General features: G+C 40.8%; 1 protein-coding gene across 1 annotated transcript; it reads left to right on the top strand.

Annotated features, from left to right (window-relative positions):
• The first annotated feature begins 7,255 nt into the window (after positions 1-7,255).
• Awh (Arrowhead) lies at positions 7,256-118,543 on the top strand. Its single transcript, XM_068229053.1, has 7 exons — positions 7,256-7,316; positions 14,672-14,808; positions 37,448-37,629; positions 84,582-84,799; positions 98,080-98,319; positions 111,316-111,474; positions 118,476-118,543. Exons 1-7 carry the CDS (start codon positions 7,256-7,258, stop codon positions 118,541-118,543), a joined length of 1,065 nt encoding a protein of 354 aa, XP_068085154.1.
• Positions 118,544-144,179: the final 25,636 nt, after the last annotated feature.

Below are 144,179 nucleotides of genomic sequence, written 5' to 3' on the forward strand. Positions count from 1 at the left end.
CCAAGGGACGTGTTCAATAAATTTCCAATTTCCTTGAAATCATTTCGGAAAAGGCTAGGAAAGCAACAGATAGGGAATCTGCCACCTGGGCGACTGCCCTAAATGCAGATCAGTAGTGATATATTGATTTCTGTGACGTTTGTAGCAAAGACGTGAGTGATAGACCCATTTCTTTTATATTTCTACCTAAAGAGCGATTCAGGAAATTAAAAATAGTATTTTAATTGACAAATGCCTATTAAAATACGTAAAATTGAGCTGCCAAAAAATATTTTTACAACCTATTTTTTCACATTTGAGAGCCTATATTAGACACCTAAAATAAAAATGTTAGCACAATAATAATAATAATAATAATAATAATAATAATAATATTGGCTTTACGTGCTACTAACTAATTCTACGGTTTTCGGAGACGCCGAGGTGCCGAAATTTAGTCCCCGCAGGAGTTCTTTTATGTGCCAGTAAATGTACCGACGCGAGGCTGACGTATTAGAGCACCTTCAAATACCACCGGACTGAGCCAGGATCGAACCTCCCAAGTTGGGATCAGATGGCCAGTGCCTTCAAACGTCTGAGCCACTCAACCCAGCTCCACCATAAATCTGAGGTCTTGTTATTACTACTATTTTATTCTTGTAGACAAGACGTGTTTAGAAGAGGCTGATAGATAAATAAGACTATTTAAATACACTTATTTTTTCCCCATCTGAAGTTATAATGGTTAACTATAATCACGGCACAGTACATGCATGTGCTGTTAAGCTGCAGATAAAGTTGTCCGTGTGTCTTTTTCGAGCATGTAATTCATGCGAAAAAAACCTGTTCTACGCTAAAATGTTGGTACATCAACTTATTGTGAGCAGAAGACTAGTCATAGAGTATGTCGGCTGTATTATGGTAACCCGCTGTACTTTTAAAAACTCGATTCTCTTGCGCTATTGTCATTGATGAAACCGATATGAAATCGTCCATAAACCACAGGTTGCCACCTCCAGATTGTATAAATAAGTAGAGGGAGAAATGAAGAAGAGGGCGGCGATCATGTGACAATGGAGTAAACAAGGATAGTGCGACGAGGCGAGGGGACCGACCGTTGACACTCGGGAACATCTAACAAGGCCGTAAACACTTCCCAAAGGGGCAGGGTTCCCCCTACTACCTATTGTATACAAATAATATATAATAGCAACAGCCCCCCTTGTGACTTTTAACTTCATACACACTACTGACAGTCTATCTTTTGACCATTTACCAGTGTTCCCATTCTACGATCACCTGGCAGCGATTTGGTCTAACCTCACAATGTTAGTTGAGGGGGCCATGCTTAGGGCGTGCACAGCACCATCTGCCGGCAGTTCCAGTCCATTAGCACCCGCCTCATGTAGCGGTTAGCACACTACACGTCTCGCTCAAATCTGCTGCTTTGCAGGTAGCAAATAGCCTACACTCCTAACACAATGAAACTGGAGATTTCCCGTGGAAAGTCAATTAATATCGGAAGTAAAACATGTTTTTGTTGTTTACAGTAAGAAGCTTACTGGGATATTACGGCAAATGAACACACACACACTCCGAGTGGGTGTGCAGTCTCATAGAGTGACTGGGTAGCTCAGTTAATAAGGCGGTCGTCCCTTATGCCCAAAACACATCGGTTGATACGTTAAACGTGTTTAAATACAAGCAACCGTGTCAATTTTAATTTCTGGACACATTAAAGAACCCGTTTTCGAGAACAAGTTCCAACACTCTTCAAATCTAGTGTTATTATTATTATTATTATTATTATTATTATTATTATTATTATTATTATTATTATTATTTGCGAATGAACCCATTAGGACTACGCAAAGTACTTAGAGACAGGCATTTGCCTTTCTTTGTGCCCACACTTCCTTCATTCGTTTGCTGTGTGCTTCTTTTCTCTCTTGAGACCATCTTGTTCCGGTCTTCTTCCTTGGTTCCTCCTCTTGGTCAACTTGCCACTTATGAACTTTGGCTCTGAAGATAACCCGGCTTTGGATGTCTTCAGGTGTAATTCCTGCCAGTTTGACATCTGTTTTAATTTCGCCAATCCATTTATTTGTGTCCGTTTTGGCTTTACTTCGGTTTTCATAAAATTCAACTAATTATTATTATTATTATTATTATTATTATTATTATTATTATTATTATTATTATTATTATTATTATTATTATTATTATTATTATTATTATTATTATTTATCTGATAAGAATATGTGTGGCCGAGGAATAGACTACTATTGTGTGAATTTTCAATTCATTGGAGCTAAGACTAATAATAAATACCGGGCAAGATGGCCGTGCAGTTAGGGGCGCGCAGCTGTGAGCTTTCATCTGGGAGATAGTGGGTTCGAGCGCCACTGTCGGCAGCCCTAAAGATGATTTTCCGTGGGTTTCCATTTTCACACCAGGCAAATGCTGGGGCTGTACCTTAATTAAGGCCACGGCCGCTTCCTTCTCACCCCTAAGCCATTCCGATCCCATCGCCACCATAAGACCTATCTGTGTCGGTGGGACGTAAAGCAACGTGTAAAAAACAAAAATAATAATTAATAAATATTAATTTTCTTTTCCCACACCCTGAAGGGAAAACTTATGTAAACGGTGTTGCACAAATGGATTGAACTCTGTTTTACGAACGGATGCCTTTACTGACGTCGCCTCTGTGTAGAGGGGTGTATTCTCTATTCCATGTTCATGGAGATTGACAATGGTGTGTGTGTGTGTGTGCGTGTCAGAGAGAGATTTCCCAGAGTCAAATTTCAATTAATCAGACGTGGCTAAAACTACGATCTGCCTGGGAATCGAATCCGGGACCCTCTGAACCGTCGACCTAGACCCCGACCATTTATCCTAGGAGCCTAGTCCTGTATGATAATGTAATAAAAATTGCGAATGAATTAGCAGTTGCTTCTTGTGAACATGGGGGAGGTGGAAGGGGTGGAAGTGGGGAATTATGATTTGCGTGAATCTTCGCTCCTAATGAAAAGCAGTCATACTTTTTACGGGTCCTTTTGCTGTCCGTACAAGACCATTTAAATAGTGCAGAATACAGAAAATTTTCGGAACTTATGACGAACCTTTTGCTTTTTTTTCCACAACTAGCAAGTTCACTACCGAGCGAATTGGCCGTGCGGTTAGCGTTCGCGCAGCTGTGAGCTTGCATTCGGGAGATAGTGGGTTCGAACACCAATGTTGGCAGCCCTGCGGATGGTTTTCTGTGGTTTCCCATTTTCAGTGCAGACACAGTACTTTAAAGCCACGGTAATTTCCTTCCCACTCCTAGCACTTTATTTTCCCATCATCGCCACAAAACCTATCTGTGGCGGTGCGACGTAAAAGCAAATAGCAAAAAAAAAAAAAAAAAAAATCCAATTAAATTAATTGCTTTTAATTTAAATGTTACATTAACTATGTCGACACTCCCGTATAAAAAAATATTTTAAAGTAATTCCATCAAAATTACGACACATTATAACCATCTACTATTCTTTAGAATCCTATATATTCTGAATATTTTTTGATCTAGTAACACTTCATGCTGGCCAGCGGAGTGAGATGTGGTCACATCGATAGGTGTCATAATATATCCATAATAATAAGTCAAACGTCGTAGGAACTCCTTTCAGGGTATTTGAAGGGTTATCTGTTCCAAAAACTTCGCCTCAAATGACTTGCTCCACTTGAAGCTGGACTGATAGTGAGAATCATAGGGTCGATTCCTATCCTCATTTTGGCCCTCCTAATTCCCATTTATCGCCGATCCCACAGTGTAGGGGTAGCATGCCTGCCTCTTACCCGGAGGCCCCAGGTTCGATTCCCGGCGAGATAAGGGAAAATTTACCTGGACCTGAGAGCTGGTTCGAGGTCCACTCAGCCTACGTGATTGCAACTGTAAGTAACCATCTAACTGTGAGGTGGAGACCGAGAGGATTCGTCGTTCCGACCACATGACACTTCGTAATCTGCAGGCATTAGGGCTGAGCAGCAGTCGCTCGGTAGGCTATAGGCCAGCACACACAGAAAGCTAAGCTACGCTATGCTAGGCAGCCGTTTAAAAATTGCGCATTAATTGAACAGGAGGTTTTATATTGGCCGCTGTCGCGGAAGATAAAGAAAGAGAAAGAGGAGAAGATTCTGTGTATGTGAAACTGGAAGAAGAATACTTTGTGGTGGATTCCATCATTTGATTCGAACATAGCATGGAAACGATGAAGAATTAAAAGTTACTTTTGTCTAAATCAGGAAAAGTTTCATGAACTTTTGTCTATTACCGAGGATGATACCAACAAAAATATGAATATAAAGTGCCCATATGATATAATGTAGGGTGAAAATGTATGTAAAAACAATAAATGATACGTACAATCAATTTCCAGAGTTTCATTTATTTCTTGCCAACTGTTGTCTTTCATGGAAACATCCCTTTAATAACTTGACAGATAAGTATATTTTTCTCTTCAATCAGCCTTTCTTCCTTTCGTCTGCCTTCCATGATAATTAACAAACACAGAACCGAGTAAGCAATATAGTAGCTACTGTATTGAGATAATTCACAAAATTCACACACATGAAACAAATGCTTGCTAGATGCCGGGCAAAAAAGTGATTGTGAGCATGCGCGAAGTCAGCTACAGCTATGAAATTCGCCTCCTTGGCGATCTGTAATATTTAGCTTGGCATTACTTAGCTTAGCTTAGCACAGCAGTCTGTGTGTGCCATTCTCTATAACATTATTGGACCAATCTTTTTCGTTGGGTTGCGTAGCATAGTGTAGCTTAGCTTAGCTTAGCTTTCTCTCTGCTATTTGCTTTACGTCGCACCGACACAGATAGGTCTTATGGCGACGATGGGAGAGGAAAGGCTTGGGAATGGGAAGGAAGCGGCCGTGGCCTTAATTAAGGTACAGCCCTAGCATTTATCGGGTGTGAAAATGGGAAACCACGGAAAACCATATTCAGGGCTGCCGACAGTGGGGTTCGAACCCACTATCTCCCAGATGCAAGCTCACAGCTGTGCGTCCCTAACCGCACGGCCAACTCGCCCGGTGCTTTCTCTGTGTGGTGGCCTTATGGCCCTTCGGGGCTGTTGTGCAATAGGAAAGAAAATAATTCCCCTTTATGCACAGCCTGTGGTTATTGGATAATGGATGGATCCTACATCTGTATACTATATATTTTAAATATCGTCATTTCTCCTGTGAAAAGCGCTATGTGAAAATATTTCTGCTTAGAACTTTGGCTGGCAAGGATCTGTCATCTAAGGCTCTATATCGCGCGACGATACTCAAAGAATTCTCGTCATTAATGAGATACGCGCTGCGGGTCAGTATTTCTCCAATACATAGCGGTTTCTGCAGGCGCTACGACGATATGCACAGTCCCCATTTGGGAGAGTAAACCTCCAATGGTAGCACTTTGGTAATCGGTTTGGATCTTGGAAGTAGCAGAAAGGAGAGATCGTTCCTCCGTGATCTACTAACCTGCCACAAGAAGTATTTTTACTTATATAGAACAATTAAAACAGAACAGCCTTAAACTACAAAATGCGACCATTTTCTTTGTTGCTATTGGCTAGCTGAGATCAGCTGTCATGAAGGCAATGTCCATGCCGTCTCCGGTAGAGCTCGCATGATGTGCGGCCACATTCGGTGAAAATAAGGAAAGCGCGGGAGTTTCAGACACACATGGTGGCTCCACCAATTTGTATCCCCTACGCTAATACACTGATCATTGTCACATTTTGTCCAGTGCCCAGACAAATCTGCGTCACGAAACACTGGCCTGTTCGAAAGGCTCTGTTTTATGGCCGAGGCGAATTCTGTCCACACAACAAACTCACTTCATTTTGTAGCTTTAACCTTTCATCGTTTGTCATTCGTCTTTCGTGTTATTCAGTTGTTGCTTTAGTCATCAGTCAATATACCGGTTTGATGCAGCTCTCCATGCCACCCTATCATGTGCTATTCTTTTTATTTATACGTATATACTACACCCTACATCTGTTCTAATCTGCTTGTCAAATTCATACCTTAGTCTGCTTCTACCGTTCTTACCGCGAACACTTACTTCAAAAACCAACTGCGCAAGTCCTGGGTGTCTTATGATGTGTCCTATCATTCTGTCTCTTCTTCTGGTCAAATTTAACCAAATCGATCGCCTCTCACCAATTTTATTCAGTATCTCTTCATTCGTGATTCGATTTATCCATCTTACCTTCAGCATTCTTCTGTAACACCTCATTTCAAAAACTTCTCTTTCTTTCTGAACTAGTTATCGTCCATGTTTGACTTCTATACAATGCCACGCTCCACACGAAAATCTTCAAAAACATATTTCTAATTCCTATATCAATGTTCGTAGTAAACAAATTTCCTTTCTTATGAAAGGCCTTGCTTGCTAGTCTGCATTTTATGTCCTCCTTACTTCTGCCATTGTTAGTTATTTTACTACCCTAGTAACAATATCCATCTACTTCCTTTAAGATTTAATTTCTTAACTACATATTTCCTGAACGCATAATTTTTTGCAGGTTTTTGTGGTAAACAAAACACGTAATTTTAAAGGGAAGTTCATTTTTGTTTGTTCAAAATATTGACCCTCGGCTTTTACACACCTCACCCATCTTTCAGGTAAGTTATGAATACCATGCCAGAAAACTGCTTGTCTTTCGCGGAAAACCATTCATCGGGCCATTTTCCAACTTCCTCAAAATTTCTAAAATGCTGCTCTGCGAGCGCTTGCCCCATTGATGCGAAGAGGTGATAGTCAGATGGCGCCATGTCGGGGCGGTACGGCGGTGCGGAAGGATGTCCCATCCAAGCGGTTTCAAGGTGTCTTTCACTGGTTTTGCTGTGTGAGACGACGCATTGTCGTGTAACAAAATCACTTTGCCATGTCTTCTGACCCATTCCGGTCGTCTTTCGATCAATGCGTGATTTAAATTAATAATTTGTTGGAGAATGCGTTGAGTTTGAGCTGGGTCATCATCCAGTAACGCCTGCAATTGCTCGTCTTTACACTTTTGTGGTCTACCAGAGCGCGCACTGTCTTCCACACTGAAATCACCACTTTTAAATTGTAGAAACCATGTCTCACTTGTTCTAATGGAAGGAGCGTGTTCACCATATGTTTCTACCAGCAAACGATGACTCTCCACAGCCTTTTGCTTTTCATTAAATAAGAAAAGCAATGCGTGCCGCAAATATTCTTTTTCAGGCACAAACGTCGACATGGTCACTGAACGATACAACACAGACGCTAGTGTTCGGCGGACTCAACTTGAGGGTGTCGGTAGGTTAATGTCAGACGAACAAAGTGATTTATGTGTCAATATCATACGCTGCGTACTGTTCGCTGGCGCCATCTCTTAGTGCAACTGGAAAAGACTTAGGCATACACCTGGTACTTCTGTTTTGGAATTCCGTATTTATTTTCATCTCGTACTCCTTCCCCCAAGACTCTGTCCATACCATTTAGCAATTTCTCCGGTTCTTCTGCAGTCTCAGATAAAATAGCAATATCATCGGCACACCTTAGGGTTTCGATTTTCCCTCCTTGGATTTTGATTCTCTTTCCAAATTCATTTTTGATTTACTTTATCGCCTGTTCTATACATTGAAAAGGAGCGGGAGGGGGTGGAGGGCAAAATGCAGCCTTACCTGACTCCTTTCTGGATTGCTGCTTCTTATTCAGTAGCTGTATATCATGCGCCGATGGTTGGCAGACCTGTTCAGTTCATTGCGAGGTCGTCGGGGCCGCCACCATATTGGATCCCTAACCTATGCTTCGCGAACCGGAACCAAAGTTATATCTAATCCATGTATTGTTACTCTCTTTCCAAATAGATGTTATTGTACGGTATTTAAAATTAGCAGCATTTTTACGCTCTCATAATCACTTCTTGTGTGCTGCTACCTCTCAGCTCAGTTTGCAACTACTCAGAAATATTGATTTCCGCGGGCGCCTTTGTAATTATTGTTGCTTTAAGCCTCTCGATTTCCATATATAAAGAATCTCCTGCAGTTATGCAACACCCTCAACTACCTCTAGAACTCCTACGTCCTACAGTACATTGATAAGTTGTAGACCAGCACTTAAGGTCCCACAATGGAAATGAAACTTGTGAATTCAATATCCTCTTCATAGTATTCGCTCTTTCACAACGGGGTTGCGATACATTTCGACACCGCCGGGAGCTAATATGTTAAATATATAGGACCACTTGTTTATTATATAAAAGGAAAGGTGCGGAGTAGATCGCCTAAAGCTACTGTACTACAAAAATCATTATTGTAATCACATCTGGAGGCCTTAATGTTGAATATAAAAACAGTAGTTCCAAATATTTGGCAACACTGTTGAGCACTCTCCAACATTTTGTACAGTATATCGCCTTCTAGCCCCTTTTCTCCCGCCGTTAATTCCCTCGTTTCGCACTCAACATGATTGTCTAACTCTTTGGCTGAATGTCAGAGCACTGAACTTTCGTTTAGAGGGCACTGGGTTCGATTCATGCCTGAGATGGAGATTTAAACTGCACATGGTTCATTCTTGATTGTTTTCTTCGTCTATATGCAGCACACCATACTACCAATCACCACAAACATACGCAATAGTATTGACGTCAGAAAGGACATCGGTCGAAAAACAGAATCAATTCTAAAACACAAATTAGGAAAAGGCATGTAAGAAGAGGAAGGAACAATAAGCGTGATTGCCAAAAAGAAATCACTTTTTCCTTTGCGAAAATTAAATGGTCATGACTATGTCTCTTGGTCATAGCAATCCATCAATGGCTGCTAATTTCATATGACTGCCAGCCATAAGACATTAGTTACTAGGTAACATTGTCTGGCTATCCATACATACCTTACATCACAACCTGTACGGTTGCTAGATAACGTTATCTGACTATCCATCCATACCTTACATCATAGCTTGTACAGTTGCTAGGTAACATTGTCCGGCCATCCATCCATACATTACGTCATACCTTACATGGTTGCTAGGCAATATTGTCTGGCCATCCATCCATACCTTACATCACACACAGCCTGCACGTTTTCTAGGTATAACATTGTCTGACTATCCACCCATGCCTTACATCAGGGCCTCTCAAACGCCCAAAATCTCACGCGTGCAAACAGCGGTGCAGAGTTCCTGTGCACAGTGCATCGGTCCCGTTCGGCTCGGCTCGGACCAACGCTTCGTCTCTGGGCTACTCGGCTAAGCTCGGGTCAACTCGGCTCAACTCAGCTCGGATTTGGAGCGCTACGGAGCAAGTGAGAAGAGGGAGACAGGGAGAGCGAGGGGGACAGGCGTGGGGAAAGAGAGAAACAGCGCTATTGCTACAAATCAAGGAGTTGGGGTCTGCACTCTGGTCAACCAAGCGAAGTCGTATTTTGCACCGTGCACAGTGCATGCACCCTGAGAGGCCCTGCCTTACATCAGTTGCTAGGTAACATTGTCTGAGTATCCATCCATAGCTTACACGGTTGCTAGGCAACATTGTCTGGCTATCCATCCATAGCTTACACGGTTGCTAGGCAACATTGTCTGGCTATCCATCCATCCATCCATCCATTACACACAGCCTGTGCGGTTGATAGGTATAATATTGCCTGGCCACTCATCCATAACTTACATCATAACCTGCACGGTTCCTAGAAATAATAACATTGTCTGGGCATCGATCTATACCTTACATCACAGCCAGCATGGATGCTGGGTAACATTCTGCATCCATCCATAACTTATATCATAGCCTGCACGGTTGATAGATAACAATGTCTGGCCATCCAACAATTTATTCACTTCATTTCAGAGAGATGGGTACAGAGGCTATTTATTTTATATAAATCTGCAGCCCGTGCACCTCTCAAGGTCACTGTTGCTAGGTAAAACATTTTGTGACGTCACTTCCATTACTGTACATACTTTGTGACGTCACGTCGCGCACATATCCGGATGACCCCAGTCCACCTTTACTTTTGCTGAAAGTAGCGGTCGTGGTCTTAATTAAGGCACACCCCCAGCATTGCCCGGTGTGAAAGTGGGAAATCACCTTCAGAGCTGCAAACGGTGGTATTCGAACCCACCATCTCCCGAATGCAGTCTCACAGCTACGTGCCCCTAGCCACGGAAGTCTGGGTTTCAGGATCTTCAGTATGCCTGTAATAAATAAATAAATAAATAAATAAATAAATAAATAAATAAATAAATAAATAAATAAATAAATAATAGTAATAATCGTATAGCCTCAGCTACCGTGTGCATACATTTAAATTTTACGCCATCTGGCTGTCTGCTCGTCAATTTCGACGTTCCGTTTTACTTTAGGCCTGCTAGATGGCAGACCGAGTAAACCGAAACTCTCTTGGGCGTCTGTGGCTGAGATTTAATGAATTTTGTCGGGTAAACACCAAGCGTGTCACCAGAGATCTTTTTCATGCCGACACCGTACGACATGGAGTGTCGAATGGACATTTTTCCGCCCTTCAAAAATCCGACTGTCTCTGCCGGGTTTGAACCCACTATCTTGGGATCGGGAGGCCGACACTCTACCACTGATCCACAGAGGCAGAGCGTATGACTGTATAATAATAATAATAATAATAATAATAATAATAATAATAATAATAATAATAATAATAATAATAATAATAATAATAACATATTTTCAAATATCTTGGGAACAAGAAGTCAACAAAAACCTGGATTCATGAAGTTAACAAAGATTTGCAAAGAAACTATATAAGAGAGGAAACAAAAGAGAGAGAGAGAGATTTTTATAAAGAAAAGTTTTAAAATGGAAGGATTCCAAGGTCGGGAAGGGAAAGAAAACAAGCTCAATATGGTCTGAGGAGAGGAAAAGAGGACATAGTGAGCATATGGAGCACTGGAGGAGGAAGTAACAACAAAGGAGGAAGTATTGAATTTGCCACGTCGTTCCCAGAAGACCCCAACGGAGTAATAATAATAATAATAATAGTAATAATAATAATAATAATAATAATAATAATAATAATAATAATGCCGGGCTGAGTAGTTCAGACGGTAGAGCGCTGGGCCTCTGAGCTCACGTTGAAGGGTTCAATCCCGGCTTAGTCCGACTGTATTTGAAGTTTGAGGTATTGTGAGCAATTTCAAGAAAACGATCTCTCAAAGTTGTGAGATGGTCGGCAGACAATGATATGATGATAAACAGGGTGAAAAGTCAGGTTGTAAGTTTCACCAGGAGAAGTAGTCCTCTGTTGTAATTACTGTGTTGATGGGAATCGCCCAGGTGTTAATAAAATCATCACGGGGATAACTAAAAATGCCCAAAGTAGGCAGGCAAATATACACTATCAAATAGCAAAATACGCACTAAAAACCCAACCCGAATATACTATATCTTTATCATTTAAAATTACTCAGTATAATAATGACCGGCTTCATGGCTAAATGGTTAGCGTGCTGTCTTTTGGTCACAGGGGTCCCGGGTTCGATTCCAGGGAATTTTAACCATCATTGGTTAATTTCGCTGAAGACAGGGGCTGGGTGTGTGTGTCGTCTTCATCATCATTTCATCAAAAGACCTGCACCTGGTGAACCGAACATGTCCTCAGACACTCCCAGCACTATAAGCCATACGCCATTTCATTTCTATTCCAGTATAATAATTATGTCAACAAGACACTTCAAAGGAATCTAGTCCAGCACATGTTACAATGGCAAACCAGATATTGTTCCGAATTTTGAACGGTGAAACTTTGCATGTTGTTGGCCAATATATGTTTAAATTGAAAAAAAAAGACCTTTCCACTTCACATGAGGTCGGGGGACAGTATGTAAGAGCAGCTAGCACTGCTGGTGTGAAACCTGGTGATGGTTCTACGTCCTTCCCTTTGAAAACAGCAGCAATGGCCAATGCATCCTCCCAGCCGGCACTCCTCTGCATGATACTGTGGAATCTGGCGCTGATCTCATCTTCTCTCGCTCCATTAAGGGTAGCGATGTTCGCTTCCATAAAACCTTCACAAGAGATTATTCTCTCTCCTCCAGCTGCTTTATCTTGGAAGGTAGCTGTTCAAACTTGAAACCTGGAACTGGTAAAGAAAACTAACAAAGTAGAGATGGGTGAAAAAATACGATTTAACAATTTATATTTGTCGTTTTAGGCACTTACCATGCAAATATCTACAAAATAGGCAATAATGCAAGAAATAGGCATTTATTGGATCCATAAAACACATTTATATCCTTCAAAAATCACCTGAAACAAATTTTAGACTTATGAGCCTACAGTTCTGGGTTGAGGATAAAAATAGGCATTTATGCCAAAATCCTCGCCTTAGTAATCACATAAACGGGCTTGTAAATGAAAGTTCCAGATCTCTTCATCTGGTCATGAGGGTACTGAGAGGTTGTAGTAAGGATGTAAAGGAGAGGACATACGTCTGTGGTAAGACCCCAGTTAGAGTATGGTGGCAGTATATGGGACCCTCATCAGGATTACTTGATACAAGAACCGGAAAAGATCCAAACTAAAGCACCACGCTTTGTTCTGGGCCATTTCCGATAAAAGAGTAGTGTTACGAAAATGTTAAAAACTTTGTGCTGGGAAGACCTAGGAGTAAGGAGACGAGATGCTCGACTAAGCAGAATTTTCATTGTCAGTGGAGAGATGATGACATGGAATGACATTAGTAGACGAAATGACCTTGAAAGACATTTTTCAAAATTAGGAAAGATCATAATATGAATATAACGTTGGAATTCAAGACGAAAAATTGGGACAAATAGTCAGGTATTGGAAGATGAATAATTAGGGATTGTGATCATTTAAGTTTGATAAATTTCCATCTACTTTGAAATCATTTAAGAAAAGAACTAGGTAAACAAATTACAGGGAATCTGCCACCCAGGTGACGACCCTAAATGTAGATCAGTGGTGATTTGATTTGATTTGATCTTGATTTGATTTTGATTTTGATATGCCAGCCTCGTGTCCGTAGATTAATAACAATTTTACCGGTTTTACGTCCCACTAACCATTTTAACGATTTTTCGGAAACTCTGTTGTGCCTAAAGTTTAACCTACAGGAGTTCCTATCATGTACCGATAAATCCACCGGTACGAGGCTGGGATATTTGAGACGGGATCGAACTCACATACACGAGCCTTGAGCTATTGATCGATGGCTGTTTCTATAGGCTAGCAACTGCCAGTTTAGTGCTTTATAACGTCATCTCATTGGAACGATGTGATCATTAATTAAAATAAATATCAAAAGACTTTTACACAAGTATAAATTGATCCACTTTAAACACTGTATATACTTGCCAGAACTTTCTCTTCCTGGTCTCAGTTTCAGAGCAAATATTCCTCTCACCCGTGCGATGTTGTATGTCAGAAGCCAAAGAACAGAGAGCGTACAGTACAAGAGATGAGCGAGTCTCATTTATTGATGACTGCTTGTTTGTGCTGATGGAACGATTAAAGAACTAGATTCTTCTGTCCATGATTGCATGTTATTATACCCCATCAAGTTTGGCAGCGTTTTCAAGCGAGCAATTCTTATCTCCTCATGTTATTCCGGTGGATATGTGAAAGGAACCCTGATGCATTTAATTAAATGTTGCCAAATTGCTTCACAGTGTAAAAATAAATGGTCACTAGCGGAATTTTGTATTGTAATTGGGAGAATGAGGATAAATGTAGATAATGTACCAAAAGAGAAATGAGGGGATTAATATAATCGTAATGGGAATACATACAAATAAAGCATACAGATGGAATAAGGATGATAATGCATGTTTATTATATTCCAAAGAAATGGAATGGGCATATCTTATAAAAGGTTGTTTAGAGACAAGGGAAATAAGAGAGAAATTTATGGATGAGGAACATAGGACGAAAACTGATAACGAAACCCAATTTTATACCGTTGTAAAGCTATTGAACAGATAGTGGAGTTACCCGGGAAGAATGTCTACATTATTCAGCACTGTTAAGGGAATATAGAGAAATAAACTGATGAGGTAAGAATTGATACATGATATTTAGTGACGGAATTGTGCCTAAGGTAACTAGACAATATAACTTTGTAGAAGTCTAGAGCTGTTAGGTACGTAGATTATACTTATAGCATATAAATAATGAGCCGTCATGTTCTATTTAAATTGCATGTTCTGATAATATAATATTAATATTCATTGGAGATGTCGGACGAGGTATGCAGGGACTGAGGATGACTGCTGTGGTCACCCTTATTTGGTGGGGGGGAGGGGGGCGTCACTTTTCCGGAGTACCCGATAAAACTCTATAGCATGTCCGAAATGTTTAGTGTGTTCTTTTTTGTTTTAGTTTTGCTTTTTTAAAGTTTTATTTATTAACAAAACGTTTCTACTATTCATTCCAGGCTAGTCTATCTCTGTTCAGTTCCTAAATCATCTAAGTGTTAAAATTGGTTTATGATGTTTTCTGGACGCTTCTTTATTTCTGATTTATTTGTGTTATATAATTGTGCTAAAGGATATCAACTTTTGCATACTGCATGTATCAAAAATAAGAAAAGATTAGAATAAACAATACCCTCTCCTTGATCTGTGGTTTCCGATATTATGGGAGACGGATGTTATCTTAATTAAATGTTGTCCAGGCAAAATTCTTTTCTCGGCATTCAATGTCAAGAAAGTAGTTCTCAGTTTCTCTACAAGCTGTCCTAGCAGTAGTCTCGAGAATGTGAACAATGCCATTGCAATGGAGATGCTGCTGGAGCCTATTGGTTCCTCCAAGGTGACGAAAGCCTGGTGACGTCACAAGAGGGACAAAGGTCTCATGCATAAGGATGAGCAGCGCCGCAACAAGGCTGTCTGTTTAGAGGCCAGGTAATAAGTGACCCATTTATTGCTTGCCATTTTGAGCCATTGGAAGTTGGAAGATTAATGGTGTAATTCGTCGCGCCAGACTTGACTCGTAGAGCCTCATCACTCTGGTGAACCCTGACATCGCAGACCAATGAATGTGGAGCGTTTGATCACTAACTACTCGATGATCCACATCAGATCACACTGAATAGTCCAGGACTAACATGTCAGGCAAATATAGTATATTGGATTTTTTAAATACATGTTTTGACCATTGACCTGCTTACTTCTTCATTATTTGATATTTCTATTGATATAATCTGATTTTTCTTGACGAATCTGAATAAAACAGTCCACTCACATACAATAAATTGACTTCTTCCTGTGAGAAAAAAACATCATATCAAGATTTAACAATGACGTTCTCCTTCTTCTGTACGATGGTGCCTGCTAAACCCACATGTATTTATCTATTCATCCTTCCTTGCTGTTTCTTGTTCCGTTCTTTCCAGTATTCGTTCATCATTGCAGGATGCTTTATTCCTTATTCCTCATTGCATTTTGGACCGAAGTTTCCTTTATATTCTTCTTTAGAATCCTTCTAAAAACCTTATTTTTTTAAATTCCTTCCATAGTTTCCTCTTCTCTTATTACCGAGCTCGATAGCTGCAGTCGCTTAAGTGCGGCCAGTATCCAGTAATCGGGAGATAGTGGGTTCGAGCCCCACTGTCGGCAGCCCTGAAGATGGTATTCCATGGTTTCCCATTTTCACACCAGGCAAATGCCGGGGCTGTACCATAATTAAGGCCACGGCCGCTTCCTTCCACTTCCTAGGCCTTTCCTATCCTATCGTTGCCATAAGACCTACTGTGTCCGTGCGACGTAAAACAAATAGCAAAAATCTTCTCCTATTTTATATCTTTCTAAATGTTTCTTGACTTCTTGTATCCAGCTTGTTATTGACTTTTTTCTCCCAAATTTACTAGAATAGTTCTTTTATCTCTGTTATCATCCATTCTATAGATATGTCTAAAAAATACCAATCTCCTTTTTCTTATTGTTTCCGTTATATTTTCTATATTCTCTTACATTCCCTTTTTACCTAATTTCTATTGTTCTTTTGTTTTCATTGGTGCTAAGATTTTTTCATGATTCTTCTTTCTAGAACATTGACGTTCACAAAAATAAGAGTTTGTAAGTTAATACAGTACGGTAAATTAAATTTCGAGGCAAATGTGTCTGAGATATTGGATGATTGCAAGGTATATATTTCTACCCTATGAAGCAGAGTGTAGATATGGATGTCGGGAATTTCTGTTGATTGCCGGTTAATGTCAAGAAAGTCTCTTGCTATTTTTGGTACGTTCTGCAGGTGAAGAAAAAGTAGTTGATTGTCTCTAATAGTAGTTCCGTCTCATACACAGTATAGACACATCACAACGCTTATGCGATAGAGATGATCCGGAAAGTTACCTTAGTTGAAGCACGTCCTTATAATAGTTGTAATGAGTCTTCCGTTGGTAAGAACCACGGCTTAGCTGAAGGAATCAGTTTGTAAGCAAACAAAATCTTCAAGCTTCACTGAGTCTTGGAGTGACTTCTAAACTACGGTAATAAATAAATAAATAAACATATTGATGTAAACATGCGGTCACTTCCGGGTAACAGAGACATCCAGAGACAAGGAAAAGCTGATGAACTGCCTGAGATCAGAACATGTTTTTTAGGACCGCATCAAGCTTTCACAATACCTAAGCGTTTATTACCTCTAGCTCGGAGGTAGGCTGTTTGTGATCATCTTACTACACATCACGCCTAGTGGCAAACATCGTTAAGGCGTCAAGTCTTTATCATTAGTGAGTCTCGTTAATTCGTTTGAGTTCCGTTGGTGAAAATATATTTCACCATCAAAATCTAGGCTGACCGGGTAGGAGAGGTGGTGCTATAACCTACCATATCAAATCCCTAGATCAGGGATGGCGAACCTACGCCACGCGTGTCATTAGGTGACACGCGAACACGATTTCGGTGGCACACCACATTCATATATTAAAATTTTTATGTACGTTTTGTACTATAAACTATACATATCTCGTGCATCGTATAGTCATAGTGTTTCAGGTTTAAGAAATAAAAACCGAAAATCTAAATTCTAGTTCCATTCGAACGTGCATTATGGCAACACTACAACACTGATAGGTCCGGAAGTCAGATGCGGCCGACGAGCCATTCGCTCACCCACATCAGGGTTGTGTGTGGTTGCCAGCATCGCATAATTATTCTTAGTGAGTAACTGTTTATTGCTGTGAACTTTGTAAGATAAATAAAAACGCTGGTTAATAGAGCAAACGCCTGAAAAGTGAACATCTAATTTTTGATCAGATTTTTGATATGCTCTATTGGTGGAAAAATATCTAATTCCCTCCATGGGAACTTAGAATTTCCATTAAGATAAATAGTTGCCAAGAAATTATCCCAATTTCGAGATTTGGAGAAACTATCGCACTTTACTTCAAAACCTCATATTGCACAAATGAGGGGTTTTTTTACTGGTTCGATACTGATAGTTTTGAAATGGAGTTGACTGAATTTTAAGAAAGCATGTATGGGTGAAAAAGTTCGTACAACTTGATGAAGCATTAGTGAGTGCTGTTGATAGTGAATACTCTCTCCAGAAGCCGGAGAACTTAACACTTGAACAGTGGAAGGGCCTCCCGCAAAATTTTTCGGCCATGAAGAAACTTGCTACAGCGCTACTTACTTAATTTGGGTCATCATACGTCACATGTATTTGGTATTTTACAATACAATACATTATGAAACATAATTTGGAATTAGGGATGGAAGTCGCTGGTGGCGGTGGTGAGTGTAGGCAAGAGTTGTATCCATTACAAACGAAAATAACAAGTGGCACAGTAGACAGTTGATAATAATGATCCAGACGTAAAATGGCACACTACTTGGAAAAAGTTCGCCATCCCTGCCCTAGATTGTGCGCCGAAAACCTGGGTTTAATTCCAAACCTCTCCAAAATGCTCATATGAAGTGAGAGTAGGCCATATATGACGCCCTTCATGGTTATTCATCTGTCGGATGGAGACGTTAAGCCTTGAGCAGACCTTTTACTACTATTCGACAGGAGTTCAGTAGGCTGTGCTAACACCGCGCTTCACCCTCTCCCTACATCATCGTCACATAAACCCAGACATGCAGGTCGCCCATGGACGGCAACTAGAAAATCCGGCATCAGGCTTCTTTAGAATCAATCAATCAATCCCATTCATTCATTCATTCATTCATCCATCCATCCATCACACAAACACGCAATAGTGAATGTATTATCCACACAGGGCTGGCATCTGGCCGTAAAACTGGGCTTAATCCGCTTTTGTGCCGTCCCCAGTCAAGTGGAAAAGACGACTACAGTGTCTCTTAAAAGACTGCTAGTAGAAGAATATTATTTTTACGTCCCACTATTTTTTACGGTTTTCGGAGAAGCCGAGATGCCAGAATTTTGTCCAGCAGGAGCACTTTTTACGTGCCAATAAATCTGCCGACACGAGGCTGACGTATTCGAACACCTTCAAATACCAACGGACTGAGCCAGGATCGAACCTGACAAGTTGGAGTCAGAAGGCCAGCGCCTCAACCGTCTGAGCCACTCAGCCCGTCGGTAGTGGAAGACGGGATGTGAGTTGTCATTGTTATTTATTTATTTATTTATTTATTTATTTATTTATTTATTTATTTACTTATTTATTTATTTATTTATTTATTTATTTATTTATTTATTTATTTATTTACGTCGCACCCGCGCAGGTAGGTCTTATGGCAACGATGGGATAGGAATGGCCTAGGAGTGGGAAGGAAGCGGCCGTGGAGCTGACTAAGGTACAGCCCCATCATTTGCCTGGTGTGAAAATGACCGCGGGAAACCATCAGGGCTGCCAACAGTGGGGTTCGAACCCACTATCTCCCAGATGCAAGCTCACAGCTGCGCGCCCCTAACCGCACGACTAAGTCGTCCGGTAATATTATTATCCATATAACTATTATTATTGTTGAATTTATTTTGTCCAGCTGTGACTATGATTTGTTTTCTTTAGCGCCAGTAATCCTTCGTTACCTTGCTTGCAGCTTCGTTCTTATCCACCCAATGTTGTTTCTTCCTGGTTGCTGTTTCTGGCTCCTAGAACCAATGACATATTTGTATCTTGTTACTGAATGTGCTTCTGCCGTGGATATCTTGTTCCATGAATGATCATTTCTTTCAGGTCATCCTTGGTGTTAATAAACTATTTTTCATAAGTTACCTTTTCTATTGGACTTGTTAAAAACACAACATTACTCGCGATATTAGGTCTTCCTGAATGAAGGTATACAATTTCGAAGGAAATCATTGATATCTATGTAACTTATAAGAAAATTTGAGCGTAACGAGATGGTTACCATTATCCTGTATATCTTCATGGGCTATGGTATGACATTACTAAGGCAACTCGCCACTTCCTTGCATTTAAAACATCTCACACTAACGCAATATCCACCATTACCTTAAATCTTCCTGAGTCATGATCTGCTATTTCGAACAAAATCTGTAATTTCCCTCTACAAAAAAAATGAAAATTAAAAAATAAATGTTCGTATAACGCAGTATTAACAATTATCTAAGATCTTCCTAAGTTTTAGCAGCATTGCATTCAGAAGGAAATTTTTAATATCCCTTCATAATAAATATGGAGATAAAGTATGGGAAGACTAAAAGGGCAGAGAAGTTCAGATACCTGAGAGAATGGATCCAACCCAATGGGCTAGACAAAGAGGCTATCAAAGGAAGAATCAGAAAATTAGAATTGGCCTACAAACTAACCCAGAGTATGTACAACAAACGGGCAATATCCTACATGGCCAAAATCCGACACTATCATTCAGTAATCAAACCAGAAGGATTGTATGCCTCAGAGTGTCTTATTTTGAATAAAAAAGGGGAGCTACAAGAACTGGAAAAGAAAGAGAGGAAGATCCTAAGGAAGATTCTGGGACCCCAGAAAACTACTGATGGAACCTGGAAAAAAAAGGAAAAACAAGGATCTTTATAAACATACGGAAAAAATCTCAGACACAATCAGGAAGCGAAGGTTGAACTTCTACGGACATCTAATAAGAATGGATGAAAGCAGACTGACCAATCTTTAAGTACATTGTATAATTGAAGGCCACCACTAAGTGGGTAGAAGAGGTCAAAAGAGATGCAGAAGAAGTTGGAATTACACTAGAGGTGATCAATAAAAGGAAAGAGTTTAGAAACATAATCAACAAAATCAAATATTTTGAGGACAAACCACCTAAAAAGAAGCCCAACCGGATAATCTCTGAGGAGGAGAGAAAAATACGAAGCGAGAGAATGAAAAGTTTCTGGGAAGAGAAGAGAAGAAAGGCCAACAAGCCTTAAGTTCTATGCGGACCACAGTTGGCCAAATTCGGAAGAAGAAGAAGAAGAAGAAGAAAAAGAAAAAATATCAGCATATTGCAATTATAATAATCATCTTGTATCTTCATTGGTCATGGTATGCTATTGCGAAGGAAACTCCTAATTTCCTTGCATAAGAAAATCTCATTTGGCACCGACGGGGTCCAGTGACCGGAAGTGTCATCACCTGCGAGTGTAATCTCCCTCTCCCCAGGGGGCGCCTTATTAATTAACCTTGAGCGAGGGCGGGAAGAATAAATTAGACAATTAACACCTTGCACCTTGTGCGCTCGCCGGCAGAGCTTGCCCCCGCTGGGCCGGCAACACACCACCCACGTAGTGGCGCTTAGACTCGTCTCGAAATCGCCCCATACTGTAACGATCTGATTTATCCTGAAGCGTTTAATTCACAATAATATATTGCCGGCTCCTTGGCTGAATGGTCAGCGTGTAGTGGCCTTCGGTTCAGAGGGTCCAGAGTTTGATTCCGGTCGGGTCGGGGGATTTCAATCTGAAATGGTTAATTTGTGCTCTCCCAAACATCCGTGAAACTCTTATACCAGAATAACACGCGAATGTCCCCTCCCACATCGCAGTATCTGCCTTAGAAGACAGGTTAGAAATAGGAACAACGCGAAATTATTATTCAAGAATATCTTACGGAAATGAACCCATAATTGAATTCCTCCTAGTGTACATACAGTATGCAAGCCTGGAACACTTTCTTTAAAAAAAGTACTGGAACTTCCCCTTTGTGAAAATCAAATGATCAATAATATGCCTTTCAAAAATTGTGTGACGTGATTTTACCTAGCAACCGTTCAGACTGATGTGAAGTATTCATGGGTGGCCGTGATATGGTGATTATTGTTTTAAGTACAACCAGGTGAACGTCCTCTATATACAGTAACTCTAACCAGAGAGGAAAAGTTGGAAGGGATTCGACACTTCAAAAAATGAAGAAAGAAAGGGCCACGAAGGGCGTGAAAATAATACTCCGTAGACCTCGGAAACCTAATACCGTCCGGGTCGGAAAAGTACAAGAGTTGACCAAGGGAGGTCAGACATGATAGAAGTGAGGAGCCTGGCACAAGTAAGTGGAAGCAATGCCTGGACCCAGCTAAAGGCCCCGTGGACGCCAACCCACGCTCCTAAGCTCAGAGCCCCTGGGGCCTCGCCACTTACGACACGCAGGGGATACTGTGGGTGTTATTCTACTGCCCCCACCCACAGGGGGATACAGATCCACGGCCTGTGCAGCTCTCTGTATACAGATCCACGGCCTGTGCAGCTCTCTGTATACAGATCCACGGCCTGTGCAGCTCTCTGGATACAGATCCACGGCCTGTGCAGCTCTCTGGATACAGATCCACGGCCTGTGCAGCTCTCTGGATACAGATCCACGGCCTGTGCAGCTCTCTGGATACAGATCCACGGCCTGTGCAGCTCTCTGGATACAGATCCACGGCCTGTGCAGCTCTCTGTATACAGATCCACGGCCTGTACAGCTCTCTGTATACAGATCCACGGCCTGTGCAGCTCTCTGTATACAGATCCACGGCCTGTGCAGCTCTCTGTAAACAGATCCACGGCCTGTGCAGCTCTCTGTATACAGATCCACGGCCTGTGCAGCTCTCTGTATACAGATCCACGGCCTGTGCAGCTCTCTGTAAACAGATCCACGGCCTGTGCAGCTCTCTGTATACAGATCCACGGCCTGTGCAGCTCTCTGTATACAGATCCACGGCCTGTGCAGCTCTCTGGATACAGATCCACGGCCTGTACAACTCTCTGTATACAGATCCACGGCCTGTACAACTCTCTGGATACAGATCCACGGCCTGTGCAGCTCTCTGTATACAGATCCACGGCCTGTACAACTCTCTGGATACAGATCCACGGCCTGTACAACTCTCTGGATACAGATCCACGGCCTGTGCAGCTCTCTGGATACAGATCCACGGCCTGTACAGCTTTCAAGGTACTGTTGCTAGATAATAATAAATAATAATAATCGTATGGCCTCAACTACCGTGTGCAGACATTTCAATTTGACGCCATCTGGCTGTCTGCTCCTCAATTTCGATGTTCCGTTTTACTCTAGGCCCACTAGATGGCAGACCGAGTGAACCGAAACTCTCTTGGGCGTCTATGGCTGAGATTTAATGAATTTCGTAGGGTAAACACCAAATGTGTCACCAGAGATCTTTTACATGCCGACATCGTACGACATGGAGTGTCGAATGGACTTTTTTCCGCCCTTCATAAATCCGACTACCTCTGCCGGGTTTGAACCTGCTATCTTGGGATCCGGAAGCTGACACTCTACCACTGATCCACAGAGGCAGCTCTGTTGCTAGGTAACATCGCGTGACACAATTTGTTACATACACTATTTCCTTACACAAATTTTCGAATGACCCGCAGCCCTGACATGTCAATTAACCCTTAAATGTATGATGTAGCATGGTTTCTTGAAAAAAGTATGAAGTGTGTATTTGTTTCAACAAAAACGAGAACTACTACAGTAGCTTGGACCAGTTATACTGGTATAAGGGTTGCCCAGATTAAAGTGATAATTTAGTACGAGCGTCGTTATTCGAAGAAAGCATTGTGTACGTATCGGTGGATGTCTGGAGGAATTCTGGTATCGTCGGAAATAGTTAGTTGCTGCTTGTACCTGCGAAAACAAAGTGACAAGGCACGAATTGCCACTAATTCGTCCAGAATTGACCAGTTTCGGTTATGCAGTTTATAATGACAGATGGTGTTAGAGGAGCCGAGTTTTATCGTTGAGTGGAGGATGTGTATGGGAATGGGTGTGTATCACGCTGTACAGTTTTCGGATAGTTTTGTGAGTTTCGTCATGGATGAATAAAGTCGTGCCAAAACCAGACCAGTCACAGTGAGCAGGCTGGTAAGGAAATGAAAGGATGCCAGTTCACAAGCAATGATAAGCCGAAGACGCTGTATAAGGATGGTTCTCTCGCCAGCCGCGGCTCCGGGTATGTAATCAAGTGGGCGGGTGGGCAACTGCTTGAACCAACAGGCAGGTATGTCACCCATTCATCGCCCTTTATTCCTGTATTACAAACAAACTCTTACAGAAACCAACAAAAGTCCGCTTCATTTGGACAAACCTTATTTTTTCTCCTAAGTGAGAAAAACTGAAACGAAGATAATTTAGTGAATTATTGGTTCATTTACAGTTTTTGTCTATGAATTTATAAAATGAGATGAAAAAAAGAAAAAACATAGCAGTTGGTTGTATATTTATCGAACTGTCGCTCAAAGGAAAAGAATGGGTGCATCTTATTGTAAAAGTTCTTCGCAGATAGACTCCCCAGAATTAATTTAACCTATATGTTTGGTTTTTTGGTATTCACAGCGTTGAATATACAGGATCACTCATGTAAACTCAGTCCCAACGCACGGTGTTTGTTCTTTGCGCTACTGCAGCTGCCTCAGCCGAACTTATGTCGCGAGCGGCCGCCCTGCTTTAAGCGTGTATACAATCTTATATGAAATCTTACCTTATAAATGATGCTGGAAGTGTCGCCCTTCCTGGGTTATCCAGACATTGTATCTGGTATCCACATTCTGACTGACGTGCGTGAATTCTGCCACTGTAATGTTTTTGATTTCATTCGTAATGTTTCCTTTCAGTTCCATCAATATGTGAGGATTTGTTCGATACACTTTTTCTTTCAGTTTACTCCGCAAGTAAAAATCACACACTGTGTTAGATTTGGAGAACGAGGGGGGAATAGACCAGCACTGATCACTCTGTCTGCAAACACTTCCGAGATTGTAAGAAAGGAATTTTCTGCTGTATGAGCAGGGACTGAATCTTTTTGAAAACACCCACGCGACTTTCTTTCTTTCGTTAACTGAAATGAAATGTCGTATGGCTTTTAGTGCCGGGATATCCCAGGACGGGTTCGGCTCGCCAGGTGCAGGTCTTTTTATTTGACTCCCGTAGGTGACCTGCGCGTCGTGATGAGGATGAAATGATGATGAAGACAACACATACACCCAGCCCCCGTGCCATTGGAATTAACCAATTAAGGTTAAAATCCCCGACCCGGCCGGGAATCGAACCCGAGACCCTCTGAACCGAAGGCCAGTACGCTGACCGTTCAGCCAACGAGTCGGACTTTCGTTAACTGTTGGAAGAACGGTGTCAACATATCATGTTGGTACCTCTCAGCATTTACTGTCGTCCTATCATATTGAGAGACTTCATAAACACCATTAAGACTTTCAGCACACCAATAGCGAGAGTTATGACTGTTCACACGACCATTAAGATGAAACCAGAACTTTGACATAGGAAAACACGACGTTGCGATGGTAACGTTTCGCCATGTTAACAGCTGAGGCGACTGATGCTTGCCAGGACGAACACGTGCAGGCAGTTTGAAATATCAAGAACTATGGGCACGCCTCCCATACTGGAGCTTACCGATTGTAGAGTAAAATCACCGCTTGAACGGTCTTAGTTTATATAAGAGACCCTGTTTTTTCATACTAGTTTATTTTAAATATTATGATATAATATTAAATGTGAGGAACCCCAATACCATGCACTCATTCGTTTTCGAGCGGCTATTGTGAAACGATTGGTTTTACCAGTGATGAAGCATATCAGAATACAAAAATATCTCTTTGCTCTTGAGACGATGTAAAGTGGGTTGAAACTTCTGAGCTTTCTCATTCCATTATGGCACTGACACATCTCGGTCTTATTATGAAAAAAGTGGAGTAGTCTACAAACTTCCTCAATTAGTTAGCCAGAGGGAGATATATGGGCGTCGTAGAACAAAGATATTTTGGATTGAAAACCTGACTGGTTCAGCAAAATACATGGTTCACGCATCCAAGCTGCAAAGCATTATTATTATTATTATTATTTTATTATTATTATTATTATTATTATTATTATTATTATTATTATTATTATTATTATTATTATTATTATTATTATTATTATATCCGATGAGGCCTGCTAAGAACCAACGTGCCAAATTCATTTCGGTTCTTCATATTTTGATGTTTTCTCATCCGTTCCTTCCAGTATTCTTCCATCCTTTCACTATGCTGTTTCGTTCTGTACTCAGACCACTTCGCACCAGGCTTCTCGTTCAATCTACCTTGGAATCCTTTCATACTAACAACCCTCTTTCTAAAAATCTTCTTCTCTTATATTATTTCTTTTAACATCTTTCTTTACTTCTTGAATCCAACTAGTCGTTGCCTTTTGGTTCCAAAGGAACTTGAAAATCCTTTTTCTTAATCTGCAATCATCCATTCTGTAAATATGTTCGAAAAATTGCAATCTCCTTTTTCTTATGGTTTCTGTTATGTTTTCTATGTTCCTGTATACTTTATCAATAGATCTTGATATCCATACTTCTGTTGTTTTCACAGGGACTAAGATTTTTCTCACAATTCTCATATCTAATATCTCAATTTTATCTAATCTATAGTTTCGTACAAGGCATTCACTTGCATATAGGCATTCCGGTTTCACCGCTGTAGTGTAGTGCCTTATTTTAAGATTTTTAGATAGACACTTTTTGTTATAAAATTTCTTTGTGATACCATATGCTCTTTCCATCTTGTGCACCCTTTCGTCTACTGAAGATTTGTCTAAACCACTTTCTTGAATTATTTCTCCCAGATGTTTGAATTTCGTTACTCTTTCCACTTGACCAATATCTATTGCCAAGAATTTTGTAGCATTCCGTATGTTTGTAATAAATGTTATTCCTTCTACGGAGATTCTCAAACCTGTCCTGTTGGTTATTTCTCCCAATAGATTGATTTGTGTTGTTGTACTGGATAGGTTTTCTGACAATGTACCAAAATCTCCTGCAAATGCTAGGCAATTTATTTCAATGCCTTTGTTTTTCTTCCCAAAGTTACCGGAAAAATGTTATGTGCTTTATGCTTTACTTTTAAAATTCTTCAAATTTTCTCTAGAACACAGTTGAATAGAAGGGGTGAAAAACCGTCAGCTTGCCGTACCCCTGTATTTGTCTTAATAGGTTTTGATGTCTCACCCTTCACCTTTGAAGTTGTGTCAGTAACTGTTTCACGTGTTAGGTTTGCCATCTTAGTTTTCACTCCAAATTCACGAATTGCTTTATCTATGGTTTCTCTATCAATCGAGTCAAAGACCTTTTTAAAATCTACAAAAGTCACTACAATGTCTTTTGAATTCATTACCCTATGACGAATTATGGATTTTAAGTTAAATATTCGTTCTGAGCGAGATCTGCCTTTTCGAAATCCAGCTTGATGCTCACCCCGTTCCTTGTCAAGTGATGTTTCTACTCTATTCAGCAATATTTTTGAGAATACCTTGTATGCAATTTGCAGAAGAAAGATGCCTCTGTAGTTATCAATATTTTGCTTGTCCCCTTTTTTATGCAATGGGTGTATTAGAGGCACTTTCCATTCTTCTGGAATTCTCTCTGTTCTCCAAATATATTCAAAGATTAACTGCAGCTTTTCAATGATTTTTGACTGAGACCATTTCAAAAGTTCAGCTGTTATAGATTCTTCTCCACTAGCTTTATTATTTTTAAGATTGTTAATTACTTCTTTAATTTCTTCAGCAGTGGTTGGTGTATCTTCTTCCAGATTTTCAGTTGTTTGAGAGAATTCCAACTTATGGTCTTGTTTAGGGCAGTTTGATGTTTGAATTGGTCGTAGTGCTCAGTCTTTCCAGAGGATTTCCATTTTTTTCATTGTTTTATTCTCTCTTGCAACGCATTTTGATTCCACCATGGTTTCTTTCTAGGTTTGACTAGCCCAAATGTTTTCTGGTTTGCACTGGTTATTTCTTTAGATACATCTTGCCACTTCCCATGATGAGATACTTTTATTTATTCCTGAAATGTGTCCAATGTTTCTTGTGTAATTTGAAGTCTGTTTGTGTTATATTTGTTTATTCTTTCCCCTCTTCTGTGATTTCTGTTGGGTAAGAATTTTAGTTTTATTTTAGACAAGTAGTAATTGGAATCAAATTCTCTGCTTCTTACTACCTTGACATTCATCATTTCTTTCATGTTTCTTATGGATATAGCTACATGTTCCAATTGAAATTTACCTAGTAGTGGATTTGGAGAAATCCATGTTTTAGCTTTCCTTGGCAATTTCTTGAAGAAAGTTGACAACTTCAGTTGAAAGTTTTTACAGATACTAATTAAGCTCATTCCATTGATGCTTATTCTTTGATGTGCGGCATATTCTCTCACTATTGGTCTATGGATTCTCTCTCTTTTTACTTGGGCATTTAAATCTCCAAGTAATATCACCACATTTGATTTTGGAATTTTAGATAATTCATCACATAGGAGTGTCCAGAACTCCTCTACTTTATTTGGGTTGTTTTTGTTGTCTTCATTTATTGGTGCATGACAGTTAATAAAAGTATATATTTTTTTGCAGTTCTTTATTAAGAGATTCCTTTCTGAGCGGGATTTGAATTCAGTTACATTGTATAATAATCTTTTATCGTCGCCATAAGTCCTATCTGTGTCGGTGCGACGTAAATCCACTAGCAAAAAATATTTTCTGAACAAAAAAGGCTGTTCCCAAGAGTGGCATTCCTTTCATAATTTTAATTGCAGGTTTACCTTTAAAGATTCAATAATATTTTGTTTCTGTCACATTCTCATCCAAAAATCTCGTCTCTTGTACTGCTAAGGTTTGAATTTCGTTTCTATCTAGAAGTAGTTCTAATTCCTTCTGTTTACCAACCTTCAACAAAGAATTTACATTCAAAGTGCCTGCAAAAAACTTCTGTTTAAACTTAAGTCTGGGCGGATTCCAAGGATGCTCCGACTCATCCTTACTGCAGAGGTTGGGACTCCCCAGGACCCTAGGTCCCGATGCATTGCATAACGCAATGGTGGATTTCTCTTCCGAGCTGCCACCTGGGATAGTGCTTTCTTTCAGCGGCTTTTCCATTCTGCAATTGAGATTGTGTGTTTCAAGGGTAGGAATAACATTCCAAAGTAAGATCAGATTGTTAGTCTGAAATGATTTTCTTTTCTCGCCCTCTCAACAGTTGAGAAGTGAGATTCTTCTTCCGCCTTTGAAAGCTTTGACCGTTTTTCTCTTGACCTCAGTTGATCCGCGGGTGCTTATTTGGCATTGTCTTCTTCACATCTGTCCTGCATATCTATAGGAACGTCCCCTATCAGCCATATGGGACGCCCCAGTGTCTTATGCAGGGTTACATTTAGCCCCTGCTCAATTCAAAGCCAAACCCCCACACAAGCTAACCAGGCACGTCAGTACTATTATTATTATTATTATTATTATTATTATTATTATTATTATTATTATTATTATTATACGAATTCATCCCATGGAAACATTCTAAACAGTCTGGTTTAAAGGGTCTATGTAATATGACACCCCCGCCCCCAACCTCTTGCAAGAAGAGGTTTCATTCACGGTCAACAGAAATCATCTCCCAGGGATTCTAAAAGAGTGCCACTCACTAAAGTTGAGAGGCAAAGTAGGTGAAAGGAACGTCAAATTTTTTTACAAACCATGTCTTCTACTTTTTCTTTTTCTTCTTCTTATTCTTCTTGTGCCATGTCCTCTCAGAACGTTGACGATCAGTAGCATGATCTGCTATTTGTTCATAGCTGTCTGAACAGAGTAAGCTTCGTCACCCCAAACCACTGGCTGAAGTTGCTGAGCCACAACGTTCTTTGGCCCGCACCACGTTTACCATTAATTTTCCCTTAGAGTATTACTTGTAGAAGGTGGCATTTACTCTTCCGCATCATAGGACCAAAGTATTGTAGCTTCCTTCTCTTGAGGGTAGTGAGAACTTCTGATTCTTTGTTCATGCGTTGCAAAACTTCTATAGTGGTAATTTTAGATGTCCAACGTATCTTCAGCATCCTTCGGTACTTCAGCATTTGTAACGCTTTCAATCTCTTGCACATTGTCTCAGTGTCCATGCCTTAATGCTGTATGGTAGGATGCCGAAAGTCCCGGAGTAGTAGTGTCCGTAGTGTAATGGAAACGTAAAGGCTTGTCAAAAGTTTTCTAAGTTTCTGGAAAGAAGTTCTGGCCAGTTCAATTCTGCAACGGATTTCAGGAGCAAGGTCGCTTTCCTGCTTTGAGACTACCCCGGGTACCTTTCTTCCTTCCTGCTTGCAACCATCCACTTGGCCTTCTTTGCATTCAGCCTCAAGCCCATGGCGTTGCTGGCTTCTGTGTCATTAAGTAGTTCTTGTAGATCCTGGGGATTGGTTGCAAGTAGTACAGTGTCCTCGGCATACCTGGTGTTATTTATGACAACTCCGTTAACCACGAATAACTCTTCGAGTCTTTCCACAAAGAGCATACCGAAAAATCTTTTCTGAATAGATGTTGAAAAGCATTGGTGAAAGAATACATCCATTGTGAAGTCCTTTTATAATTGACACTTCTTCCACACGACTATCACCGCTTATGCCAGCACTCCCATTCCAACAGAGAGTATATTAATAACACGGATGTTCCGCCCATCAAACCCTAATTCTCGAAGAATGTTCATGAGTACATGTAATAAACGTGTATTTTGAGAAGCTTCGCGTTGCTTGTTATCACTCCAAAATGGTCCCAGCCGTGTCAATGCACAGCGTACCAATCATTTTATTTTATTTTGTGTTTGTGTTTGTGTTTTTGTTTCTGTTTTGGCATAATGAGGACTATGGGATTCGTCTTAACTCTTAGCTTGGTCTTCTGCTTTTTCTTGGCCCAGTATGCTGTCATTTTCTGGCTGTATGTCTGCTTCCTTCCATCCGTCCACTGGTGGTCCACTGGTGGTCCCTGAACTCTTTTTGCTTGTGAGGGACAGTGGGAAGATACCCTGTCGGACGACCTGTCGGTACTGATATCGGTTTTCTGTGGTCTCTAATGGGATCTGCAGTTCCTCTCGGTCTGATTTTACTGAGGTGATTCACTTGGTCTTGGAAACCTTCCCCCTACTTGTCACTGTGAGGATTCTGTTGGTGACCATGCAGCGTTTCAGGTGGGTTATGTGCCCGTAGGAAGTCAGTTCAAGACCAACTACAATATCATCAGACCTGAATGCACATATCGATACGTGACAAAATGGCTGCCACATTGGGCCACGTGTGGGGCCATATTTACATTCAGTTTGCTTTAAACCACGCACGTGTGTGGTTGGTTGAGGTTATCTTGTTACTGGATTTCGAGATTTAATTATCCGCCGAATATTTTTGTGTGTTAAATAGTGTTGCAGTGTCCTTTCAATGTTTCTTTGATTGGTTATCGAGATATTTTTAATGTGTGAATGATGTTTTTAGTATGTAGAGGTTATTTCAGTAAGTGGTGTTAAAGTGACAAAATTATAGATTTTACCTCATTCATCTGTGAAGTTCAGAAGAAATGCGTTAAACCATTCACTGTAATAGTGAATGAAGATTATGTGTTGTTTGTAAAAGTGGATGATGAGTCATTTATTAACGTGAGTTTTAAAGTTGCGAGTTCATTTGCAGTTCAAGTGTTTCACAAAAATGTGTGTTTTTCCACAGAGCATATTAGGTTTGTATTGGAATCTGATGCTTGTGAAGAACTTAAATATGAAAGATAGACGAATTTTGACACTTTGGTAAGTCCTCACACAAGTTATTCTGATGATAATATTGGTCTCATTGATAAACTTTATCTTTGGATGAACCTTTTGAAAATATGCACTTGAGTTAAGCTGTGAGTTTAATGCAGATAGAACTAGTAAAATAAAATTTATCCTGGAACAGTTAGACCTCTCTGCAACTAATCAGATAAGGTACTCTCCAGAACTACTGATATGGTCTGCACTATTCTCTTATTAGCCTATACCAAACGTTGACAAGACATTTGCTGTTTTAAGTGAAGTGGTCAATGTTGATGTTGGTACAGAGTCAGTACTGTAAATTTACAACTCTGACCAAATTTTCACACCTTAAAGAGTTGTTTCATTCAGAGAATAGATTGTTGCTAAAAATGGCTCCAAATTTATCTAGGGAGGCTCTGTATCCAACAAGAATAGAGACAGAACGAAACATTAGTAGTAAAGTCTTTGATCGCAAGAATGTTGCTGGTTTAGAATTGCTTAAAAGTCAAGGTGTGGATGTTTCTGATGGCACAATCCAATATCTAAAATTAATTCGAAAGTGGTGGTCAGTTTGTAATGTACAGCATCCCATGAAAGGTACATATACCAGAAATGAAGATGCTAGACCAATTACTGGTCCCGATGACATGAAACTTCTACTCCTTACATGTTTAAAAACATACATAGACTAATGTCATATGTCATAAACAGAAGGAAGTGAAATATACACTGCTTTGACACACAGACTTACCATAGAGATAGAACTGTGTAAATATGTTTTCAATAAGTATCACTGGTCTTATGTTCTTACTGACAAATTGCATACAGACAGTTTATAGGGAAGATTTGGTGTCTATAGGAGATTGAGTAATTTCACTTATATTCCTATGGAACAAACTCTTAAAGAAAGATCAAAGTGCTAGGTGTATTGAAGATGAGGTGTGCGAACCCGGGTGAATTTTCTTTGAAAGACTTTGCTCATAATGTCTATAACAATAGCCATGATGGAATTATTGATAATTTAGATGCGTTATAGCCTGCATTATAGAAAGTAGTTCACATCACAATTCCCCTGAAAACTGTGTATTTTGGTCTGCATTGCCGGCTACGCCAGTTTTCAAGTGACTGAAATATTATGTAAAAAGTGTGGTGTCTGCATTAAAATGTTGCAGGCTGAGAATGACTTTCTTGTGGAGAGTGACAGGGAAATGATGATGTATTTTCATTAGTGAAGAGAAGTGGTTTGAAGTATCCACCATTCGTGGGCATGCCCTTGTGTTTTAAAGTGTTCATTCTTTTCCAGGTGTTAATTAGTGATAATTACAAACCAGAATTCTTAAGTTACAGAATCAAACACGGGCACTCGTAGTGTTAGGGTTTCAGTTAATTGAGAGTAGTGTATGTAACCTTGATGATGAGTGTCAGAGTGGTGTGAAGATTAAAACGGTGATTAAAAAGTGCATTAAGGTGTTAGCAAATGTTATCAATACTTATTATTTTCTTATAAATACACATTTAACTGTATATTTCAAGCAGGACTAGGGCTGATGAATGTGTGTTTGTTGAGAATGTTATTTCATTGTCCTGTGTAATTTGTCTTTTTTCTTGTAATATGTTGTGCATTGATGGATTTACCAACGAATGTTGGTTTAATTTTGTCATTTTGTATGTACTGGCTGTAGGATTATGTTAGAGTCATGGTGAATATTTAAAGTAGTCTAGATTGCTGAATTCCTTATTTACTGAGTACGGTATGCCATTTCAGTGCTATGGGTGTTTTTCTTGTAATGTGTTGCGTGTGCGTTGTTGTGTTTTACCAATGAATTTGGTCGAATTTTGTCATTTTCAGTGCGGGGGTTGTATGGTTACGTTAGCGAGTCAAGTGCATATTAAAGTATTCTGGATTGCTGAGTATCTTATTTATTGAGTACGATGTATCATTTCACTATTATGGATGATTTGTGTTTTTCTTGTAATTTGTTATGTGTGGTTGTTGTTGTTGTTTTACCAATGAATATTAGATTTTTTTCATAATCAAATGCACTGGTGTAGGGTTATGTAAGTTGGTTGAATACTTGTTTCAATTTTGGTATACTATTTTAGACTGTTCAGTGTTTTCTAACTATGGGAACATGATTTATATTTCATATACTAATTCTTCTTCACGAATATTAGGAACGTTTTCGGCGTTAGTTATATTATTGGGAATTAATGCCCAGCTGCGTCCCACAGCAGACAGTGCCCCAATGTTTCCGCCATATTGGATTCTCCATTAAGGTCTGATAGGTTGTAGTTGGTCACCTTTTCCTCATGCACGTTCCTGTAGGTGCCATCCTCCTCTCTTATGGTTGCTAGTATCCATCTCAAGATCTTCCTCTTTAAGTTCTAGTTTCCTGAGTGGGCCCTTTCGATTCTTCAGGAGGCACTCAGAGGTGTAGAGTACAGAGGGTCTTACTGCTAAGTTGTAGTGCTTCAGCTTTATGGTCTTGCAGAAGTACTTGGCGGTGTACCTGTTTTTAGATTAATGATAGGGCCTCTGTAACTTGGTGCGCCTGGTGTCTATGGCCAAAGTTTCACTCTCGTTTGCCTCCTAAGTACTTGATTGCAGAACTCTACTTATTTAATTTTTCTTTTCAATAAAATCACGTTTTCATCAAAAATCAATCTGTCCGTGTACTCCAGATGCTCGCAACATGGGAGCAGCAATAAGAAACTCGAACTGTCTGTGCCGTATCGAATTAATGGATTGCCTAAACAGTCACAATACTCATAATTAATTATCATGACTTGTCTATTTGAGTTTCACTACAATGAGCACTGAGAATGTCGGGGATGGGGAACCAATAGCATTCCGCTCCATTGGTAGCGGTTGGCGCCGTGATCTCTTCTTACAGGCGAGTACACTGTGGTCTTGACGAGAGACATTGGTAAGCAAGTTCCATTTATAATATCTTGTGATTTGTGCGCTATCATGCTGCCTGTAACTGTGGCTGAGACAATATAGTCTTCGCTCGAAGGACATGAATATAGCGAGTAAGATCAACGCATTCTCGTTTGAAGATCAGCCGCTTTTCGTGTAGTACGAAGTGTTGTGTGTGATGTGCGCAGGTCTGTCAATTCTCCAGTCGGTTGAATTCTGGTGGACGATGCCTGCTAAGTCCATTGTCATTTGTAAATATTAAAATACACCAGCCCAAGTCGGCAGATTTACTGACACGTAAAATAACTCCTGTGGGACAAGATTCCAGAACCTCGGCGTCCCGAAAACAGCAAAAATAGTTAGCGGAACCTAAAATAATAATAATAATAATAATAATAATAATAATAATAATAATAATAATAATAATAATAATATCTATATATTAAGAGTTTATAAAAAACAGCTTTGGCAAATCCGTCCGTCCATTCTACTGGACCGATGTCTCCATGGCTAAATGGTTAGCGTGCTGGTCTTTGGTCACAGGGGTCCCGGGTTCGATTCCCGGCAGGTTCGGGAATTTTAACCATAATTGGTTAATTTCGCTGGCACGGGAGCTGGGTGCATGTGTCTTCTTCATAATAATTTCATCCTCATCACAACATGCAGGTCGGCTACGAGGTGTCAAATAAAAAGACCTGCACCTGGCGAGCCGAAATTGTCCTCGGACACTCCCGGCACTAAAAGCCATACGCCATTTCATTTCATTTTTACTGGACCGATTTGTTTCATTTTTGCTTCATTCTCTCCGGAATTACCTGCTGATGAATCATCAGACATTGATAGGTCTCTAAGTTCAGCCAACTTTTAGTACTCATAAAATCAAACCATTAAATGATTACCCTAATTGCAGGCGAAGTCTCACCGTAACCCGCAATACATTCTGTACTTAGCAGGTTGCTAAACGACTAACATTTTCATTAATATTCTTCTTCTTCTTCTTCTTCTTCTTCTTGCTTCCAAATTTGGCCAACTGTGGACCGCGTGAAACTTAATGCTTTCTGGCCAGTTTTCTTCTTTTCTCTTCCCAGAACTTCTTCATTCGTTCACTCCTTATTTTTCTCTGCTCCTCAGACATTACAAATTTGGACCTGTTCTTCCGCTGCTCTTCATGAAATTTGTGGTCATCTACTCGAGTTCTGAACTTCTTTCTGTTGAGGATCAATTCTGATGTTATTTTAATTTTTCTGCGTCCTCCTTAACCTCCTCCACCCATTTTGTTGTCCTCCTCAATCCAATTATATATTTAAATATCCTTTTAGGTAGGCGGTTGTCATTCATTCTGACGAGATGTCCGCAAAATTTCAGTCTTCGTTTTCGCATTGTGTCCGTGATCTTTTCGGAATACTTGTAGAGATCCTCATTTCTCCTTTTTCTCCATGTACCAACCGTCGTTTTCTGAGGTCCAAGAATTTTCCTCAGAATTTTCCTTTTCTTCTTCTCAATTTCTTTAAGTTCCCCTTTTTTATTTAATATAAGGCATTCTGAACCGTACAGCCCCTCTGGTTTTACAACAACGTTGTAGTGTTTAATTTTGGCTTTGTAGGATATTGCCCGTTTATTGTATCTGTTCTGTGTCAGTCTGTAGGCCAGTTCCAATTTTCTAGCTCTTTCCTTGTTTGCCTCCTTGTCTAGTCTATTGGGTTGGATCAGTTCTCCCAAATACTTAAACTTTTCTACTCTTCTAACCTTTCCGCACTTCACTTCCATGCTTTTCTCTCCGTGATGTCGGTACTCCATGTACTTCTTCTTTTCGTAGGAGACTTTGAGACCTTCATTAATATTCTGATATACGTGATTTTCATCCGTATTAATGTCACTGCAAGCAGCCATGTTTAATTGCTACCTGTCCAACCAGAGAGTGTACACTTGCTCTGATCATGGAAGAATACCATTACCTGCTAGATACTCTTTGATTCTCTAACATTTCCAGCTTCCAAATATATTCAACAGATGGCAGAGCGGTCCTCATAACTTACATGCTGCTAAGAGAAAAAGTCTACGTACAAACAGACCTCATCATGACATACGTCTTAAACATGATCTGGGAACGCTTATCGAAGGATAACCTAGATACACTAGAAAGAGTGGAGACAATGCATCTTAAAAATATTCTCTGTCTGGCAAAAAAACGCTCCTTCGAGACTAACCTATGAGCTCACGAGACAACCGATCTATACAGAAAAACTGCGATTAAAAATACCATTGCCTTCTGCGACACAATAACGAGCTTTACATCAAGAACTGCAGGATTTTTAAAAAAACTAATATATGAATAGATTTTTACCAAACAGGCGGTATGATGACGTCAAATGGATGAATTCTGTCTACGAACTGTGGCATACCACAACGTGCTTCTTAGTAAATGTTCATAAAATCATTAAAAAGGATAGGCAAAACAATATGCCTACGACAGGCATATCAAGACGAGTTATCTGGCCTATTTATAACGAATGCTGCGAAGCAGCACGGGTCCACTAGTAATATCGTCGCTGCCGGGACAAAACCTCCTATGTGAAATATTTTAGCTTAGAACTTTGGCCAGTAAGATTCTGTCATCTAAGATGCAATATTGTGTGAATATTGTCAAGGCATTCTTGCTCTTCATAATGTATGTGCTGCGGGTCAGTATATCTCCAAAAATATTATCACATAGGAGGTTTTCTCCCGGCAACGACGATATACTGTATAGTAATTTACAAAATACACAGGTAATAGGCTATATTTATCTCTGGGCAGGTTTAAAGTTGGTATACATAATGATGTATATTAAAATAGTCATAACAAAGATGTTTACCGAGCTCGATAGCTGCAGGCGCTTAAGTGCGGCCAGTATCTAGTAATCCGGAGATAGTGGGTTCGAGTCCCGCTGTCGGCAGCCCTGAAGATGGTTTTCCGTGGTTTCCCATTTTCACACCAGGCAAATGCCAGGACTGTACCTTAATTAAGGCCACGGCCGCTTCCTTCCAATTCCTAGACCTTTCCTATACCATCGTCGCCGTAAGACATATCTGTGTCGGTGCGACGTAAAGCAAATAGCAAAAAAAAAAAAAAAACAATAAACAAAGATGTTCTTATTTGTTTAATTCCCACCGAGAGAGTTGGCCGTGCGGTTAGAAGCGCAGCTGTGACCTTTCATTCGAGAGATAGTGGGTTGAACCCCACTGTCGACAACCCTGAAGATGGTTTTCAGTGGTTTCGCACTTTCACACCAAGCAAATGCTGGGGCTGTACTGTACTTAAGGCCACGACCGCTTCCTTCCCAATCCTATGCCTTTACTGTCCCGTCGTCGCCATAAGACCTATCTGTGTCGGTGCGACGTAAAACAAATTGTTAAAAAATAAAAGTTTTTAAATACCCTTGTAAAATATTCTTCAGCATTTTGAATGGAACAATCTTCGGCAGTTTCTAGAGAGTAAAATGATATTTGGATGATGTTTCTATATGATTAAACATTAATGCATGAAATTTAATTTGTTTTCAGACAGAGCATCGGATGTGCGCAGCGTGCTCCGAGCCAATCACTGACAAGTATCTGCTTCAAGTGAGTGGTCGTTCCTGGCATTCCCATTGTCTGCGGTGTTGTGTGTGTCAGCTGGCGCTGGACAGGCAGCCCTCATGTTTCATCAAGGACGAGAGCGTGTACTGTAAGGCTGACTACGCTAAGTGAGTATCTGATGAACCCACGTTCTCTCTATCTCCTCAAAATGTCACTAGTGCTATCGTTGGCCTTCAGCCGGGTGAGCTGAATAAAAGTTGCCCGCTCGCGTGGCAGAGCTCTATGGGCTCACAGCCGGCCAGCAATACGAGTCCGCGTGTTACCGAACATCTAGTGTACTTCAATTCTACAGTCACTGGCTCATCAGTTGGGAAGTAATTGAGTAAAAGTAATTACTTGTAACGATTACTTTCTTATAAATTTTTGTTTTTTAGCATTACGTTTTATAAAATGTAACTTTTCTTGTAAAATACTTATTGAAATAACATACTAATCGTTACACTCGAGTAACTGATGATGAAGATTAACCGTTTCAGTTCTACTACGACAGAAGTAGTAGCTCCACCAGTCCTGAAGAAGGCACTTTCCTACCTCTCCAGGAATTTTAAAAATATTCCAACTATTTTCTTAAAATTAAACACAGGTATTCCTCCAAGTGCCCCTGTAGGCAGTCTTTTCAGTAAATGCAAAGGTTTATTTTTGCCATTTGGACGTCGACAATTATCTATGAGATTTAAGTTGCTTTACCTCGCATAGACAGAGATAGGTCTTATGGCGACGATGGGATAGAAAGGCCTAAGAGTTGGAAGGAATCGGCCGTGGCCTTAATTAAGGTACATCCTTAGCGTTTGCCAGGACTGCCGACAGTGGGGTTTGAATCCACTATCTCCCGGATGCAAGCTCACAGCTACCGCCCCTATGACAATTTTAAGAAGGAATTAATTGATTTGCGAAATAAATGGACAATCATTTCAAACGCTAAAAGTCATTAACTAAAATAAAAATGATGAGAAAAGATTATTTCGAGAGTTCCATAGTGTCATGTTTAATATCGCCTGGTGGCAAGGCATGGAACTAACCCTTTTTGTGGCATAATTCACGAGCCCACTCCTTAGTTAGCATATATACGAAATTTCAGACTCTTATGATCATTACAGCCAGTGCTGTGCCACGCTGAACACCGTCATTTTGAATGTGGACACCCGCTATTTCTTCACATATGATCGATCGTCTTGAGTTCCTCCTAAAGTATGCGGAGTTGTCTTGTACAGTTCATCTTTTAATGAATCTCGGAGAATATAGTGCACAGTGTTAGATCGGAGGAGACGGTGGACAAAGTGTTAGTACTGATAATGATATCGTCAAAGACTTTCTCAATTGCTCCCATTCAAGTCTTGGCTGAATAAGCTGCCGCAGAACGCTGCTGGAGAAAATGCCAGTCTACGTTCACTCACCAAGAACGGTTGCAAAAATTATTCGCACGAGTCAATCACTATTGATTGTATCTTATAAGAAACCAGTAACCACATTGCTTTTCTCTGAAGGCGAGTTAGGAAAATGGACAGCTCCTAAATTAGTGGTTTATTAGCCAGTCTGAAACGTATTCGTGTAAAGTGATACTTGAGAAGTATTGTGTGCTGCTGTTTATTTATTCAGCCATTTTCATTATCATCGTCATCGTATTGTATTCCGTGTTCTATTTGTGTAATATTGTGTAGGCTTACATACTTTCAGGAGTGAATTTATCACATTTCATTTTGCGTCATTATCCATTTTAGACCTTGCTCATCAATCCGTATGAAGAACGTAGGCCTATACTTTAGCTAGTTAGCAATAATCAGAAGGAAAATGGAAGACGTCCAACAATGCGAAGACTGAAGGAGTCGGCAAAATGAAGGAAGTGTAAATGAAGGTCTCCGTAGACCTCATAAACCTAATACCGTCGGGGTCGGAGGAGAACAAGAGGTGACCAAGCGCGGTCGGATAGGAAAGTTGAAATTGATCAGTCTGACACAAATGGAAGCAACGTCAGATTCAGATAAGAGAGCCGTGGTCGCCAACTCTCACTCCCAAGCTCATATCCCAGTCTGGACTCCCCTTTAGTCACCTTTTAACCGGACGAGTAGCCATGAGGTAACGGGCACGTAGCTGTGAGCTTGCATCCGAGAGATAGCGGGTTCGAACCCCACTGTCGGCAGCCCTGAGGATGGTTTTCCGTGATTTCCCATTTTCACACCAGGTAAATGCTGAGGCTGTACCTCAATTAAGGCCACGGCCGCTTACTTTCAACTCCTAGCCCTATCCTGTACCATCGTCGCCATAACACCTATTTGTGTCGGTGTGAAGTAAGGCAACATGTAAAAAAAAAAAAAAAAAAAAAAAAACAGAAAGAAAAAGTCATCTTTACGACAGTCAGGGGATATTATGGATGTATTTTACCACCCTACCCACAGGGGTACGCACTTTACACACGTGTGTTTTCATGAGTGAGGTCGTAGATGCATAGGTACATCAATAAGAAAGCGCAACATTCAAATGACGCACATCCTACATGTTGACAATTTGCAGCTGTTACTAGCGAGAAGTTTCTCCACCCTTCACTCTTCATCCCGTCTTCCTTTATTAATCCATATTCCTTTCTCTCAAGTTTTGCTTTCACCGTGGGTTTGAACTCCCCTTCCATGTTGGCAACGAATGCCACAGTGACTGTGAATGTGCACGAGACCGAATGTGGTGCGTTCGCTCAGACCAACGCCAAGCGGTCGGACAAGTCACGCACTCTAGCAGAGTAGGACTAAACTAAACTACTACCTTCACTCGACCCACCTAAGATGGAAACGCAGACCTTTAGTTGCAACGTTATGATACCCTTATATATCTCTCTCCGTCAAACTTTTTCTGTCTCTCGCCCATCTACACATCGAGGCTATCTACAGCTAGGCAACGATTTCAACTTTACTGAAATAAGTGTAGTCTATCCATCAGGCGCGAAGCTGAAGTTTAGCGGCATTGTCACTAGCTTTCCACCGCAGTTTGTATTTCATTAAATTAAGCATGGTAAACATTTTTGACATGAAAAATCTCCATACTTATGGATATAATCCGATGTAAAAGTATGGTGTAACGCCCTTAGCTCGTGATTGCTAGGATCGTGTAGGTCAAGGTTTATTAAAATGATTAACTTTCTTTTCATTTCTGTGAATACTTTACTGTCTCAATAGGGGAGGCGTGATTATCAATGGCTTAACTGTTGGCGTTTCCACCCAGACATCCGAAGTTCGAATTCCATTGGATCCTAGGTATGAATTTTAACCTTAAACGTCAGGTGTCAATCTCCCAGCGAAAACAGTAAGATGTGGGTGCAAATTTATCTTAGGGACCACGTCAATTCTTTGCCTAGTGCTCCTTCATTCGTTGCTGGTGTTGCACTTTTCTTTTCTCCGTCCCTGTAGTACTGTAAGCCGTAGTGTTAAGTACTGGAAATAATTCAGTTGTATATGAAATTGTATATGATGATTCTGGATTAACGTTAAACTAGTAGTATTTCTTGTAATATTATTTTTCGTGGAATTGCTTGTTGTACTCCAGTTGTTGTTAGGTAGTTATATTTTAAGTTTAGTTTATTATCACTTGTAGTGTTAATCAATTAGTAATCTCAAGCTATAGTATTGTAAGCAGCAGTGTTAAGTTCTGGAAATACTTAAGTTGTGTGTGAATTTGTATATGATGATGTTGGATTTAGAAAATTAAAGTAGTAGCATTTCTTGTAACATTTTCTTTCCATGGAATTGCTTTTTGTACTCGAATTGTTGTAGTTGTTGGGTAGTTATGTTTTTAGCGTGACTTTATTATCACTTGTAGTGTTAAGCTAGTAGTAAGTTCAACCCATAGTATTGTAAATCGCAGTGTTAAGTACTGGAAAAAAGCCTACTTAAGTTGTGCGCGAATTTGTTTATAATTACGCTGGATTTAGAAATTTAAAACAAAGCAAAGTCATCTCCGTACAGGCCATGAAGGCCCTCGGAGGAGTGGAAGGTAAAGGCTTCCACCATTCGTAACCTCGGCACTTGATGAGGTAGAGTGGTTAGCTCTACGCCCGGCCGCCTTTGCCTCGAGGAATTAACCTGGTACTCATTTTTGGTGTAGGCTGTGTGAACCTCAGGGCCATATGCACCTCCAGAAGTGGAAATCTCGTTTCTTAAATTTTCCGACGTCCTTCTGGGCCAACCGAGCACGCCTTTACCGCCTCGGCCAGGCAGCCCCTATAGAATGTTAAACTAGTAGTAATTCTTGAAAATATATTACATGTGCATATGCCGTAAGTCAATAAAATTACACAAAGGCTACGTTTACAAACCGTCTGAAAGTCGTGACAAGAAGACTTTAATTTATATTCGTTATCATCATTAAATGCCGTATTATTTGTGGGATAAAATACGCATATTTTATTGTATAGTGCAGCAGTTAACCTTCCACACCGATGTGTTGTTGTAGGTGTGATCTGTGGGTTTGATTTAATTCAGGAAAATGCATATGCATATGAGTGTGGCTGGTTGTGTTCCAAGTTACCCCATTTGGAATGCCGTAATGCCAATGCCGAGCATCGCTGACATAGAAATGTTGTTCATTTGCCATGATAACTGACGCTGGAGATGTTTGTTGGCAAGATAATTTTTGAGGTGCAAAATATCGTATTCATTAGCCTCTATTGATCAGCAAGATAATTGTGATGACTACCGAAATGAGAACGAAAACGTGAAGGAACGAGGTCAAGAAGAAATGGGATGCTCAACACCAAGTGAGCTGGCCACGCCGTTCAGGTCACGTAGCAGTGATCGAGTTCGAGCTTTCCCTCCTTCCGTTGTCGAAAGCCTTTATGTGTTAGTGAGACCTTAAACTAACAGCAGATTTTGAAAGACCTAAAAGTTCTAGCAACACTGATGACATTTTTGAAAACATATGGTAATGGAATATAAAAGAGAAAATTACGATGTGATGTGTGGCACTTGTACTGAATATGGAGACGAACACGAACTATCTCAAGTTGGAATAAAATGTAAGACAGTCTTTGATATGTGTCGTGTGAAGTTTTCTGTATTGCTCTATGTATATTTCGTTATATTGATGTCTGTGATGACCAATGGTACGTAACGAAAGGTCTTTTTTTTTTACTGCTAGCAGCCGGGCTGAATAGCTCAGGCCATAGAGCGCTGGCCTTCTGAGCTCAAGCTAGCGGATTCGATCACGGCTCAGTCGCTGATATTTGAAGGTGCTCAAATACATCAACCTCGTGTCGGTACATCTACTTAAACATAAAAGCACTCCCGCGGGACCGAAATTCCGGCGCCTCGGGGTCTCCAGAAACCGTTAAAGTAGTAACTTATTTAGTGGGACGTACGTCCGATAAAGTTATTATTATTATTATTATTATTATTATTATTATTATTATTATTATTATTATTATTATTATTATTATTATTATTATTATTATTATTTGCTCCAGACATGTAGCTTCGACATAACTTACCTTCATTGAAACTGCTGCTGGGCTCTTCCGCAGATTCGTGGTCGGACAGTAGAGTGAAACAAGCAGTACTCTGCTGCCTCAATCGGCCCGAGGAGCATTTCATTGTGCGGGCGTGCCCGTAACTTTTCAAGACACCATACAGGTAAATCCTAGCCTCCTGCTGTACACAGTAAAGCAGATCAGCTCTCGACCTTGACAAGTGTAATTACCGCCTACGGCAGTCGTCGCTGTAGTCAATTGATTCCTCTTTGTGCCGCTTAAACATCGTTAACGAGTACACGGGGTTTAATTCAATTCACGTGTCAGTCACGAAGCTCAAGAGGCTATTTACTGTTCAGGGACTCTCACTTACTGGGGTTCGAGACTTTTATAGAGTAACATGTATCATACGTACATTTTTACGGTACATCCTTTCTCAGAAATTGTTTCATCATAGTAATAGGTCCTGAAGGTGTATTCATTTGTAGGCACTGGTGCCGTGAGGGTGCATTTGAACCCCCATCGCTCATGACAAAACGTGATCTGAAGTGTAAAAATCCGGAAAACAAATAAGTTGTGTAATACGGAAAGTAATTTAACCTGTGTGGCTCAGGCAGCAGTGCGCGGGCCTGTCACCGCTGGGTTGCATGGTTCAAGTCCCGGTCACTCCATGTGAGATTTGTGATGGACAAAGTGAAGGTGGGACAGGTTTTTCTCCGTGTACTCCGGATTTCCCTGTCATCTTTAATTCCAGCAACACTCCCTAATATAATTTAATTTCATCTATCAGTCATGAATCATTGCCCCAGAGGAGTGCGACAGACCTCGGCAGCCGGCACAGTTCTTATCCTCGCCGTTAACTGGGGCTTGATTCATTCCATTCCAGATGAAACTGGAAACGGGCTGTGGATTTTCATTCTCAATACGGAAGGTAATTTGTTGAATAGAACAGAAATTCAATGCATAAAAGTTCATATAACGTACATGCAATAAAACTTAGGAAAATCTAGTCCGTTTAAAAACAACTGAACGTCAGAACAAAAACTTGAATCTTCTTGGTTGCTGTTCAGGTTTGCTTGTCACTACGCCAATAAACTCTCTCCTGAGAACACTGAGCCTTATGCTTCCCAATGCAGACAGATTCAAAGTCTTGATGTGCCATAATCTACTGAATCTGTTTTCAATAGTAAACGCGGGTAAACTCATGATTAATTTAAATTAAATCTTCTAAATGCATGATATTTGCGTTGATTATCTTTCAAGCTAAATAATTCATTGATTAGTTCCTGGTAATTGTGAATGTATGCAAGAAATGCAACCATTTATTACTGATTCAGGTATGCTCATGATGTTTTAGATAAACCCGTGATAGTGTATTGGTTAATTCGGCATATGCAACAGTTTATTTTATTTTATTTTATTTTATTTTATTTTATTTTATTTTATTTTATTTTATTTTATTTTATTTTATTTTATTTTATTTTATTTTATTTTATTTTATTTCATTTGATTTAATTTCATTTCATTCCATTCATCGTAGGTCTATGGCTTTTAGTCCCCGGAGTGTCGAGAACATGTTCAGCTAGCCTGGTGCAGCCCTTTTAAGGCAGACCCTCCAAAGAGGGTGGATGTCATCAGCCGTGTATGGGGACTGTGTGTTATTGTAGTGACGGTAGTGTTGTGTGTGGTGTGTGAACTGCGGAATGTTGGGGAAGTACAAACACCCAGTCACCGACTCGGCTGGTAATCGATCCCCGGGCCCTCTGAACCGAAGGCGACTACGCTGAACATTCACCCAAGGAACCGGACACTCACAGTAATAGAAAACATACAATTGGAAAACCATATATATGTTTACGTTCATAAAAGGTGTACCGGGAGGAAGGAACAATATTCTACCATGTGATTGTAACGTGCGCAATTAAATACAATGACACTGTGACGTGCGATAATAAGAACAGTGACGATACAATTATTTAAAGGTTAGGTTGGGGTTACACTTAGAGATGTCACCATAATTAGTTAAAGTATAAAGAGATATACTCAGTTACGGTTAGGTTGATAATAAGCATACGGTGAGGACCAATTAGAAACTCAGACAGTATCCGTAGCACTGCTACACTAAGGCTGATTATAGACACGCAGTGATGGTCGGGTTAGGTCAGTACATAAACTAGAACGAGTTTGGTACAACGATATGAAAACACTTTTAGCACAATAAGGAGCTAGGTCACCAAACATAACACTAGAAGCTCAGAGCGACTCACTAGTTAATAATCCTTTTGGGGTGGAGGGGTGCCCAAGCATCAATCAACATGCACACCTTAAAACACATGTACCAAGGTAAATGGTAAGTCTCGAGACACAGTGACGTAGTAGGCGATAGTCAAGTGACAGTTCAATGACAGTAAGTACCCCGGTGCACAGCGATTACCGAAGATAATGCACCCAGAAGGTCCAAGTAAATTATCACACAGAGTCACCACATAGAAACAGTTAAAGCAATAAGTAAATGCAAGTTAAAAAAAAAAACTTACCTCGAGGATGGTATGTAGAAGGTGCTTTTGGATCTTTGCAACCGTGACCAATAGTATTACAGTATCAAAGTAATTTAGCTATTAGTGCACTTTCATAAACACGAAAGGATAAGCCGAGGTTTTAGGAACGTAGAAATTTAATTTAAACACAAAATGAAATATTACACGAGGTTTAACTAAACGAAGATTAACCAAGAGGTTTGCGAAATTAAAGTTTCAAAGGGTGGAGCTAATAATAATTTACATGAATTCACAATCACAAGGAGAGAAATGAATCCTATCTGGAAATACCTGCATAAATTAACAGGACACAGAAAACAGGGAAAGCCCAAAAACGCGAAACATATGAAACCTGACAAACCCGAGGTACAGCACAGGCACAATACAAATTGGTTAACTCGAGAAATAGCAGAATACAGTTTTAAGAAATAAATTCAATGTATGACACCACAGGGCCAGTGGAGACCAGAAAAGGGGAAACACGGTAATACATTTACCAATACTTCAGGAGCATATCGGCGTGAGCAGGAATAACCGCTCGATAAAATATTCCATAGGTTAGATCATATTCCCAAAATCAGAAGGGCATCACAAGCGCAGAGGAGTAATTACAATAAAATTCCACACCGACTCAACGAGAGCCTTACAGGAAACGGAGAAGTTACTCCCGAATTCAACACTTCACGTACCAAATCACCATAGAGATCGCACGGATCTCACCATAAGAAATCAGTTACCGGGGAGAAGTAAAGAAATCAATATAATAATAATAATAATAATAATAATAATAATAATAATAATAATAATAATAATAATAATAATAATAATTCCCCCAAATTCCAAGTCAAGTTCACAAGAACCAACAGTAAACGTAGCCGTGTCAGTCTCCAGCAAAAACATCAGTCATCTCATTCAATCGAACTATGTCAATCAATCTCAATGACAATAAATATCACCAAGACAACCGCGAACTAAAATTAAAATTAGACGGTCAACGAGTAACAAAACACCGTTGAACGGATTGGAATTCATTTTTCTCAGCTCCGTTAAGTAATAACAATTTACCACCCAGGGTGGTTGGTGATAAAGGCTTAAGCTTACAGATCTGTAAGGCATATTTAGCTTGCCAAGTTTGAAATGGGTATAACCCTATACAGAATTACATTCATTCAATAGAACAACTTCGATACCTTGCATAAAGGGAAGGTTAAATTAGCATAGCTGACCACTGAAAAATAAATCCGAGAACCAGAAGAAAATGAGTTTTAAGGAAAGGGGTCAGTTATGGACCAGCGAGAATGACGGGTCGGAAAGAGAATCAGAACAGAATAATATAACACAAGTTGAATTTACGTAAACAAAATAAGAATAGTTAAAACTGGTCAGAACCTACCAAATTTACACCCCAAAAGGGGTAAAAAAACCAGGGAAAACCCTGGATTAATATAAACCCTCACATGGCACGTCTGTCTCGTACAAGGACAGGAAACAAAATGCAAAATGGCTTCCTCAACACTAATCAAGGCCCCGCCGTTATCGCTAGTAATAGGGAGCGAGTGGAGGGGGGAAGGAGGAAAATAGCCACAATGAGAGCAGCATGATACAGAGGTACACAGACAAAGATATGTATACTTCTGCTAACAATTTAAGGAGGACATGTTTGAAGGAGATTAAACATAAAGTATTAACCTTACATGATGGTACTGAGTATTGTGATCAAAATGTTCAAATGAACATGGGGTTGGTATTAGACGGTTGTCGAGATAGTCCTGTTTGAATATAAACATTGATAACCTGTTAAATTACATTTATTGTTTATTGTATCACTTTCTGGTCACCAAGGTCTCCCGGCCTCACCCCGTAGATTATTGTCCTCTGGCCACCCAGGTCTCCCGACCACACCCCGTAGATTATTGTCCTCTGGCCACCCAGGTCTCACGACCACACCCCGTAGATTATTGTTCTCTGGCCACTCAGGTCTCCCGACCTCACCCCGTAGATTATTGTCCTCTGGCCACCCAGGCCTCCCGACCTCACCCCGTAGATTATTGTCCTCTGGCCACCCAGGTCTCACGACCACACCCCGTAGATTATTGTTCTCTGGCCACTCAGGTCTCCCGACCTCACCCCGTAGATTATTGTCCTCTGGCCACCCAGGCCTCCCGACCTCACCCCGTAGATTATTGTCCTCTGGCCACCCAGGTCTCCCGACCTCACGCCATAGATTATTGTCCTCTGGCCACCCAGGTCTCCCGACCTCACCCCGTAGATTGTCCTCTGGCCACCCAGGCCTCCTGACCTCACCCCGTAGATAATTGTTCTCTGGCCACCCAGGTCTCCCGACCTCACGCCGTAGATTGTCCTCTGGCCACCCAGGCCTCCTGACCTCACCCCGTAGATAATTGTTCTCTGGCCACCCAGGTCTCCCGACCTCACCCCGTAGATTATTGTCCTCTGGCCACCCAGGTCTCCCGACCTCACGCCATAGATTATTGTCCTCTGGCCACCCAGGTCTCCCGACCTCACCCCGTAGATTGTCCTCTGGCCACCCAGGCCTCCTGACCTCACCCCGTAGAGTATTGTTCTCTGGCCACCCAGGTCTTCCGACCTCACCCCGTAGATTATTGTCCTCTGGCCACCCAGGTCTCCCGAACTCACCCCGTAGATTATTGTTCTCTGACCACCCAGGTCTCCCGACCTCACCCTGTAGATTATTGTTCTCTGGCCACCCAGGTCTCCCGACCTCACCCCGTAGATTATTGTTCTCTGGCCACCCAGGTCTCCCGACCTCACCCTGTAGATTATTGTTCTCTGGCCACCCAGGTCTCCCGACCTCACCCCGTAGATTATTGTTCTCTGGCCACCCAGGTCTCCCGACCTCACCCCGTAGATTATTGTTCTCTGGCCACCAAGGTCTCCCGACCTCACCCCGTAGATTATTGTTCTCTGGCCACCCAGGTCTCCCGACCTCGCCCCGTAGATTATTGTTCTCTGGCCACCCAGGTCTCACGACCTCACCCCGTAGATTATTGTTCTCTGGCCACCCAGGTCTCACGACCTCACCCCGTAGATTATTGTTCTCTGGCCACCCAAGTCTCCCGACCTCACCCAGTAGATTATTGTTCTCTGGCCACGCAGGTCTCCCGACCTCATCCCCTTAGATTGTTTCTGGGGTTGGGTGAAGAGTGAAGTCTACAGAAGAAAAGTTAATACACGAGACGAATTCCTCGTTTGCATAATGGATGCTTTTCCTGGAGTACGGAAACGTCACGATGATCTTCGATGATCCTCTTCCTCCCATCTTCATTAAACATTTTACCACACAACTCCCACAATCCCAGTCGTCCTCTCATGAGTTCTCTTATATGCTGGCTTTCGATCTTTTAGCCAATGGCTCACTGGATGATTCACTAGATGATCTAGGCTCAGGTTCTTGTCACCTACTTATTTTAGAAGAAATCACTCTTGCATTCAGTTGATGTACAGTATGTATGCGTTCTTACGCACCTCAGGAACAGCCAAAATGGTTTGAGTGCTGTCCATATTATTAAAGGCTTCTTCTTCTATCCACACGTGTTGGGTGGCGGGTGCGAACTCTGTTGCACACGTGAATTTGGCCCTGGTTTACGGCTGCATGCCCTTCCTGACGCTAACCATATGTGGAGGGATATAATAACTATTGCGTGTATCTGTGGTGGTTGGTAGTGTGGTGTGTGTCAGACTAATGGCTTTTTCTACAATCAAACTAATTTATCGGTGGAGACTGGATGGAGAAATGGCTTCTTTAGAAATGGCATAACTATTAACAGGAAATACTGAAGATTTTTCAAAACCTTTTTCAATTGTAGAGGAAGTGAACACCGAATGATAGGCTGGATATAGAATTCGTTTGCATCGTTCTTATTGGAAGGTATGTTAGAAATTAAATACTAAACTATTCTAGTTTAAAAGGCCCTATAGTTAATTTCTTTTGTTACATATATCTAGATTTCAACATGCCAGAGCCAGAGAAAGCGTAAAAATTTGACCTCTGATATAAGGTTATCGAGGCCATAGTTACAGTCGTTTAGTTACTACTACTATAAAATGTTTTCATTCCTCCCCTGAAGGGGGAGGCGGGCCTCCTAGACGATGACGTCTCTCAGGCCAGGAGATTTGTTACGGTGTAGGAGATGTGCGGAGGTGAGAGGGTTGGTGGCCGTGGCCTATATTAGGAACTCTCCCGGCATTCACCTTAATGCAGGAGAATGGAAAACCACGGAAAATCACTCTCAGGACAGCCGACGGTGAGAACCAACCCCTCCCATCTCTCAAATGCAGAGGTATAGAGCCAAGGTAGAGCCGTTGCCACCCCTCCTGTGCTCGGTTGGCAGGTCGGAGTCCAGAACAGTCGGACCACGGACCAGCCACGGCCACTTGTGGGCCGAGATCCACTCTGCGTCCGCCGATATAGTTACAATGTATACATTTCGAAGTAGACCCTACTGTGCATCAATTTTTGATTTCTAAGTTAGTAAAACTTCCTGTGCAGGCACTAAGTATTGGCAACAAAGAAAATAAATTAAATAAAAACAGATTTTTACTCCCATTTTCACACAACAGCTTGTACAGATATTAATGCTGCTACTAGAATGGCGCGACATCTCTAGTTGTGAAGCTACATCTCTCCGCCATCTATCGGTGTAATTTCAGACTTCTGTCTATTCATGTAAAGTAGTAACAAGTCACGCAAGAAATATCACGAGTATACCAGTTTCACGAGATCACACGAGTGCTACTGGAAGAGTCTGGCCGATCTTAATCGCCTAAGCTACAGCTGGGTAGAACAGTGTCGCTTGAAAAATTAATTCACCGCACTCAAGGCACTCCAATGTCCGACTCGTTGGCTGAATGGTCAGCGTACTGGCCTTCGGTTCAGAGGGTCCCGGGTTCGATTCCCGGCCGAGTCAGGGATTTTAATCGCTTCTGATTAATTCTTCTGACTCGGGGACTGGGTGTTTGTGTCCGTCCCAACACTCTCCTCTTCATATTCAGACAACATACCACACTACAAACCACCACAGAAACACGCAATAGTGATTACATCCCTCCGTATAGGGTTGGCGTCAGGAAGGGCATCCGGCCGTAAAACAGGGCCAAATCCACATGTGCGACCCAGTTCGCACCCGCGACCCCACAGGTGTGGTAGAAAGTGGTAGGAAAGAAGAAGAAGAAGAAGAAGACGAAGAAGACTCAAGGCACTCCAATAAATCAGTCACCAATTATCTGCATTTAGGGCAGTCGCCCAGGTAGCAGATTCCCTGTCTGTTGTTTATCTACTCTTTTCTAAAATAATTGTAAAGAATTTAGAAATTTATTGAATATCTACCTTGGTAAATTATTACAAACCCTTTACTCCTCTTCGTACAACGAATATTCGCTCCAATTTGTCCTCTTGAATCCCAACTTTATCTTCATATTATGATATTTTTTACTTTTAAGAACACCACTCAAACGTATTTGTCTACTGATATCATTCGACGCAATCTCTCCACTGACAGCTCGGAACATAGCAATTAGTCGAGCAGCTCTTCTCCTTTCTCCCAAATCTTCCCAACCCAAACTTTGCAACATTTTCCTAACGCTACTCTTTTGTTGGGAATCACCCAGAACAAATCGAGCTGCTTTTCTTTGGATTATTTCCAGTTCTTAAATCAATTATCCTGGTGAGGTTCCCAAACACTGGAACGATACTCTAGTTGGGGTCTTACCAGAGACTTATATGCCCTTCCTTTTACATCTTTACTACAACCTCTAAATACCCTCATAACCATGCGCTGAGATCTGCACCCTTTACTTGCAATACTGTTTATATGATTACCCGCAATGAAGATGTTTCCTTATATTAACATCTACGGTATTTAAAGTGAACCCCATAAGGAATTTCCATCCAATCAACGCATTAATTAAAACTGAGAGGTCTTTTCCTATTAGTGAAACTCACAACCTGACTTTTAACCGCGTTTTTATGATACCATTGCCTGTTGTCCATCTCATAACATTGTCGAGGTCTTTTTGCATTTGCTCACAATCGTAACTTATTTACTACTCTCTACAGTACAACGTCATCCGCAAATAGTCTTACCTCTGATTCTAGTTCTTTACTCGTATCAATTTTACATATAAGAAAACATAAAGGTCCATTAATACTTTCTTTAGGAATTCCCCTCTTAATGGTTACAAGATCAGATAATGCTTCACCTACTCTAATTCTCAGAGTTCATTTGGAGTACGTTCATATTCCCAGATGCCATAACCCTGTGGCAGACTCGGCCATAGCAATGCAGGTTATGAAGGCCCTTGGAGAAGTGGAATAAGGCAATGCCTCCCATTATCCGTAACCTCCGTTCTAAGTGGGATAGAGTGGATAGCTCTACGCCCGGCCGTCTTTGCTTCCAGGAATTAATCTGGTAACCATTTTTAGTGTAGGCTGAGTGTATTTCTGCGTACAGGTCATGGAATTTCCTCCCTGCAAATATTAAGGACGTTGCTTCTCATCGCAAGTTTAAGGTGGCTTGCCGTGAACACCTGTCGCGTGAATCCCACTGACTTTTTGGATAATTGTTGAAGGAATGAACGACCGAACGATTGAATGAGATTAACATAAGGATTTACAGTAGTTCATTCGAGTGTATATTAACTGCCATGTAAAAATTAAGGATTTCACTATTATTTATTTATTTATTTATTTATTTATTTATTTATTTATTTATTTATTTATTTATTTATTTATTTATTTATTTATTTATTTATTTATTTATTTATTTATTTATTCATTTTTAATTATTTATTTATTTATTTATTTATTTATTTAATAGTAATACTTCCTCTTTTAGAGGCAGCCTAAAAGACTAAGTATAATTTGGTCCAGCTAAAAGTGTGTAATAGAAAAATAAATAAAACAATCTACTTCAATTTTTAAAGCATCTCTTTATCCTGTACAAATTTCACAAATTATTTTTAGACCGATGCCTACTCATTATATTTTTACCATTAACTCAGACTAGCTTATTTCTAAACTGCATAGGTTTCTGTTCAGTCTATTTGTTGCGTATCTCTGCAGAAAAACTTTCAGTTCGGGGATTTGAGCGTTGAATCTTTTTAAGGTTTGGCATGTCAATTTGTTTCTTTTTTAAATCGCGGAATATATAAACTCACCTTTGTTCCATAACTTACAGCCTATTTTGACAAAACTTCTTGTACTGGAATACTCTTCTTATAAGCTGTCCTCATTTATAAAATTAGGATTACATTATTTGACAATGTTGATACTCGATAACAATGGCAGCAAGACGATTTACAGTATCAGACCTTATGACATTCAGGACGCTCGCTAGGAGTTCCGAACAAGCAGTACGTCCGTCATGAGTAATGTAGGTCTGTATGCAGTCCAATGAACTATATGTGCAGTTCGTCTCCTCTAAAGTGTAAATCAGTTCCTTATTACTGAAACAGTCCATTAGAAGGTGCATTATCGCACAGAAAGGCGATAACAGAGATGTTTAGTGAATAGGAGAATTCGGCTTCTGTCAGGATGACGAATCGAGCTGCTTGTGAACTCGACGAGTTGATTATATTTGATGCTTTATGCGATCATTCGGGGTCAGAAAAGGAACTGAATGCCCCTCATTTGTGAATAACTAGTTCCATTGCAGTAAATATAAGTTTTACCTTATTCCTACCACCTTAAAATTTAGTCTAAATTGTCGGACTGTTTTCAAAACTACGAACAAATCCATCCAAACCAATATCATTGTTGTAGGCCTACCTACCTACTATTAAAGTATGCCTTCGCTGACGAGACGTAGTGTTTACAATGTACTATGGACCGATTTCATCTAACTCCGAGTCCGACTCGTTGGCTGAATGGTCAGCGTACTGGCCTTCGGTTCAGAGGGTCCCGGGTTCGATTACCGGCCGGGTAGGGGATTTTAACCTTCATTGGTTAATTCCAATGGCCCGGGGGCTGGGTGTTTGTGCTGTCCCCAACATCCCTGCAACTCACACACCGCACAACACTATCCTTCACCACAATAACACGCAGTTACGTACACATGACAGATGCCGCCCACCCTCATCGGAGGATCTGCCTCACAAGGGCTGCGCTCGGCTAGAAATAGCCACACGAATTTATTATTATCTAACTCCGTTAAGGATTTAACGTCAGGTTAAACTGCTTTAACGGAATTCTTAACAGAATGGTTGTTCTATCAACCTTCGTTAACGCAAACGCACCGTTAAACTCTTCGTTAATTTTACGTAGCACTTTCGTCCCGTTAGACTGCTTAACGCCGTGTTAAAATAAAAATGGCTGGAAGAGATTTTGTGTTTCGTGTTCAGCTGTTTCATTTATTACGCTACTTTCACAATGCTGAGAGATACCTCAGACAATATACCCTAACAAGAATGTTTTAAAGCCAAAGCTTAATTTCATATAACGACATTTGTAATGTCTCATATAAGAAATAATATTGGCTTGCCATGGTATTCTGCATCACAGTCGACATCATTATGAAGAAGCACAACTTTTTTCGCCGGATAATGAAGTAATCTTCGAAGTCATCTATTTAAATGCTGGAATATATGTACCACCTCTCGTCTTGGACCGCTTCAACTTGTCCTTCGAATGTATTTACTTTTTGCGCATTTTAGGTTGTCGTACATGTACTATATTTTTTGTTTTGCTGACCGCGTGTTTATATTCAAATAACTATTGAATTAATTTACTCACTCATTGCACGCCTTTTCTTTTCCCTTTAGAGATGTACCATTCGTCTTCTTACATTCTATAACGCTCCCACATATTTTCGAAAGTAAATTGAAAATCTTTTTCTCCAGTGAAGTACAATTAATGCCCCGAAGATTTTCCCCATCACCTTCCATTATGATCATTTTCCTTCTCTGTGTAGTCTAATTTACTACCTCTTCCTATCACCAAGTATGTTTAATTTCAAATGGAAGCTCGTATTCCACGCAAAAAGCGTACAGAAGAAATATAACAAATGAATAGCATTATACCCGGCGAAACAATTTTAATGCTACACACTGCTTATTTGATCGTTAACGTTAACGCCACGTTAGTTAACGAGTTTTTTATAGTGTTCGGTGGAACGCGATTTGCATAACGCCATGTTAAAATCTTGGCAAAGTGTTAACTAACGCTCCGTTAGCGAATGTTTAACAGTGGTTGACGAAACTGATCCTATGTGTTTTTTAGTGTGGGCTACAACAAATTTCTTACATTCACTACCCTGGCACAGTCTTATCCTTGGCTTTGAAAGTGACTGAGGTATGAGCGATGCTAGTAATATCATTCCTTATGCAACCAGTTCCTGTTTTTAATGGTACGAAAATATTGCTCATGGGGTCGGTTGGAGCGGGCATTTCAGTGGGCTTGGCAGGTTGATATGTAATAGCAACTTCTGGCTCGATGGGAAAACAACCGGAAACTATATCATTCCTCCTTTTCCTAGTACACCTCTTCAGCAATGTCTAGGCCATCTATAACAGCTGGCGGCGGACCTGTTGAGGTTCCAACCAGCCTTCAGGTTGAGTACTCAACATATGTAGCCTACTATTTAAGTAAATTAATAGTGTATTTTGGACATGTATAATAGAAATATGGATATATAAGCCAAAATAAAAAGAATTCAGTCTATCTTCTTTGGACTGGAGCATTCTAGGGCTTTAGGAAAAATGACAGGTCCTAAACCAGTGAAGTTTATAAGCCACTCAGGAATGTATTCATGCGGTCGCCATGTTTGTTCTGTACTAAAGTCTGAAATATTGATAGTCTTTTTGGAAGTTACAGTATATCAGGGTGTGTTTGGCAAGAATAATATATTATTTAAATGACACGATCTTGACTTTTTTACGAAATAAGAGATAAATGCTGGAGCCGGGAGGATCTAAAATCATTGCAAGTGTAATACGGGAGTTCCCGGGAAATACGAGAGAGTTACAGACAAGAGCAGCTTGACACAGATCTGAAGCGGGTCATGACAGTTTTAAGGACTTGCCAAGTAGTTGCCATGACGACAGTCCAGAGGTTGGAGGAGTTAAACCACGCCCCTTGTCGAGTCCAAGACGCCGAGACAAGAGAACCGTCAGATTATAGACTCTGAGTATCTTAGAAGCATTACTGTAGGCATAGAGAGGGTAAAAATAGTATTCTACAAGCTAAGTTCATGTTGAACAGCGTGTTACGTATCGGAGACTTTTAGTTGGGATGTCTATAGACGAGAATGATACCCCTCCATCTCTAACTTAATCTACAAATTTCCATTCAAGATTCTTTCTTTCTTTCTTTCTTTCTTTCTTTCTTTCTTTCTTTCTTTCTTTCTTTCTTTCTTTCTTTCTTTCTTTCTTAATCCGTTTACTCTCCAGGGTTGTTTTTCCCTCGGACTCGGCGAGGGAGTCCACCTCTATCGCCTCATGGTCAGTGTCCTGGAGTGCGAGACTTTTGGTCGGGGGATAGCCTACAAATGGAAGGAGGACCAGTATCTGCCCAGGCGACCTCACCTGCTATGCTGAACAGGGACCTTGTCGGAGGATGTGAATATCGGAAGGGATGGACAAGAAAAAAGGGAAGGAAGGGGCCGTGGATTTCAGTTAGGTACCATCCTGGCATTTGCCTGGAAGAGAAGTAGGAAACCACAGAAAACCACTTCCAGGATGGCTGAGGAGGGAATCGAACACCCCCTCTACTCAGTTGACCTCTAAAGGCTGAGTACACCCCGTTCCAGCCCTCGTACCACTTGCCAAATTTCGTGGCAGAGCCGGGAATCGTACCCGGGGGTGGCAGCTAATCACACTAACCACTACACCACAGAGACGGACCATTCAAGATACTCCCATTGTAAAACTCGGCAGTGAATATTATCACCGTAAACTTAGGGTTGAGACTTTGTTCAGTAGGATCATGATATAACGCCCTTGGAAGGGTGGAAGGTAAAGGCTCCCACTAACCATAACCTCGGCACTGGTGGAGGAGAGTGGTTAGCTCCACGCCCGACCGTGTTTGCCCCCAGGAATTAACCTGAAACTTACTTTTGGTGTAGGGTGAGTGAATGTCAAGGCCATTTGTACTTCCGTACCTCTTTTCTTACATTTTTCGACTTCCTGGCGAGGAATCGAACTCACGTCCTTCCGGATGAATAGAACACGCTTTTAATGCCTCGGGCAGGCAGCTTCTGAAAGTATTAATAATCTGCTAATAATAATAATAATAATAATAATAATAATCGAAGACAGAAAAACAAGAAAGGAAAATTCTAACGAAAAATGTTCGGCACAGTTTGTAGAGATGGAGTCTGGATGAAAAGGACATCTCAGGAAATATATTGTCATGCCTAAAAAAATCTCTCGCACCTTCAGAGAAAGGCGATTGAAATTCTATGGGAATGCTCTTAGAATGAGCGAGGATAGAATGACTAAAATAATTTTCAACCTTGCCCTTTCATTAAAAACCAAGAAAAAATTGAAACAGACCTCCAGAAAATCAATGTCGTCGAGGAAACTGTACGGGATGGATGTAAATTACGAACACTGATCGATAATCACCAATTTGCAGACCAAACAAACCCAGAACCACTAACTTCTGGATAGAAGAACGCAGTGAGAGGATGTAGAGATTCTGGGTGAAGAAGAAAGCAAGAAAATCAACTACAGGAGTTCAACTGCACTCCTTATTTGGGCATAACGACGTGAAAAAATCACCGAGCGAGTTGGCCACGCGGTTCCAGACATGTGCTTGTATTTTTATCCGAGAGATGATGGGTTCGATCCCCACAGTCAGCAGCTCTTAGGTTGTAATTTCCCATTTTCACACCAAGGCGACGGCTGCTACTTTTTCAACCACACCCCTTTCCCATGTCGCCGAAAATCTGTGTGTTGGTGTGACGTTAACACACTAGCAAAAACCTTGTTTACGTCTCTTTAACTAATATTACAGTTTACGGCGAGCCCAGGTGCCGGAGTTTTGTCCCATAGAAGTTCCTTTACGTGCCATTAAATCTAGAGACACGAGTCGGGCGTATTTAAGCATCTTCAAATACCACAGGTCTAAGCTGGAATCGAACCCGCCAATTTGGGCTCAGAAAGCCAGCGCCCTACCCTCGGAGCCACTCAACCTAGCAACGTGATAAGAGATAAAAGTGTTCAGATTTTTTAAGAACACGACAGAGGGATTAGCAGCTCTCCAAATACGTGAATAACGTGTCGTTAATGAGATACAACCGGTGTTCTTTACTGAAAATTAAATTTACTTGTACTGTCTTACAAGAGGATTCTGTACTGTGGAGGAGACGAGGTTTAATCTCCATCGGTGCAAAATCAGTTTCTAGCCTATTTGCTAAGGCCCTTTACAGTAAGGTGCACAGGTTCGAATCGCGATTATTTTTACCGAGCGAGTTAGTCGTGTTGTTAGGGACGCGCAGCTGTGAGCTTGCATTCGGGAGATAGTGGGTTCCAACCCCACTGTCTCCGAGGTTTCCCATTTTCACACCAGGCAAATGCTAGGGCTGTACCTTTCCCATCCCATGGTTGCCATAAGTCCTATCTGTGTCGGTGAGACGTAAAGCCATTTTTAAGCGTTTTTAAATTTAAATTTACAACTGTCTTTACTCCCTGCTGTTATTTTAACTGCATGCCTTTCTTTCATGCGTCCTTTTATTCATAATTTATTTCGTGGAGGATTGTGGAAGCGTTTAGTTCATTCACAGAGGCTTGCGGACGGAATGTTGAAAGGCATATGAGTTTATAATGAAGATGATAGTTCCAATGTTTAATAATGACATATCCTTTTATGAGTAGCACATACAAAAAGCATTATCCTAATAAACAATCTTGAAACATAAGGAAGAAAAGAAAAAGCGCAAGTGACGTAGACAACTCCTTTTCCAAGTTAGTGAACATGTCAGGATTTAGTAAATAACAATGGTAGGTCTGCACGATTGTAACAGAATACCAGTAGGCCTACTGATACATGATACTACAAGACGTATCGTGTCAGAAATAACGTGCAGTTAAAAAAGTCTCAAGTATCAAATAAAAAATTCAAGTAAACACAGAGAGGAGAAAGAAGGGAACAAAAGAAAATTGAACGGCGTTTCGAATCTGTTCGTACAGTTTACCACTACGCTATGAGAACGCTTCTCTGCGTACTGATTCATGACGGCTTATTTTATTATTTTCTTTATTTTGCTAGTTTACTTATTTCATATGGCGTGGATCAAGCTATGCCAAACTATCTTATTCTATAAACTACAGGGTCTTAAAGTTCCTGGTTATATATAGCCTAATTAATCATGAAATCAAACTTAAATAATAGCTATAAATGAAATATAAATTTCTGACGGGTACAATAATACAAGAAAAGGTTGTGTTTTGAACTAATATCTTAAGTGTACTCTATGTACTATTTAATATATCTCCTTTTAATTACATTTGTACTACGTATTTCTCTAATTACAGGCGAAGGGAATTCCAGGAGCATATGTTTGCAAGTATGAATTACCGTAACTTTCTGACGCTGTAAGGATAATGACTAGTAATTACATGTATTTAAGATCCTTTCTCAGACAACTTAGTGTATCTGTACGGAGAATGTTTTGCATTAACTATAAAGCCCGAGTGGAGGTATGTTTTCTGTATTAAATAATTCTTCTTATAATTTGCGTTTGGAAGTTGAAAAGCTAAAATCTCAAAAATTAAAATCCTTTTGAATTTCCAAATAGATTTTGATTTGGTTCTCACGTAGATTAACCTCGTGAAAGCTCGACAAACCGAGCTAGTTGGCCGTGCGGTTAGAGTCGCGCAGCTGTGAGCTTGTATTTGGAAGATAGTGGATTCGAACCGCAATGTCGGCCGCCCTGAAGATAACAATCTTTCGTGGTTTCCTATTTTCACACCAGGATAATGCTGGGGCTGTACCTTAATTAGGCCACGGCCGCTTACTTTCCACTCCAAGCCCTTTCCTATCGCATCGTCGCCATAAGACCTATCTGTGTCGGTGCGACGTAAAGCGAATTGTAAGAAAAAAAGTTCGACAAAATCTGTGTTCGCCTCACAAAATACCCTTTCTATTAGGATTTTGTATCAGGTGTGGTTCAGTTGAAAGCTGCGCAAGTTCATTTATTAATACAAGCAAATATGAAGAAAGTACAAAGTAAAAAAGTAATGTTTAAGAAATAAAAATAACTTTTTAGAAAAAAAAGTCGCCCTGTGAATTCTAACAATCCCCGCTGCTTCATCAAGTGTCTGATACAATGAGATATATTGGGATCGTGGTTACTCTCTAAACCATTCCATCAGTGCAGCATTGAGTTCATCATCGTTGTGGAAACGTTTCATCTTCTGAAATATCTTGAGGTCCGAACAGGTGGAAGTAACAAGAATAGATTACCGTAGCCGGGATCAAATCTGCAAACTTGGGATCGAATTCGGTCACTCTACCACTGATCCACGAAGGTAGCTGGCACTCGAGAGGACGGCTGGTATATCCCAACCAATTTCACAGCGAGTGGAGTGGCTAGCGATATGCATGCTGCTGGTGAAAGTGAGGTTACTAAACCCAAGAAACGTTGGGAAAACACTAGACGTGGGCGAAGAACAAACGTAAGATGTGCAGGAATTCAGGGCAGCAGTGTGGTAGAAGGGAGTGTGAACTTGTCCCGTTAGTGATCGTTTGAATGGGTATGTACTGTAAATAGTCTTCGTGGTGTTACTTCCACATGCATAATTGCAGGTCCACCGCAGAGATTGTTGAACTTATGTGTAGCAGAACTTCGTTAATTAGAATCTGAAGGGTCATTCACGTTGTTTCCGATCCCACTGTATAGGACAGTTTATTAATTGTTCTAATTGCATGAGGTGTCCAAGAACGTTAGTCAGGAGTTACTGCTAGAGAGAGAGAGAAACAGCACGTCTCAATTTGAAACAGTATCCGAGAAATGTTATTGTTTAAGAACAATGTAAGCCACGTCATTTAGTGTTCTTGTCCGGCTCCATGTCTGAATGGGTTAGCCTGCTGGCCTTTGGTCCAGAGGGTCTCGGGTTCGATTCCCGGCCGGGTCGGGGATTTTAACCTTGGTTAATTCCGGTGGCTCGGGGGCTGGGTGTGTCTGCCGTCTTCATCATTACAATTCATCATAGGTAGGGCCCCTTTCTCACAGTCGCGCACGTCGCCCATACGGCGTCAACTCGAGAGACTTGCACCAGGCCCCTTCGGAGGCCACACACCATTATTATTATTATTATTATTATTATTATTATTATTATTATTATTATTATTATTATTATTATTACGGGAGTTGTGGATCACAGAGAGCTGAATGAAGGTGCTGGTTTGAATGGGTCTATCTATGACAGTCGAAGATTAATTTAAAGTTTACAAATAAAGGTTATACTTCCTTTTAGATATTAAATTTTAACAAACAATAAAATTTCAGGTACAGAGGTAGTTTTGTACAAAAATGGAAAACAGAAACACCTACAAAAGGTTAGTTACAAAACTCGAACGTCCAGCTCCCTATTTACAAGGTCCCTACATCACTACAGTTGCGTTTAGATAGATCGACAAGCAGAAGAATCTCCCAATTTCTTCTACACGATATTTAAAGCACAATTTTCAAGAGCACTTTGCTCCAACGGTGACAGGTTACGGCCTTCCAAAGGCACCACACAAATATATTTTACATTTGAAGAAAAGAGCCTCAATGCTCTATAATTCTACCAAGGAGACTACGCCCCCAAACCCTTACAGCCTACTCAAGGTAAGGTAAGGGTTATTCTGCCCGAAGGCAGGTCCGAACCTCCGCAGAGGTGTTCCTGGGCCGGAGTTTACGTGCGGTAGGGTGGCCAGTTCCTTTCCGCTCCTCCATTCCACCAACAGCGCGTGGCAACCCATCCAACTCCTGACCACGCCCAATGTTGCTTAACTCCGGAGATATCACGGGATCCGGTGTTTCAACACGGTTACGGCCGTTGGCAGCCTACTCAAAGCAACCATTAACTTTTACAATTCAGATTAAAGCGTCTTCGCTCAATAAAATTACACTTTCAGGCCTCTTTAGGCACAACCTACAATTTACAAGACCATATCAATTACTTTTAAAGTTTACACAGAGATATCGAGTACTCATTCTACCGGGCCCTCGTGAAAGGTACAGGTTAAATTACTGGCCCAAAATCAAAATGTATGGAGACGGACACTTGCGCTCCTTGAAATCAAAGATTAAAACCCTACTTGGGCTAGTGGCCCGATGATGCAGAGGCTAATCCCACACTACTGAGGTGACTAGATGGAGGAAGTTTAAGTTACAATGCTACAGATAGAAAACGGTTACAAAGCATAGTCACCTCAAATACAAGTTCGAGAGGGTGTCGCACTCTCTGTTCCCGAATTTAAGTTAAGTACACTTGATTTACTCGAACTTTTACATGAGAAGAAAGAGCAGTTTACATTCTAGGAAATGGACTGTTACATAGTTAAAGATTGGAACCTTCCCCTCGAGTCAGCTTGCGCAGATAACTATTGAGATAGAAAAATGGTGACCATTACCTTGTTCTGCCTGCCGATGGATGAGGCCTCCTCTCTTAGCACACACACTCAATAACCCGACAATCAATAAGACAAGTTAACTCGAAAAAGCGTCCTCTTTTATACCCGAGAGGAAGGTTCCAGAAGGCTCTGGACTAAAACCAGACACATCCCCCCATTTTGATTGGACAGTCGAAAAGTTACAAGAAGCCTATGATTGGCAGAAAAATAAATACATAATTTTGATTGGCCAGTCTCCAAAGCTGGCGGGATGAGTAAGAAGTGTTGCAAAGCTTGAAGTGTCAAAAACCAAGAAAATTAATTCAGTTCAGAAAACCTATAAACACAAAATATCTTTAAATTTTAGTTATTCCACTTTCCACCCGAGTGCATGACTTCCGGTTTTTTAATAGACATCTATGGAGAAAACGTTTTGAAATAGCTGTTGTAAACATTAAGTGTTAGATAGCATTCTTCCAGGCGCGCACGGGGCTGAGGCGTACCTCCCGGTACAATTATTATTATTATTATTATTATTATTATTATTATTATTATTATTATTATTATTATTATTATTATTATTATTATTATTATTATTATTATTTAGTGTTCTTGGAGCTCGGTGAGATTAGGGCAACTGAACTCAAGAGTCTTTTATTTCCTCTTCCCTTCACGACTCCCTTTTCTCGTATTTTCCTTCCCTACTTATCTTCCGATGAATATGTTGTTATAAACCGTGTGTTAAAAATTTAGAACAAATGTCAGGAGATATTCAGAAGTTTGTAACTTGGCAAGTTCGATCCTGGCTCAGGCCACGGTATTTGAAGGTGATCAAATGTGTCAGCCTCGTGTCGGTAAATTTACTGGCACGTCAAAGAACTCCTGCGGGACTAAATTCCGGCACGTCGACGTCTCCGAAATTGCCTCTTACGACTGTCAGGGGATACCGTGGACGTATTCTAGCAACTCCCGCCCCCCTCCCAGGCATCACCACAGGGGGTAACCACGGTAGTTTATCTACCCCACAACATTAATGAAAAAGCATTAGGTTACCGAAGAGAGTTCTAGTTTCCCAGCTATACAATAGATCAAAATGGTGAATTCGAATGCATCATCTCCCAAATGCAAAGGTACAGGTACATCTACGCTCCCATGATAGCAATAATAATACCAATAATAACACATTTTAGGCTGGATAATAATAGACTCACAAAAAGGTTATTCAATGTGATAAATTCCCAAAACAGGAAAATAAACTGCCTGGAGGAAACAAGAGGTGACCTGAATGAATTGGACATCGGAGAAGACATAATGAAAAATCGCGAAGTCTTCAGGACCTCAGTAAATAAACACATTTTGTTGTCAAAACTAGCAGCAGGGCTGGTGCAAAGTGGTCAGAAGAACGGAAGAGGGAACACAGTGAGTTCATGAAGAGATTTTGGAAAAATAGGAAGGCGAAAGTCATCAAGTCAATGAACAAGTTCCAACGCGCGCTATGAATGGCCATAACGAATCCATAATAATAATAATAATAATAATAATAATAATAATAATAATAATAATAATAATAATAATAATAATAATAATAATAATAATAATAATAATAATCTGTTACCATATGTTTCCTTCTTCAGATAGTTTATAAATTTATTTAGAATATTCAAAATTACTTTCAGCAGACTGAAGAACCTAACACTTATAAATTAACTGACTCGAAACTGAAAAAATATGGCTGCAGATATCACAAAAAAGCTCAAAGAATGTATTTATTTATTTATTTATTTATTTATTTATTTATTTATTTATTTATTTATTTATTTATTTATTTATTTATTTATTTATTATCGCACCGACCCATACATGTCTTATGGCGACGATGGGATAGGCAGCGGCTAGAAGTGGAAAGGAAGCGGCCGTGGCCTTAAGGTATAGCCGCAGCATTTGCCTGGTGTAAAAGTGGAAAACCACGGAAAACCATCTTCAGGGCTGCCGACTGTGGGGTTCAAACCTACTATATCCGGAATGCAAATTCAGTGCTATGGGAACCTAACCGCACGGCCATCTTGCTCGGTGTATAAATAAATAATTTACATGTCTGTGTCGTTTCGTTGTTATTAAAGAGGTATTTTGCACATGGTGTTTTTATGAGAACTCTTTAAATAACACACTACAACAGTGAATTGCTCTCAGACACAAAATATATCAATGACAATGTTTTCCGACACGCTGATCACAAAAATAACATTAGAGTTTCGTATTACCTAGATACTTGTGTCGCACCCTATTGCGGGACTGTTACTTTCTTCGGGAGCGGAAGGCGCTATTGTCTCCCTGTCTGGGTCATTTTCTTATTATACTTCTTGGTTCTTTTACTCTAAACGAACCGAGCTCGATAGCTGCAGTCGCTTAAGTGCGGCCAGTATCCAGTATTCGGGAGACAGTGGGTTCGAACCCCACTGTCGGCAGCCCTGAAAATGGTTTTCCGTGGTTTCCTATTTTCACACCAGGCAAATGCTGGGTCTGTACCTTAAATAAGGCCACGGCCGCTTTCTTCCCAGTCATAGCCCTTTCCTGCCCCATCGTCGCCATAAGACCTATCTGTGTCGGTGCGACGTAAAGCCAATAGCAAAAAAAAAAAAAAAAAAAAAAAAAAGGAAATACTCTAAAGGAATGTTAAGAAACATGTGATAGTATTAAACAATTCTTAAGGCTTTGAACTATACAGAATACAGGTGGCAGATTTGTGCAGATATAAAAGTGTATGTATGCTAACAGGAATGCTGCTAGGAATCACAAAATTTTGTGTTTTTTATTCTGTGAGTGTGACAGTCGAGATAGGCGTAATCATTATGAAATTAGAGAGTGGTCATCAAGAGAAAGTGTAGCCTAGTATTAGGACAAAAAGTGTTAAAGACTTGCCACTTGTTGTCATCAAAATAATTTTCCCCTTTTGCATATAAACCTCGGGTTGATGAAGAACTTTGTTAAGGCGGTAGACATGTAAGGAATTTCATTTGAATATTGAAGGGGAACATTTCAAAGGTTGAGTGAGGCTACACTAAAGGAAGGTATCTATAGGGCTTCAAATATGCGACCTCTTACATGATTCTGTATTCGAGGGGACTCTCATTCCTGTTGGGAAAAAAAAAAGCTTAGCTTGTTTTTAAATCAGTATGTATGAATTTTCTGAGAAACTATAAAGCAGAAAATGACAAGAGATATGGTGAAAAATTTGTTGAGGGCTTACTCTGATGCAACATGTCGCTTAAGATTCATTTCCTCCATTCGCACTTGGAATTTCTTTCCACCGAACCTTGATGAGGTCAGTGAAGAGTATGGGGAAAGGTTCTATCAGCACTTACTAGACATGGAAAGGCGATACAAAGGGAAATCGGTGTCCAACATTACTGCTGGCAACTTATCACAGATATTCCGGAGCCATCGTATAGGCGCAAGTCTTCGAGGAAAATTTTTAAGAAGGTAAGAACTTTTGCTATGTGAAGTCATAAATGCAACATAAATACAATTTTAGAATACTTAATATAGTTCTGTTGTTGTGTATGTTGGTTTAAGTATGATTTGGGTTGAAATTACAACAAATACAAAAAGAATAGAAAACAGCAAATGAACAACAGTGAACTATATGGCCTATGCAGTGTGTTAGGGAAGTTCATCATGTCCTCTCAAATAACTGTTAGCTGATAGATAAAAATGAGCTTTAGATTCGAAATCAACATATACGAATTAACTAAAATCGCTTATTTTCATTTCTGAGAGCGAAAAGAAGTTTAATTTGTTGTACTGTATAATTTTTCACATATCTCGTGATTTGTACGTTTCAGTACCTGGGAGTCCGACTCGTTGACTGAATGGTCAGCGTACTGGCCTTCAGTTCAGAGGGTCCCGGGTTCGATTCCCGGCTGGGTCGGGAATTTTAACCTTAATTGGTTAATTCCTATGGGTCGGGGGCTGGGTGTGTGTGGCGTATTCAACATTAGAAATCATCCTAGGTAGGGCCCTCTTCATCTTCACAGACATGCAGGTCGCCTAATAGGCCGTCTACTAGAAAAAGACCTGCACCAGGCCTCTCCGGAGGCCATACGCCATTAATTAATTAATTAGTACCTGGGAAGCGAAAAGGCGGTCCGTTGTTTATTTTATAAAATCAGATCCCTAACTTGGCAACAGTCTATGTTTCTCCTATATCTATTCTGAACATCCACGACACGGGACGTGGTCTCTCATGATAGGTTTATTTGGAAATGTTCCGCCGACACTGTTGGACATCTTCTTCTCGTCTGTCGTCCGTATTTGGAAAGCCCACGTCCCATTGTTTTGGTCCGTGTGGGTGTTAAGATATCATTACACAGCACATTGCAGGCCTAGGACCTCCCCGGATGATCGGTTGAGGATCCCCCTTTAGCCCCCTATCTGATCGTAGGAATGACACTGGCCAGGATTTAAAAGTTTACAAAAAGAGTACCACACATGCATACAGCACGGCGCCAGCATGACTTGCGCTCGCCGTTTTTCATTTGTCATTCCCTCCCTGCCTCCCACTAGTGACACCTGACGGTAATCCTGTTGACTTGACAGTCTCAGATCCCTTCCCTCTCTCGTCTCCCAAAGGACGCATTGTTCCACATGGAATGCCTTGTACCCCAGCCGACAAGGCTAGTATTCCCATGATCTGGCATATACTGGGTTAAATGTTTCTTGCTGAATCAACATTCTCTCAGACGGGTAACTTCCATCAACACAGAGCAGAAACGTTTATACTAGAAAGCGATTTCCCGTCGTTAATCACTGTCGTATTCATCGTATTGAGTATAGGCCCTGCATGGGGAGGAAATTATAAAATGGAGAGGGTTTGCAAGTTACAAGTGATAAGCTTTAACAGCTTCATTTCAAGTAATACTAATCCCGTATTGACTGTAATCAATCAATGAATATTCAAGCTAAACGTAAATATTATAATTAAGTGGTCCGCCTATTCAATACAATATATAATTTATTATATCTAGTACATGTTTCGTCCCCTAAGGGACACCATCAGCTAATAATAAATGAACATTAATATATCAGAAATAAATATTATTAAAATTGGAAAGACACATTAAAAATTTTTGACATTTAAAATAAGATCTTCGAAATTTTGTTGAAATTGCAAGTTATAAGACAGATAAAACAGTTAAATTGTCCATATTGATGTTCTTGAAAAATACCAGTTTTGCTTATAAAATCTTAAAATATTATTTCTTGTAAATAGCACACTTGATGTGTATGTCTTGGTAGAAGATTCGTTGAAACTTAATAAGCATCCCTTAGACGGTATAATAAAATTTAAATGCTTCAGAATTTAAAGTCAGATCGGGGCCGTGATTGTAAAGTTCTTTGTGGTAATGGATATAATTTTATTCCTTATTATTGGCCCCGATGTGCGGAGGACGACTCACTTCTACCGAGGTAAGGGTTTGCAAGTGTAATTCTCCTGAATGTTAGGGTGATCAGGTGTCCTCCTTTTCGCAGGATGTAGTACTTTCTTTTTTAACACTCTATCCTGCGGTCCGCCTATTAATAATAATAATAATAATAATAATAATAATAATAATAATAATAATAATAATAATAATAATAATGCCCGGCACCATGGCTAAATGGTTAGCGTGCTGGCCTTTGGTCACAGGGGTCCCGGGTTCGATTCCCGGCAGGGTCGGGAATTTTAACCTTAATTGGTTAATTTCGCTGGCACGGGGGCTGGGTGTATGTGTCGTCTTCATCATCATTTCATCCCCATCACGACGCGCAGGTCACCTACGGGTGTCAAATCAAAAGACCTGTATCTGGCGAGCCGAACATGTCCTCGGACACTCCCGGCACTAAAAGCCATACGCCATTTTTTATAATAATAATAATAATAATAATAATAATAATAATAATAATAATAATAATAATAATAATAATAATAATAACAAGCAATTCCATCGAAAGGAAATATTACAAGAAATACTACGAGTTTAACATTCTAAATCCAACATAATCATATACAAATTCACACACAACTTAAGTATTTCCACTGCTTAACACTACGACTTACAGTACTATAGGTTGAGCTTACTACTAGCTTAACATTATAAGTGATAATCAAGTTAATAATAAATTTATATAATAAAGTTAAAATATTAATACCCAATAACAACAATAAGAACAACAATTACAACAACTGCAACAACAAGAGTTGCAACAAACAATTCCATGGAAAGAAAATAATACAAGAAATACTACTAGTTTAACATTCTAAATCCAGCATCATTATACACAAATTCACACATGTGATTCAAGTCCTGTGAAATATAATTTGTAAGTTCTGTCTTGTCTATTCACCATGAAATTTAGGCTAATCAATAAACTGAAAAAAATCATTCATTCGTTTCCATTCTCTACGGTAAAGATGAAGTATGAAGCATTTCTTGTTCTGGTTTCCATTAAAAGAAGCAATTTGAAAGCCACGTCACTGAAGACAGATAATCTGGTGTGAACTGAAATTGATTGTTCTTAACAATGCCGAAAATTAAAAGGCAAATATGATCTGCATTCTAATATTCTTTTAATATTATCGTGATGCAAGTCTCGGGAAATATAATTTTTAACTTATCTTGTCTATTCACCATGAAATTTAATAAAGAAAATGTAAACATCATGAATTTATTTCTGTCTTTTGTATTATCTATGGTAAAGATGAGGTATGAAACATTTCTTATTCTGGTTTCCATTAAAAGAAGCAGTTTGAAAGCCACGTCACTGAAGAGTAAATCTGGATGAACTGAGATTGATCTTAACTGTGTCGAAAATTAAAAAGCAAATGTGTTCTCCATTCTGATATCGTCCTTGTTCTGCCAAAACGGCGAATGTAACAATGCTCTTCCTATCCATATTTCCCTTAAGACTGGTCACGCCTTCCAGCTATATATTGATGCGGTCCATCAGAACGATTTTCGTTGAGTTCATTTTCTTATGCGCGTGTGTAAAGGAAAATGAACCTTAAATACATCGCACTCTAGGAGGGGGTAAATGTCATGCAAACATACATTACTTTAGTATGGTGTAGTAAGGTTCATTTTCCTTTACACACGCACATAGGAAAATGAACTCAACGGAAACTGTTCTGATGGACCGAATATCAATATGTGGCTGGAAGGCGTGACTAGTCTTAAGGGAAATATTGGATAGGAAGAGCGTTGTAACATTCGCCGTTTTGGCAGAACAGGGACGATATATTAATCACAAAGTGTTATCTGATTTAAAACTGGGCTAAAATCTATGGATTTCCTTCTTGAACAGTGACAGTTGTTGAAAGCAATACATTAAAGTCAGAAATATTGGTTCACTGATTGTCGAAGAATAATCATGCTATATTGAGTCTTTGTAGTGTCATTTGAATGATACGAATCTGAATAATAAATATGTCGACTTTCAATTTACACTCCTTCATAATGAGATGAAATTCTTACTACTAATAAGCCTACATAATTTCTTTTGTTACTGTATTTGTAAATTTGTCTTGTGTTAATAGTGATTATTGTTTTAAGATAGTAATTTAGATAGCATGATACATAATAACGATAACGCAAACAGCAATAAACAAAGTTCGTATTTCATTTGTCTGAAATTCTGGTCGCCCTACTGCAGATGGCATCGAGTCAGAAGGCGTAAATATTCTGAAAGTCGTAACTTAAGTTCATCTTGGTATGTTTTTATTTATTTATTTATTTATTTATTTATTTATTTATTTATTTATTTATTTATTTATCAACATCATATTCTAAAGGCTCAAGCCTTGTCGCCTCAGTCATTGACGTCTATCTTGAGCCAGTCTTTTCAACTCAGCGTAGATCTTGCAGTTCATCCTCAGCAGCAGGTTCTTGAAATAAAATACTCTGGGTCTTCCTCTTTTCCCTGCAATTCTTCCTTCAGTGATGTTACAAAGGAGCTCTTCATCACGCGAAATGTGACCAATAAATGTTATTTCAGTTACCAGACTCTGATTTTCTCGAAGGACTTAGGTATTATGCCTCATTTCAATCCAACTTATCCTCTGCATTCTCCTCCAGATCCACATTTCAATCGCTTCTATTCTTTTCTTTTTCCTGCTCCCCTAATGTCCAGCTTCCGCAATCGGACAGAAGCACGGTCCATAAGAAATTTTTTGCAAAGGCCTTCCAAGTTTGAATAACTATAGCCTACGTTTGTTAGCCAGCAGATGCTTTTTATTTTGCAAGGCTCTCTTTGTGATTGCTCTTTATTTCGGTGACTTTTGATATGTTCCTATTATCACTCATGATTAGGATTCCTAGGTAGCAAAACTATTTCACTTGTTCGCTTCTTTTTTTCTCTACGTCGCACCGACACAGATAGGTCTTTGGCGACGGTGGGATAGGAAAGGCCTAGGAATGGGAAGAATTCGGGCGTGGCCTTAATTAAGGTACACCCCGGGCATTTGGCTGGTGTGAAAATGGTAAACCACGGAACACCATCTTCAGGGCTGCCGATAGTGGAGTTCGAGCCCACTATCTCCCGATTACTGGATACTGGCCGCACTTAAGCGACTGCAGTAATCGAGCTCAGTTTGTTCACTTTTATCAGAGCCAATTTTGAAGTGTGTTATACGTGTTTTCTTGGATTTACATTTGTCATGGTTTATGATTTCCTTGGATTAATTCTGAGGATCCATTTGCCTAAAGTTTGTGCTAGTATGTTGATCATTCATTCTCTGCATGTTTTTGCCTGTTTCTGCTTGAATGGCAACATCATCAGCAAATCTTATAGAATGTACTTGTTTATTATCAATTTTTGATCCCAGCTGTTTTCTCTTTCACGACTGTGATGGCTCCTTCGATGAACATATTGAAGAGGTAAGGAGCAGTCACAAAATTGTATGAAAGGTGCGCTGAGTAGCTGAAGACGCTAGAGCACTGGCTTTCGGAGCTCCAAATGGCTGGTTCAGTTCCGACTCAGTCCGGTGGTAACTTACTTGAAGGTGCTCAGATACGCCAGTCTCGTGTCGCATAAAAGAACCCCGGCAGGAGAAAAGTCTGGCATTTCAGCTTGTCTGAAAACCTGAACATGTCTGGGGGACGAGAGTTACTGGTCTTATCAAGACCCGACACCTAGATTCAGACTTCGTTTTAGATCATTTTGATCTAGCTATATGCTGTGTGTGGGTGTAGGGAGGGGGGGGGGGGGCGGGGGATTTCCATAAGCTCGCGAAGAGGCCAGGGAGTAAACCTCCCAGCACAGCTCATGTGCTTGTGAAGTTGCACGCCCGTCCGCGTAACTGTGCAAGGTTGCCGTCTGGAGTTTGCACCTGGGTTCCGACCTTTTTTTAAATTGCAATAAATTATATTATAAAGGAAGTCATTATACAATTAACAAATGAAAAAATGTCGACAAACGAGAAGCGTTAATTAGTACCAATGTAGTTATGTTGAAGTGAGTCTCTGACAGGAAGAACAGCACGTGTCAACCCAATATAGATAAGAGATATTTTTGATGTGAATATATCTTATGGCTGGGGGGGGGGGGTCATCCGAAAATTTGTGTAACGTGACAAAATGTGTGACGGAAGTGGCGTCACGTTATTCGTTTTAACTTCTCTTGTCTATTCACCATGACATTTAATAAATAAAATGTAAACATCATGAGTTTCTTTCTATCTTTTGTATTATCTATGGTAAAAATGAAATGTGAAACACTTCTTGTTCAGGTTTCCATTCTTTAAAAAAAAACATTTGAAAGCCACGTCACTGAAAAGAGTAAATCTGGTGTGAACTGATATTGATTGTGTCGCAAACACGCTGCGGCTGTGGATTTGTACAAAAAATAGTGTGTGTTGAAATAGGAAGTGTACCGGCAGTGACATCACATTAGTAGTTACCGTAGGCCTTGGTCGCCATAGATGCTACAGCTACAAGTTCCTTTGACGTAGTTGGAAAGAGATATTCATGATCATTAGCTTTCCGCAAAGGGAAAAGTTTATTTTACCTAGAATTTTGTACTTTATCCCTAGTGGCTTAACGTCGCACTAACACATCGAAGGTTTTCGGTGACGTAAGGATGAGAAATAGATAGGTTTGGGAAGGTAGTGTCCGCAGCCTTAATTAAGATACAGCCCCAGTATTTTCCTGGTGTGAACATGGGAAAAATCGGAAAAATCATCTTTTGGGCTGCTGATGGTGGGATTCGAACCAACGATTTCTCGAAACTAACCGCACGGTCTAGCTTAAGGCCATTAGGACAGCTCTTTCATCTAACCAGGTAATGCAGTATATCATATTCAACAATGAGAATAGCAAAATATAAAGAAATACAAACGAGAATTCTCACAACTATTAAAGAATACGTTCCTTCATAATCGATTTTGGCAAACTATGGACCACGTAAAGAACTCTTCATGATTTCAGTTTTCTTTCTTTCAGTCTCTTGTTTACAGCTTATTACTTTTCAGCCGTCTAATGTTGCTTCTTCTTGGTCGGCATTTCTGGCTCTAGGAACCCCTCGAAAGTCTCTATCTTGTTCCTGACCGTGGTTCTGTTGTGAATGTCTTGATCTATGATGTTCATTTCTTGCAGATCCTTCAGAAATCGCCTCACTATTGCAAAGTATCTGCAGAAATATTTAATATCTTTACATGAAAATTAATGTATATTTCCTTTTACTTTGGTATCTATGTACCTTGTATTTGGCATATATATTCATTATTAAACCATTCGTCATAAGAGTTGGCTTTCGTATTGGGCTTGTTGAAATGGTTAAACAATTTTTAGTGACTCTGTGGTGAGCATTCTTGAAATATGTCCAAAGAATTTAACTCTCTGTTTGCGTATTCTTTCTGAAATCCTGCTGCACCATTTATATACTTCTTTGTTACTGCGTAATCGATATGTGTCAGCACATCATCTTTGGTCCAAGATGTTTTTTAAATCTTTCTTTCCTTCTTCGAGATTTCTTCAGTGTCTTTTCTGGTTGTTAATCCTAGGCATTCTGAAGCATACAGGAATTTTGATTGGATTACTGTCTAATAGTAGTTAAGTCCTTTTTTGTATGTGTTTTTCATAAGGTGGAATGCAAGCTCCATTCTTCTGGCTCTCTCACGGTTTCCTTCTTTATCGACCCCGTTAGGCTGAAGTATCTCATCAAGATACTCAAATTTAACAACTTTATTTATCTTATTCTCCTTTGCTGCCATTAAGTAACTTAGGGCCGTTTTAATTTTGGTCATGAAATGGGTCTTTTCAAACGATATCTATGGGCCGGTTTTCAATGCTATATCTTCAAAATGCGAACTTGAATTACAGCTGATTCGATGTTCTCTGACAGCAGCACAAGATCATCAGCGAATGCTAAACAGTTGATAGCGATGTTTTCTTTCTTGTACTCTATCCTTACTTGGTCCTTAATTCCTCTTTCTGCGAGTACCTTTTTCCCATTCCTTGATGATCTTGTCCAGGACACAATTGAACAGAAGTGGGGATAGGCTATCTCCTTGTCTTACGCCTGTCTTGACTTAAAAGGATTCAGATATCTTACCCATGAACTTAACCTTTGAGAATGTGTTTGTTAGGTTCTCCTTTATTAATTGTAATGTCTTGTTATCTGTGCCCTTTCCTTTAAGGATGTCATACAGTGTGCTCCTGTAGATTGAGTCATATGCTTTCCGAAAGTAGTTCTTGCCTCCGGCAGCTCTGTCCTTCGGTATTGTCTTGTGGTTTCAGATTTGTTCCACGCAATATATTATTATTATTATTATTATTATTATTATTATTATTATTATTATTATTATTATTATTATTGTGGAATTAATGAACCGTCATCTTCTGCTTCAGAAATCGCCTCTCTACTGCAATCCCCCTGTGGGTTGGGTCGGTAGAATAACACCCACGGTATCCCCTGCCTGTCGTAAGAGGCGACTAAAAGTGGCCCCAGGGGCTCTGAACTCGGGAGCGTGGGTTGGCGACCACGGTGCCCTTAGCTGAGTCCTGGCATTCCTTCCACTTGTGCAGGCTCCTCACTTTCATCTATCCTATCCGACCTTCCTTGGTCAACTCGTGTTCTTTTCCGACCCCGACGCTATTCGGTTTGCGAGAGCTAGGGAGTCTTTCATTTTCACGCACTTGGTGGCCCTTGTCTCCCTTTGGCCGATACCTTCATTTTTCGAAGTGTCGGATCCCTTCCATTTTTCTCTGTGATCAGTGTTATAGGCCTATAGAGGATGCTTGCCTAGTTGTACTTCCTCTTAAGACAGTAATCACTACCACCACTCTCTATTGCAAAATATCTGCAGAACAATTTAATAACTTTATATGAAAATTAAATAATTTCTACTTTCTTTTACTTTGGTACCTTGTATTTGGCATATTTATTAATTATTAATCAGTGCAAAAATATGATAATCAAACGAACATTGTAATTTAGTAGTAAGTTAAAAATGAGTGGCACAACACTCATAGAGAGAGTAGTTCCTTCCCTTTTTTTAATGTATCGTACTGTACATTGTAAGTGTGTGTATTATTTGCTGGACTTTCCACTCCTAGATTGTTTACAGCCAAGTGTGAACATATTCAATTCATTTTGCTTCCTTTCTCGTTTCGACTGTTACTCATCTACGCTAGATGGCATTACCGCTGCAATTGTATAAAAACTGACCTGTCAATTACGAGTTCAACCGCTAGTTCTGAATAAAATGTTGGTATAACTGATATGTTCCGCTGCTAATCGACAGCCTGTCGGGGTGGAAGCTAGCGTAAGACTCCGCTGTGTGTGATGAGCGACTCACAAATTAGATCAAGCGTACCTCTAACCTGCTTACCACTTGTCGATGGGCTTTGTTTCTCAGAAAACTACACACACATCCACACAGTCGGTGGCTGTAAGCTGATTACGATTGTGGATTCGTTACTGTAACGAGACGATTCAATTATCCAGAAGGTAACATTCCCCCTTACAAGCCTCAGCAGGCAAATCGCAGTCAAAGGAATTCCTTCCAAAAGGAAGATGGTTGTAATCAGCAACAGTCACCTCATTGTTTTTCTCCGCAAGCTAGACTTAAGGTGATTTAATAAACTGTTCTCATTTTATTTATTGAAAAATAATGCTCCCATCCAGAGGTTCCAGAAAACAGCTGATAACAGATCAAAGTTTGCTAAGAAGGAAGCAATATTTTCCACTGTCGTCTTAATTAATGTAACTTAAAGCTTTTCTGTCTGTTGAAAGCACTATTTATAACACATAACACTGTAACATACCTGTAAAGAAATACACGCTATTAAAAAAAGAACAACATGTTTCGTTCTACAAGAACATCCTCAGATTCTATCAAATTACTTTAAATCATGCGTATATATGTACACAGTATTGTTCACGTTGCGTAAACTTGTCAATGATTGAGAGTTGGTGATGATATGAATAAGTAAGAACAAATAATGATCGTGGCAGTCCGGAAGCAGTTGCTGAAGGTGACGGACAATACTTATAAGACTGACGCGGAATTGGTCCTTGTTAATGAACTGGCCATCACAGGAAATGCTGGAAACCGTGATTTTGATGCACCGGTCGGTTGCTGTCACATGTATGGACCAAGAAGAATTAAAACCGAAACCAAAACTGTGTAAATCTGCGAAATGTGACAATTATTTCTGTTCCTATCGGCCGGTTGTGATGAAGACAACTTTCATATTGCCTCCGATAGAGCTCTCATGTGTCTGGCGACAGAGCTGTCACATTCCGTGAGAATAACAAAACCGCCAGGTTTGAAACTGTAATAGTGTGTGCATCGACTATCCACGTTCCAAGCCGGTGCAGTGCGGAAAAATGAAATGGCGTATGGATTTTAGTGCCGGGATATGTCCGACAACTTCGGCTCGCCAGGTGCAGGTCTTTTGAACTGACTCCCGTAGGCGACCTGCGCGTAGTGATGAGGATGAAATGATGATGAAGGCGACACATACACCTAGACCCCGTGCCAGTGAAATTAACCAATGACGGTTAAAGTTCCCGACCCTACCGGGAATCGAACCCGGGACCCCTGTGACCAAAGGCCAGCATGCTAACCATTTAGCCATGGAGCCGGATGTGCATAAATATATAAAAACGCACACAAAGACACACCTAAACGAAGCCTACATCTTATGAAAAATGACCAATAGTCTTGTCACTCGCCGATTCTAACCAAAGTAGGCCAATAGTCTTGTCACTCGCCGATCCTAACCAAAGTAGACCAATAGTCTAGTCACTCGCCGATTCTAACCAAAGTAGACCAATAGTCTTGTCACTCGCCGATCCTAACCAAAGTAGACCAATAGTCTTGTCACTCGCCGGTCCTAACCAAAGTAAACCAATAGTCTTGTCACTCGCTGGTCCTAACCACAAAATAAACCAATAGTCTTGTCACTCGCTGGTCCTAACCAAAGTAGACCAATAGTCTTGTCACTCGCCGGTCCTAACCAAAGTAAACCAATAGTCTTGTCACTCGCTGGTCCTAACCACAAAGTAAACCAATAGTCTTGTCACTCGCTGGTCCTAACCAAAGTAGACCAATAGTCTTGTCACTCGCCGTTCCTAACCAAAGTAGACCAATAGTCTGTCGCTCGCCGGACCCAAACAAAGTAGACTAGACCAATAGACTTGTCGCTCGCCGGACCTAACCAAAGTAGACCAGTAGTCTGCCACTCACTGGACCCAACTAAAGTGGACCAATAGTCTTGTCAATGTCGCTTTTCATCACTTTGTAGGATGATCCAGGCCAGTCTCTATGTTCTGCGCGGGAGTCTTACTCTCCGTACGGCAAGAAAAAAATGTGATTCAGTGGCGAGTTTCCTTCCGTAACGTCGTCCGAGCCACACCACGCTGGATCTCTAGCCTATCTTTCGCGTCACAATTACGGAAACTTAACGGAGGGAAAAATTACACAATTATTTTGCACAAGTGTACAACGTACATTTCTGTTATCTGAGCCATAACCAATAATTTTCCCAATTTCTTTGCCTTTATGATATACTAATTTTAAGTTTAGCTACACAATATGTTAACAATTAAATGACACACATTGCCAAGTCCCTCAGTTTTAAGAGTCACACACAATTTTACTCTCTTTTAAAAGCTCAAATACACTCTACATATACAGTTCTTTTAACAGTTCCATGACATGTTACACGCAGTGGTCCTGCCCGCAATTAGTGGAAGGAAGAAACAAAGGTCAATACGTCGGTAGTCAACCTGCGACTGGTGCCAGGTGTCAGGCCTATTGTATTACTGTATGTTAACAGATCTATGCGTTTCAATACCTTGGGTTAATATACCGTAATTAAATATTTACTTTTTCCGCGGATAACCATTTGCGGATGCGCATCGTTCACAATCCGAACTTGTACGTTCAGTACGTACCGGTACAGTAAGACTACATGATGACCTGTATATTTCTATACATTTTCACGCAAATTTTGAACCATTCCTGTGAAATGTACAGAACGGTGTTTTGGACGCCTAATTAGATAGATCTGTTCATTATGCAATAATGAACACACAACGAAACAGTCCAACTCGGACGAGGAATGAAATACAATAGCAAATGTGTACTTCTACACATGGACGCCGGCAGAATGACTTGCTGGGGGTTGTAGTTCTGGACGGTCTAGGGCAGTATTCCGCAACCCGTGTGTCACAAGTGACAGGTGCGCTGCGAACTTTTACATATTGTTTTTGTTTTTTGCTTTTAAATGTTATCACAAGTTGCTATGTCTCAAATGCTTGTTCCACTCACTGTCGCAGCACTGATGAAATATGATGTTCGTTTATACTTTATTACACGCCGCAAAGTTTTATGTATTCTAAGAAATTAAATGTAAATTATTTGCTCGCCGTTGTTATATCGTAGTTTTGCTTAGGGGTATATTTTTGTTTTCTCATCTTTCACTCTGCGGTTTTTTGTTATCTTTGCTCCATGTTCTGTGTACGTGCTTTTTACCAAATAGCTGTCCGCCTCGTTGGCTGAATGGTCAGCGTACTGGCCTTCGGTTCAGAGGGTCCCGGGTTCGATTCCCGGCCGGGTCGGGGATTTTAACCTTCATTGGTTAATTCCAATGGCCCGGGGACTGGGTGTTTGTGCTGTCCCCAACATCCCTGCAACTCACACACCACACATAACACTATCCTCCACCACAATAACACGCAGTTACCTACACACGGCAGATGCCACCCACCTTCAACGGAGGGTCTGCCTTACAAGGGCTGCACTCGGCTAGAAATAGCCACACGAAATTATAATTATATACCAAATAGCTGGAATTAGCAAAACTTCAACTGTCCTGCATTACGTTGCTATGGTACTTGTCCCTGTTTGTTAGTGCTTCAACATTATTATTTTCTTCTTAGACAATTTTTTTTTACAATATGCTTTATGTCGCACCGACATAGATAGGTCTTATAGCTTTTATTTCACTTTGCTTTACGTCGCACCGACACAGATACGTCTTATAGCTTTTATTTCACTTTGCTTTACGTCGCACCGACACAGATACGTCTTATAGCTTTTATTTCACTTTGCTTTACGTCGCACCGACACAGATACGTCTTATAGCTTTTATTTCACTTTGCTTTACGTCGCACCGACACAGATACGTCTTATAGTTTTTATTTCACTTTGCTTTACGTCGCACCGACACAGATACGTCTTATAGCTTTTATTTCACTTTGCTTTACGTCGCACCGACACAGATACGTCTTATAACAACAACGGGTCAGGAAAGTGCTAGGAGTGGAAATGAAGTGACCGTGTCCTTAATTAAGGTACAGTCCAAGCATTTGCACGAAATGAAAATGGGAAACCACTGAGAACCATTTGTAAAGGCTGCCGACAGTGGGGTTCCAACCCACTATCTACGTGACCCAAACCACGCACCCACTCGCTCGGTGCTATACTGATGCACCAACCCACTGCAGTCTTCTTTTTGAAGAGTTTGAGATGGCGTACGGCTCTTAGTACCGGGAGAGTCCGAGGACATGTTCGGCTCGCCATGTGCAAGTCTTTTGAGTTGACTCCCGTAAGCGACCTGCGCGTCGTAATGAGGATGAAATTATGCTGAAGACGACACATACGCCCAACTCCCGCGCCATCAGAATTAACCAATGATGATTAAAATTTCCGATTCTGCCGGGAATCGAACCCGAGACCCCTGTGACCTAAGAACAGTACGCTAACCATTTAGCCATGGAGCCGGACTGAAGAGTATAGATCCCGCATTTTACAGGACAGTGACCTCTTCTACCACTGCTGTGCCCTTAAGTAGTCCGATAATTGCGATTACCGGCCAATATTAGTCCAGTGTTTTCTACTGTATTTTTTTAAAAGATGGACACATTTATTGTACTGAGTGTTACGTCGACGAGTACAAAGTAGTGAAAACACTGAGCCCAAACATAAAACAAGTAGTTTATCGGGTGTATAATGTAATTTTATTTCGTGTGGCTATTTCCAGCCAAGTGCAGCCCTTGTAAGGCAGACCCTCCGATGAGGGTGGGCGTCATCTGCCATATGTAGGTAACTACGTGTTATTGTGGTGGAGGATAGTGTTATGTGTGGTGTGTGAGTTGCAGGGATGTTGGGGACAGCACAAACACCCAGCCCCCGGGCCATTGGAATTAACCAATGAAGGTTAAAATCCCCGACCCGGCCGGGAATCTAACCCGGGGCCCTCTGAACCGAAGGCCAGTACGCTGACCATTCAGCCAACAAGTCGGACAAGGGTGTATAATAATAAGTATTTATCTTATGACTTTTATTTTTGGTGTGGTGATAAAACATGCCCATTGCTCGTTTGTGGCATCATGCTTAGTAATACTTCTATGGTTCCCAGTACATTGAAACGACATTTGTGAACAAAACATTCTTCTCTGTCAAGCAAAGACGTCAGTTATTTTCGTCTGTAGTTGGAACATATAAAAAAAGCTTCATGACTGAAACAGTACATATTTCGAAAAAAAAAAGTACAGGAAGCTAAAGGTAGCTGAACGCACCGTAAAGGCAAAAAACCCACGTATAATAGATGAAACTCGAATAATGCCTGCTATCCCCCTGTGGGTGGGGGACGCAGACGAGGAATACACCCACGGTATCCCCTGCCTGTCGTAAGAGGCGACTAAAAGGTGTGACCAGGGGATGATCGAATTAGGACCATGAGACTACTTGTAATTAGTACCACCACGCGGGGAACACCCTGGGTCCCTTCTCTTGCGAGTAGTACCACTATGGTAGGTACACAATAGGTTTGTGATTAGTAAAGACAGTGTGTGAATCAGGATGGGTTTTACAGCACCTGTGATTAGTACCGCTATATGAGCGACACTTTGGGTGTGCGTTGCCTATGATTAGTACCCACTATGTGAGGAACATCACGAGATAGTACGAGTCCCTGTGATTAGTACACCTATGTGAGAAACACCATAGGTTTGCGTTGCCTGTAAATGGCGGCGCAATGTGAGAAACACCATAGGTCTGCATTACATGTGCGTATTACATTACCTGTGAGTAGTCTCATAATGTGTGGAATACCGCGAGTCTACGCTACTTTTGATTAGTACCGCAATATGACATACCATGGTTCTACTTTACTAGCGATAATAACCATTGTGAGGGGCCGTTGACCTGAATTTTGGACCCCTTTAGACAACAAGCATAATCGATTCAGGACTGTGCTTTAGAAGCAGTCCCTTGGTCAGTAATACTACAGTTTTACGCTAGTTTCTGGGAATGTGGGACATTGCGGATCGGATCCACTGATTGTTTTAAATTTGTATTCATCCAATCATTCTTCGTCATCACGTTTTCTGTTTTGGTCAATGGATAATTGGTCACTACACTTCCTCTCGTTTCGTACCATTAGCGGTCAATGACCTAGATCTTAGGCCCCTTTAAACATCATCATCATCATCATAATCAATAATGCCTGCTTGTAAAGAGATGGTAAAAATAGTCCTAGGTTTAGAACCTGCTAGTGATTGTTTCGAAATATCCAGAAAGAGACGAAAACTTAACTAAGTTTTTCCGCTACACGGAGAAGCATAGAAGCGGACATTTTATTTTTCCTGTCCTAGTATATGTTACATAGATGACGTACACTTGTTGCCATGGTTACCGTGCTGTCGAAGAACTGTCCACGCTAGTTCCGGATAGCTCTCTGCTGACACCATCAGTCGCAGAGTTATTGACGTGTTCAGTGAGACTGACGGTATTATCAAGAACGAGTCACTAGTAGTCAGAAGCTCTAACTTGAGATCGACGAGTCCAGCAGCCGCGCAAAACTTCTTGCTTATCCTATTCGGTACATCGATGGAGACGTAATTGCAACTAATGTCTTATTCTGCAAAAACTTCCCGAGTGAGTAAACGGTCAAGAAATATTTCGTGTGATTAATGAATATGTGCTCCATAATGAATTAAAATTGAAGGATTGTGTTAGTGTTTGTACAGACGGAGTCTCATCTATGACAGGCTGAGTTAAAGGATTTATAGCTCAAGTACGCGAAATTAATCCTAACATACGCTGCGATCATTGTCTTATTGTCCGGCTCCGTGGCTAAATGGTTAGCATGCTGGCCTTCGGTGCAAGGGGTCCCAGACTCGATTCCCGACAGGGTCGGGGATTTAACTTTAATTGGTTAATTCCGATGGTTCGAGGTCTGTGTGTGTGTCTTCAGCATTAGAAATCATCCGCACAGGTCGCCTATAAGGCGTCAACTCAAAAGACCTGCACCAGGCCTCTCCGGGTGCCACACGCCATTATTATTATTATTATTATTATTATTATTATTATTATTATTATTATTATTATTATTATTATTATTATTATTGAACTTGTTCATTGGCTTGATGACTTTCACCTTCCTATTGTTCCAAAATCTTTTCATGAACTCTCTGTTTTGCCTCTTCCGTTATTATTATTATTATTATTATTATTATTATTATTATTATTATTATTATTATTATTATTATTATTTTGTTATTACGCATAGTATATCATACGTTTTTTATGGGATAATATTTTGATGTGCCGGGAGCAGAAAATGTTAAGGAACACTGGACTCTAGCAGGAGCGGACAGGGAAGGGTCAGGGAAAGTCTTTTAAATTTGAGGTCAGAATGACGTGTTTTTAAGAAATATTATCACCTAAAATACGTTCCATTTATTTCAATCAATTGCAACTAATTTCTGACATTTTAAATTAATCTGAAGTAAAAATGGTTTTACGAAGTATGTATGTTTGTTCAGTCCGCATCCCAAAGGTTGGTTGGATCCTCAACAGCTCCACCATTAGCTATCATAGATGGCCTAGGCATCACTGAAGAGGCGTACTAGGGAAATGAGGAGTGAGGTAGTTTCCAGTTACTTTCTTCACTAAGCCAGATGTTGCTGTTACACATCAGTCTGCCAACCCCACTAAAATGCATGCACCATCCGACCCTATGAGCAACATTTTCACACCATTCATAACGGTGACTGTCTGCACAAGGAATGGCATTACTAGCATCGCTCATACCTCAGTCACTTTCATGTTGTCAAAGCCAAGGATAAGACTGAGACAGATCAATGAAAGTAACAAAATTGCTCTAGCCCATACCAGAAGACATAGTGCACAGTAAATCCTAGGTCCCGCCAGCAGAGGCGAAGTTACTTTACCAAGTAACAAGGGTTATTTTTATTTTGGTTATGGGTTAAAGATTTAAAACTTTATTTCCGAGGCTGCCACTTCTGGAAATATGAAAGAACTTCACATAAATCTCTTGATTATGACGATTTAATTTATCAAGGAACCCGTTCTACTCAGCTGCAGCTCTCCAGTGACATGCACGTTTTTTTGCTACTTGCTTTACGTCGCACCGACACAGATCGGTCTTATGGCGACGATGGGATATGGAAGGGCTAGGAGTTGGAAGGAAGCGGCCGTGGCCTTAATTAAGGTACAGCCCCAGCATTTGCCTGGTGTGAAAATGGGAAACCACGGAAAACCATTTTCAGGGCTGCCGACAGTGGGGTTCGAACCTACTATCTCCCGAATACTGGATACTAGCCGCACTTAAGCACACGTATTTTTGAACGCGCATTTAGTCTATTACATTATAGCACGTGAACTCTGTCTACGATGGGAGACAGGGGTGGATTCAGTGTTCTCAGGAAGTGTGTGCAAGAGAACACTGAATTCAACAGCAGTGTGACAAGAGATGACTCACGTTTTCTTCTCACGTTAATTTGTTTTTAAATGAATGTCTGTTTTGTTGAGTAAAAATGAACACAAAGTTCTACTATATAGATTCCTTAGTGTGTGTATGTTGAGTATTCAGCCCGAAGGATGATTTGATCCTGAACAGCTCAGCTATCAGCTGTGATAGATAGCCTCGACGTCACCGGAGTGGCGTACCAGAGAAATAAGAAGTGAGGTAGTTTTCCGTTGCTTTCCTCACTGTACCAGAAGATATATTTCAATCTCCCAAGCCTACTGAAAAAATCATCCCAGCCAATCCTATGAGTGATATTTTCACACCGTACGTCACAGGGACTAGCTGCATAAGGAATGGCATTACTAGCATCGCTCATATCTGTCACTTTCATGCTGTCAAAGCCAAGGATAAGACCGAAACAGGTCACTGAAAGTAACAAATTTGCTCTAGCTCACACCAGAAGATACAGTGCATTGTTAATATAAGGTCTCGCCAACAAAGGCAGCGATTCAGTAGTTTTAAATATATGCACTGAATTTCTGGTCTGTTAAATTATTTACACTGTGTGTTACACAAGCTATGTTCATTGCAAATTTTCCCACTTCAACTCACCTTTTCCTTGCAGATATTTCCATTTCAACTCACCTTTTCCTTGCAGATATTCCCACTTCAACTCACCTTTTCCTTGCAGATATTCCCATTTCAACTCACCTTTTCCTTGCAGATTTTCCCCCACTTCAACTCTTCCTTGTAGATATTCCCACTTCAACTCACCTTTTCCTTGCAGTTTACCCCCACTTCAACTCACCTTTTTCTTGCAGATTATTCCCACTTCAACCCACCTTTTCCTTGCAGATATTCCTACTTCAACTCGCCTTTTCCTTGCAGATATTCCCACTTCAACTCACCTTTTCCTTGCAGATATTCCCACTTCAACTTACCTTTTCCTTGCAGATATTCCCATTTCAACTCACCTTTTCCTTGCAGATTTTCCCCCACTTGAACTCACCTTTTCCTTGCAGATTTCCCCCCACTTGAACTCACCTTTTCCTTGCAGATTTTCCCCCACTTGAACTCACCTTTTCCTTGCAGATATTCCCATTTCAACCCACCTTTCTCATGAACCAAGGGGTTTGTACCCTCCTTGTGGCACCGATGCTTCTACAAGTAGTTGAGATGTGTATTAAGAACTGTTTCGTAGAGTGAGTGTTTTAGTGCGCGTCTTTTGCTGCAGAAGTTTCGGCGCCAAGTGCTCCAAGTGCTGTCGCGGCATCTCGGCCAGCGACTGGGTGAGGAAGGCGAGGGACCACGTCTACCATCTGGCGTGCTTCGCCTGCGACGCCTGCAAGAGACAGCTGAGTACTGGCGAAGAGTTTGCGCTTCACGAAGAGCGAGTGCTCTGTAAAACGCACTACCTGGAGATCCTCGATGGAGGCAGCACCTCATCGGACGGTAACTACACAAATTAAATAAGCATTTAACCCATTAAAGCCAAACGGTTTGTATAAAAGGAAAAAACTGTGAATGAATAAATTCCACATTATTTTTCTTTGTGAAAGATTATAATTATTTTACATAATTAATTAAGAATGGTGAGGAGATGCATATAGCTAGGGGCTTTACGTCGCACCGACACAGAAAGGTCTTATGGCGACGATGGGATAGGTAAGGCCTAGGAGTTGGAAGGAAGCGGCCGTGGCCTTAATTAAGGTACAGCCCCAGCATTTGCCTGGTGTGAAAATGGGAAACCACAGAAAACCATTTTCAGGGCTGCCGATAGTGGGATTCGAACCTACTATCTCCCGGATGCAAGCTCACAGCTGCGCGCCTCTACACGCACGGCCAACTCGCCCGGTAGATGCATATCGAAAACTGATGTTGAAAATGCACATAGTTTAATAAAAAGTTAATTGTTTTGTTATTTGCTTTACGTCCCACTAACTACTTTTACGGTCTTCGGAGACGCCGAGGTGCCGGAATTTAGTCCCGCAGGAGTTCTTTTACGTGCCAATAAATCTACCGACACGAGGCTGTCGTATTTGAGTACCTTCAAATACCACCGGACTGAGCCAGGATCGAACCTGCCAAGTTGGGGTTAGAAGGCCAGCGCCTTAACCGTCTGAGCTATAAAAAGTTAAAATATGCAACAATCTATTAACAAACCGCTGGCGTTGAAAGTATGGTAAAACGCTTAAAGGACCGCAGCATAAATTACATTATAGCGAAACACAAATGCAGCAAATTTCATCTCGTAATAATTGTAGGAGAGTGAAGTGTTCAACGCTATTGCTAGGGACCAACAATCCTTCTCTAAAAATATGTTTAGTTTTATAACCTATTATAAATATTGCGGACATTTCTATACCTCCTGCGGCAACTATTACAGTCATTTGCTAAAATTCATGGAATATGGCATTACTCCCACAGTTCAACAGTTAAATGTCACCAGCAGCTACCGCATGTGGTCGGATCCTGTCGTCACTAGTTAATAATTTAATGGCGTATGGCTCCGGAGAGGCCTGGTGCGGGTCTTTTACTCGTAGACGGCCTATTAGGCGACCTGCATGTCTGTGAAGATGAGGGCCCTGCGTGGGATAATTTCTAGTGCTGAATACACCACACACACCCAGCCAGCCACCGAACCATTGGAATTAACCAATTAAAGTTATCGGGAATCGAGCCCGGGACCGTAGGGACCAAAGGGCAGCACGCTAACCATTCAGCCATGGAGCCGGACGTCGTTACTAGTATAATGTGGTAACTGTCGCCGAATTCTTTATATTATTAATACATCGCTACATTGTATTGTCATTAGCTGTGCGAGTCACAATTTTACTGTAGACCCGCTGATGATGATGAGGAGGAGGAGGAGGAGGAGGGGGAGATGACGATAATAATGTGGCCTCGGCTGCCATGGCGCAGGCCTTCTATTTTGGTAGATAGATTATTTTTTTCTTTTCTTTAGAGCGCACCAAGACAGATAGGTCTCATGATGACGATGGGATACGAAAGAGCTAGAAATTGGAAAGAAGCGACCGTGACCTTAATTAAGATACACCGAGCTCGATAGCTGCAGTCGCTTAAGTGCGGCCAGTATCTAGTATTCGGGAGATAGGTGGTTCGAACCCCACTGTCGGCAGCCCTGAAGATGGTTTTCCGTGGTTTCCCATTTTCACACCAGGCAAATGCTGGGGCTGTACCTTAATTAAGGCCACGGCCGCTTCCTTTCCAGTCCTAGCCCTTTCCTGTCCCATCGTCGCCATAAGACCTATCTGTGTCGGTGCGACGTAAAGCCAATAGCAAAAAAATAAGATACAGCCGGGCTGAGTAGCTCAAACGGTTAAGGCGCTGGCCTTCTGGCGCCAACTTGGCAGTCCAGTGGTATTTGAAGGTGCTCAGCCCAGTGTCAGTAGATATATTGGCACGTAAAAGAACTCATGTGGGACAAAATTCCGGCACCTCGGCGTCTCTGAAAACCAAAAAAAGTAGTTACTGTGACGTAAAAACAAGAACATTATTTATTATTAATTAAGGTACAGTCCAAGCATTTGCCTACTATGAAAATGAAAAATCATGGAAAACCATCTTCAAGGCTGCCGACAGTGGGGTTCGAATACACTATCTCCCGTATGCAAGCTGATATACAGAGCGTATCCGTAATGATGTTATAAACTTCCAGGGATGATGGAGGGTGGCAAATGGATCAATTTGAGAGAAGGAACCGTAGTCCGGAAACGATCGAGTCAAAAGTTATTCATAATCCAAGTTGTCTAACGCCCGTCAGTTCTTAAGACGCCGGGTACGACAGAACGTCGTGCCACGATGCCATGCCTGCATTGACGCAGGGAGGGACGCCATTTCGAACATTTGTTGTAAATGGAGGAGTTTGTAAAACTTACGCAGTAAACGGACTTAAATGAGTAGAATTTTGCTTAACTTTTGACTCGATCGTTTTCGGATCCTTATCTCAGATTGATCCACTTGCCGTCCTCAAAGTTTGTAACATCATTACGGGTACACCCTGTAGATATGTCATGTGCCCTTCGGAGAGGCCTCGTACCCCATAAGCGACCTGCCTATCTAGGTGTTTGATGATGATATTATTATTATTATTATTATTATTATTATTATTATTTATTATTATTATTATTATTATTATTATTATTATTATTATTATTATTATTATTATTATGATAAGGTCGACACATAACATACTGTTGTCAAATAACATTAAAGAGTCTGCTCAATGCTTAACGTCACCATCCGACTAACGAATCACCGTCGACAGCATATGAACAATGCGCAGATGTTTGAAATGTAATCCAGGCTTTTGGCACGCAATCTGATGATTAGAAATGTCCAACCCTGTCCGCCAACATTCTGATGGTGAAAATATTTTCCTCTAACAGGACTCGAACATGGCGGACTGCTCAGTATTTCTGAAATGGTGCCATCTAGGTGGCCTGCCTTACAATATCGACATTCTGACCGTGCTGTCTAGCAACGAAAGCGGAGTTCTGCTGCAACGAATACTATGACGTAATTAATTTGCTTTTCTTGGATGACACTAAAATCTCGCACGATTGTAGCAACTGCCCCTCTCCTAGACGAAACCTTTCGAATTAGATACATACTGGCAACTGAGATCCATTTAGCCGCTCACTCAGTATCTGTACGGCATTTATCACTTTTTTATGTCGAGATGTATCGATTGCACCAACCGTGCTGTATCGATAGTGAGCTGGTTTTTAGTTCGTTTAGTATATGTCTTTTCGTGCCGCGAGGTCCAAGGACATGTTCGGCTCGCCTGGTGCAGGTTTTTCTGTTTGGCGCCCATAGACAACCTGCACGTCTGGATACAAGATAATGAGGTAGGGCGTCGGCAAGTAGCCTACTCCTGTCGAATAACACAAACTTGTCCGTTCAAGGCTTAACGTCTCCATCCGACGGACGAATCACCATCAACGGCGCCATATGCCCTCACTCCAAATAAACACTGCGGAGAGGTATGGAATTAAATCCGGGCTTTCGGCACGCAATCTAGCAATTAGAATACTGTATATCACCTCTCCTACCCTGTCGGTCAACATTCTGACATAGATATTTTCCACCAACGGGACTCGAAGCGGCTAACCATGGTGTTAGACCAAATAGACGTGACTCTTTAAGGATCATGTCCACCAGACGGGCTTACTGAGTTGCGGTACCGATATGTTCACCTCGCACTAACTATATTTTTACGGTTTTCGGAGATGCCGAGGTGCCTGACAGAATTTTGTCCCATTGGAGTTCTTTTACGTGTCAGTAAATCTACCAACACGAGGATGACGTATTTGAGCACCTTCAAATACCACCGGACTGAACCAGGATCGAGCCTACCAAGTTGAGCACAGAAAGCCAGTCTTTAACCGTCTGAGCCATTCATCCCGGCCCGTGGTAATCTTAGCATCCATCTATGAACCCTCATTTCCCATGCAACGTGTATTTTCTTCCTCTGTGATATGACACGTCAAGTAGCCCTAGTTGTAAAATTCTATTAGAGAACTAGACAGTTATGTCTACGTTTCATAGATCTTGTAAAGACATAACAGAGCACAAAGGGAAAAGATATTAGTAGTCCAAGGACTTGTGGGATTAGGGGTAGGTTATTAAAGAAAATCAAAGGTATTTTATGATGAAATGAGTAGGCCTACTCTGTTCGAAGAACGGTTGTTGGAGGGGTTCTTCATAGTATACATGGATCACTTACAGAACGGTATAAAATGACAGGGAGGAATTCAGTTGGTCGAAATGTAGTAGGCCTAAGCAATTTGGCCTATGCTGACGACTTTAGTTAATTAACGAACTGCGAACTGACCTTTAAGCCTGAAATCTAATTTTTTTTGTTTTAAATGCTATTTGTTCGGGGCGTCGACCTAGAAAGATCTTTTGCCCCTACTTGCACTATATGTGAGGAACCTACGTGTATTTTGTAAATGGCGGAAGTGTGGGGAAAGGAACGTTAATGACGACGCAAACACCCAGTCCCCAGGCCAGGAATCGAACCCGGGGCCGCCGGGTGACAGGCGGACGCGTTGCCCCCTACACCGCGGGGCTGGTCTGCAATCTAATATACTGATGCTCGCGTACATCAAACTCGGTTACGTCTCAACCGTCGTAAAATTGATAGCTTACCAAAGTTAAGTTGAATTTCTGTTACATCAAGTCCGATTCTGAAATGTTTGACCGCGGTTAAAAGTTTATCGGTCGTAAGAGAGCGGTTAAGTAAGCTAACAGAGGCTACTGGCCTACGTACTCTACATAAACTCACAAGGTGCATCCAAAGTACCGTGATCTTATCGTTAAAATGGATTTGACACTACATATCGTAAATCTACATAGTTATGAAGATGATGAACAGAAAGAGACTGTGGGGTCCTTGTTACGGAACCGAGTTCCCTACTCGTAGAAAAAATCAACTTTCACCAAGAAATAATCATGTCAGAATATTTCAGTTTCAAATGTACTAAACTTTGGCGCTCTCGTTCGCCTTTCCTTTTCCATATCGGTTGATAACCTAACTAACAAAACAAAATTAATCAACCTTTATAAATAAGGGGCTGTAATAAAAGATTGATAAAAAATGACTACAGTGATTGTCAAGGAGAAAATTAATTATAAATCATTTTCATACAAGTGTAAAATAATTGAAAGAGAAAGACCGGGCGAGTTGGCCGTGTGGTTAGGAGCGCGCGGCTGTGAGCTTGCATTCGGGAGATAGTGGGTTCGAATCCCACTGTCGGCAGCCCTGAAGATGGTTTCCCGTGGTTTCCACACCATGCAAATGCTGGGGCTGTACTTTAATTAAGGCCACGGCCGCTTACTTCCAACTCCTAGGCCTTTCCTATCCCATCGTCTCCATAAGACCTACCTGTGTCGGTGCGACGTAAAGCCACTAGCAAAAAAAAAAAAAGAAATAGAATGACAGCTGATGGTTCCAGACAAATAGTAAACAAATGGGAACTGGATAAATTAGACAACATGACTGTCGAAAATTTCACCGTCTTCTGGATAAATTAAAGACAAGTGACTGTTGAACTCTTCACTGCCTTCTGAATACCACTTTGAATTACTTCCAAGGGGATTAATAGCGAGTAAAACGAGCGTCAAGAGATCGCGGTTTTGAAACCAAGGATTAGCAATGGTGCTACAGGTTAATAACAATACCACGGCAAACGTTTTACCACGGTTTCGTAACGCCTGATATTTACCAAAAATGGTGCAACTGGGCATGAACATTGGAAAGTGTGCAGCGACTACGCTAAGTGATGTCAGTAGGAAGAAACCTAAGACAATTGAAATCCAGGTAGAGAATACGAAATTGGAACAATGGAATCATTTCAAACATTTACGATGTGTATTCTTCTAGGATGGTAGTACAGCATAAGTACTAAGTGAACTTGAATCAAGGAACAGCAAAGTGAATGCAGTGACCCGACAGTTGCTATCAACAGTATTTTATAAGAAAGAAGTGAGTACTCGGATGAAACAATCTTTACAATGGTCTCTTTTCAGATTCTACGGCCGGGCTGAGTGGCTCAGACGGTTAAGGTGCTGACTTTCTGAGCCTAAGTTGGCAGGTTCGAACCTGGCTCAGTCCCGTGGTATTTGAAAATGCTCAAATACAGTACATCAAGCCCATGTCGATAGATTTACCGGCATGTAAAAGAACTCCCCCGGTACAAACTTCTGGTACCTCGGCATTTCCGAAAACCTTAAAAAGTAGTTAGTGGGACGTAATTATTTTCATTTTTTATTTTTTATTTTTTTATTTTTTATTTTTTGCTTCGTGTGAAAATGGGAAACCACGGAAAACCATCTTCAGGGCTGCCGACAGTGGGATTCGAACCCACCAACTCCTGGATGCAAGTTCACAGCTGCGTGTCCCTAACCGCACGGCCAACTCGCCCGGTGTACGTAAAAACAATCTTCTTCTTCTTCTTGGTCTTCTTCTTGCGTTAGGGCCTACTAGGGACCACGTTCCAATTATAAATTCTTCGTCCTTTGTTGTTGTTCCTTCCTTTTCTTCCAAGATTCCTTCAATGTTTCACTATGTTTCTATTTTCTTTCTTCAGACCACTTTGTGCCGGTTTTCTTTGCCTCCCTCCCTTGAAATTCTTCAATCTTTAAAACTTTCTTCCTGAAAATTTCTCTTTCCATTACTTCTTCTCTGACGTTGTTTCCTTCAAAGTCTTTTTTTATCTCGTGAATCCGGGTGGTTGTTGACTTTTTCTTCCAAAGATACGTGAAGACCTTTTTGGTTAGTCTATTGTCGTCCATTCTGTAAATATGTCCAAAAAGTAGCAATCTCCTCTTCCGTACTGTTACAGATGTTTTCTATGTTCTAATAAATTTCGTTATTACTTCTTAATTTCCAAAATTCTGTAGTTTTTAGAGGGCCTAATTTATTATTATTATTATTATTATTATTATTATTATTATTATTATTATTATTATTATTATTATTATTATTATTATTAGCCTATTATTATTATTATTATTATTATTATTATTATTATTATTATTATTATTATTATTATTATTATATTTTACGGGAGTGAAAGCTGGGTGCACACAGGATGTTTTATACGTTAGTGGTAACAGGCATGATAGTAGGGGAGAATTAATGCTGCTACAAAAGGGTGGGAACAGTGGCAGGAGGAGATCAAGGCTAAGATAGGAAATAACTCGATGGGTGAACTTGTAAGTATAAGCCGACTTCAGTTGTGGGGTCATGTGAGGAGGATGGAGGAGGATAGGTTACCTAGTAGAATAATAGACTCAGCCATGGAGGGTAAGAGAAGTGGAGGTAGACCACGACGATAATGGTAGACTCAGTTTTTATTGATAAGAGCTATGGAATTAAAAGAGGGCGCGGAGCTGGTTGCGTATGGAGATTGTGGAAGTGCTTAATTAATTTAGAGGCCTGTAGATTGACGCTGAAAGGCGTAACAGTCTTCAAATTATTTTTAAAATTGTGTGTGGCCTCAGATGAGGCCTGATGCAGGTCTTTCGAGTTGACGCCGTATAGGCGACCTGATTGGGCCCTACCTATGATGAATTCTAGTCCTGAAGACTGCACACAAAAACCCAGTACCTGAGCCATTGGAATTAACCAATGAAGGTTAACATTTCCGACCCGGGCGGAAATCGAACTAGGACCCCTTCGATCAAATGCCAATACGCTAACCATTTAGCCATGGAGCTGTACATAACAGTCTAACTCATTACGGCCTTCTGAATACCACTTTGCATTACTTCCGAGGGGTTTAATAGCGAGAAAAACGGGGATTGGTGGACGGACGGACCAACTTTCTCACACATCTGGGAAATATGAATGACCTTATTAAATTTAATTTATTGTTCTGGGATACTGCTGAGGCTTTCTGAATTCTGGGTAGCTTGGCGGCTGCATTTCGATCGACATTCTCCGTTTGATCTTAGTCACATCCTCCTAGCAGTTATGAGATAGAGAGTAACAAACACTGGAACACTTTGAACTAGTGGTGTTTACTCCATGTAAATTTGAACGTCAAGATGAGATAATACAGCTTCCCTCATCTCCAGAGTTGTGACAGTGTTAGATAGGCGCCAAACTTAGCTACTGCCGACCCTCGTGTTTACGAGCTGTGAAATCGGTTGAAAATTGATTTGTTCCCCATCTACAATGCAAATTATCCCGACGAAGCGAGGGTTGCCCAATGTCGGCAGTTTCCGGTAATTTAGCTTTGCTGGATCCTGGGGGACGCTTTTGTGAGGGAGGCTGCGCCGGCGCGCTGCTAGACGCGACGTAGGGGCGGTACAAGACGCGCAAACAGCACTCGTTACAGACTGACTGGCACGTTTAAATAAGCAGCCATGTTACAACTTCGTTGTGTCGAGAATACTAGGCAACTCTATCATGATTTTTTTTCCAGCCTTTCTCGGATTCCGCGGTGTTCAGGATTACTATCCAAACCGAATGAACCACTATTGACCGTTTGGTGTTCTTCAGTTATGAATATTTCAAATCCCTATTCAGTACTTTCCTCATAATGCTGCAGGTTTCTTCTGCAAATCAACGTAAATGTTATTCTAGAGGCAATAGCAGCGCTAAGAAGCAATAATTGAAAATGAGCCCCTTGTTTTATGATAAGGAAAGTTACAAATTTATTTCGTAGTACAAGGTTGTATATTATTACAATGAACAACAACGCAACGACGATGATGACAGTAATAATAATAATTAATTTGTATGACCCTTTTTAAGGCATCGATTCTCGTATTTGTAGTCTTTTGTTAGCTCAGATTTTGTTAAGAATTCGGAAAGAAAACTTCTGCGGCTGTCGTAAGACGGTTTCAATACTTCCCTGGTAACGAAAATGAGAAAGGCATTTGCAGGACAGCCAACGGTGGATTTGAATCCGCTGTCTCCCGAGTCCATTGATAGACCCAGACAGCATACGAACGCTTCGACATAAGTGGATCGAAGCTGATAATGTCCTTTTTACTACTTAATCCGGTTTCGGATATGAACTCGGGAGTTGAGTGTTGGAATGAGATTCACATAGTAGTTTTAGGTCAGTACGCCTTTCCTGAGGGGTCCTTATCACCGCCACCGTCTCGAGGTTTATCAGGTGAAGCGCATCGTACAACTGGTGGGGAATTTGTCCTAGTACTCTATCTGAACAACAACCCTGTCCTGATGCCAGATGACAAATTTCTTATTTAATTTGCCACAGGCAGGTACATTATCTTCTTTTGGATGTTCACAGTAGCTGAGTTTGTGAGCCTCCGTGGCTCAGGAGGCAGTGCGCCGGCATCTCACCGCTGGATACCGTTGTTCAAATCCCGGTCACTCCATGTGAGATTTGTGCTGGACAAAGTGGTGGAGGGACAGGTTTTTCTCTGGGTACTCCGATTTTCCCTGTCATCTTTCATTCCAGCAACACTCTCCAATATCATTGCATTTCATCTGTCAGTCATTTATCATTGACCCAGAGGAATGCGACAGGCTTCGGCAGCCGGTATAATTCATATCTTCGCTGCAAGTTGGAGGCTTCATTCATCCCATCCCTAACCAGGTCATTGACTGGAAAACAGGTTGTAGGTTTTCACAGTAGCTGGGATTGCAGTATCGATCAGATGCGAGACCTTCGGCGCTTTACTTATCACTCGCACTTGATTAACAATGAAGTGCCTGATTAAAAGGATTACTGTGATAGAGTAAACCATATAATTATTTACCTTCATTATATCTGTTCCGGGGAATCTGTGGAACGCGGAGGTGAAAGAAGGTGCGCGCTTGAATGGGTCTAACTACAATGTCAAGAATGGAATTAAAACTTTAACAAAGGTTATATTTCTTTCATTATAAAAAACAAACTTAACAAATTTCCACAAGGGAAAAATAACAATCAGGTACAATGCCAATCTTGAAACCAGATTAGGGAAAATCCAAAATTCAGAACCTGAACACTTTGGGCTTTAAGCCCCTAGTTTTACAATTTTACAAATAGAAGAAGAATTATTTAGTTAAGGGCAGAAATCTCCTAATTCAAGAGCAGTTACTCCCTAAATCATAATATCTAACCTCCCAGAGGCACACGTTACAATTACAAAACTTGAAAAAGAGCTGACTCACTCTCAGGTCTCCAAGCTTACTCAAGGCAACATCAACTTACAACCACTGGCCTCTCAAGGCAGAACTTACAATTTGAAAATGATTTATACAGGGGTATTTAACCCAACATATGGGCCTTCATGAAAACAGAACAGGTTAGATAACTGGCCCAAACACAAAATGAATGGAGGCGCGCACTGCGCTCCAAGACAATGAACACTTAAAACCTAAAGGGCTCTAGGCCGATGAAACAGGGGCTATTCCCAAACTACTGAGGTGACTCGTATAGAAATTGCTTTAACACCTTACAGAAGAAAAGTTACAAAACGTAATCACCTCAAACCAAGATGAAGGGGAGCTCGAGAGGGTAATTCACTCTCTATCCCCGATTTACAATTATAGTGTTTACGAAGTTTTTACATTAGCCGAAAGATGAATTACATTTTAGAAAAGTAGGTTACATAGTTAAAGATTCGGACCTTTCCCTCGGCTTAAACTGCGGAGGTAGCAAGAAATATAAAGTTATTTGGCCATTACCTTGTAGATATTCTAGCTGCCGCACGCCTCCTGCTTAACACACACACACACACACACACTCAGAAAGACGACGAATAATTGGCTAAGAAACGTGAAAAGCCGCAGTTTATAAACCCTCAGGAAAGGTTCGAGATCATTCAAGACTAAACCAGCCACACCCTCTCAATTTAATTGGTCAATTTCAAAGTTACACTCAGAATCGAACAAGAAGCCTGTGATAGGTTGAAAATTAATTACAGAAATGTTTCATTGGCCAGATTCAAAACTGGCGTAAATAAAAAGGAAGTATTGCCAACCCAAAAATAAATGAACATCAATCAGTTACAAAACCCTAGAAATACAAAACTTCTTTAAATTATAAGTTCTTTCACTTTGCACCAGGGTGCATGATCATAGTCTTTTGGTAGTTTCATCTGTGGAAAAATGTCCAAACTTCTTGATGAATGGCAAACAAAACAAGGAGAAATTCACTCAGGTTAGGAAACTGCACAATAACAAAATTACATAATATTTCGGTGGTGACATCTTCTGATCAAAGTTCTAAGTTCCTGTTGTAGTAGTTTCCACTTTAGTTCGATAGAGGAGTTCATTTAGGCGCTAATTTTGAATGCGCGGCGTTGAGATGTACCTCCCGGTACAATATCTAATAGACTTAAACTACTCCCTAAAGTATCAAAAACTTTCGTGCTTCATACACCTAGATATACCAATAACCTTGTAGAAGAATGTAAGCTAAATATAATCTAATGGGTTCATATCCCGTAAATAGGATTGTCCCCCTTTTTAATCTTTAATACTCCTGCAAAGTTCTTATTTACTGTAACTTTAGTTTTTGGCACACTTATTGGCACTACATCTACTTCGTGGTTAGGGGGTGTGAATAGGATTGGAAATTAATCTATTATCCTTCATCCCTCTAATAACTGATACGAAAAATATCATATGAACAGAAGCTTCTCTGAAATACTTCTTTGTCCAAGCACTAGCTTCAGCTACGTTGCTTTTCTCTACTATTTGGATATTTACATTCTCTCATAACCCTTTTTACCATAAGTTCTGAAATATTTCCAACTCTAATGTGTTCAGCGTTGTTACTAAAAATGGGAGCCGCCCCCTTCCATTTCTGGTTTCTGGGAACAATAGAAGGTTTAAGATGAAAGAACTGTTTTATTTTAATAGCCTGACCAAAAATTGCCCCTTTAATACTTTTGTCCGATATTATTGAAATAAATACCTTCATTAGTACAATTATCAGTCTTAATTGGATCACTAGGAGGCCTTAATCAAAGTTCCTTGCGAAAATTAATAGCTTACTCTTCTATTAATCACATTGGTTGAATAATTGCCGCTATGGTAGACGGAGAAAAATTTATGAGAACTGTATTTTATTATTTATACATTCCCCAGTTTATAATTCTAGTATTCAATACATTTACCACAATATCCGGCTGTTTGTAACTCGTGCTGTTACAGTACGCTGTCCATTCGTGGTTATCGTAAACTAGTTGCGGATGGTACAGCGTGGGGAAAACAAAACTGGTCCGGAAGATATTTATAAGACTGACATGGACTTTACTCTTGCTAATGAACAGGAGAACTGCCCACCACAGGAAATGCTGGAAACCATGATTTCGATACATCAATCGGTTGCTGTCACATTTGTTCAGCAGGCGTCTTTTAGCACTGAACAACACATTTTTTTCCTTTCGGGGGGCCTCCGAAGCCCGCTCCCCCCGCGTGGCAATCGACACGATCTACATTGCCTCCGTCATGTTATTAATTTCTAAGAAGAAAAGAGATAGCAGGGAAAAGTGGGAAAGGTACTACAGGAGTACCTGCCTGTTTGCACGTTAGACGCGTTACCAGGCAAGGTTTGTGTTGGTAAGGTGGTGTTAAGTCGTGGTATTAAGGGTCAGGGAAAACCACTTAGGCAGAAAAGAGCCTACATATAAAACCTGACAAATTTTGATAGCACATGCAAAGGATGTGGTTTCTGGATAGGTCCAGGTGTTTGTGTTAGTTGAGGAAAAGGTATCATGCGCCAGCCATGAATCATAATCTCGCCATTCCAGTAGTCAGGGGATCAGTCCGTCTGAGCACTGCCGTGACTAGCGCGAGCCTTGCCGGTTGCGGAGCCATGCGTCAAGTACCAGTAGGGCCCGCCGCACAGCGCCACCTCCTTGGGGTCCCTCGTACCCAGTCTCTGATCCCGGAGAATGAGGCCAAGCCCGCCTCGGCGGGGGCCTCCTGGATGAGGGTGGGTCATGACGCCGGGCCTCCTTCCTCTCTGCCCGCGCCATGGCCCGGAACACAGGGCAACTGCGACGTGAAGCCGGGTGGCCCCCAGCGCCTTTGGCGCACACCGGCGCCTCCCGAGCACTCAGCCGCCATTTATAACAGCAGTGGCGGTCTGACATCTCGGCTCTAGTTTACGTGTAAGGCAGAGCATGCACACAATTTTCATCAGATAGTGTATTGTAAACTACTGCAGTACAAGAACAAAGCCATCTTCACTGAATAATATGGTAGCTTCTAGATGTGTTGTTGTTTACAGAGGGCTGTGACTCCGAGAGCTACCACAAGAATAAGGCGAAGCGTGTACGAACGACTTTTACGGAGGAGCAGCTGCAAGTACTTCAAGCTAACTTCCAGCTAGACTCGAATCCGGACGGCCAGGACCTGGAAAGGATCGCGCAAATCACGGGCCTCAGCAAACGGGTCACGCAAGTTTGGTTCCAGAACTCGAGGGCGCGTCAGAAGAAACACCTTCACACCGGAAAAATCAAGACACAAAGTAAGTTTGTAAGTCTTAATAGTAACTGAGGTTGTATGTAGTAAAAATACTGTCTGAATATTCTATATAGTAAAATTTAGTGAATGGTATTGAAGATTTAAAATGTGCCCTTGGCAGCGACAAAGAATTTAATTAACAACTGTAAATGGAATAATCAGAAAGATCTCTTCTTAAGATTTTAATGAGCAGCCAAACATTACAATTATTCGCGGCAAAATATTAGTGTTAACCTTGGCAACAAGGGCGGTGGCAACAAAGGCGCATTAACATAAGAACACATTCATCTTACCGAATAGAATGATTTCTCGTGATTATTACAGCCGGATGCAGCCCTTGGAAGGCAGACCCTGCTGTGTGTGTGGGGGGGGGGGGGGGGGACTGCAAGTTAGTGTAATGGAGGAGTGTGTTGTGGGTGAGTAGCAGGGATGTTAGGGACAGCACAAATACCTAGACCCCGAACCAAGGAAATTAACCCTTTACAATTAAAATCCGCCGGATTGAGTGGCTCAGACGGTTGAGGCGCTAGCCTTCTGACTTCAACTTGGCAGGTTCGATCCTGGCTCACTCCGGTGGCATTTGAAGGTGCTCAAATACGTCAGCCTCGTGTCGGTAGATTTCCTGGCACATAAAAGAACTCCTACAGGACTACATTCCAGCACCTCGGCGTCTCCGAAAATCGTAACATTACTTAGTGGGACGTAAAGCCAATAACATTATTATTATTATTATTATTATTATTATTATTATTATTATTATTATTATTATTATTATTATTATTATTATTAAACAATTAAGCCGAGGGATCAAATACAAGCTTCCGAGGTTCGAAGGCCAGGACACTGGCCTCTCAACCAAAGAGCGGAGCATCGAATATAATATCCTTCAGTATTCGTAAAAAGGCCGAAGTTACTACGTTTTAGATGTTATAAAACTTCGCTAGAATATACTCTTTTTTTTTTTTTTTTACTACCGTTAGCAAGTACATCCACACGAATGAAATCCAACGAATGTTGATTTCAGTTGTTTAAATGAACATTCTATTTACGAACAAATCCCATCGTGCACCAGCCCTGATTGCGGCCTTGGTGTACCAAGCGACCGCTACTCAGCCTGAAGACCTGTAAATTCCTTGGCGACGCGTGTGCAGTGCGACGAATGCTCTCGGCCGTGATTCTTCGCTTTCTAGATCGGGACCGCTATCTCGCCGATAGATAGCTCCTCGATTTTTCTCACGTGCGCTGAGTGAACCTCTAACGAGCTCTCAGATACAGCTTAAAATCTTTGATCTGGCCAGAAACTGAACCAAAGTCCTCTTGACTAGGAGGGAGGCACTCTAACCGCAGACCGCGGGGCCAGTACTGTGCCATTTACTGCTCAGGTATATACCTGCTCTGTCGGATATTTTTCACAAATTCTCTACCCCGCCTCCTTCGCAGTTTCCTAAGCCAAGTTAACAGGCACGAACAGTGGTAATCTGGTAATAGAATAATGCCACAATTATTACTACGAGATGCCTGCTTTTTAAACCACCCCTGTGTCGCTACATTCAAAGTCAGTGACTGGAAACATCGCAAATTGAGCAGAAAAAGTTCTCGAGGCAGAGTTACTTCACTGTACTCTTGACTTCCCTCACCCCTCAGTGAATGCAAATAAGTCGGCTCTAGTACGCCATCTACAACCCTAGTAGAAATCATCCACAGGAATATATAGAAACGGAAATAAAATATCTTCTTGACTTCAACCTGGAGAGCAATATAGATAAAGAGAATATCAAACATTTTTGTTTCGGGGAAATAAAACATCTATAGCTTACGACATCTTATGTAAAAAGGGGGCTAAGATTGTCATAATTCATAAGAGAATGACATTTTCCCAAATAAGTATTTTTTTTATTTCATACTATGAGGCGTGATCAAAAAGTTTCCGTTTGAGAGCGTTGCTGCAGCGGAATGCAACGTAGCGCGACTCCGATGCGGGTATATAAGCACGGACATGTAGGCAAAGGGATTAATGAGGCAGTCATGTCGTGCCGAGGTGCGTGCGTTAAGTGCGGCCAAGTGAACTACGGCGACGTTATTACCAAATGCGTCCAAACAGGACCAACGTGCAGTTATTCTGTTCTTGGCTTCCGAAAGACAAACACCGATGGACATTCATCGGAGAGTGAAGACTCTGTATGGGGCAGCATGTCTGTCGAAAAGCACTGTTGTGGAATAGTGCACCAAGTTCCGTGCTGGTCGCGTTTCGACGCAAGACGCCGGTCGATCTCGGAGGCCAGCCTCATCCATTACGGACAACAACAAGCGGGCAGTGGATGAGGCGATTAGGGCGGACCGGCGCTAGCAATGGATCACGACGCCTTCGGGCCCCTCAAAAAGGCCTTGAAAGGTCGACGCTTCCTGTCCGATGAGGATGTGCAACAAGCGGTTACTGACTTCTTCACGCAGCAGGACGCGGTGTTTTACCACACGACGCTCTTCAATCTGGTGCTCACGGCGATTTTGCCTGATTGGCATCCCGATTCAGGACTGTACGGCCGTCGAACGGAAACTTCTTGATCCCACCTTATGTTACGTAACTGGCTTCTTCCCGCACTCAAGAGCGTATGGGAAATGACACTTTACCGTACTGTAATTACTTTCCGCACGGTTAAATCACAAATCTTCTCTGATTGGTTGAACTCCGCTTCACAGTAATGTAAACACGGATAGTCAGAGAGATTATATAAACACCATACTGTAATTACTTTCCGCGCTGTTGTATCACAAATCTTCTCTGCTTGGTTGAACTCCACTTCGCAGTAATGTAACCACGGATAGTCAGAGAGATTATATAAACACCATACTGTAATTACTTTCCGCACTGTTTAATCACAAATCTTCTCTGATTGGTTGAACTCCGCTTCACAGTAATGTAAACACGGATAGTCAGAGAGATTATATAAACACCATACTGTAATTACTTTCCGCGCTGTTGTATTACAAATCTTCTCTGCTTGGTTGAACTCCACTTCGCAGTAATGTAACCACGGATAGTCAGAGAGATTACATAAACACCATACTGTAATTACTTTCCGCACTGTTTAATCACAAATCTTCTGATTGGTTGAACTCCGCTTCACAGTAATGTAAACACGGATAGTCAGAGAGATTATATAAACACCATACTGTAATTACTTTCCGCGCTGTTGTATTACAAATCTTCTCTGCTTGGTTGAACTCCACTTCGCAGTAATGTAACCACGGATAGTCAGAGAGATTATATAAACACCATACTGTAATTACTTTCCGCGCTGTTGTATTACAAATCTTCTCTGATTGGTTGAACTCCACTTCGCAGTAATGTAAACACGGATAGTCAGAGAGATTATATAAACACCATACTGTAATTACTTTCCGCGCTGTTGTATTACAAATCTTCTCTGCTTGGTTGAACTCCGCTTCGTAGTAATGTAAACACGGATAGTCAGAGAGATTATATAAACACCATACTGTAATTACTTTCCGCGCTGTTGTATTACAAATCTTCTCTGATTGGTTGAACTCCGCTTCGTAGTAATGTAAACACTGATAGTCAGAGAGATTATATAAACACCATACTGTAATTACTTTCCGCGCTGTTGTATTACAAATCTTCTCTGATTGGTTGAACTCCGCTTCACAGTAATGTAACCACAGGTAGTCAGAGAGATCATGAATCAAGGAACACCAAACTTAACTCGACTTTATTTCAGCACCGTGGTTCAGTACTCATCTACAGAAAAAACTGGGGTCTCTGCATTTCCAGCTGCCGTCGCCATCACTAAATTAACTAATGTATATTGTCCGACTCGCTGGCTGAATGGTCAGCGTGCTGCCCTTCGGTTCAGAGGGTCCCGGGTTTGATTCCCGGCCGGGTCGAGGATTTTAATCGCTTCTGATTAATTCTTCTGGCTCGGGGACTGGGTGTTTGTGTCCATACCAACACTCTCCTCTTCATATTCAGACAACATACCGCACTACCATCCACCACAGAAACACCCAATAGTGATTACATCACTCCCTATAGGGTTGGAGTCAGGAAGAGCATCCGGTCGTAAAACAGGGCCAAGTCCACATGTGCGACGCAGTTCGCACCCGCGAGCCCACAGGTGTGGGGGGAAAAGCGCTAGAAAAAGAAATAGGCCTATAGGTTAATCCATTTCCGAAATATAAATGTCGCATATACTGTATTACAGTATACGATACTATGACGTTCTTATTACCTTCATTAATCCAGTAACACGCCGGGCGAGTTAGCCGTGCGGTTAGGGGCGCGCGGCTGTGAGCTTGGATCTGGGAGATTAGTGGATTCGAATCCCACTGTCGGCAGCCCTCAAAATGGTTTCCCGTGGTTTTCCATTTTCACACCAGGCTAATGCTGGGGCTCTACTTAATTAAGGCCACGGCCGCTTCCTTTCAACTCCTAGGCCTTTCCTATCCCATCGTCGCAGTAAGACCTATCTGTGTCGGTGCGGCGTAAAGCCACTGGCACCTCTACACACATCAATCCAGGAACAGAAGGCCATGTTTACGACTCTGGTAGCTTAGTGGATTGTTCGCTGCTTCAAATAGCATTACCTTTTAAGTTTTATTTATATATTTCATAGCAAGACGGGTACAAGGCAAGAAAACGTCAATGCATGGATCAAACGTGGACGATATGTGTCGTGACGAATCAAAATGATTTTTAATTAAAAATGTATGATTTAAAATAAATAAATCCACCACAGTATGAAATAAAATATTGTACGCAACAGCCACTAAAGTTAAAAGTTTACGTTGGTCATTTCGGAAAGTGATCTATGTTACGAGTGAGAGGTTTACGCTCGAGTCGCATGCGAGGGCGGAATTTGGAAGGTAGTAATGTAAAATTTTCACTTTAGTGGCTTTTACGTAAATAACTATGCCATATGTTTACGATCTTCAAAATAATGTGGAAAGTGAAACTTTAGGATCCTGCAGTTACTCATCGCACTCCACTTCCACCAACATACAAACACGCAATCAGATACCTTGCTTTCTCAATGCATGTTAAACAGTTGCTTACAATATGGCTACACTGCGTCAGGTGGGCTAGTCAGTACATGGTGATCGGGCGGGTATACGAGCGTTAGAAGGTTGGTCATACTGACAAATAATTTGAAAAATTGATATCTCGCTCCTAATCGTTTTATCACCTGCTGAATTTAGCCAACCTGATCGCTTCGCGGACGAATTCAAATGGGTTTTGCGAGGCAGTGTTCCTAAATCTATACGTGGCTTAAGATCGCTAGATGGCATCACTACTGCAATTAAACAAAAACTACCACGTTAGTGACGGGTTTGACAGCTAGCAGACTAAATGCTATATACAGAGTGTTGGTGCGTATGAATATGTTTCTGCTGAATACATTTGACATCAAAATAGTCTAATGTCCTCTTTTAAAAATAAAAAATGAAGTTGAAAATTTGATGTTCGCAGTTCAGGTAGTATTTAATTATGAACGACTTAACGGTTTTGCTAATATGCATTACAATATTTTTCCAGTGTGAGAAAGTTCGCTTCTTGTGCGTAGAACGTTTTCATGCAACTTAGGAATGCATACCTCCTGAAACGCCCGTGAAGTGATGTGCACCACACATACTTAGAAGTTCTTCTTACGCATCATGCCTTCAAAGTCAGTCCTGAAGCCAAAGTGAAGTATTCTGCTGTAATGCAGTGATGTACTTATTTCGACATTTACGTCGTAAAGGCGCAATTAACTGGTATGTACAACTGTAGTGCCGTGATGTACTCTCTGGCTAGACAATATTATATATGTTCATCTTGCATAGATAAGGTAAAATAATATTGAAATAACTAACGCAGAATTACAATTTGATAAATAATACAATGGATGGGGAGTGAGAACTTTTCAGCTCGATAGTTATGTTGATCTCCGAAATATTAAAGCCGAAAGAGAATTAGTTCTATAATATTTTTAAAATAATCGATCAACAAACGATAAAATAGAATACGTCTGATGAGAAACACTAGGAATAACGAAAAAAGAAATCTTTCACAGAACCTGCGGAGATATGAAAAGCCAAGACAGTTAAAAACTTGTAACTTCATAAAGCGTGAACAATACCAAACTTTAGGAAAACATCCTTAGAAATAACAAGGTAAAACAAATACATACAGAAGAGAGACCCGAAAGGGTCGGATCTGATAGAGAAGCCCCGATAAATGTCAGACGCTACATGGAGCGTCCGTACAAGACAACTCCCGAAGTAAGACTCACTATAATGGCCGACAACAATTACCACTGTGGGCGAGAAGTCTCTTAATAATGGGAAGTATCAGTCATAGACTCGCACCGCAGCTAGGCATGGATAAATGCTTCAGTATCTCACTGCTTACAGTACTGTAGGTAGATTTGAGTACCACAGATGAAGTTGGTGGCGTAACAAAATAATGATGATGATGATAATAATGATGAAGATGAAGATGAAGATGATGATGATAATAAATATGAAGATGAAGATGAAGAATGTTTCATACACATTTAAGCATGCACTCCACCTGAAGCATAGTACAGTGGGTGGTATAAGCCGCGGGGGCAAACGGTGAGCTACTACCTACAATATCTCACAAACTCTAGTTCAAGCTCCACACTTGGACAAGCCATTCGCTAATTTTTTCCAGCGGGCATTCATCCGTACCTTCCGTAAGGTTATTTGTGCTTATCTTCCAAACACCCTACTACATACAGAGTGTTACAGCTGCCCTTATTCACTCAGTATTATGCAACTCGCAGATGAAATCCTAACCTAAAAACATTGACCTTGGCTACTCACAGCGATGCCTGGTGTGCCTACGCTTTCTATAATTTGTTTATTCGTGTCAACGAAATCAGCATTAACAACAAAATGCTGAATGATTGTAAAGACAAATCTAAATCATGATCAGTTCTCATGTTGCAGGTACTCTGTTATGTTCATTTCTAAGTATTTGTAGCTATTTGTAGTAAAATGAGCTATTACCGACAGAGGTGCAATGGGCTTGTGCATGCTCATTCTATTAATGAAGGAAATATTCAAAATGACCACCTCCTTCCTCAGTACGTATCTGAGTACGGTGGAGGTGGGTCATTTTTGCTTTCTGCAACGTATGTGGTGGAACCTGCCTGCACTTTACTGTAAAGATTACAATGTGCTGTTTCATTTGCCCTACGTATAAAGTCCGGTCGTTCTTCGAGTGGAACGTGCTCAGTTCCTTGCTCGAATGGCTGTGTCATAATGCTGACAATAAGTGCAGTGCCCATCATTCGCTGTAGCCGTTTGTTACGTAAAACTCGCGTGTTGTTCATCATTTCTAATGGATGCTTTCTTTCTAAAGGTGAAAAGTGACTTTTGAGACTTAAGGAAGTTAAACCCTCATAAGTTACACCTTAACTACGAATGCCTTAAGATTATAAAGATAAAAATGAAAAGCTCGTAGCTAGATTTGAGCTCTGACCCGTCGGAACAGCCACATTCTGGCTGCGATTAGTACCATATAGCCACTCCAGGTGACGAACAGTCCGTATCGTATCTCTGTACTAATAGAATAATCTACGTCATCGCTTCTAAACTAATATTTTATGTTACAAGTTCTGAACTCGAGTGTGCAGACACGTTTGCCTTGCTGCAAACACCACAGTATGCCAAAGAATCATGTTTCATAAGCCCAGATAGTTGCAACTATTCCCTACGAATAGAGTATGTACCTATCGCTTGGTTAAATGAGTCCTGCATTATGTTTCAGGTGCTATTCATAATTAATTTGTCCGTAGTCGGTGTTTACGTGGCGATACTTATGGTTTTGTTTCATTATAACTTTCTCAGGAGAATATCTGAGACTTCAGAAAAGTCAAGTCTTCGTAAAGGATGCCTAGAATAGTAAGAAATTAAAATTTAAAAAAGGCATGACTCAGTATGGTTTCGAACCCTTACTACTCCACGTAGCTTATCCAGGTACATCTAACATCCCTAAATCCGCGTAACTACTTCCTGCTTGAACGTCCAGCTCTTACAACTCTGTATTGACGCGAAGAGCAAAAGTTCTCGCTTCGTAAAGTTACTGATGTGTTACAGGCTTATGGTCCAGTTTTATGACATTATTGAACGCTGTAACGGTAGTAAGTTAATTACATGGCGTAAGCTTTCACATCTGCTGTACAGCATTTGCGTGCATAAATTATAAAATACAGTGAAAAACGCGTTTCTATAAATTTCGATGTGATGAGATTATACAAAATGGCGGTGAATTGGCATGTCTGCAATCGGTACTAACCTATCACGTTTTCTATGATACCGTGACCACCATTTTCTATCGAAAGAAAAATGGCCTCTTGAACCAATCAGGAGCGTAATTCTCCACCGACAGCTATAATTACTGGAATATTGGACTCTGCTGTACATAAAGTGGTACAGTATTTTTGAGATGACCTCATTTACTCCCCCTTGTACCGCTTTAGCATTGTGCGGGTAAGTCTATCTCGGACTAACTGCACATAAAATTGCTGTAAGATGTTGCGCAAGATAGAGACATTTATTTCCTAGCTGGTTGCATATGTTTGGAAAAAATAGGGACAGCTGAATCACCCGATATATACATTAACAATACCCGCGATCCGCACTGAATTCAGAAATTCAGGAGGACACCGTGGGTCTACATTGCCTATGATTAGTACCACCATGTGAGCAACACCACGGGGATATCGGCGCCCGTAATTATTGAAACTATGTGCGGAACACCATAGGTTTGTGTTTCCTGTGAGAGGTGCCATGGGTCTTCGTTACCTGTGATTAGTACCAGTGAAAGAGGAACACCATTGTTCTGCTTTACTAAAAATTAGTACCATTGTGAGTGGCCGGTGACCTGGATTATGGATTCCTTTAGATAATGAGCATCATCCCAGTAATTAAGGCGTTGTGAATTGGATCCACTGATTGTTTTTGTTTCACAATCATTTTTTTCATTTATCATTCGTTTTAGATTCTAGTCAGCGGATACATTTTGAAGTTTTAATTTTCATTTCGCTGCATCTCGTGCCATTAGAGGCCGATGACCTAGCTGTTAGGCCCCTTTAAGCAACAACAATCATCATAAGAAATTCAGAAGGGATTTTATCAGATTATCCAGTGCACTATCTTTCAGATTCCCATAGATATATTTATTTTGACTTGCTACATTTTTAAACAAATTACCTGCTAACTAGGATAAATTTGTATATAGCCCAGGCAGGTGCCCAGGATGATGATGATGATTATTATTATTATTATTATTATTATTATTATTATTATTATTATTATTATTATTATTATTATTATTATTATTATTATTATTTGGAGGGGGGACCATGCCCGAAAACCCATTGGGTATTACATGTGACCATCAGTGGTATAATAGTATTTCATGCAGATATAGAATCCAATTATTATGATGGAAATTAACAGAAAATAATCAACTCGCCCATAAACTTAACTGAAGGCGCCGGGCATACGACTCTGCTAGTAGCTTTACGTCGCACCGACACAGATAGGTCTTACGGCGACGATGGGCTAGGAAAGGACTAGGAGTTGGAAGGAAGCGGCCGTGGCCTTAATTAAAATACAGCCCTAGCATTTGCCCGGTGTGAAAATGGGAAATTACGGAAAACCATCTTCAGGGCTGCCGACAGTGGGATTCGAACCTACTATCTCCCGGTTGCAAGTACGGCTCTGCAAAGAACATAAATATTCAGGAGTTGATTACTAGTACATGTAGAGGAGTGCGATCCGGTGAGCCTGAAGTAAGTTTTGAGGAGTCTCCGCGCTGCTGTGTTCTGAACACGGGCAAGATGGCCAAGATACGGAGCAAATTAAAAATGTTTGGGAATAGTAATGAAGAGAAGGGTGCTAGTCCATCCTTGGCTGTTGCTGGGACTTCTGTGCTGCATTGCCACGTCAGTCTCCGCAAGTCCCACTCTGCTTCAGCTAGATCTTCCATTGGGTTACTAAGATCCTCCCTATAGAAGCTAACACATTATCCGACAATTTCAAAGGAAACATCATAAAAACGAGGAATGATGCATCTCAATGGTGTAAAAAATCGTTCTTCCAAAGCCCAGATGAGGTCTTCCAGGAATAGTATAATAGACCTGTGGGTCTCTAGTAGAAATGTTCTATCGATTCTTCTGAAATTTATTGGCACGTGGCATAGTTATTTCAACTCCAAGTTCGGAATCAGTTTTCATCAAATCTTGAAAAATCTGTTGACACAATACCTCACTATTTATATATATGAGTATAAAATATTTAGAAGAAAGACTAAATTATTATGTTGAATATATATTTATTATTTTCTCTCGAAAGCACCCCCTTCCCTCTTTTATAACAAAGTTATACCAATGACTTTTAACATAGGTATTATTAACAATTAGTGTATATTAAGGAATGAATCTTAACTCTAACACCATGTTATTTTATGTCTAATATGACCTAAAACTATTTCTAACATACAAATATTGCAAGAGTCTTAATTTAAGTGGGCGTATTTAAATCTTAACGATGATGACACTAAACTAAACTAAACTTTTATCAGTGTGGTGAAAATATTTTTAAGACTTGTTTGATGATAGGCAAAATAAGGTCTAGTGTTTGGTCTTTCAGTACAGCTCCCTTGTGCTGTTGATATAACCACTAAATCCCTACATGAATATGACTGTTTTTAAATTCCCCCTGTTATAAACATCTCGAATTCACAAGGTGTAGTAAAAGAAAAATGTTACACTGGCAACGCTGGTTTGGTTCACTCTAAAACAGTGAAATCAAATTCTGCACAAACCTTTCTCTTTTCGGTTTGTATTTTTCCTCATTATCTGCGTTTCTAGTTTAATACAATTTATATCAAGAGAAAACTCTTTTTACTGGAGAAAGATGGTTGAAACTTTTAAGAAAAAAGGTTAAAATTCCGTTCGACGTACGAGACTGCTCTAACGAAAGTTAATAAAACTGTTCCTGTCACTATCTAGTGTACATAATATCAACTATGCGGAAGATCTATTCCAGCGCAGAAGTGTCCAGTCTCTAAATCTAGGATTGAGACGGCGGTGGACTTCAGTCAGTGGATTTCAATATAACCCCACCTCTCCTTCCTCCTCTTGCCAGTAAGTGAAGTTGTGGTGCTGGCTAATGACAGAGAAATCCCGCAACTAGAGTGTGAACATTGCTATGTTGCCAAGTTTCTTCCTATATGCGTGAAAGGAACGTGACGCATAAAACCACTGCCTTTGTGATGTACAGGCCGTACTGTAGGAAGCGCGCCAGGCCCATCAGCTGATCGATTAGGGCGGTCTAAATGAATGTTATTTATTTATAAGTATATTGCATGCTTGTTCTCTCAAATTATCACTTAGGGATTTACATAAACAGCTCTTACTGAGATAATGAGACCTTATAATTTAGATTAGGTATGTTACTTTAATGTGGCGAGTTATGTATTCAAGTAACGTAATGCTTTTCGTGGAATTTATTCATTGAATCGTTATCGTATAGAACATTTTTGTGGAAATATAATGTTAATAATTTAAATAAAAAGCCACCATGCCAAAAAGTTGTCCGCATCACGACGAATACAAGTGACTCTACACACACTACGCATAATGAGACCTCATAATTTAGGTTAGGTATGTTATTTTCACTAATATTCTCATTTATTCGAATGAGGGCAGAAGACACTTATTGAAGACGAAAATCCTAACCGAAAATGTAACTATTACGAAGAATACAGAAGTATGTTTCGCTCATTTTCCCCCCGAGCTGCGGGTGAGTTCTGATTTTGATTTTCTTCTTGTTATGTAGATTATGGCAGTGCGTTTTATTGTTGATAAAGCACAATCCTAAAAGTGACATATATGATCAATAACCAAGTGAGCCTGCATTTGTGTTATTTCTTGGGCTAGGTAATACTCAGAGCGTGCAATAAAGGCGGAATCCATTCCAAAATGTAGAACTAACTGCAGTTTATGAAACCTTCTATTAAATGATTTTGGCATTGTTATACATACACTTTAAACAATTTAAAATCACTATTGCTAGCAAGCAATATTTAGGTAGGGTCTATTACAAGTAATTTAATTCAATTCCTTGAAGGATAGTACCAGAAGTTCCAAGAAAAGAAACCCACGAAAGCCGTATTGTATTTATGGTCCTCCTAGAAATGATGATGCTTGCTTGTTGTTTAAAGGGGCCTAACATCGAAGGTCATCGGCCCCTCCTATAAATATGCTGGCACAGCCTTGTATATTAATATTTTTACTTGTGTACGTTCGTTGTCTCCATATTTTTATTAATGTATAGTAATTATGATTTGTTGGATACATCGACGAGTAATACATCGTTATGATTTGACCACTTTGATCACATTTAAGTCCACCTCTCCTAAAATGACATAGATCTAACTTATGAGATATCAAACTATTACAGGTGTTAATGATCTCACCTGTTCTATTAATGCATTTGAGAATATTTCTTAAGTACAAGGCAGAGCCGTATCATGTGCTTGAATTGCGCGGGTCGGACGGAGGAAACTGTGACGTTATCCGAGCTACAGTACGACCTGTACCTCACGAAGGCAGTGATAAAACCCATACATAGCATCTTTTGAAGAAAAGTAAAGTCATAAATAAGTATTCTTTTAAATCCTTCAGGAATGGTAGGGCACGTGACCGTGTGACCTAAGGGCAGAACCGCGCCTGTAGTCGAAGGAATTTGGTTTCACTCTGTCTGTACTTTCCTGATATTGATTAACTTATAAATTTACTGAGGTTGTGTATTGAACTGTGCACAGTATAAGTCTATGCTATGTTTTCTGAACCTACCCAGTGGCCCCTCTGTTTGTTTAAAGTGCCCTGCTAAAAAGCAGAGAACAGGTGGTGTCACTGATTCCAGTGTAAGAAGCAAAATAACCCACATAATGTCTGTGTTCCAGTGCACCACGCCCCGGCGCCGCTACCCCGAGATTCGGATACTTCTTCGTTTGGTCGTCACATAAATCTTCATCTGACGTACTCGTTCCAGTCGCAGCAGCCCTCCAAGACGACAGTCTTCGTTCCGCATGGTCAGTCACTACAGTTGAACGATTACTTCAGTAAGCCATACTTTTTTTGTCTAGTTTTATCCAACTACAAATTTTGGAATAGAAATATGATTGGTTTATGGTTAAAAAAAATTCTCAACATTTTTGATAGGAATGTGAGAGAACACTGTTAAGTTGTGGGTGCCTTCCTAGTGGGAATTATTATACTGTATTATTATTATTATTATTATTATTATTATTATTATTATTATTATTATTATTATTATTATTATTATTATTATTATTATTATTACTATTATTATTATTACGGGGCTACCCGTGGACCAGCAGAGGTGAAAGAAGGTGCCGGGGTGAATGGGTCCAACCACAAATTCATGAATGGATTTAAAACTTTAACAAAGGTTATATTTCTTTGGAATTTCAAAACTCAACAACAAAATTTTAACAACTTTTCACTTAGTGAAATAACAATGACATTTCAGGTACCATGACAAAGTTTATACAAGGCAAGAACATCCAAAATTTAGTGACTGTTTTAGTAATCCGGGCTTCCAGCCCCTCGCTTCACAACTCGTGAGCACACAGCTCAAAATTTACAAAGATATAAATTTAGAGAAGGGCAGAAATCCCTCACTGCAATGGAGCTCTAGCTCCGCACTCATAATATCAAGCCTCACAGACGCACTCTTACAACACAAGAAAAGGGCTGACGTGCTCTCAGTTTTCCATGCCTATACAAGGCGACACCAAAAATATATTACAACTTTTGGCCTTCCATGGCCCAACTTACAAATTGAAACAGGGGTATATCATACCCAACCTATAGGGCCTTCGTGTAAAAGCAATAACAGTTAACTAAATGACCCGAACACAAAATGAAAGGAGGCAAACACTTGCGCTCCTCGATATGAACACTTAAAACCTAAGGGGCACTAGGCCGATGACACAGGGGCTATTCCCAAACTATGGAGGTGACTCGTATAAGAATAATTTAAGACATTACGGAAAGGAAGAAAACCAGTTACAAAACGTAATCACTCAAACCAATATGAAGAGGAGCTCGAGAGGGTAAATCACTCTCTATCCCCGAATTACAGTTAGAGATTTTATGAAATTTTTTACATTAGCCAGCAGAACTTACATTTTAGAGTAATTGGTTACATAGTTAAGATTTCGGACCTATCCCTCGGGTTAAACTGCGGAGCTAGCAAAAAGTGAAGATGTTAAGTGGCCATACCTTGTCGGAGTACTGCTGCTTGATGAAAGAGGCACCTCCCGCCTCCTGCTTGACACACACACTTAGTTAGATGTTGATCAAATGGCCAAGAGACGCGAAAATCCGCAGTTTATAAACTCTCGGGGGAAGTTCGAGACCTTTCATGAATAATCAAGCCACACCCTCTTAATTTTATTGGACGATTCAAAATTTCCACTCAAAGTCGAAGAAGAAATCCAGGATTGGTTGGAAATTAATTACAAAAATTAGGGATTGGCTGAGTTCAAAGCTGACGGAAAGAAAAGATAAATATTGCCAGCCCAAAAATAAATGAACATCAATTAATAAAAATAACTTATGAATACAAAACTTCTCAAAACAAAGTTCTTTCACTTCGCACCAGGGTGCATGATTATAGTTTTCTAGCAGTGACATCTATGAGAGAATGTCCAAACTTCTTGATGAACGGAAACAAAATCAAGTTTAAACTCACACAGTACTGGAAACTTCACAATAACAAAGTTACAGTTGTGACATCTTCTGAGTAAAGGTTTAAATAGGTCTAGCTTCAAGTTCAGTGTTTCTCCTGTAGAGGAGTTTTTTTAGGCGCAAGATTGAAATGTGCGGCGTAGAGGTGTACCTCTCGGTACGATTATTATTATTATTATTATTATTATTATTATTATTATTATTATTATTATTATTATTATTATTATTATTATTATTATTATTATTACGTGCCAGCCCTGTCGTAGCCTCTTCGGTATTTCCTCAAAAGGATGACTAAGCCAGGGCGGGGTCCTCCCAGCCGGCTCGAGGACATGCCACGTTCTCTCCTGTTGTGTTCTCGTCTGGTTTCCCCATGCGCCTTCTCGAACATGAGACGACAATGTTCCGTCTTTGGCTGAGCCCCGAAGATTTTAGTACTCTATCATCAGAACATAAAAAGGACACTAGCCGCGAACAGGAGTTGGAGTAATTGGAGAGAGACGGCAGTAGTGCTGGATGTCGTCAGTGTCTCTCAGGAGCCAAAGGGTATCGTCGTGTACTGACTGTGTACCGACGTGGAGTCAGTGCCTGTGGTGTGGAACAGTTGACGTGAATACAGTTGGAGCAGTGTTTATTGTCGTTGTTGTGGAGAGTATCGTAGTGCTGTTTAGCACTGTTCAGTTGTTGCTGTTATGTGAACCCTGTTTTTAGTAGTTCACTATGTGGAGCGACCACGTGAATTGGCCATGTGAGTGGTAGACTTTCTCTGGAGTCGAGCCAAGGAACAGTCGTTGTGTGTTATGGTGGTCAGCAGCACTGTGTTCCTTGAAACCTGTCTGCGTGCAGCTGTTGTGTGTGAAGGGACTGAACGTGCGAGTGAAAGTGAAAGGTGAAGGATTATAGCCTGTACCAGGTAAAGACTGCCCAGCTGGAGTCCTGCTGTGAGAGACTTGTAAACAGACAGCAACTAGCGAGTAGGTCATTCATGGTTGAACATACTTGTATGTGTAGTAATTGGGTGATCCTGAATTAAATTAGATCGAAAAAGAGATGGGTTCTATTCGTAACATCAGGATAAGAATACGAATGCCAGCAGATGTTACTTTTCTTATTAACTTCAAAATTATTGTCCAGAAACGCAAAATTCAAGATATACAAAAGCAAACAATTACCCTACCAGTGCTACTTTATGGCTCTGAAAATTGAGTCTTAACTAAGAACAGCTGATGACGTCTTGAAAAAATACTCAAGATCTTAACACCTATAAAATAAAATACTTGCCAGGAAACTACGCAGGAATTAGAACATATGAACGATCTGCAATGACTCTGATGTAGTTGTCAAAATCCGGAGCAGACGTCTGAGATGATTTGGGCATATTCTACGAAATGATGGCCGACTAAAAGCCGTGATTGGATAGCCAGCCACGTGGGTGGACTGAGGCTCTGGTGGAGCGATCAAGCCGTACAGGATCTTCACGATGTCGGTGGAGGAGAGGAACAAGTTTGGGGCGGGAGTAAATAGCTGACATTTGTGGGCGAGGCTAAGAAACTTATTTTAAACAGCCCTGGTTGTACCTGCTTCTACAGTAGATAATAATCCCCTCGTCAGAAGAATTAACCATACGCAGTTAAAATCCCAGGTCCATCGGGAATCGAACCGGGGCCATCTGAACTGAACGCTTACCATTCTGCCAAGGAGGTCGACTAATAATAATAATAATAATAATAATAATAATAATAATAATAATAATAATAATAATAATAATGCGTCAAGTCTAACTCACCGGGCGAGTTGGCCGTGCGCGTAGAGGCGTGCGGCTCTGAGCTTGCATCCGGGAGATAGTAGGTTCGAATCCCACTATCGGCTGCCCTGAAGATGGTTTTCCGTGGTTTCCCATTTTCACACCAGGCAAATGCTGGGGCTGTACCTTAATTAAGGCCACGGCCTATTCCTTCCAACTCCTAGGCCTTTCCTATCCCATCGTCGCCATACGACTTGTCTGTGTCGGTGCGACGTAAAGCCCCTAGCAAAAAAAAAAAAAGTCTCTAACTCTGTTGTTAGCCGATTCGATTCTAATCAGTAAATTATATGCTAAAAACCTGGATTAAATTCGAAACCTCTCCACAGTTGGTCCTATTGAGTGAGCGCGTATGACACTGGTGATAGTGATTCTCCGTCGGGTGAGGGCGTTTTATAGCCTTGAGCAGACCCTTTGGTGTAATTCAGTGGGAGTAGACTATGCGCCGACACGGAACCTCTCCTCTCCCTACCTCATCATCCCCTCACACTCGGACATGCAGGTCGCCTATGAGTGTCCATCGTTCATCTTTATGGAGAAAACGCTCAAGAAGCCACAAGGCATTTCTACTAGAGAGCAAGATAAGGTCTCTTGGTAGCACTCTTCCTTTCCTGGTGCGGTGCAAATTGGAGGTAAAACAGAGTTATATGCCTATTTGAGGACAAAACATGATAGCCTCAGTTGCTGAAAGTGAGCTTGAAGCCAGCAGTCAAACACACTCTACACCCTGCTGAGTTAACGAGTTCTAAGTGATCCTTGTTTGGTGTAGAGAGGTCTTTACCCTTTCTTTATTTCGAGTGCAGTAGGCGATTTGGCAACTCCGGCTACAGTAGACGCAGTAAATCCTATAAGCCGCTAACAGACACCGGGCTGCCGCTGGAGAGTAGTGGTCGTCATGTTTTGAATAATGATGCGGAACTCCGAAATTACCTCACCGGTAGGGAGGGCTATTTGACAAAGGACCAAATAGTTGATCACCTCGCGTTGCTACAAGAATGTTGAATTACGTGATAGAAGATGTAGTGTTCAGTGACGAAGACACATTTTCCTGCAGAGATGCGGGGCAGATCCGCGTACACCGTGAACCCAACGCTACGTATGATGCCAGCCACCTCTCACAGGAGTGGTCCTGTAGCCAGTAGCGCAGCCAGAATCGGAGGAGGGGGGTTATTGTTACAAAATAATGACAGAACACAATGAAGGTGCCTATGCGTGTGTGGTGCTTACATACGTGACTTATTTGGCCTTCCGAGGTCTAACGCCATTATGTCAAATAAAACAACAATACATGACATAAGGACACTGATACAAGTGCTTTATGTTGATATTCAGACTGCAGCAAACTACAAAATCTTTCATTAAAATACAGAACAAGAACAATACGATCGAGGACAACAGTTTTACAGCGAATGGCGCGTTCAGTTTACAATCTATACTAGACTTAAATAAAGTTGGCGTCTGACAGGTAAGATTGGAGGGAGGAGCACTGCACGTGCCATTTCACGATGTTGCCACATTCCAGCATTCCTTTCTACGTGCTCTTACCCCTCGCTTCCGGCTCACTTGTTCCCTCCTTCATTCTGACCGCTGTGATCTGTTGTAGACTACCTGGCCAGGCGGTGTCGTCCCATTTGCGATCACTCTTATACAAACAATCAGGTTCTTATCAGTGACAGTGAGAGGTTTGGCAACTCCCAGAAAGACGAGCTGCCCTGAAGTTTTATCTCCATGGCAACCACACAGCCACTCCCTTTGTCCCGCCTCGGCAGGCAGTAAACGGACCTTCCTCTAAGAAATGTCAGACACCAACTCTTATTATTAACAGTATGAAATCCCACTTTCGAGGCTTGTTAGAAAATAGATTAAACAGATCTGTTGTTTCTACAATTATGCCTCTGAATGTTGATTTAATTTATTATCGGTTTCTATTTATTTTCTTTTGGTAAAACTTCCATGGGGGTTTCTAAATGCTCGTGATATGTAATCAGTGTATGGTTATGTTTACATCTCTCCTAGCAAAAATAAATCAGTATAATGTAATTAAAAAGGGGTAAAAACAGATCGCTAGGTCGATTTGAACTTAAGCCAGCTCCCAATTATCACACTGTCAGTTCAACCCAATGCTTCTACAGCACAGCTAACACACGGCTCCCGGATGGATACCTTTTCTTTCTGAAGTATTCCATTTGTTTTTGATTGTAGCGACTCAAGTCTCACAGCACAGTTTTTCTTTCTTGTTTAGTTCTTGATCCCAGAGCCAAAACTCGAAAGAATCGGTAGAATATAGCCTATACAAAGGTTCTCTTGGAAACCCACTGTTGGGATTTAGGCAAAACAAGTTACCAGGAGCGGGCTTATTTAATTAATTAATTAATTTATTTATTTATTTATTTATTTATTTATTTATTTATTTATTTATTTATTTATTTATTTATTTATTTATTTATTTATACTTAAGCTAATTATGTTCCTGGCACACTTTGGAAATAGTAATTAAATTATTATGTACCATTTTGCCATATGAAATACAACCTATATATTTAGTGCAGTTATCTATACAATCAACCGAGCGAGTGGATCCGTGATTCAGAACATATATCTGTCACCTTGCATTCGGGAGATAGTGGCTTCGAATCCCACTGTCAGCAGCCCTGAAGATGGTTTTCCACGGTTTCCCATTTTCATAAACAAATGAGAAACAGCCAAAATAAACCATGTAATGCTTAATGAGTTCATTCCAGTTCACGTAATTGTGGATTTACATCGAGAGAGTATATTTCCTAAAAACGCAAACGAATATAATTGTGTGAACTCGACATTTCCTCTCATATTACCGCTTTTTTAAAATTTGCTTTATGTTGCACCGGCACAGACAGGTCTTATAGCGACGAAGGGACAAGAAAGGGCTAGGAATGGAAAGGAAGCCATTGTGGCCTGCCTTAAAGTAAATCCGCAACATTTGTCTGGAGTGAAAATGAAGAAACCACGGAAAATCATCTTCAAAGCTGCCGACAATGGGGTTCGAACGCGGTCTCCCGAATGCAAGCTGACAGTTACGTGACCCAATTCGCTCGGTTTATCGCATTGTATAAATATACGGCCAATAATAATAATAATAATAATAATAATAATAATAATAATAATAATAATAATAATAAATTGTTTTAAAGTCGCAGTGAACGAAATTGAAACAATCAATACATTTTCACGTGCCTAACAAAACACGGGACATTTTTGCGTCCCGACAAAGATTTTCCGTGAAAAATGTTCCTAAAGTTGGGGCGCAAATTTTAATTTTGAAATGTGATTTGTTGCTTTTTGTATTCCTGTTGATGAATTATGGGAGATAGGTTTGATATTATGCATGGTGTTTGCCACAACTGATGTTTGAAACCGAGCATAGTTTAGTAGTATTGGAACAATTAGTTTCTTATATATAAACCTACAAAATTGACCTTGAAACATGAAGGTTTCACGCCTTGATGCTCGTAAATGACAGCATCACGCTATTTGCAACTAGTTTGTAATGTATTTGTTTGTTTTCAGTTCAGGACTCGTCCGTGGATGAACTGTCCCAAGACTCGATGGTGACATGCATGCGAGGGGAAGTATGAGACGAAGCGACGTTCCACGGCCAGCTGGAAGATGGTTAGTGTAAGTTGTGACAGTGAGAAACGCTTACATGCGCTGTGGAACACAAACGATCCAATAGGCGAACGTAAGAACCAAGTGTGCCATACCGTGAACTATCTAACACACTACCAAATGGAAGGTACACTTCGTTATTATTACTAATGTTTCACAGTCAAACACTCAAGAACAATGTCTACTGAACATTCCTTATTTCTTGGTTGTAAGACTCCATTCCTCGCAGTAGGACCGCGCTAAAAGCTAAGGCAGTGTTATGATGAATGATTACAATTTAATTATAAAGTTTAGCTGGACTGAACTGCGATAAATTGAGCAATTATTCGGATTAATCTATAGAAATTAATGGTAATGGAAGTGTAAATATAAAAATAGATATGAATTAGTGAAGCATCCAAGAACCATAGAAAGTTAAAACTCTACACCAAAAGTCAGAAGAAAGGTAGTATCAATAACGACCTGGAACTCTGTTGCTATAAAGAAAGTTGAGCTGCAAACAGCACCACTGATTGTAAAAGGAGCTTAAATATATTCAAATGCAGGATTACACTAATTAAACTGATTACACACCCTCCCTACCCAACGATTAATGAAGAGATCGAACATTCACAAAACTCTCAAGAGGGGACCGAGCAAGGCAGGGGCTCAAAATTTGAATACAGAAGCAAAACAGCTGAACTACTCAAATCTAAGCACTTTTTAGCCAGCGAGATTTTTTTCTAAAGCTACGACTTGTAGGCCTATGTTTTGTGAAATTTATAGAGTTTCTTGAAAATACAAATTAATTTTTAACATTAAATCCCGAGAGAAAGTACTGCGGGAAATTTTTAAAGTAATAATAATAATAATAATAATAATAATAATAATAATAATAATAATAATAATAATAATAATAATAATAATGGTGTATGGCCTCTGGAGAGGCCTGGTGCAGGTCTTTTTGAGCTAGACGGCCTATAGGCAACGTGAATGTCTGTGAGAATGACACCCTACCTAAGATGATGTCTAATGTTAATTACATCACTACACCCAGCCCCGAGCCAGATAAAATTAACAAACTAAATTTAAAATCCCCGACCCGGTCGGGAATCTAAGCCATGATCCCTTGTACCAAACGCTAGCATGCTAACCATTTAGCCATGCAGCTGGACATTTTCGAGATATTAATGACGTAAAGAGACATATCGGAAGTCAAGGTGTCGCGATGTAGAAAACCTGATATGTATAGATCTTAAGTCTTCAACCCGGAGGCTGGTTGGATCCTAAAAGAAAAAAACATCACCAAACGGTAATAGGGAAACCGTAAAAGCCAATGGCAGTGTTATGATGAGGCGTACAAGACATAAATGAGGGTGTTTTCCATTGTTTTCCTTAACTTGGCAAAGAAAGTGCTATTGCAGAACCTTATGACCTTATGAGAAGCACCTTTCATAACATCTAGACGCACTATTCGTGCCCCAAATGTCATTATTCAGCGCCATCCATACCTCAGTAGCCTTCGTATTGTTAGGGCCATAACAGAGACTCGAGATCTGGGCGGAAGCTTCATTTTTAATAAGAATAGTTTTACGTCCTACTAAATACTATTTCCGAAGACGCCGAGGTACCGAAATTTTGTCCCGCAGGAGTTCTTCTATGTGCCGGTAGATCTACCGACACGAGGCTGGTGTATCTGACTACTACTCCTACTAAAAAGTTTTCATTCCGTCCCTAAAGGGGACGGCGGGCCTCCTAGACGTAACGCAGACTCTCAGGCCAGGGAGATGAGATTCTATGAAGGAGGTATTCGGAGAAGCTGCGAAGGTTGGCGGCCGTGGACTGTACTAAGAACTGTTCCGGAATTCGCATTAGTGCAGGAGAATGGAAAACCATGGAAACCATCTTCAAGAGAGCCGACGGCGGAGACCAGAATCTCTCCGTCTCCCGAATGCAGAGGCGTAGAGCCATAGCAGAGCCGCGGCCACCCGTCCTCTGCTGGGTTAGGCGGTCGGAGTGCAGAGCCGTCGAACCAGGGACCAGCCGTGGCTACCTATAGACTGAAGCCCACTCTGCAGCCAGCGTATTTGAACACCTTCAGACACTGGTCTGAGGCAGGATCGAACCTGCCAAGTTGGGAGGGCCCGGGCTCGATTTCCGGCCAGGTCAGGGATTTTTGTCCGGCTCCATGGCTAAATGGTTAGCGTGCTAGCCTTTGGTTCAAGGAGTCCCGGGTTTGATTCCCGGCAGGGCCAGGGATTTTAGCCTTAATTGGTTATTTCCACTGGCTCGGGGACTGGGTGTGTGCATCGTCCTTAAATAGAAAATAAAACGAAAACAAGGAAAGAATGAGAAAAAACATGAAATGTCAGTAAATAAGAAATATCAGTAAAAACGTCTTTAAAAAATGTTGGACTCAGAAGGCCAGTGGCGCTGGCCTGTGCGAAGGGTCGGACACAAAAATGCTGCATTCATCAAGAAATAGAAACAGATGGGGAATGGTATTTATAAACATGAATTATTGACACACTCGCAGACATCCTGGAAACTTTAAGGGAGAGCATGATACCCACAAGATCCATAGAAAAGTGGAAAATTCCCAGTCCGCCCCGACGAGGCTGAACTTGGAGGTGGGGTTCGAAACTGGGACTCGGAATGGAAACAGCACAAGCAGAGAAGCATAACGTCGCTGCTGGGGCAAAACCTTCTATGTGAAATATTTTAGCTTAGAACTTTGGCCGGTAAGGTTCTGTCATCTAAGGTGCAATATTGTGTGAATATTGTCAAGGCATTCTCGCTCTTAATACTGTACGTGCTGCGGGTCAGTATATCTAAAAAAATATGATCACATAGGAGGTTTTGTCCCGGCAACGACGATAGGCAATTTTTCATTCAGTGGCAATTTTTTTTTCTTAAAGGTACGGCAGATGATTAAAGAAAACAGGCGTGTAATAATGAACAAGAGGACGCGCGCTGCTCCACGGCTTCGTTATAAATAGGTCAGTTAACGTGTCTTGATATAAAATTGCTCCATGCGCTGTCCGGGTACTTTTTTGAACGTTTAGTTTTAGGATTTGTATTATACGTGAAGCGATTTTTTTTTGTAGATTTCTTTATTGTCACGTTGACTGATAATTTACGATTTTTTTTTTTACAATTTAGTTAACATGGCACTGACACAGATCTTATGGGGACGATGGAATAGGAAAGGGCTAGGAGTTGGAAGGAAGCGACCGTGCCCTAATTAAGGTACAGCCCCAGCATTTGCCTGGTGTGAAAATAAAACCATGGGAAACCACCTTCAGAACTGCTGACAGTGGGATTCGAACCCACTGTCTCCCAAATGCAAGCTGATAGCTGCGTGACCCAAACCGCGTAGCAACTCGCTCGGTTTTTACTAAATAGTCTGTATTTAATTTAAAGTTATAGATTATTTTGTTTCGCGTGGAACATTGTCCTTGTCGCAGCCCAGATTGTCTGGGAAGTCATTGATCCTTTAAAATAATAAAAGCAATTTTATCAACAATTATAATAATGCTGTTGAGGATTTTTTTTTCCAAAGGAACTTTCAAAGAACGCCCAGACCAAAAATGTGAAGATTGCAAGCCTAACTGTGAACTCAATCAATCAATACTGATCTGCATTTAGGGCAGTTGCCCAGGTGGCAGATTCCCTATCTGTTGTTTTCCTAGCCTTTTCCTAAATGATTTCAAAGAAATTGGAAATTTATTGAACGTCCCCCTTGGTAAGTTATTCCAATCCCTAACTCCCCTTCCTATAAATGAATATTTGCCCCAGTTTGTCCTCTTGAATTCCAACTTTATCTTCATATTGTGATCTTTCCTACTTTTATAAACGCCACTCAAACTTATTCGTCTACTAATGTCATTCCACGCCATCTCTCCGCTGACAGCTCGGAACATACCACTTAGTCGAGCAGCTCTTCTTCTTTCTCTCAATTCTTCCCAACCCAAACTTTGCAACATTTTTGTAACGCTACTTTTTTGTCGGAAATCACCCTGAACAAATCGAGCTGCTTTTCTTTGGATTTATTCCAATTCTTGAATCAGGTAATCCTGGTGAGGGTCCCATACACTGGAACCATACTCTAGTTGGGGTCTTACCAGATACTTACATGCCCTCTCCTTTACATCCTTACTACAACCCCTAAACACCCTCATAACCATGTGCAGAGATCTGTACCCTTTATTTACAATCCCATTTATGTGATTACCCCAATGAAGGTCTTTCCTTATATTAACACCTATATACTTACAATGATCCCCAACAGGAACTTTCACCCCATCAACGCAGTAATTAAAACTGAAAGGACTTTTTCTATTTGTGAAACTCACAACCTGACTTTTACCCCCGTTTATCAACATACCATTGCCTGCTGTCCATCTCACAACATTATCGAGGTCACGTTGCAGTTGCTCAGAATCTTGTAAATTATTTATTACTCTATACAGATTAACATCATCCGCAAAAAGCCTTACCTCCGATTCCACTCCTTTACTCATATCATTTATATATATAAGAAAACATAAAGGTCCGATAATACTGCCTTGAGGAATTCCCCCCTTAATTATTACAGGGTCAGACCTACTCTAATTCTCCGAGATCTATTTTCTAGAAATATAGCCACCCATTCAGTCACTCTTTTGTCTAGTCCAACTGCACTCATTTTTGCCAGTAGTCTCCCATGATCCACCCTATCAAATGCTTTAGACAGGTCAATCACGATACAGTCCATTTGACCTCCAGAATCCAAGATATCTGCTATATCTTGCTGGAATCCTACAAGTTGAGCTTCAGTGGAATAACCTTTCCTAAAACTGAACTGCCTTCTATCGAACCAGTTATTAATTTCACAAACATGTCTAATATAATCAGAAAGAATGCCTTCCCAAAGCTTGCATACAACGCATGTCAAACTTACTGGACTGTAATTTTCAGCTTTATGTCTATCACCCTTTCCTTTATACACAGGGGCTACAATAGCAACTCTCCATTCATCTGGTATAGCTCCTCCAACCAAACAATAATCAAATAAGTACCTCAGATATGGTACTATATCCCAATCCATTGTCTTTAGTATATCTCCAGAAATCTGATCAATTCCAGCTGCTTTTCTAGTTTTCAACTTTTGTATCTTATTGTAAATGTCATAATTATCATATGTAAATTTTAATACTTCAGTGGCCTTAGTCTCCTCCTCTATCTCGACATTATCCTTGTAACCAACAATATTTACATACTGCTGACTGAATACTTCTGCCTTTTGAAGATCCTCACATACACACTCCCCTTGTTCATTAATTATTCCTGGAATGTCCTTCTTGGAACCTGTTTCTGCCTTAAAATACCTATACATACCCTTCCATTTTTCACTAAAATTTGTATGACTGCCAATTATGCTTGCCATCATGTTATCCTTAGCTGCCTTCTTCGCTAGATTCAATTTTCTAGTAAGTTCCTTCAATTTCTCCTTACTTCCACAGCCATTTCTAACTCTATTTCTTTCCAGTCTGCACCTCCTTCCTAGTCTCTGTATTTCTCTATTATAATAAGGTGGGTCTTTACCATTCCTTACCTCCCTTAAAGGTACAAACCTGTTTTTGCATTCCTCAACAATTTCTTTAAACCCATCCCAGAGTCTGTTTACATTTTTATTTACCGTTTTCCACCGATCATATTTACTTTTTAGAAACTGCCTCATGCCTACTTTATCATCCATATGGTACTGCCTAATAGTCCTACTTTTAAGACCTTCCTTTCTATCACATTTATTTTTGACTACGACAAAAACAGCTTCATGATCACTAATACCATCTATTACTTCAGTTTCCCTATACAGCTCATCTGGTTTTATCAGCACCACATCCAGGATATTTTTCCCTCTGGTTGGTTTCATCACTTTCTGAATCAGCTGTCCTTCCCATATTAACTTATTTGCCATTTGTTGGTCATGCTTCCTGTCGTTCGCATTTCCTTCCCAAATGACATCTGGCAAATTCAGATCTCCCGCTACAATCACATTTCCAGGCGTAACGGCAGGGAATGCGAAATATTGAAAATTGACAGCAAATGATCTTTATAAAATAACGTGTCACATTAATGATAGGCCTACTTCCTTTTCCTCAGAGTGAAAGCATTACAAGTAAACTGTTTTTTTAAGTACATCATTACGTGTACATTTAAAGTTGGCTACTGTACTTTATAGTAATTGATTATGGCACTTCATGGTACTGGAGTCGGTGTTTTGTGTTCTCTTTTCTTTTAAATATATTTTACGCTGTTATGATAGATGTTTGTAAACGTTTATTATTTTCAGTTTTGCTGGCTGTAGGTTTATTTACGTGGGTAGAATGTGTGTTCGAGATTTAAAGATTTTTGGGACGATAAATAATTATCATTTCGTGGTTTTTAACTTTGTAAACGCAGTTAATGTTGAATATAATAGTTCTTCTTTACGGAAATTATAAACATTATCAGCGTTAATTATTTTACCTAGAACTTTACGTCCATCGCTTTACTCTTGTTTCACAGCAGACTGCAAATCTACGCCAAGGGCAATGGTCCAAGATAATCGCCATCTTGGATTCTTCATTACGGTCTGATAAATTGTAGTTGGTCTTATACATTCCCGTCTTGCACGTGGACTTTTTTCTCTTAGCAGCATCTAAGTTATTAGGAACGTTCTGCCATCTATTGAGTGTATTCAGAATGTGGGAAAGGTTAGAGAATCAAAGAGTATCTATCAGAGAATAGTATTCTTCCGAGGTCGGAGGAAGTAACTTATATACTCTCTGGCTTGACAGGTACTAATCAAACATAGCTGCATTCAATGACATTAATAAGGATGAAAAATCACACATATCGGAATCATAATAAAAGTGTTAATCGCTTAGCAACCTGCTAAGTACAGAATGTATTGCAGGTTAGGGTAAGCCTTCGCCTGCAATCATTGGAGTGGTCATTTAGTGACTTGATTTTAGGATTACTCAAAGTTGACTGAATTTGGAGATCTATCAATGTCTAATGATTTACCGGCAGGTACTTCCGGAGAAAATAAACCAAAAATGAAGCAAATCGGTCCAGTAGAAGAGACGGACAGATTGGCCAAAGCTGTTTTTAGTAAACTATTTTAATATATTGATATGCATATCCTTCTGGATATATTTTGGCTCTCTAATTTCAAGAATGCGATGGGCCTGCACATATGTTTATTGATGTCAGCACATAACACGTCCAGATCCTTAGCTGTATGTTCAACAAAATGCTCTTCGATTCAGAGGACCCCGGGTTCGATCCCGGTCGGGTCGGAGATTTTAACCTTAAATGGTTAATTCCAATGGCCCGGGGAATGGGTGTTTGTACTGTCCCCAAAATCTCTGCAACTCACACACCACACAATACTATCCTCCACTACAATAACACGCAGATGCCGCCCACCCTCGTCGAAGGGTCTCCCTTACAATGGCTGCACCAGGCTAGAAATAGCCACACGAAATTATTATTGATAGCACATAACACGACCTATTCCACTAGTAGCATGCACTTATCGTTGAAGTTATTTCTTGAAACTTATTGAGTGTTGTATGAATAGCGAAACTCATAAGTACAGCTAATTTTTGCATAAAGCTTTGACTTGGTAATGAAGAGCGGGGTGGGGTGAATTGATAGAAAGTGGTGGTGATTATTGTTTTAAAATGAAATACAACTAGGCAACCATCCTCTATATAACTTTAATCAAAGAGAAAATGGAAGGGATCTGACACTTCGAAAAATGAATATATCGGCCAAAGAAAGACAAGGGCCACCAACGGCGTGAAATAGAAAGGCTCCCTAGAATTCGCGAACCTAATACTGTCGGGGTCGGAAAAGAACAAGAATCCGTCAGATAAGATAGATGAAAGTGAGGAGCCTGGCACAAGTAAGTGGAACCAATGCCAGGACTCAGGTAAGGGCCGCGCAGTCGCCAATTCACGCTACTAAGTTGAAAGCACCTATAACAAATGAAGATTTTCCATTATTTCAACAACATCTTTCACGCGAATATGTGGATGTTGAATACGTGCGATTAAATTACGTAAAAAGTGAAGCTAAGTAGGTCACCCTCTGTTAATACCAACACTAACAAGGGAGCTGTTCCGGTTGGACCAGACAGGTGGTGGTGATTATTGTTTTAAGAAGTAGTACAACCGGGCAACCATCCTCTATTAACACTAATCAGAAGGGGGAGATGGAAGGGGTCCAGCACTTCGAGAAATGAAAAACAAAGGCAACAAAGGGTGTAAAAAAAGCGAGACTCTCTAGGCCTCCACACCTAATACCGTCGGGATCACAAAAGAGTTATGAGCATCTGGGACCCCTTTCAGTCGCCTCTTACGATAGGCAGGGGATACCGTGGATGTTATTCTACCGCCCTCAACCCACAAGGAGTATTGGACCAGACATATTTCAATGCTTGGTGGGACATAAGACCGATCCCGTACGACAGAACTGTTCTGTGAAGTGGTACCTTCTTATTAAATCGCCCCTTGTACTGTTCTTTAAAGTGGAGCAAACTCGGCCCATTCTGACTCTCCACTCCGTACAACCAGAAATAACGTCCCACGATAAACAACTCCTACTCTGTTGTGAGAAGCATAATTGCAGAAATCAACACAGCATTGTATTCACATTATGTCAGACTATGATATAGATGTTGAATTCCCATAGGGAATCTGAAATATTTGTCCTGAATGAGTAAATTTATAATACCAATATAAATGGTCCGTTATTGGACATTATAAATTTTCCAGCTAGCTCATTCTTGGTTGCCAGCGTTTCGCCCTCGTGTGCTAGGGTGGGCTCATCAGTTGGTACCTAGCACACCTACCAATACGCTGGCTAGTGCATACCGTGGAGGCCACTGCGTAGGCTAACTAGAGCCACCGGCAGTGCCAATGCACTAAGAGAATTTGTCTCATTATCAAAAATTGATGCCTGCTTGGCCATCAGATGATATAGATGTTGAATTCCCATAGGGAATCTGAAATATTTGTCCTGAATGAGTAAATTTATAATACCAATATAAATGGTCCGTTATTGGACATTATAAATTTTCCAGCTAACTCATTCTTGGTTGCCAGCGTTTCGCCCTCGTGTGCTAGGGTGGGCTCATCAGTTGGTACCTAGCACACCTACCAATACGCTGGCTAGTGCATACCGTGGAGGCCACTGCGTAGGCTAACTAGAGCCACCGGCAGTGCCAATGCACTAAGAGATTTTGTCTCATTATCAAAAATTGATGCCTGCTTGGCCATCAGATGATATAGATGTTGAATTCCCATAGGGAATCTGAAATATTTGTCCTGAATGAGTAAATTTATAATACCAATATAAATGGTCCGTTATTGGACATTATAAATTTTCCAGCTAACTCATTCTTGGTTGCCAGCGTTTCGCCCTCGTGTGCTAGGGTGGGCTCATCAGTTGGTACCTAGCACACCTACCAATACGCTGGCTAGTGCATACCGTGGAGGCCACTGCGTAGGCTAACTAGAGCCACCGGCAGTGCCAATGCACTAAGAGATTTTGTCTCATTATCAAAAATTGATGCCTGCTTGGCCATCAGATGATATAGATGTTGAATTCCCATAGGGAATCTGAAATATTTGTCCTGAATGAGTAAATTTATAATACCAATATAAATGGTCCGTTATTGGACATTATAAATTTTCCAGCTAACTCATTCTTGGTTGCCAGCGTTTCGCCCTCGTGTGCTAGGGTGGGCTCATCAGTTGGTACCTAGCACACCTACCAATACGCTGGCTAGTGCATACCGTGGAGGCCACTGCGTAGGCTAACTAGAGCCACCGGCAGTGCCAATGCACTAAGAGATTTTGTCTCATTATCAAAAATTGATGCCTGCTTGGCCATCAGATGATATAGATGTTGAATTCCCATAGGGAATCTGAAATATTTGTCCTGAATGAGTAAATTTATAATACCAATATAAATGGTCCGTTATTGGACATTATAAATTTTCCAGCTAACTCATTCTTGGTTGCCAGCAGGCATCAATTTTTGATAATGAGACAAAATCTCTTAGTGCATTGGCACTGCCGGTGGCTCTAGTTAGCCTACGCAGTGGCCTCCACGGTATGCACTAGCCAGCGTATTGGTAGGTGTGCTAGGTACCAACTGATGAGCCCACCCTAGCACACGAGGGCGAAACGCTGGCAACCAAGAATGAGTTAGCTGGAAAATTTATAATGTCCAATAACGGACCATTTATATTGGTATTATGTCAGACTGTTATAAATAAATAAATAAATAAATAAATAAATAAATTGTGTTTTCGTCGCCTCGTCGAAATAAGAGCAAGTTGGCCGCACGATTTGGGTCACGTAGCTGTGGGCTTGCGTTTGGAAGATAAGTGAATTCGAACATTCGATGTGTTAGTTAACCAACTAAGACAAAAGAAAGAAACCAGCGCCCCTATCCCAACTGTACACTTTTTTGTCGAAATATTTCTTCAAAAATACAGTTACGGGAACAAGTATGAGTTCTGGAAAAGAGATTAAAATAAGAGTACTTAAAATATTTCGAAGATAGGCCTACATGTTCTGGAAAGGTACCAGCACAATCGTGCTGTTTAGGTTTATTCAGCAAGTTTTCTCTTTATTTGACCCTAAAGTATGATAAAACTAAAATCGCTTAAATGGTTGGTAACTAGTTCTTTGCGGAGGTAACGTCAGACAATTAATTGCAAAGTTTTCTAAAATCGTCTTGAACCAGTTTCGAAACGGAAAAATATGTAATTGAACCTGTTTTCAACAGTTTTGTTGCCTGGTCTGAGATGACGTCAACCGTAGAAAGAAAAGTGTGTACAAGTAATATTATTTATTCGACTTATTCGATCTTACATCTGCTCTTGTAGTGTGTTTGGCAAGAAGAGCATTATGGAAGCCTGAGGGTAGAGAAGATGTGAGCTTTTCCATCAGGACCGACCTGATGCAGCTGCTTTTACGACAAGTGCAGCGTAGATCTAGGTGGCTGTACTTCCATTAATGATCGCGCCTTGTCCCTTCTTACCTACTGTCCTTTACTTTTCAATATTTAAATTTAAGAAATATCTCGTCCAGTTTTATGATTTCTCTGAAGACAGTATTGCAACAAACCTTCCAAGGGTTCAGTTTGAAGAAAATCATTCGTTTCACATGTCTGGAAAGTACAGTCAGATGTTTACAGTTAACCGAGGAGATTGATATGGAAGACATCTGTGAAGAGTTCTTCACTTTCACCTTCGGACATCTTGAAAAAAATGCTCATCGCGGAAGTGGGTAAAAGTGTTTATAAAGCAATAAGAACTTAAAAGAACTTTTGCTTAGCGTTTCTGGTTCAAATTAAGATATTCAGCCCCACATAAGGGTACCGGTAATCCATATGCCATTGTGACATTCAGCTGAGGGTTTCAGTTACCTAGTGATATCGAAAGTATCACTTATGGTTTGCCAGAACCAGGTTACGACAGACTGATTTTCGTAACGCTAATTTTAGCGTGTACGCAGGCGTTACGTCAAAAGAACTAACAACAAAAACCATTAAATATCTCATTTATTATATATCTTACGGATAAACAGTATAATAAAAGATATGACGTAGTTTTTTCTATTCTTTTCTAGTATATAGTCGCTCAAAAGAATGAGTGCATGGTACTGTAAGGGTACACTTTTCTCAAAAACAACTCAACCTATACAGTAGGTATGTTTGTTGTGGGTATTCATAGGTTTGCGCCTACATACGTGATTATTATATTTTGATAATTAAAATTAAATCCGATAAAATATGAAATGCGAGGAGCATACATTAACCTGCGCTCTTTTAATTTTGACGGACTACAAGTGTTGAGAAGGATTAATACTAATGTAAATATTTAAAAAAATTACCGTATCTTAAATCTTCCTCTAAAATATCATGTCACTCTGCACTAGTCAGATAGCCTAAGTTATAGAATCTATCGCTTTCTAATTAATTGCCAAGTTTCCTGAAATCGTGTTGAGGCACTTCTGAAACGGACAATTATACAGGTGAAACTATTGTTGCCTTATCCGAGATGAAGTCAACCATATAAAGAAAAAGTCTCCAAGTAACATTATTATTATTATTATTATTATTATTATTATTATTATTATTATTATTATTATTATTATTATTATTATTATTATTATTATTAGATACATCCAGCCTTAAACTGACAAGGGGACTATTTGGGTTCGATCAAGACAGATTTCAATGAAACTGCAATGAATGAGCCAACGGCCGTAGCCGTGTTGAAACACCGGATCCCGTGAGATCTCCGAAGTTAAGCAACATTGGGCGTAGTCAGGAGTGGGATGGGTTGCCACGCGCTGTTGATGGGGGGTAAGGGAATGGAGGAGCGGAAAGGAACTGGCCACCCTACCGCACGTAAACTCCGGCTCAGGAACACCTCTGCGGAGGTTCGGACCTGCCTTCGGGCAGAATAACCCTTACCATCAATGAATGATCAATTAATCTACCCTAAATTTAACTCTTTTAATCCTTTCGACGTGAAAAGGAAAGAACGGTGGTGTTACAACTGGACGGCTCGGAAATAAACTGATGGTCCTGGGATGTTTCATAAATATGATATGTTGACAACACTGAACAGAATCTCACGTTCTACATGCATTTTACTGACTCGTGCAGTGTATAGTTCATACTTCTACATCGTTTGTTATGGAAATTAAAATATTATGTAGTACCGGTACAAAATCTCGATCGTCTACATTTAAACGTACAAGCTATTTAAAACTTTTACTAAAAAACGGCTACTCCTAGTCCGGCCCTTCTATTGGACCAATTTGCTTCATCTTCGTTTTATTCTCTCCAGAATTACCTGCCGGTAATTTCTCAGTCAACTCTGAGTAATCCAGTCAAATCACTAAATGACCACTCCAGTAACTGCGGACGAAGTTTTGCGCTAGCCCGCAATACATTCTGTACCTCGCGGGTTGCATACAGTTAAGGAAAATATCTTAACGTAAAGATAACATCGAAGGTAAACGATAAAAACTGACCGATGACTATAGGCAAACCTGCAATTTCAACCAAGCTTTGTACACATATGGCTTAATACCACCTGGAGACAAATACTGTGAGAGTGGGACACCGTAGGTGTGGAATGGAGAGGGAGTGACATGTAAAAATAATCGAAAATGACCTATATTGGTGTTGAATCCACAGTTTTCTGAGTCTCTGAGATCAACAGTGACATTCCTGATGACATCTTAAGTCCAAGTTTCCCCCTGTGGGTGGGAGACGCAGACGAAGAATACACCCACGATATCCTCTGCCTGTCGTAAGAGGCGATTTAAAGGGGCGATCAAGGGATGATCAAATTATAACCATGATACTACTTGTAATTTGTACCACCACGCAGGGAACACCATGGGTAGATTTTACTTGCGCGTAGTACCACTATGTTAGGTACAAAATAGGTTTGTGATTAGTAGCGACAGTGTGTGTCTCAGGATGCATTTTACAGTACCTGTGATTCGTACCACTATATGAGCAACACCATGGGATGAGCGACACCATGGTTCTGCCTTGCCTATGCTTAGTACCCACTATGTGAGGAACATCACAGGATAGTGCGGGTTCCTGTGGTTAGTCCACTTATGTGAGGAACGCCATACGTTTGTGTTCCCTGTAAATAGCGCCGCAGTGTGCGAAACACCATAGGTCTGTGTTACATGTGCGAATTTCATTACCTGTGCATAGTACCATACTGTGTGCAATACCGCGAGCCTACGCTACTTTTAATTAGTACCGCAACATGACAAATAGCATGGTTCTATCTTCCTAGCTATAAGTACCATTATGAGGGGCCGATGATCTGGACTTTGGACCCTTTTCGAATACAAGCTTCATCGATTCAGTATTGTGCTTCAGAAGCAGTCCCTTGGTCAGTAATACAATTGTTTATCGCTAGTTTCTGGGAATGTGGGGCATTGCGGGTCGGATCCACTGATTGTTTTAACTTAATATCCATCCATTCATTCTTCGTTCTCATGTTTTCGAATTCTGGTCAGTGGAGGATTATGGATTTTTAAATTGTCATCACATTTCGTCTCATTTCGTACCATTAGGAGCCAATAACCTACGTACTAGGCCCCTGTAAACAAGCGTCATCATCATCATCATCAACAAGTCCAAGTTCAACCCCCATCGTTATGGAGGGTGAGAAGGGGTGAAAAAGAAAATATCCAAAATGACAAAGATTATGTATGTATGTATGTATCAGCATTGCTGTCAATCAAACTTGGTACACATATGATATACTACCTGGAAAAAATGCTGTGGGGGTAAGACACCCCTATCATCCCAACGGTTGAGGGTTGTGAAGGAGTGATATGTAAAAATCATCGAAAACTACCAATATTAGTGTCTAATCCATGTTTTCCGGGGTCGCTGTTATGAACTGTTGTGAACTGCGACACCCTGGATACCGTTTACGTCAAAGTCCAAGTTCAGCCTCCCTCGAAATGGGGGTAAGAAGGGTTGAAAAAGAAAATGTCCAGAACGACCGAGCTTAGTGTTGAATCCACAGCTGGTGACACTCCCAATAACAGAGACTTATTTTTATTAATTATTTGAAAGAATCCACTACTTTCCAGACAATGAGGGCAGTAATAATGACAAAGTTCTAAGCGAAACAAAATAATCTAAAATTCAAACTTTCCGTTAAATACACAACAATAACTACAAAAGCTGTGAACTTGCATTCGGGAAATAGTGCATTCGAACCCCTATGTCGCCGGATTCGGACCCCACTGTCGGCAGCCCTGAAGGCGGTTTTCCGAAGTTTCCCATGCTGGGGTTGTACCATAATTTAAGACAGAACCACTTACATCCCACCCCTAGCTCTTTCCTATCACATCGTCGCAATAAGACCTATCTGTGTCGGTGCTACGTAAAGCAAATTAAAAGTAAAAACTATAAAATACTTCGTAAAATATAAATCAACGTCACAATAAAGAAATCTACAAAACTATCACTTGACACATAGTTAACAGGTAATATACACTGACTTAGCAAATGTCATGGGATAGTCACCTAATAGCGTGTGGGGCCTCCTCTGGCCCTGCGAACTGCAGTGAGACGCCGTGGAAGTGAGTCGACAAGTCCCTGGTAGTCCTCTGGACGCAGCTGACACCAAATCGTTTGCAGAGCGGCCGCCAATGCTGGTCTGTTCGTGGGTGCAGGATCCATGGCACGGAGCCTGTGTTCCAGGACATCCCAGATATGCTCGATAGGCTTCATATCGGGGCTCCTGGGTGGCCATGGCAGTCGTTGGTCCTCCTCTGCATGCTCCTGGAACCATTCCCGGGTGACGTGGGAGCGATGTGGTGGCGCGTTATCATCTTGAAACACCGCAGAACCGTCTGGGCGCTGGAAGAACAAAAATTGGTGGAGATGGTCTCCGAGCAGCTCAACATACCGCCTACCATTCAAAGTCTCTTCCAGAACAACTAGAGGGCCCATTCCATACCAGGAAAATGCACCCCAGACCATAACAGAAACACCAGCGCCCTGGACCACACCTTCGAGGCAGGCGGGATCCATCGCTTCATGTGGTCTGCGCCATACACGGTGCCTCCCATCGGCATGGTGCAGTTGAAATCGTGATTCGTCCGACCATATCACGGTACGCCATTGTTCCAGTGTTCATCCCTGGTGACTGGCGACAAATGCGCGTCGTTGTGCCCGGTGACGTTGGGTTAACAGTGGCACCCGTGTGCGGCGTTGGCTCCCATACCCCATAGAACCCATGTTCCTACGGATTGTCCACTGGGAGACGTGTCTAGCACGGCCTGTGTTGAATTAAGCAGTGATTTGTTGCACGGTTGCCCGTCTGTCACTATTGACAATCCGTCCCAGATGTCCCCGGTCACGGTCATCGAGGGTGGCTGGACGGCCGGTCGTTCGTCTGTTGTGGACGGTGACACCCGCATTCAACCATTCACGATACACCCTGGACACGGCTGATCGTGTGAAGCCGAATTCCCGCACCACTTCCGAAATCGCACTTCCCATCCGTCGGGCACCGACCACCATACCCCGTTCGAACGGTGTCAGCTCACGACGACATTCAACGTTACACCTGTCGCATGCACAGCCACTGCTCACAAGGTCTCCTATACAACTATCGCAGGCACAGGAGACGCGTGGTGCGCAGACAACACACCTGCGCAGCAGTGCTCCGCTATCCCATGACATTTGCTCAGTCAGTGTAAATCCTAAAGTAAACATTTAAACAAGCACCTGGGCAGCGCATGGAGCAATTCCATATCAAGACACCTGTTTATAACAAATTCTGCGGAGCAACGTGGATCGTCTAGTTAATATAATACTGTATTTTATTGGCACAAACGAGAAAATTGCCGGATTCCTGTTCCGAATCACTCACTTAGTCATGCTATGGACAAGCTATGCTACGTCAGGCGTACATATTACCAAGTTTCATTGCAATAGATGCCTTCAATTCACCACAGTCCATTTTAAAAACTTCAATAACAAATTACTAGTGCGTAAATGTAATTTTGCAGCATAGTGACTGTTACCATCAAGTTTACAACGTCTTAGCACGCGAGAGGTCGCGTGAAGGCAAATTGCTCACACTTGATATTCTAATGAGCTGCTATTTTCCTTTTGCAGTGAATGCTCTCATAAACATATAAATATGTACCCAGTTTAACTGCCTTTCAACTAGTACTAACATAACTACCCAGTAACAATATTTTCTCAATATAAAAAAATAATGAATTTTGTTGCAAAATCTGGTCAAATTACGTGAGTTTATTAAAGAGCGCAAGAGGTCGCGCGTGAGCAAATTGCCTCAACGTTTGCATTTGTACATTTCAATGAATGATTTGGTCACAATTCAAGATAAAACTGCAGCACCACAGTTCACTGAAAGCCGCCATAAACCTCATGAACTTTACTTAAGAGGCTTTCTTGGAAATGCAATCATGTAAGAATGCACTACGCGAGGGGTCGCACGAAGGCAATTTGCCACGGCAGATGCGAGAGTGGAAGAAAACTTAAACTACTCCGGAACGCAGCAGGCAATTCACTGACGATAATCAACGTCAGGCGGGAGAGAGGGAGGGGAGGGATGAAACGAGCGCCATAAGCCTTACAGCGGCTAGCAACGAAACTATTAACAAAAAAGTGCGGCAAATTGCCACGGGTGTTAACTGATGATCCTACTAAGTTTTATAGCAGTCAGTCTGGTCCAACGCAGTTTCCTTATGAAAATCGTGAAACATAAAGACAACCAAATCTGAATAGTTGCTCGATGGTTCAGTCCAGCTACTACAGCATAGCTAGTGCTCCATGATATGTCTGAAATTCCCTGTAATTATTGTGAATATGACTTGTAATTATAATAAAAAGAATATGACCCGAAAATCTTATTCTACCCTAATCCACATCCTATTTCAGAACTATTTCAGGCCGAAGAAAGGTACAGTACATAGTAACAGATGTAACAATCAGGATGCGGTTTTATAGGCACTAAGAATGTAAAAATAGCAGGAAAAATAAACTACAATATTTAAGGAGTAGCAACTTAGAAAGGCAGCAAAATGCATGAAATGATTAAATACATTCTTAAAAGGGCTCTGAAGTTCAAGGAGCACCACAGAATTTTAAAAAATAGTTTAGGTATACTACGTTGGAACAAAATATCTTATTTATCTCTTAGTTTCCAGTCTACTCTCACTACAGCACGCAATAATTTGAATTACCATATTCCTCAAGAGTTTTAGGAGTGAAACCTTTTGTCATGCAAAATATTTTTATACCGAGAGGAACTTCTTTCTACTTCACACGAAGAATAGGGCAATGGTTTTCCATACTAGATTGTGCTGAAGCACACACTGATATATTGTGGAGGCTAATGTGTATCTATAACACTAAGGGTCTAAGAGAGAAAAATGAAGAAAATTGCTGTTTGTTATGTGTAGAATTATTGGAGAGAGTATGTTGAGGGTATGTAGGGAAACAGAATCAATTAGGATTTTTACTTAATATATCTTTGTATTCCATTCCTCATAGAATTTTACCCTAGATTCCTGTTATACCTCATTTTTGTACCGTTTTTAGGTCCCTTATCACTTGACTCCTTTCTTCTACATTCATCGTTATACCCGGTATTTTGATTCTTTTCCCTTCTCTTTCTTACCATTTTACTACCAGCTATTAATATTGCTCTTTCCACCATTTTTATCGCTTAATCAGTGTTATTATGTTTTATCATATCTTCAAGATTTCGAACGAGACTCTAAATTTTTTTCTAGCTGTATGATACTTCCACTTGGGGAGCTAATTATGTCGTCCTCTGTATCCCTCGCTCCTCGTCTGATTTTTGCCCCACAAGTCTTTCAAGTTTAATGGTACCTTAAAGTCTTCCTGCTTCTTTTCTTGCTGTGTTAGCGTCCTTTTGGCCGGCTGCTTGCTCATCTGCTTCCACAGTTCTACACTGCTGATGGTGCAAGGTCGGGTTTCCATACATCATCGCCACCTCTTTCAGGTTGCTCAGCTGTTTCTGACAGGTCTCACCCGATGTTTTCCTCGTCTTGCAGTTGATCTTGCTATTCACTGCTGAGACATCAGAACGGTCCCTTCATATCCTTTAGCTGTTTAACTGACCACGATTTGCTCCACGAATCTCCTCTAACCATAAGTCTGCAACCATGAATGAAGGCTTGGAGACCTGAATTGCATGGGCTGTGCAAGTGACGGCGAAGCGTTCTCAGGTCTTCCATCTCTTCTGGACCCAGTTCTTTTCTGATCCATATTTTAGTCCCATTCATGTTTTTCGCATTTTTCAAAACTCGGCACGCTTTTAGACTCGATACCATACACACCTTTATAGGTCTCCTTCCCATGCTTTTTCCTATTCTAAAGGCTTTGTCAATATCGCTCTCACTGCAGTCTACCTTACTCTTTCACTGATCAACAAAGTCACTTTATTATCTCATTAAAATGATCTGTATTGGAATCTTCCAGGCCATATACAGTATTACTGTATTTCTCTTTCTATGGTGCCTATCTCGTGATAGCTCCTTCATTTCAAGTCTCATGACCCTTTCCTCTCTAAGTTCAGCACTCGATTGTTAATTTCCTCCAGGTTGGACTTATTTTGATTCAGGCTCACTTTTATATCGCTTTACTCTATTTGTACTTCTTCGAGTCCTTAAGCTCCTTGCTCTGGTCTAATAATTTTTCCCTGGTCTTGTCCTCTTGACACGCCCCTTTCATTACCTCCTTTAGCTTTTCAATGTCCTCCCAAGATAGTCCAGGGCCGGGGTTCATTTCAACACCACCAATCACTAGCAGAGCCATTGCCACCACTGCCGTTAACACCACTTGTGCTATATTGAGGGAACTGTCAACATCTTGGATGTATTTGATTTTTATCCTGCAATGCCACCTCCCTATAACCCACCTGTATGTTACAATAGATTGGCCTACTCCCATTTTTTTTCACATGCGCGCACTATTAACTCGCTATCCAAAACCAAACCAAACAAACCCCCATGAAGCAACAGACCCAAGGGCCTTGGTTTACCAAGCGACCGCTGCTCAGCCCGAAGGCCTGCAAATTATGAGGTGTCGTGTGGTCAGCACGACGAATCCTCTCCGCCATTATTCTTCGCTTTCTAGACCGGAGTCGCTATCTCACCATCAAACAGGTCCTCAATTGTAATCATGTAGGCTGAGTGGACCACGAACCAGCCCTCAGATCCAGGTAAATGTCCCTGACCTGGCCGGGAATCGAATCCGGGGCCTCCAGATAAGAGGCAGACACACTACTCCTACACCGCGGGGCCAGCATTAACTCGCTATCAGCACTTCACATCTGTACACCTCGCTGATTGGATTGCAACTGGGCAGCTTAGTACAGGCAATGAATGGCATCTATGCTGACAATTTTGGACCACAATGAGAACTGATGGTAGAATGAGTTCTTGCTTCAACGTTGTTATATGGATTAAAGAAGACTATAATATTTTTTCCTTTGTAGATCATAGTTTACACGGATCATTTACTGAAAGATACAGAGTAGTGGGGAGGGATTCAGTTGGGTGGAAATGTAGGAAGCAGTTCAGCCATTGTCGATGACTATTTTCATGGCAGACTGTGTTGAAAGCCTGCAATGTAATATCTTAGTTCTTGAAAAGAGGTGCAGCAATTATGGTATGAAAATGAGGATTTCCAAGACTGATGTCAGTAGGCAAGAAACTTAATCCTAGGTAGAAATACCAAACTGGAATAGGTGGATCGTTTCAAGAATCTAGGATGTGTGCTCCCAAGATAGTAGTACAGTACTGAAAGTGAAATTGAATCAAAGTGCAGCAAGGCTAACACAATGAGTTTGCAGTTGTGATGAAATGTATTTTGAAAGAAAGAAGTCGTCTCCCAGACAAAACTGTATTTACAATGATGTGCTTCAGACCAACTTCACTGTGCGGGAGGGGTGAAAGCTGCATGGATTCACATTATCTTATTCGTAAGTTGGAAGTAACAGACTTGAAGGTAATGAGAATGATTGCTGGTAAAAATAGGTGGGAATAATGGCAGGAGGGTGCACACAATGAGAAGATAAAGGCTAAGTTAGGAATGGACTCAGTGGATGAAGCTGAGCATGCAAACTGGCTTCGGTTGTGGGTTCACGTGAGGTGAATGAAGGAGGATAGGTTACCAAGGGCTCAGCCATGGAGAGTAAGAAAAATAGAGAGAAACCAAACTGACAATGGTTAGACTCATTTTTTAGTGACTTGAAGTAAAAGGTACGGTATGGAACTTAACTGGGTTAAGGTCAAGTTACTTCACAGAGGGATACAGACTGAATGCTGAAATGCGTAAGTCTATAACGACCATTATAAGCTCACCGGACAAAAAAAGCAGTCACCCTAGTGCGCACGCACAGATGGATCGTTATGCCTGTACAGATGGCGCAGCGAACGAGCCCTGTACTGAACCGCACGCGCACTGTCTCTACGTGAGCATAAAGCAATAGCAATCGGTGAGACATTGATGTTTCAAGCGGGCAGTATAATTCACAATAGATGTAAGGACGTGACAGAGTGGCAAAAAGGGACAATCTTGTTTGACTGTGCCCATGGCCATACGGTGCGTGGAGTTGCTGAATTGGTTGGTGTCGCGGAGCGGACTGTTCAACGTGTCTACAAGCGGTGCCCACGAAACACGTCGTCAGAATTGGGGTCGGAAAAATATCCTGACTGAGAGGAATCGGAGACGTGTTTCACGGATTGTGAATTAAAATCGCTTCCAAACCCGACATGAATTGCTGCAGTCGGTGAATGAAGGTCCATCTCAACCTGTTAGCGAGAGAACATTTGCGACGAGAACTGCATGCTATGAACATCTGGCGTATGCCACCTTGCAAGAGACCATTGCTCACACAAACACATAAAGAAGCGTCTTCAATGGGTTAGACATCACTGAACGTGGACAGTAGCTGACTGGCGGAATGTAATGTGCTCTGACAAATCACGTTCTTGCCTGTATTCCAGTGACGTACGTCGTCGAGTGCACCAAAGGCCAAATGAACCATTTCATCCTGGATGTGTGCAAGGTCAGGTTCAAGCCGGAGGCGAGTCTGTGATGCTTTCGTGCCACGAATTGACCCACTCACTGAGGTGACCACTAACACAAACCAGCATGTTTGTTTAAACATTCTTGTTAAGGTATGCCGCATCCAGGTGTTGCCTTTCAGTCAACATCTGCATTATGAGTATGCTATTGATACCCCGATTTTTCAAGATGATAACAGCAAAGTTCATCGGGCTGGGCGTATATATGACTGGTTTTATGAACACTCCCCCACCCTATTACATCACGATTGGCCTGCAAAATCACCTGACTTGAACCCCATTGACAATCTGTGGGACATGTTGGAACAGCGGGTAAAACGCTGACATCAGCATCCCCGCAATCTGGCGGAACAGCCGATCAAATCCTCAGCGAGTGGCTTAACCTGGATGCGACGTAACTGCACAAGCTTGTGGACTCACTTCCTAACAAAATCCAGGCGGTTATCAAGTCCAGAGGCGGAGGTACAAGGTATTAAGTGATGCTTGTAAAGATTTCCCTAGGGGTGACTAACTTTTTTTTTCCGGTGAGCTTATGTCCTAGTCTATAAGACATTCTCACCTTGTGTACAAAAATTAAATGGCGTGTGGCTTTTAGTGCCGGGAGTGTCCGAAGACAAGTTCAGCTCGCCAGACGAAAGTCTTTGGATCTGAAGCCCGTAGGCGGCCTGAAAGTCGTGATGAGGATGAAATGATGAAGACAACACATACACCCAGCCCCCGTGCCAGCAGAATTAACAAATTAAGATTAAAATTCCACACCCTGCTGGGAATCGAACTTGGGACCCCTGTGTCCAAAGGCCAGCCACAGAGCCGGACTTGTGTACAGAGCAAATGGAGAAGTTAAAATATCAATGTGGAAGACACTGGAATTTCTGAATGTTTGTTGACATTCTTGAAAACAACTAATAGAACATATTAAAATGAAACTGAGAACATTATCAATTAGTATGGGTCTGCTAATTCTTGTATACCGTACCTAAATGCTTTCAAAAATCAACAGTCAAGGCTATGAGAAGTACTAATATTTAATACCGTAAAGTTACAAAGTATCGAATTCAAAAGTAAATGTGTCTATTGCTTCTTTTTCTTCTCCTTCTCCTCACAATGACCTGTCATTATATTTATCCTAATATGTGTTTATATTAAAGTATCTTCTTATTCATTTCCCATTTGCAGTCTTGTGAGTCAGGTTGTGCATCAATGACCTTCACAGTTTTCTATCAATCCACCATTCCCCTCCATTCACTAATATTTCTTCTACTTTTACTCCTCTTTTCTCTATACTCTCCTAACCATATCCATCCACCTCTTTCTGGGCCTTCACTGTTGTCTTTCTCCTATTATTTTTCTCCATAAATACTCACTTTGGAACTCTATCCTTCCATTCTCATTGTGTGACCATACCATTTCAGCTTACTCTATCTTGTCTTGCAGTTTAGGGAATCCAATTCTTTCTGATTTCTATGTTTCTGATTTTATCCCTTCATGTCTTCCCAATTATTCCTCCAAGGAATTTTGTCTCAGCTGCTTGGATTCTGCTTTCATCATGTTTTATTGTTGTCAAGTGCTCACTGCATATGTCTAAATTGGTGTGCAATACATTGAGTACAGGATTTTCTCTGGGTTGTCCCAGTTCCACACTATACCTCTCACACACTGGTAAAACCCATTGGCTTGTTGAATTCTCTTTTCAATTTCTGTTTATTTTCCCATCTTCTGCAGTATACTCCCCAAATATTTGAAGCTTTTTGTAACTTCTAAAGGTCTTCAATATTCCTTCTTCCTTCTCTGATGATCTATTGTCATCACTACTATCTTAACTATTCTCCATGCTTATTTTAATTCCATATTACTCTACCTCCCAATTCTATACAGTACCTTGTTCTTGTACTTCCATTTCATCTTCTCCCCATACTACTATGTCGCCTGCAAAGAGCAAGGCCTTTGTCTCTTTGCCTCCCATGTTTTGTTGTACACTCTCGTGGATTTCATCCACGACTGTGATCAAGAGTAGAGGGGATAATTCACTTCCTTGTCAAAGTTCAGTTTCTACATTGAACTACAGGGTCTTTTTTTGAGCTGGCTCCGCAGCACAACTCAGAGCAATATATCTCTCAACAAATGAGTCACCCGGCTATCGCCTTCCGTGCGTGTTCCCTTGACACACAGAGCAAGCCATAAAAAAGACCCTGTAGTTTGTTTGTCCTATCCTAGTCTTTGTACTGCTTACACACTTTTGATACACAGCTTTGATCAAGTTCCTATGACTTTGAAAAGTAAATATTAAATCATATACAGAAAGATAATATGAACATTAAAAGGCATGCATACAAGGATAAACATAATTGTACATCAGTGTAGGAAGAGGGAGAAATAGAAAGAAAACACAAAAGGACAAGGAAAATCTCCATATCAGAATATAACAATATACTTGGTCCGTTATTGGACATCATAAATTTTCCAGCAAACTCATTCCTGGTTGCCAGCGTTTCGCCCTAGCGTGCTAAGTTGGGCTCAGCAGTTGGTAACTAGCACACCTACCAAGAAACATGGCTAGAGCATACCGTGGAGGCCACTGTGTAGGCTACTTGGAACCACCACCAGTGTCTTTGCACTGTGAGAGACTTTGTCTCATTTTCAATAACTGATGTCTGCCTGACCATCAGACGATACAGATGTAGATTCCCATAGGGAACCTGAAATATTTGTAAAATTTACTCATTCAGGACAAATATTGCACGTTCCGTATGAGAATCAATATCTATAGGCCTAACATCAGAAGAGTCATTTTGATAGATCTTCATTCTTCATGTGGGAAGTAAGAATAAATCCACATAAACACAGAAAAATGAAAGAGACAAAAAGATAAAGTTAAATACAGGTGGTAAAAGACTATGAACAACAGATCAAACACAAAGAGAGAAAAGAAGAGGGGAAAAGTGAAAGAATCTCAACGAGTGTCGATGGCCACCCTCCTGATAAAGCTGGAAAGCAGTAACGCACCCTAGCAGGGGCTGAAAAGAGATGAATTCAGAACTGGTATTGATGGGAAGAGAGAGAGAGAACACGTAAATAGGACAAACACAACGACAGATCAGCGTGGGAAGAGGGAGCACAGAAAGAGGAGATGAGAACAGCCTCCACATCTTCATACAATAATATAAACATTGCTTTATTTTTACTCAGGTTTTGTCTTTCAGTGACAACACTATTATAAAGTGATGATTCAGATTTATGATAAAGTTATGATTTCACTATCACCTATTTTCATGTTTGTCCTTGTTTCCTATTTTGGTTGCGCTTCTTCCCACATTAATCTGTCATGGTGTTTATCCTATCACAGTGCATGTCCTCTTAACAAACACACTTGTTAGATTTTACCAGAAAAAGAGAATGAACCCCTCATGACCACTAATTTTGTACTTCTTTTTAAAGAATATGGGCATCTTTCAGGTAAATGTGGTATCATCTTCACTTTGTTGACATCCACAGCTCTATCAATTGACAAAAGTTTTCACTACATCCATGGCCGAGTTCGGTTGCCTTCCACAATGATGCTGAGAAAACTAGAATTTTTAGAAAGCTTAAACCAACACCAGATTTGTTAGAAGAACAATACAATGATGACCATCGTATTTGACCTGTTTAGTGAATGATACCTTCTGTCTGACTCATTGGCTGAATTATCAGTGTTGAGGCCTTCAGTTCAGAGGGTCCTGGGTTCAATTTCCAGCCAGATCGGGGATTTTAATTGCTTCTGACTAGGGGACTGGTTTGTTTGTTTTTGTCCGAACACTCTCTTCTTCATATTCGGACAACACACCGCACTATCAACTACCACAGAAACACGCAATAGTTTATTACATCCCTCCACATAGGGTTAGCGTCAGGAAGGGCATCCGGCCGCAAAACAGGATCAAAT

Source organism: Anabrus simplex, chromosome 8, assembly GCF_040414725.1.
Source record: "Anabrus simplex isolate iqAnaSimp1 chromosome 8, ASM4041472v1, whole genome shotgun sequence".
Classification (NCBI taxonomy): domain Eukaryota; kingdom Metazoa; phylum Arthropoda; class Insecta; order Orthoptera; family Tettigoniidae; genus Anabrus; species Anabrus simplex.

Coding starts and splice junctions, on each gene's coding strand:
- Awh (XM_068229053.1), top strand. CDS start 7,256: ATGGTCACTGAACGATACAACACAGACGCTAGTGTTCGGCGGACTCAA. Junction 37,630..84,581: donor TGTAAGGCTGACTACGCTAA/GTGAGTATCTGA, acceptor CTTTTGCTGCAG/AAGTTTCGGCGCCAAGTGCT. Junction 84,800..98,079: donor AGGCAGCACCTCATCGGACG/GTAACTACACAA, acceptor TGTTGTTTACAG/AGGGCTGTGACTCCGAGAGC.